The 144179-nt window shown below is 34.5% G+C and overlaps 4 protein-coding genes across 12 annotated transcripts; 3 read left to right on the top strand and 1 right to left on the bottom strand.

The window, feature by feature from the left end:
* Positions 1 to 76195: 76195 nt before the first annotated feature.
* Positions 76196 to 86287, bottom strand: wds (WD repeat-containing protein wds). 2 transcript variants are annotated; one of them, XM_076132090.1, is made up of 8 exons: positions 85947 to 86287; positions 85726 to 85822; positions 84165 to 84310; positions 80844 to 80988; positions 79757 to 79859; positions 78793 to 79024; positions 77228 to 77428; positions 76196 to 76519 (listed from the first exon to the last, which is right to left on the bottom strand). In XM_076132090.1, the coding sequence occupies exons 1-7, from the start codon at positions 86073 to 86075 to the stop codon at positions 77240 to 77242; spliced, it is 1041 nt and encodes a 346-aa protein (XP_075988205.1). In that variant the 5' UTR covers positions 86076 to 86287; the 3' UTR covers positions 76196 to 76519; positions 77228 to 77239. The 2 variants fall into 2 exon arrangements, with proteins under 2 accessions (XP_075988205.1, XP_075988215.1); XM_076132100.1 differs by having other exon boundaries at positions 77232 to 77428.
* A 248-nt stretch (positions 86288 to 86535) lies between these two features.
* On the top strand, positions 86536 to 91700 carry Pgk (phosphoglycerate kinase). Its single transcript, XM_076132076.1, has 10 exons — positions 86536 to 86680; positions 86759 to 86962; positions 87126 to 87352; positions 87611 to 87728; positions 87965 to 88103; positions 88690 to 88824; positions 89031 to 89152; positions 89336 to 89436; positions 89760 to 89858; positions 91462 to 91700. Exons 1-10 carry the CDS (start codon positions 86619 to 86621, stop codon positions 91500 to 91502), a joined length of 1248 nt encoding a protein of 415 aa, XP_075988191.1. The 5' UTR covers positions 86536 to 86618; the 3' UTR covers positions 91503 to 91700.
* A 3853-nt stretch (positions 91701 to 95553) lies between these two features.
* Pdzd8 (PDZ domain containing 8) lies at positions 95554 to 132928 on the top strand. Of its 7 annotated transcripts, none has more exons than XM_076132046.1 (15): positions 95563 to 95844; positions 107502 to 107673; positions 113764 to 113946; positions 117645 to 117855; positions 118785 to 118995; positions 119963 to 120128; positions 120957 to 121157; positions 121443 to 121643; positions 121794 to 122437; positions 123044 to 123260; positions 123897 to 124005; positions 129346 to 129468; positions 131048 to 131171; positions 132362 to 132564; positions 132752 to 132928. In XM_076132046.1, the coding sequence occupies exons 2-14, from the start codon at positions 107521 to 107523 to the stop codon at positions 132522 to 132524; spliced, it is 2706 nt and encodes a 901-aa protein (XP_075988161.1). In that variant the 5' UTR covers positions 95563 to 95844; positions 107502 to 107520; the 3' UTR covers positions 132525 to 132564; positions 132752 to 132928. The 7 variants fall into 7 exon arrangements, 5 of the variants coding, with proteins under 5 accessions (XP_075988161.1, XP_075988143.1, XP_075988134.1 ...); XM_076132028.1 differs by having other exon boundaries at positions 95634 to 95844; positions 123050 to 123260; positions 132375 to 132564; XM_076132019.1 differs by having other exon boundaries at positions 95634 to 95844; positions 132375 to 132564.
* Positions 132929 to 136262: 3334 nt separating this feature from the next.
* On the top strand, positions 136263 to 143865 carry Sclp (leucine rich repeat containing protein 20 sclp). Of its 2 annotated transcripts, none has more exons than XM_076131996.1 (4): positions 136263 to 136601; positions 142155 to 142298; positions 142520 to 142687; positions 142871 to 143860. In XM_076131996.1, exons 1-4 carry the CDS (start codon positions 136439 to 136441, stop codon positions 143035 to 143037), a joined length of 642 nt encoding a protein of 213 aa, XP_075988111.1. In that variant the 5' UTR covers positions 136263 to 136438; the 3' UTR covers positions 143038 to 143860. The 2 variants fall into 2 exon arrangements, with proteins under 2 accessions (XP_075988111.1, XP_075988120.1); XM_076132005.1 differs by lacking the exon at positions 136263 to 136601 and adding an exon at positions 141135 to 141535 and having other exon boundaries at positions 142871 to 143865.
* Positions 143866 to 144179: the final 314 nt, after the last annotated feature.

Here is a 144179-nt window from a genome sequence, read left to right as displayed (position 1 = left end):
ATCAGCGGTGCTCCAGTGAAGGGCCCGTGAGACCGAGAGAGCGTGCCTCTACGCCCCACTTTGTCAAACTACGACCCAATATGATTTATCACAAAACCTGTATAATTCGTACATCTTGATGCGAGTCCCCTGAGACCTGCACCGTCAATCACTGATGGAGTGAATGTCGGAATCAAATATGTGTTATGATTTGATCAAATTAAAAAATATATGCAATTACCTTTGTACTAAGCAGTATTTAATCAGTGATCAAAATCCATCCAATTTAACCTTTACACCTTCACAGCCTAGGTATAACAAGTTATTATTGAATGACTTGTCTTCACCTTATAGTACATTAAGTAAGGCCGGAATAACAAGTAATCTCCTCCCCTTATATTTATCTATTAGCTGTCAAATCTGTCTGGACCCCTTACGTATCTATGTTCTCTTTCACACATCCATCTCTCTCGTTTCATTTTTTTCATCATAGTTTAGTCACGTTTATCTTTTACTTAAAATGGAGCTCTTTACATAAGATTTACTATTTAAAAACAATAAAATTAATACAAATAGTAGTCTTTAAATATTCATTTAATACATAGGAAAAGTACACAGCCATATATACCTCACGACTGTTAGTAAAATATGATTGGTTGCGTCCCTCCATATCGTCGGAAATCCCCGGTGGAGGATTATAGTCGTGAGATACTCTTTTTTGACGTAAATACAGACGCGCAGTTACTATTGAGAACGACTTTATATCGATACGGGTATAGGCATAATAAATATGTTAATATAATAAATATGTTAATATTTATTATGCTTTAGTTATATTTTATGTCAATTTTTAAATGAATAAAAGTAAAAAATATTTAAGACTTCAAATACCTAGTTTAATATATTTCTTGAGGGCATGGAGCACGGCACTTATCTAGCGTGGTGGCCTCACTCCTCTCTCGTTCGGGATCAAATCTTTATCCAACATTGGGACAGTCACGGGTCAAAAAATGAATTTACTGCTGCTCTAATTTATGACTAAAATCCATGGATAAGAATAAAGCCAAATCAATAATTCGTAAATAAAAACATTTCTGCACATCACCAACAATTAAAATATAGTAATATTTATTATTGGCCTTTAAACTTAGCAGACTCGACAAGTAAGCATTTACGATTACGAGAACAAAGGCAATATTTTTTTTCAACAAGACTTGTTATTTTATCACTTAAACCCGTCTAAAGAGATATATACAAAAAAATACATTACTTTAATTTAATCTGTAAAAAAATAAACGAGACATTCAGTGGCGCAGTGGTTTAGGTCACCACGCCGATACCACTGCATCGGGAGGTCGTGGGTTCGATTCCCACACGGAGCAATTATTTGTGCGATCCACAAATAATTGTTTCGGGTCTGGTTGTGCTTTGTGTCCGTTGTTTGTATGTTTGTAAAAGTCCCCGCGACACAAGAGCAATTCTTAGTGCGGGAGTTGTCTTTTTAAAAAAAAAAAAAAAAAAAAAAAAAAAAAAAAAAAAAAAAAAAAAAAAAAAAAAATAAACATAAAATTACAGAGTCTTGGCAAAAATTCCGTAAAAACAATATCCAAGTATAAAGTCACAAAATTCAGTCGTTCACCTTTACAACTGTTACTATTCGGATATGTTTACTCTTCTATTTCCTCTAGTTTGAAACCCTTTGGCCTTTGTCCCGCTCTCAGCCACTCTCAAACAGTTTTGCCACGACCACAAGCTTTAATTAGGTTTCGTTCAGTACACCGGGGGCAGTAAATCAGCCTGTAGTTTATATTTTTTACTAGGTGACTTGTGACTTTTTTAGTTCTTTTGCAAGACAAAATTGGAAGTTGGAGTTAAACATTTTTTTGATTGTTTTTCGAAGCTACTTTACTTGATGACGTCTGTATAGTAGTGGTGAGGCTAGCCGCTAGCTACTACTGCCGAGGTTAAGAGTTCGATTTCTACATGAAACCATTATTTTTCCGATCCAAAAAACTTGTGTTAGACCCTGGTTGTACTTTGTTTTCATTACGCATATTTTTATATGTAGAAGAAGGCAGCTAGGACTCAAGATGAACTTCTATTGATGAGGGATGTATCTAAAAAGACAGTAGGAATACTATGCTCTTAGCTGTGTTAATGTAGTCTTTTCAGTATATAAATGTTTAACAAATCTATATAACTATTTCAAATAAGCTTTAAAATGCACAGCTACATAAGGTAAATCGTAAATACACATAAGAATAGAGGAAAACGAAATGCCCAACCGCGTACAACTTTACCAAAATACGTACCTGACAACGGAAAGGCCACGTAAATGTCGTACACGATCACAGAATTTACATCAAAGTTTGCGCGACACGTGAAATTTGTCATAACACCCGTTTCGTTCGCGCTTCTCTCCAAATCATTTACTCGGTTAGACGCCAGATTATTGCTGAAAGGTAAACCCATGAGCGTTGACTTTTGATTTGACGCTCGATGAATGTTCTTGGCGCATGTTTTATGCAGTTTTAATGTCCCTTTAAATGTTATTATTCACAGTTGAGTTCGAAATCGTGCATCGTAAATTCGTTTGCAATAAAAATTCAGATTGCTTATTAAAATAATAGTGAAGGATATTTTATTTTCAAAATATTATATTTTAAGTCAGTAGCTCTACCCGCGTGAAATAATTTTAAAAAGTGTCAAACCAAAATTTTATGCACCTTCTCATTTTAATAGTCTTAATAGTTCGATGTAAAAGCATTATAGACAAGCATACCATTTGTGTCATAAGTAAATTATGATAAATGATTATTCAAAACATTAAGCCTTCGACTTGCCGTCAGTCTCATTATACTGTAGATACAGATTACAAACAAATATGTATACGCGAAGGCACCTTACAACAAAATTCTTTATACGTTTAATATTCTCATATTTAGTATAAGGACGAATTGTTTTGGCTTTGTCGGTTTCTGATGAGAACGTTTGTACGAGTTCTGTGTGATATTGTATTATGTTCGCTTATTACATACTTTTGTTATGCTTCTTTTTGTTGCTTTGATTATTCATTTTGAATATATTTTCGTTATCTTTGACGTGAAATATCTATTTTCATATTTGTTTGTTGTCAATCACTTTGTACTCTATTGGAAACTTATTTACCTGATTATAGCAGATAGCTATTCATTTTAGATAAAGGTTTTAATAAAGCTTAATCTATTTAATTTGCCTTCGCTGTCCGAACTAGTAACACTTTCGTTGTTCTACTAGAGGGTTCTTAACGTCAAATAAATAAAATGTACCATTGAACCAATAAAATAAATCTTGATGCCGTATAATTTTGTATTAATGTTATGAACACGAAACTCTTCATATTATTCGTTATATTTATTTATCATAAATATTATCAGTTAATCTAATACTTAACAAACCTAAAACATTCGCAAGCCTCTAGTAATATTTTATAAAAAAGTCCTTTAAGTATTGAATTCGATCAAAATCTCCATCCATTATCTCGAGATTCTATTACCACGAATAAATCCTATTGTACGTAACAAGAGAGGAGAGCTTATTTCTGTGACGTCATTATAATAATTGCTTATAATCAATACGCGAATACTATTAATATTGTCTGCACCTTGAGCTCAACTTTAGTGATTGCGACTGCTGCCTAGTTGTTTTGGGTTCAAATCCCGGAGAATGGCAAACAAAATTACCGAGATCTTTTCCGGCAGGACATTTTTAGTGAATACTGCTAGTTTCCACATGCCTCTGATGGCACAAAATAGGCATTAGTCTCACCTCTCAATCGTCATATTAGCACCTGCTCCATTGGAGTTAAGATTTAATTAAAATCAGTAGGCAAACAGATAATATACAAATTTTGCACTGTGCACATACTTCGTTTATTCTATTAATTAATCCTAACTCACTTAAGTGATGAAACTATGGCCGAATATTAGCTAGAAAGCCATAATGGTCATTACAATCAATACATCAATGCTTCAATAGATTTCGATACCTGTGTTGGACACAAAGCTTGAGAGGCTTATCTACTGTATATATGTGATATCAGGTACATATACGCTCTTGCTTTACTCCCTTTGATTGAATGACAGAACATACAAGGCAAAGCTATCGGACGCAAAGATTAATCAACGTTGAAACGTCATATTACGTCGCTGTTTGACTGCTTTGATGAACTTCTGAATGTATATTGTAGTTTTATACACTCCGTCGCACTTACAACACATACGTTTTTAAATAACGTAAAAAAAATGTTGCAAATTACAATTCAACAAAAATAGTTATAAGTTATGTCATATTCTTGAATCATTAAGTTATGTGTAGTAAGTAATATAAAACTCTATCTCTAGAAATTGGGACTGACTCAGAATATGTCTAGAATCAAATAACTTTATTATCCTATATCGATAATCAAACAGACTCATATATTTTTTAAATCTATTATAACTTAACATGTTGATTAAAAACTCAACTTTAAAACATTCATTAATATTTTTCACAATTGGCAAAGACTAATAAGAATGTTGCCAAAGAAAACATTGTACACCAAACATCTCACACATGGTTTTTGTTTCGACACAAATTACGTACACACGGAACACGTTGTAATCAGATTGTGTTGGATTACTCGTACATTATGAAGAGCCTGGGGGGCAATTAAGCTTGAATGTCGCTTACGACCGTTTTACCTCGGCCCACGTGTTAAATGAAGTGATGAGGCTTCGAGTCAAGCCAAGCAGTGAATAATAAATTGTTCTGAGTATTTAGGCGGACTGGTATATTTGATGTTCGATTTTAATTATATATGACGGGATATTTGCTAGGAAGATTAAGGAAGAACAATTTTAAGGCTGTTGTTTAAATACTTGTAGATATTTCCAACACACCTGAGGCAAATATTTTACTTAAAATATATTATATTTGACCCGCCAAGGCGACAACAGATGACAGTTATTGACTTGTACAGGCATACATACGTCGACGTTCCATACAACAGTCACTTAAAATACCTTCCGTAGACGCCTACGATTCCGCTACGACGTAGCACATCTACGATTACGCTCGTAGCCACGTCGCGCGGTACATTAGTAAATGTTGTCGTCACAATGATCACTAATGGTTCTTTCCACAATACATAAACAGTACAACAGCTTTCAAAGTTTACGACTGGCTATAAACTACATCTAGAGCGTTGATTTATTGCAGTTCCCTAGGCACTAGTGCTTTATGTCGCCTTTTCTACGTACAATAGATACGCCCAAGAGATTTTATCATAGTACCTGGACTCCAACTTGAATTTCAATAGGTTCATCGATAGCTCTGACGGGACCGTTCGCATAAATTACTCAACAGGTAGAACGATTTCGTGAAAGTGGAAATGTTCCACTTAGGATTCGATATCAAATCAAACGAAATTGGCTTTTTCTCGGAGTTTGGGTGTAAGGCCTGCTTAGCATGCGAAGACGCACACCGACAACGTGACTGTTTGTATACAAACAAACACACGCACACTCAGAAATATTATTTAAGCCGCGTTTTCGTGTCACGAAACCGGATGACGTATTGCGTATTAGGTGATTTCCTGGAGTACATTTCCTCGCACCCGTGACATAGCATGCGTGTGTAACACGCTATCAGATATGCAATATTCCTTCACAAGATTCTTGCTAAAGAATGCGATTTCGAAATATTTTGCAAGCAAATACTTTTTCACTTTATGAGAATTGTATTGACTGTGCGAAATAAAGAAAAATTATTCGAAAGTGTGAATTTTTAAAAACAAGTGGCATTCCAAAACATAGTTTTCCCATTGGCCAAATAAAAGACGTCACTATTATCACAGAGGACTTTATTTATCCTTGCTTTTATTTCTGCTTGAATAAGCAATGCTCCCTACCGTTCGATGATTGAAATAATTTTGTACATTCCGATGTCCGAGCTGCACAAGGGACGAACAAGGGCACTATTGTCGAGATTTTCAAAGAGCAGTCGAGTACAAGATTTTAATGAATACTCTACGCTACTCGCTTTCCAATAGCCGTAGTGGCCGTAGTACTCGAAGCTTACCTTTGTTTATTTTCAGTTCCGAAAATTTTATTGAACTCTGTATTTGCAATCGGAATTTCAGCGAATATCTGAAGTATTACGTTCGATTCGATCTCTTTTTTGTAACTGTCATACGTGGAAGCTATAGGAATTGAGGCCAATTGCATCGCTATATTTCTACGAACGTAACTGTTTTAATATAGCGCAATATGCAAAATCAGTGTGATAAAAAGGTAAAATATTTCGATTTCCACGGAAAAACCCCATATTTAAAACTCATGTTGCTGCAAAAATCAAATTAAATTCCAGAATTAAGTGCTATGCCAAAATAAAGTGCTTACCTGTCGTGCGAGTGGTCGAGCGGCGTGAGGCGCGGCCAATCGCCGTCGTCAACTTAGCGGCATGTCGACGGCCCCTGTGGCCGACTACACTGCACTCGCGACGCACCGCGCCACTTACACGCACTTACACCTCACTCGTCAACTTATGCACATTTTCATACACAAGCACTTCCTTTTGATACGCACTTCACTTTATACCTGCAACAAAAATAAGTGCTTGTTAATTTAATGCAATAAAGTGTAATATTCACAAATGCGTGCATTTGCAGTACACTAAATATAATGATGTTTTAATTATAACATTTAAAAGCAATTGAGCCGCACATCAAATATATTTGTTTAATTGCGATGACCACTCGGGTGTAATTGTGTGAGAACTACAAACAAATTTTCACATGAATCATTATTTTCGATGCGTTTTAATTGCTTTATGATAAACAACATTTGCAAGTTATGTATAATAAATACGTACTACGAATTCCGTTCATACGATTTTATACAAAATATTGTAATGTACTTTAGAATTTCATATGAATATAAAATATTAATATATATTAAACATTCCAGGTATTTAATATGTGAAATTATGTATGGTAGATATTTTCGTTTCGATTTCCAGGTAAAACACTCATTAATGCGAGTATTATATAAGGATTATGTTTGTTGTTTATAACATCATAAATACATCATTTATTTCTATTCTATATCGTATATATACATGTGTCAAACCATATTAGATCATAATAAAACCATAATTTCGTGAACACACGTCCACGGAAAGACTTTTCGCAGAAAAAAGCATTAACTCACTATACGACAGCCATAAATGCTTCGTAAAACGTAAAACACAGGTATGGAGCGCTACTATAAACCACGAACTCGAAATGGGCCACAACATCACGTGAACAAGTGCTTAATACCGTCTTTATTGACCGACTTTATGGTCTTAATGCGAGATAACAATCGAGTTTGATATCCGTGGTAGGCGGTAACGTAAAATCAATAGATGCATAACGCCAAATGTGATGAGTATATAATGTACTCAGCCGCTCCTTTGTTTTCTCGGATCTTGATATAAAAAGTTAATAGAAACTGCTTTCAATTTATAATTATTCGATAGATGTGCTTTATGTTTTAATCATTTGTTTTGGGAAAACAAAATCTAAAAGCAATAAATCAATGCATATTCCGAAACACGCACGCGCATTGCAATCTCAGCAAGTCTTTAGTTATAGCATTAATGCATTCACTACTCAAAAATCACTCATAATCAACGCATAACTATAAAGATTTAAGCCTTATATTCATATATTTATTAACATACAATGGTATGGTGGCCATTATTTCAACGACACTGTCAGCCGAAACTTATCATTATAACATCATACAAATCAATATAAGAATGGAAGTTATAATATTTCATTACCAACACCCAGTAACATGAAAGTCTATTATACAAATCGATAAGCACCTCATTTGTCAAAATCGATTTAGCAGATAAGATAATAATGTAAAGTAACGTATACTCACACACACTCGCGAACACACAAACACACCTACATATTTTAACTAGTGTACGTTAATAGTGGCGAGAATATTGACAATCGATTATTTTTTTTAAGACAACTACCGCACTAAGAGTTGCTCTTGTATCGCGGGGGCATAACAACACTGAACCCCATTTTGACATCACCATGGGCAAAAGGTCTAGTCCTCGCTCATTTCAGGTGAGGATACCTTATTACCTGTCCAGCAGTTAGAGTGTGAATGGCTTCAATAAACTGTTCAGAACACTATAATTTCCAGTAGTTTTATCAGTACTTCTCAAATGTTTATGTTAATAAAATTGTGTCATAATAATCAACTTGTGTTTTTAATAGTAATAATTACGAAAAAAAATTTTTTTTGTGTAAACCATACGTAATCAAAATCGTTATATCTTTTCTCGGCTCTCAGATTTTTCCTTACTACTAAAAACACTCAAATTGTTACTATTAGTATATATACTTCTACCAGTATTATACATATATATTTCACACATTTTTACCCGTGACTACACGCACAAACGTTTGCGTAATGCATTTACCTTTTCTACAGAGCTTGACTTCCGATAAAGGACATCCTTCCCAATCGTACGACGTCTTCGTCACACGTACAACAAGATTAATGATCACTATAGACCGTAGTTCGGAGGCAATATTGCCGTCTATGTAATCATTTAGAGACGCCGAAACGCCGCTCAGATAATTCTTTTGCTATTCGTCTTTCCAACCACTGATAAATATTTTGATTTCGGCAAATGAAGTTCTTGGGTTTAGTTGCTTTAATACTTAGCAATATAATTTTTGATACATTACATATATGAATTAGAATGTTATAAAATTTGCTATTAATTAGTGCGCGTTTTAATAGACTACAATCTTATAAAAGTTAAGTTCGTAAATTTTATAAAAATAATCTCTGCAAGTTAGTGCGGGAGTTGTCTTTATATTAAAAAAAAAACCCTGTTCCAACTGTGATTTTATTTAGTTTTCCCTTGATCGTATTTGTTTTAAGACTGTTCTAATGGTTCTGATACACTCAAACTTTAGACGAATCCTATATCCTCAACAATTTCACACCTCAAACAATTGTTGCGAAAAATTTCTCAAGTCATAAACCGATCGCTATGTCAAGATCACTCGGTTGGCTGATCGCCAATAGGAACCGCGGTAAAATAGAGATCAGAATCAAGGTCCACAGGTCGTAACGTCATACATCCGGCTATCTCATCATTGATCGACGTGCGAACACCTTATTGACTTGTCTGTGTTTATTAGCAGAATATTGTAACAATTAACACGTTCCCAGCGACACTGTTTTTCTATACTTTCCATTAATTTTGGTAGGCGCTTTGAACTAATAGGAACCGCGGTAAAATAGAGATCAGTAGCCCGATTATCAACTATTATCGACTACCGGCACCCGGCTAGCTATCAAGGAATTTAACACGAAATTCTATTTAGCGCCTCTACCGGGCTCTGTAAGAACTATTTTGGCAGTACATCTCAAATGTCAAACTCTCGATTCTCGACAAAACAGACTATACAGTCTTGCACTACAGAACAGAATCCCAAGGTCCACAGGTCGTAACGTCAAACATCCGGCTATCTCATCATTGATCGACATGTAACACCTTATTGACTTGTCTGTGTTTATTAGCAGAATATTGTAACAATTAACACGTTCCCAGGGACACTGTTTTTCTATACTTCCCATTAATTGTGACTGCCTCCGTGGCGCAGTGGTTTAGGTCGCCACGCCGATACCACTGCAACGGGAGGTCGTGGGTTCGATTCCTACACGGAACAATTATTTGTGCGATCCACAAATAATTGTTTCGGGTCTGGTTGTGCTTTGTGTCCGTTGTTTGTATGTTTGTAAAAGTGCGACACAAGAGCAATTATTAGTGCGGGTCGAGTTGTATTTAAAAAAAAAATGTGGTACGAGGCGCTTTGAACTAATAGGAACCGCGGTAAAATAGAGGTCAGTAGCCCGATTATTATCAACTATTATCGACTACCGGCACCCGGCTAGCTATCGAGAAATTTTACACGAAAATCTATTTAGCGCATCTACCAGCTCTGTAATATGCACAGGTCGTAATGTCATACATCCGGCTATCTCATCATTGATCGACGTGCGAACACCTTATTGACTTGTCTGTGTTTATTAGTTTGTGCCCGTGACTTTCTTCACGGAGAAAGGTTACTCCTATGTTATCTAGGCTATAAATGAATTACCTATTCTTTCTTGCTGGTTTTACCCGAATTTCAGAAAAAAATATTCATTAATAATATCTTGAAAGAGAATTTGTAGTGTTCATAGAATATGGTTACAAAAAACCGACATAATAACAAATGCAAAAAAAAAATTAAATGTATGTAATAACTAAGCACTTATGCATAAAACATTATATTCCCGCATAAAATAAAATGAACATTTTCAAACGTTTTAAAAGTAAATCGGTTCAAAAACTTACATGTTATTTACACACGAATGAATCACGCTTCGCGGATTAACTTATAAATTTCGATCTGTATCACAGTTATCCGATGTATCCAAACAAAAAATAAAATGGCGATGGCATGGAATTGCTTTTCAATTTAACCTAAAAGCTTTCAATACTTGTTAATTTTCACTGAATATTCAGTCCGGACGAATTGTTGGTCGAACCGCGTGATAAAATGTAATGAAATCCGATCACATACACTAAAACGTACAACTTTCGTTGTTTTTGCGACAATACCATTTTCAACTTTACTTGTCGGAAAATGAAGTCAGGAATTTACTAAACTTGCTTAGGTAAATTTTTCTACTGGGCCCTTTGGACGCTAAAGGAGTACTTATACACATATATATTTAAGTTGTGTTACATAAAAAATACCGTTTAGTTCTTTAAGTAGCGTCGTACTATACTAGTACTAAAAACTACAGCTTTGTAATTTTATTTAGCATGCATAGATGTGATTTCTCCGTTGAACTTTCATACCCCTAGATAGCTTGACTTTTTCTTAGCCTTGCTTCTAAATCCTACAAGAATCTTGGCGAAAATATACCGAGACATTATTAGTACAACCTATAATAATTTGAAAACAAAACCATACACTTTATCGATATGCAAAACTAACCCAATGCCCCAAAAAAGTAATCTGTCCAAATAATAGTTATTTTATTCACCCCAATAAATTGTAATAACGTTGAACGTTGAAGCGAGATGGCAGTAACAAGGTGCGAAGCGTTACAGCTAACGACTGTATGGCACGACAGCTTGTAGTCGAAGCGCTAGGTATATGTAGATATTCACTGAAAGCTTTTACACGTGAACGCTTGGCCGTTTTGCAGCGTGAATTGTTATGATTTGTGATGTTGCTAGTGAAATTGTGATATAAATGAATATAGGTACAAGTGCTTTAAGTTGAATAAGATAAATGAATGATACTATTATGACGTCGTATATAAAAACTCTTACTATAATAAGGACAGTACATTATGTTTACAGTTTACATTATGATGACTAAGCGTCTAAACAACCTAACTAAATAAAGATTTATTTTAACAAAATATTAAACTGTATTCCAGAAAAGTATACTTATTTATTACGCAAAAAGAGGTACATGAAAGACACAGTTATGAATGGAATGGAAAGTCCCCAACCTGCACTACTCAAACAATACTATACTACTAAACCCTGCCTCATAACGGGAGAAGACCAACAATGGGACAGTAATGGGATAAGTTTATAATTAATTTATATGAAAAAAAGAACAATATTTTTTTCTTCTATTATTTAGATTACAATCGTTTCCTAGCTCCTAACCTAAGACACGCACTCGACAGATAAAGGTTTATCACAGTGTTAGAACATTACACGCTCCGTTGTGGTATTACCACGGTTTATTAATGTACTCTTGCGTCACTAACTGATTTTAGCGAGTGCTTTAGATAATAGCTTCATATGTTTATCACTGACAGTGTATTATCGATATCGGTTCAGCTCTTTTGTATTGGAAACTCTTTTTTCCCTTACATTTGCATTTGTTTATTTTTCTCGTTGTTATGCTAAGGTCTTCCTAAACTCCTCCACCGCGGCACCGGTCTTGTTCCTTGCCCAACATTGAAATAGTATCCAAATCGTCTACGTGTAATGGTAAACTATTTTCAAAATGTACCGGATAAATGTGAAAGTTTGTTTGTATAGACATTTATCCAGTACATTTTGAACACATATGAATTTTTATCAAATTTGAACCCCAAAACTATTCACCCCACCGAAACGTGTTGGTTTATGATAGTCAATCAAAAATCACCGTACCGGGATAGTATTAAAAATTAAAAGAAAAGATAATTACAAAATGACACAATAATTTAACCAGTCATTTTGCGATCAGCAGTGGCCTGTAGCATGCACTACTGCTAAGGTTATACGAGTGAGACTTATTTCCACTAAAGGAAAAGTAAAACCATTTTTTTTTCATTTTACCCTTTAAACCTGTTACGCATTTTTCCAACTATTTACAGTATATTCTAAGCTCAATGATTACGTTGGCAAATACATTCTCTAAGTGCACTCTGGAAGTAACACAATTACTTCGATGCACTCGTAGCATAAAACCAAAGCAGGTTTCCTCGTACATCGTACAAGCGAGACGCGTTCCACGTAATTGACTCGTATTATGCTTGAGAGAACTGCATACAAATATTTGTTTGTTGAAAACCTTTGATATTTGATGTAGTAAATACCTGGAAATGTTTCTTAGTACTAAAGTAAGGTAAGTAGTAGTGATAGCGTTCATCTCCTGCAAAAGTATTTGAGAGTTTGAACCATATATATATATGTAATGTATATATCAGCTTAGCCTTTCTTCCAAGTTATTCTATACAACATTTCTTGAATCTCATGATTTCTTGATGTTTTATGTGGGTAAGAAAATATCGTAATTAAACCTTGCATAAACAAGAGAGTTCTTTAAAACAGTTATCGAGGCCACGCGAGGTCTTCAACCCGCACTTGGTTAGTATGGTGAAACAAGGCTTAACCTCTTCCTCTTTCTAGGAAGGAGGGCTTTACCTGGTAGTAGGATAGCAAATTTATTATTCAAGTAACTGAATAAAAAGGTTTGAGTCCGCTATGGGCGTTGCCTTACGCGAGCAACAGATGAAACGCAACGTGTGCGAAGCTGCAAACCCGACGAACAAAATGAAACTACAATTTAAGACTAGGTAGATAAAGCACTAAACATACTTCTATGCAGTAATATAACAGAAAAATCGAAGTAAGGTGTCAGAATTTGAAAGAGTTTTTGTTTATTTTTTCCATTTATTGTTTAAGACAACACTACCTCTATAATTGTCATTATAAAAATATACAAGAAAAGCTCTTCAACTAATCTGGTGGCAAACCATTAAATACTAAAAGTTTTTTAAAACGGAGAGGTTCAAACTTATAGTAAGAATCAAGCCGGTCTACAGTAAAGAGCTGCAGTTTAATACTGTAAATATTACGTACACATTGTAACTATAAAAGAGTATGAAGCAGGAATATTACATTTAATAACTCTCATGTAGCTCATGCGTTAAAAGCCGATTAGAAAAATCGTTTTAAAATATAACATGGTGAACCTTTTATTTATTTATAAGGTTCATATATTGCTTACCAAAAATACAGGTAAAAGTCTCCATAACAAAGAATATTTTTAAGAAAATTGCATACGAGTATCTCTCAGGTTTTGAGTTCGGTTCTGTAGTTAACAAGCCATGAAGATTTAGAATTAGCTATCGCCCAAGCTTTGAAAGAAACACCGTCTTGTGATATTGGTCGAAAATTTGTTATCTAATGCGTTAATTATGCACCTAACAGGAAGAGAACTGTTGAACCGTGATTGAACAAAGAGCCATTCAATTCTTTTATTCGAACTTTGATTTTGATTTTAGATGTAAAAGTATCAATTCATTAAGAATTTAAGTACGTTTATCAGTTGTCTGATGTTTACGAAATAGAGGACATTTTCAATTTGAATTGAATAGTAAGAGATGATAACCGGGTGTGAGTTATCCAAAGATATTGATGGTTATTGAGCTATTGTTTCAATCTACGATCGTAAAAATATTCACGAGCAATAACTAGAAAGACTAAACAAATCATTCATTTTATGACTGAAACACGTATCTTCTAAATTTTTGTTCAAAACGGATACGGCCGAAGATTTATTTATTTATCAAGTCGACTGGAAATAACTTCATAATCCGTTCGGGTTTGGGCGAATCCCATTATTTATTTATATAAAATGTGTTCTTCATTAAATTGAACTGTAAAATGTTTTAAAGCACTCGATTGAACAAGTATCTATAATGACTTTTTGCTTGTTTCTGAACTAATAATGTAGAATCTAGTAAACTTCGTACCTTGACTAGAACAGTATTATAGAGGCACTCAGGTAAGTAAATTTTCCTGGAATACAGCTTTCAGACTGTCTTTCAGCATCATCAAACATACAGCGTGAATAATTGCTTTATGCTTCGACGAAATGACCTATTGTTTCGCCGTGCACGTGAATCAGAATATCGTTACCTGGGAAATTCACAAACGACTTTTGGAGCAGAAAATTCATATATGTGAAAGACAATTAAAATGGAGTCGCATTTGTTTTAAAGCCTATTTTATACTACAAACAAGTTACTCAAAGAACACTTACAAATGTTTATGATGAACAGATTCAAAAAGAAATAATGAACTTAAAAAAGTAGGTCATTAATTTAAATAAGATCGACAATTGATTTAAAAAATACCTATGTTTAAATTGCATACGTACACGGTACTCCAAACTCCTTGATCCAATAAAAAACACTACACAACACAAAACTGGCCACTACACTTAATAATGGAATAAATATCTCTCAATTCAAATGTCCCGCCATTCCATTGTTGGTAACACTACGCAGCGCGGTTGCCAACCTCCCGTCAACAGGTCGCATCCTACACTGATGTCTGCCGCCCCAATCCCGTCCCGTTCGCGCTCGCGCCAAAAATAATACTCTTGGAAGGACATCGGAGGTTTCCAATCACCCTGTTGCTATTGGAAAATGGGCCTGGTACTCCATTGTCTGTCATCTCGTTAAAATCACATTGATTTGTTACGTGCCCCGACTTATTAAGAGCTAATAAAAAGATGACGTTTTTATTTTTTATCCGTGCAAGTTTTTTATTGGCGACCGGAACGCAAAGGGTATTCAATCGGAATATTGAATTAATTAAGCCGATGATTAATTATGCTGTGACGCATTTATGGTTTACGCAAGATTGAAAATAAATTTAATAAATCTTTTTAACTCTGTATTTTTGCTGCATGATGTTATAAATTAATTTAGTTGAGTTTAGCACGTACAAATTAGTTCTTAAATTAATGCAAAACGTAAAATTAGTGAAATGTTAGTCTACATATTTAAAGGTCGTGCCGGAACCACCTCTACAGTCCAATTTAAAGTTTAATACTAAAGCTTAGTTTGTTATCGATCTAACTTAACTAAAATAACGCAATTTATATTATAATCCATCCGGACTGATTTATAATCGGAGCAGCCCAATCGGATAAACAGTAACTTGAAATTTGAAGGGTACGTGTTTTCATAACGTAAGCACCACTAAGAAAGGATTGAGGGATCTACCTTAAGACTGTAAAAGGTTCAATTTTATTCTATCAACACAAACCGTAAAGGTTGAAGACAGGAATATAAATAATCTTTTTAAATAACTATACTGACACGTTTATGACGCTTCCTACATTTTCGCTATAAAATTGTCGACTCATCGGTTGGAGATAAAATTTATTTACTGGTAAACTGGCCAAAATAGATTTAATAAATCGGATTAGCACACCTGTCACTATGTAATATTATTATCTTAAACAAGAGTCAAAGGGTAGGAAACAAAGCTTAACTGCACTTTTTTATAATTGTATTTAATTAAATTACAAGACGGGCAATTACAAGACCGAAGGAAAAAGCATAGCACGGACATACATAACACTGATTCCCTTTAAGCAAGATTTTCTTATGATTTAGAACGAAAAAAATGTACTTATCATGTACTCGACGATAAAAGCATGTTTCTCCAAACTTTAGATTTTAAACGACTAAACACACCTAACACATAAGAACAACGACCTCTACAATGACTATAGGTAAATTCTTTTCTACGTAAACCTTTTTGTCTCAAATACAAAGTAAGTGGACCCTTATCAGTCTGTATGTAATGACAAGTAACGTGTTACGGCCTAAATTCTACGGCCGCTACTAGGTTGAAAAGTGGATGTTTTTAAACATATATAAACTAAATAGTTATTTATTAGTTTTAGAAAAAATCGCAGAAAAAATATGGTATTTTTAAGCTTTATTTTAGAAATTAGAATTGGGATTCGAGCTTAGAAAATAATGCTAAACTCAACTTAAATGTTAATATTATTTTGACTTAATTTAACTTTAAAAAATGTTCTAATGATAGGTTAAAATTTTAACATAGATTCATACTGCAGTTAGTTGCAACATCTTATACCAAAATAGCACGTGATAACGAGGCTCGGTGAATGAGGATTCACAAAATTTTGTCCTTGAGTATTAAAATTATAGTCCTAGAATAAGAGGTGCTTTCAACTTATCCTAAGCTATCCCGTGTGACAGTAATATAGAAAAAGGTCGCAAACAAAATTTCGCTTCAAAGGAGAGTAGTACTATTTACAAAGTGATACGAATATAAGTTTCAACAATTTGTAATCACGCCTATTACAATATGGCAGTAAGTTCGCCCTCGAGATTAATATTACCGTCATATCAACCACGTCGGTACAGAAAACCACAAGAACTTCGCTCCCCATAATGATTATAAAGGAGAGAAATTGATAATACCATGGCAACATATCAATAAGCAATATAACCAGTCTTAAGTTCTATTATTAATCGTAAGGCTCTTCTCAAAGTGACGCTCTTAAACCTAGTATGGAATATTTTTTGCGTTATGATATATTTTTCAGATATTTATATTTCTCGATTTCTACCAAAAGTTATAATAATAACCGTTACTTACTAATTGATTGCTATCTGTTAAAACATATTTATTTACAACCGGTAAAGCGGTAGATCGGTTGCTCCAGTATAAGGGGCAAGCCATTGTCTCTCACCGAGAATATACTTGTAAAAATCCAAAAACAATTAACTTAAACAGACTTGTATGCGGTTACTAGGTCTGGATGAATAAAAAATAGATCATGTGATGCAGGAGCTTCCAAAATACTCCAAATCATACTAACACGAAGTAAAAATAAATCATAAAGCAACTACATAATATATTTGAGCATCACATATTCTATTAGAATTTCTCCATGGTCAAACTGCAAACGCCAACCACCTTAATCATTGCATACACCACATAATTCCCTATACTCTGGTATACGGAATTATGTGGTAGACCAGACCATGCATTACAATTACAAATCAATTTGATGTACATTATGACTGCCATCAATATAATTCATGACTTCATATTATGCATTATTTTATCATAACATCAACTGTTGTTCCATCACAGCACTATTGTAAATCATAGTTAATGTATATCGCACACATTCTAGTTCTATATTACAACATATTTATAGAAATATAGGACTCAGTATAGTAAATAGAGATTCAAATTATATAGAATCATCTATAGCACTTTTATTAGAACTAGCTGACACGTGCAACTCCATGCACCATACAAACCCTATAATAGCACAGTTTTAGAAAAATAAATGTTACATATTTGAGTCTGAGTCCTGCAATAAATAATCTCTATGCAAAATTATCAGTTAAGTAATTAAAATCAGTATCAGCGCGAAGTAGACGAAAGGGCGTAAAAGAGAGATAAACATTCATATTTGTATTAGAGATTTTTGAGCAATACGTCCTTCTAAATACAACAAGATTTAATTTTAACCCATCACTATCCTATTGCTAGGCAAGGCTCTCCTCCCGAATTAAAAAAGAGGCGAGGCCTTAAGATAAGATTATATGAGACGGCGAAGTTACTCTTCTAAATAATAGTATGTATAGAACATATTTCTTGCAATAAGACCGTCGGCAATACCTGTAAGGAAATCGTGTAGTCAGTTGACTAAGCCAGATAACAAGGCTAACGAAATACCCATCCAGCCAACAGATTCCAATTAGTGGCTAAGCATTCGCAGCCAATGAGAGTGCACTCTGCTTATAGCTAATGGCGAAATACGAACAGTCGCTTTTAGTTGCAGAGTTCAAATAACTGATTGAATAGTTTGCTTTAATGCCGTCAACTTTGAATATGACAACCTTAGAACAAATGACCTTTTGTCATTGTTTGGTTTCATCTTTGACTAATGTTATACTTATCATAATAATATATCCTTCAGGGATATCCTTCAGGGTCTTACAAATAACGGCCAAAAAACAGAAGCTATACCATTTTTTTTAAACCACAAATTATATTACCATGTGAGAATCAAGTTTATAAGCTATTTTACAACCATACGCGACTTAGTTATACGCTAAATCAAATAATAATCGTCATATTTTTGACCGAGTTTTTAAGTTGAATTACCGTTAGGATCAAAAAGAACATATTTCCAGGCATCATAGTAAAATAAATATGTAGCTTCAAATATATTTTGACTATACATACAAGTATTTATGTGTATATGATAAGACGTGCTTAAGGGATTATATCCATTGATTGGACATCATCTCCTTTATTGTGTTCGGGTGCATTTCCACAGTTGATCAATTGCTCATGGCTTTGATCAATTACGTGCTTGACTAGAGGAATTATGATCATTTCGTTATTGCGAATTACAAATATTTGTCCTGGTTTAAAATTTGCTTGTAAATTATTATATCGAATTCAGTAACGCGTAGTTAGGTCTGGACAAAAGTGAAATCCGACAACGGTTAGACAGTGAAGAGAACTTTTTTCGCCTAACCACACCAATAAAAATTAAATTATAGAGTTGCAGTGAGAATACATAAATGTTTCACGTCTTAACATAAACTAAAAATTGCGAAAACTACAAATTTAGCACAATTTGCGAACTAAAACTAGAACCTAAATCCATTTTACCAAGTCAAAACATTAAAGTAATAGCTTTCAACAATCTAATCGCAAAAGCCTAGGCCGGCTTGTCAGCAAGTCGGCAATGACGTCACGCACTGCACGTCAAAGGCACAGCCAATGACAGGCGGCATTAGCTACCCGCCCGTTAACACCATATCGCCATAAAGTTGGTAGTGAGTAGTGACCCACTTTACGACTACCAAGACCACCGTGGGAAAGTCTACACCTGACTTTTGAGTTCTAATTTACGTATACATCATTATTCTGGTTTCTTGGTCGAAACTAACATTTACTAGCTCAGCGATGCACAATAAATAACCTCATTTGACACCTACGTATGTGTTTTTTTATACTATTCATAATTATGTATATCATAGCAACACTTGGAAACCTTTAGTAATAATTGATTTTATCCATAAACAGAATCCTGCGAAAACAAATTATCTCACAGTACCTACTGTAAGCGAACCAAATTAATAGCAAATTCGATGACTTCGGCCTATAACCAGCAACACAGTTAGTAACAGAATAACCGACCTTATCTAATATCCAAACTATTATCCAACGATTATTTTTATTTAAAGCAAACAGCATACACTACTAACCACAATTTACATTAACGCTACTTTTATTCTGAATAAATCACAAACGGCCAGCTCTTTCATACAAACTTGAAATTAAATTAGGAGTAGTGCTAGCGTGTCTCTCTTGAAGTTCTACTGTGGTTTTGCAAATGTTTCTCGTTTATTTGAAACGAGAATAAAGTTTATAAACATTAGTTACTACACATAGATACTGTACTTGCGATAATGAGAATGTTAAGGTGGGTCTAGGCTAGAGGAGACGAGCACAGATGGTATGTGTTACGTGTATCAGTTGACAATAAAATTGTATACGTCAAATTGATGGTCACTATTCAGTAGCTCGATTCGCTTAGGCTGTCGACAAACGGCTAGTTATTGCGAAATTTCGTATAAAAATCTGATCAGCGCCTCTACTGGGCGTCGTAATAACTATTGTGGCAGCACATTTTAAATGTAGAGAATCGTGCAACAGTTTTTTCCTGAACCGAATACTGTGTAATGCCAGTAGTAAAAGATGCTCCTAAATAACAGTTATTTCTATTGACATTAAATTAATTGATAATCGCCGACCGCCGAAAACTGCCAATTTTCTTTGTTCCCGGAGCATGCTTCGTGCGTGTTTCACTGTGCTCGGCTTCGCTAACCTAAACCCACCTTTACTTCTGAGACTTGATCATTCAGTACATTGGTTATCACCTCGAAAATATTGTTTGACGTTTAGATGTTTACACTTAATTAGTCCTTTTGGCTTTAGTGGTACTTTTTGTGAACACATAAGGCTAACAATGATATCATCTTGATACTGATTGTTTCTCTAGTCGTAAAGTCTCGAGGTTTATACATTTCATCAATTTGATGTTATGTTTGGGACCGCGCAATATGATAATAATATAATAATATGTAGCTTTAGTTTACACGATGCCCGATTGACTGAGGATATTTCATAGAACCCTGTAATTTTATAGATTTTGCCCGATATTTCTGTACCTACTGTACTACTAGCTGTATCAGAATTGAAAAATATTTAATTTTGCAACTAGACTTATCTAAACTTATCAACTAAAATGACTTGATAAAACTTACGTTTCTCAAATTCATAAAATATTTCAACAACTCGAAAGAAGTCATTAGAAAACTTAGCTTATCTCAAAACTTGGTAATATTTTGTACGTGTTTCAAAAGTACATAAATAAATAGCTTTTGAATTTGAAAAAAATATTTTTGTTGTACAACTCTTTAAATACTTTGAAAGGAAAACGATACGAAGTTCTTGCCGCGGCCAAAAACGTGAGGAATAAGAAAAGTTATGTTAAATATTTTCAATTGTAAAACATTTGTGGAAGTGAGTTTAGGCCGAGTTATTTGGCAACAATTTGGAGTTACATAATTTAAATAAAACATCATCAGGGACCAGTTGCATTTGCTTATCTGTGAATGTCTGGTTGCTCTCTGCGTACCCCTACATATATATGTACATACATAGCCCTACATACATACATACATAGAAGGCGAGGTTACGTATGTTAGTTAATTTAGTCTAAGCAATCTTAAATCAGTTCAATCCGTATATGGGTATTGCAACGAGGTTTGTTAAAAGGGTTTCTGCTTTAAGTAACTGGAAAAAATACGAATGCAAAATAAAATAGTTTCGAAAATATTTCGTAAAAATTTTTGACATTTCCGCGAAAAAAAATGATATTTAAATTTTTTGTCATTCGTCAAAGCAACCATTTTTTATAGACGGATAAATAAATGTTCATATTTTACCCCAAAGCCGATGTATCCCGGTATACGAGACAAACAGTACAGTATTTACGTACTTATGTCCACACTCGGTGTAAATATTTGTGTGGCGTTTTTTACAAGCTTTTATTTCGTTGCGGATAGAGGTAACTGCAACAAAAACGTACCACAGTCGCCAAAAATACATGTAGCATTTAAGAGTACCTACCTGGTAAAAAATATTTTTCATAAAAATGTATTTTTCCATCAAAGTATGAAAAGATTTTGCTTTTAAATTTTCGTTTTATAACACTTATTTATAGAACTAGAGTTACTTAAGTTATTGATAGAGAAGATAATTCATAGAGCTGACTATTTCAACGCGTTTATCTTTGATATAAAAAATCGACCATATAAGTCAAGATTATTGGGTACAATACTGTAGCAACATAAAAAAATAGTAAAATATAAATAGCATGAATGTCGAAAAATTTAAGAATTCCGTCCGTATTCGTAGCCGAAAATATTGTATATCCGAAATAAAAATAAAACAAAAAACAATGTGACTTAAAAGTATAAATTCCGAACAACATGCCCGTTTTTTATTTAATAATTCTTTAAAATTTTATAATCGTAACCGAAACTTACGGCTAAACCGAATCCGAAACCAAAACATCATATCCATAACATCCCTACAAGTTAGCTCAACGCTCTCCTCAAACTGCTCCTGAAAAATCAACGAAGTATTATACAAACCTCTCGAGCACTTTAGTATAGGAGGTAAAACGATTTGTCCCTCCCAAGACAGACCCTTTAGAAACCTGTCCACTTTGTTCCCGAAGGAATTACTTGAATTAGGCAAATAAAATTACTGGCACCAAGAACGAGAGTGTTGGCGTTATTTTAGGTTTTATAAAGCAGTTTTTTGCTTTACTGCTTTTATTGAGTAGCTCGTGGCTTAGTTAACGACAGCCGCACGGATCGATCTCTGAGGTTAAGCCACACATGCCGAGGTTATTCTGTGGATGGGTGATCTTCTTACACATATCGAGTTCCTCCGTGTTTCGGAAGGCACGTTAAATTCTGGGTCCCGGCTGTAATTATCAAAGATCTTTGACAGTCGATAACAGCAGTCGGAAGCTTGAAAGTCTGACAACCAGTCTTACCGAAGGGTATCGTGTTATATCCTGGATAACTGGGTTGTGGAGGTCAGATAGGCAGCCGGTCCATGTAAAATACTGGTATTCAGCTGCATCCGGTTTTAGCTGCATTAAGCTTAAGGTTCACCAGTGTCTTTGTTTACGTTAAATTAAAAATGCTTTTCCGTGCTAAAAAATCTTCGCGTTTCTGCTTAGTAACTTCGTTAGATAAAAACTTTGCCTTTGTTGTTTAGTCGTGATGAATAACATCGCTTCAACATGCATTGTGGGAAGTAATGCTAAGTTCTTGAAATAGTGCAGATACATAAGCTGTCAAAGTTTATGCTTAATGTTTATGCAAACTGCATAATTTCATACTAGTGTTGAAACTGCGGAACTGTCTTTTAGTCTTTCACTGCTTAACTACTCAACCTGTTTACATAAAATTTTGCAAGGAAATACTTAGTTAAAGACGGAAATCAAACCTACCTTCTTTTTCAAAACGCCACCCCTTAGTGACTGTATGCATGAGAGAAAATAAAGGAAATAAAAGAAAAGTCTGACACGAGTTAGTTATAGACCGACAACTTAGTAGGGAGCTTTGGCATGTACGATTCATCTTCATTATAATTTATAGTTCTTTTTATTTCTAAAATCTTTATTTTAAATTAATTATTTAATCATTTTTAATTTAATATTTTATCAAAGAGGGCTTCGATGCGGCAAACCTACAACACAGTTTACTAAGTTGTGGAACCATAATTATAACCAAAAACATTTTAAGGTAATTCGTCACCAAAAAATATAAATAAATACATTTAATATAATTATTTCAAGAGGACGTATAACCCATTGCAACACAAACATCTACCATAAATCTCCAATCTTGTTTCAAACATAACATGGTCAAGCAATTCCCCATAGAGTAACGATAGCTAGATTAATCTTATATCGAGTGGGCGGGATCAGAAGGACATATTCCGAATATCAAAGCAAAGCGTATCTATAACATCTGTGAGGCTTTCTCGCAATATTATGATGAATTTGGAGATGGTTTTAGTGATATTATAAATGGAAATGCTGTAAACACGTTTGCATATTTATTATAATAATTAGGACCAGTTTCACTGCGTTTAAATAAGTTGCGGATAATATAGCCGATAAATAAAGTCACATGTAAAAAAACACTTAAAATTCTACCTAATAAGCTAACCGATACTGACAAATGCCAGTGATGAAACCGGAGCTTTCAACCATTTAAACAAATGCAATTTGAACTTTAATTCATAAAAATTGTGTATGTGAAAAATCGCACTAAGTGGCGTTCTGTGATCTCAGCCTTCCCCCGTAGGAAAAATGCCTGTTATTATGTATGTATATGTATAGGTATGTCCCTGAAAATTAACTAAAACAAAAAATAGTTCGAGAATTATCAAAATTCTGTTCATTGCACTGTTTTTTGTTATATTTACTTATTAATATTTGTTTCACCTTTTGCCGATGTTACGATATCTACTATATGAAAACTATTTTCAGATGGTGTCACTGACCTATTACGATTTCTAGCAAATGGCCAAGCTTCTAACGATGCAAAACGCCCACTAATACCACACTGACCCAGAACGGACATAATTTGATTTCGAAATTCGTGGTTACAGTACTGCTCCTACCAAAATATCACAGTAGTATATAAATGTCACGAATTTTCCTCATCAGTTATTTTATTTTGTAACGATAATATTTCTACAATATTAGTACATACATACGTAAGTACAAATGTACATAAACAGCTACATAGCTACTCTATTAGCGCTTAACGGTAGTGATTTGCTGCCACTATCAACTAACGACAAACGGCTAGCTTTCGACAGTTCATGAAAATCAGATCAGCGCCCCTAGTGGATGCCGTTGGAAGCTTTTGAGAACATCTTAAATATTTTACTCTCTATAATTGATAGTACCATAGAAGATTGGGTTACAGGGCGGGCTTATAAAGCATACGACGAAAAAGAAAGCGAAGCACAAGTCTAGATAAATTCAAGCATACTCGTATTTCTTAAGGGAGATGTCAAAGAACGCAACTTACTAAGATCACTCCAAACTTGTTTTGCTTAATTCACATTAACAATCATATTCCAGATTTATCTTCAAGAAATCTGCGTAAATATTGTTATAAAACAATGTACCGTTCAAAGGTTTTTCGTTTCAAAAGTTAATAAAATACAAGTAAACTCGCAAAGATTTTCGCAGGCAATCTGCCTTTACTTTGTGAGCTGTAATCTTGAACCTAACACATGTTGGAGAGGGCTCTAGAGTACTTCAGTTTCGCTAAGAGATTCTTATCACGGTTGAGAGAGAAATATAGTAGACCTAGACCTTGTTTTGACTACACTCTATATCTATACTAATATTATAAAGCTGAAGAGTTTGTTTGTTTGTTTGTTTGTTTGTTTGTTTGAACGCGCTAATCTCAGGAACTACTGGTCCGATTTGAAAAATTCTTTCAATGTTAGATAGTCCATGTATCGAGGAAGGTTATAGGCTATATATCATTACGCTACGACCAATAGGAGCAGAGTAGCAGTGAAAAATGTTACAAAAACGGGGAAAATAGTACCCATTCTTATGTGACGCAAGCGAAGTTGCGCGGGTCAGCTAGTCTATGATAAAATATAAATCAGTAAATTTGTGAGAATCGATGTATCTATATGTATGTATCTTACCCCCGGTTTCTGAGTATTATTAGCGGTAGTTTATCTATTGTTTTTAATTTTATGTTGAAACGCTATTGATTAGATAAACTGCCGCTAAATGTACCTCAAAAACCGGGGGTTAGTCGTTCACAACAAAACTACTGATGAGATTTTAATGAAAAGGCTTTATGCCTTTTTCCCAAAGGTGCGATGATAATGATTCTCTCCGACCGATTTCGGCCATGGCAACCACTTCAATTCCTTCCTCCTCCTTTATATTTGGTGCTCCCCGAGACGGCGTACATAGCCAATCTTCCCAAAGGTGTAGGCAGAGACCAAAGAACATATAGTTCATAGCTTGGATTAACATAAATCCTTTTCACACAGGCAAAATCGCGGGCAGACGCTAGTTATTTATACATTCTTTGGCAGTTACTAACCCTTTTACAATTCAAAATTGAAAACATTAAACGAGAATTCCCACTCATCTACCGAAACTAGCAACAATTAATCTCCCTAAAACATTCAGAGTCTTTAATTAAATACTTCAAATCGGAACAGCTACGCAGTTAAATTGATTTTAATCATTACGCTACAACTCTGTATATAAAGGCTGTTTCAGACTATTATGATGGTAACGTGCGGAGAGGTAATCAATCAACTGGCGTTGATTCCAAGTGGTCCGACTTTCTACCAGATTGGTGTCAGTCCCAAGCTTTATACTTTTGCCGAATATGAAAAAAGGCTTAGTTAGTAATTGATGAATGTGACTTTTTTGTTAGGTAAAACTTAATTGTTTGGGAATAGTCCTTTTCTTTTCGTAGCTCAATAATCCTATGTATTACGTCAGTCTATCAATTGTGATTATAACATTTGATTGATTTCTTAAATTTCATTTTTTATGGCGGCATCCGCGATTCAAAATAGCATAAGTAATCTCATTATCTTTATCGCTCTACCAAAATGAACCCAAACCATTTAAGCCGTTCTTTTTAATAATTAAATCAAAGAAACACACTTTGATTACATTGTAACACAATTATTAGTTTCTATATGTTACTTTTTTATGAGCTTTCATATGTCCCCCAAAGCCTCTCCTTTTTATTGCTTTTTCCTGTGCCATGTCTAAACACAATGATACATTTATGTATCTAAAATGTTGCCTATGAATCTGTTTTCATAGATACAACAAAAACAATTTCCTCTCAATGATTTATCTTTTATTACACTCAAGATTTCCCCGCAACAGTTAAAAATATCCTTTAGAGAACAATTACCTTGAGGCGATCTCATAAATACGGTAATAAAGCTTGGATATCTACTGTAATTGATTCTGATTATTTTGTAATATTATACTGTTATTTTCTTAGGTACCGCTGGACATGATTGGTATAATATTTGTTGGTTACTTAAGAGATGTTCATTTAATTACATTTTATGCATATATCATTGGGTATATCATATATTACTAATACAAAATATATTAGTCTAGATCTATATTATTTGTCTGTTATTGATTTTTATATATATTATACCTTTTATTGTACCTTTAAATAAATAAATAGATTTTATAGAGCAATATCACAGTTATTATTGCACAATGAAGTGATTCAAGCTCTACCGTGAAAAAGAGAGCGTCCCTATCTATCAGTGAAACTGAAATCTTTAGCAAGAAATCTGTGTAAAAGATTTTCACGTTTATCAATTTCTGTCTATCTGTTACGCTTTAACAACGAAATTACTGCACCGATTTCATAGAGCGGAGATATTAAAGACATGGAGTCTAACATAGGTAAAATTCCTTTCAAAAAACATATTTCTCAAAACCTTAAAAGGGAATAAAAATTAGTAACTTGTCTGCAAATTATGACACATTTGTGACATTTTCAATAAATATTTTGTACTCAAAAAAATTGGGGTACGATACATTTATTTCTTACAGTTTCGCTACAAAATTCACTTTAAATAAAGCTCACGCCAGGGCGTAAATTTAACGGGACAAGTGCATCGCCAGTGTTGAATTTTATAGTAATTTAATGCTACACCTGATGACACGGCCATTAATGCATTCAAACGTATAGCTACGTAAATACTCCATGCATAGGTTGATTAAAATTGATTGATAGTGTATCGGTTACCCAATTATAATTTAGTGTAGTGATTTATTGATGATACAAATGGTAAATGTTACAAAGATGTAGTTAATTTTGTAGTAAACGGTAATAGATGAAAGTATAAATATTAATGAAACAAAAAAAGTTTGTAAGAATCAAAGTAAGTGGCCTGGAGACTAAAGAATTTTACTTGTCTTCTTGACAAGAGAGACCAATTTTATGAACTTACTAGCTGACCCGGCAAACGTTGCTTTACCATATAAAAAAATATTTGTGTCACTTAGGTGTATGAAAAATAGTTGTTGGCCGATTCTCAGACCTAGTCAATATATATGCTCACAAAATTTCATGAGAATCGGTCAAGCCGTTTCGGAGGAGTATGGCAACGAAAACTGTGACGCGAGAATTTTATATATTAGATAGAAATAGTAAGTCCGTACTACGGCTAATAAATGAGCAGTATTTTCTTCGAATCAATAACACTTATACTCAAGTACCAAAACCCTTCCAACTCACTTCACCGGCAAAAAATACCAAGAACTTACAATCTCATATCACAGGAATCGATACGACAAACATTATTACTTTTTCTTGAAATCAAACGTAGCTCACGGCGTCAAACGATTGATGATAAAGTCACAGGTTATTCCTTCACTCTGATTTAAAAATGCCTCCGTCGAATAATAAATGAGGGTTGTTCATATTCTCAAACGTTCCATATGAAAAAAAGGCTATTTGTCAAGCTTCGACGCCTACGCGGAAATACGTTATTCTGTTACTCGTAAGTGAAATTATTGGCACGGAAATCAAGTATTTTGTGTACAGGTATTTATTATAAGGTAAAATTACAATAATATGTTACTTTATTTACATATAAAGTAAAATCAAAAATTTGACTGCCTCCGTGGCGCAGTGGTTTACACAGTGGCACAATTCATTGTGCGATCCACAAATAATTGTTTCGGGTTTGGTTGTACATTTTGTCCGTTGCTTTTGTTTGTTTGTAAAATTCCCCGCGACACAAGAGCAATTCTTAGTGCGGTAGTTGTCTTTAAAAAAAAATCAACCAACAGAAATAATAAAGTGATTAAACTCCGCATCTTTAGGTAAGTAACAAAGCCAGGTAGGACCCAAAAAACTGGCAACATTGCCATGTTGAGCAGCAATGCTTATTCTTTGTCCTAAGAAAAGGCCAATTTTTGGTCACGTGTCGCTCCGATCAGATGCCCCAAAAGTTTGAGAAACACAAATCAACATAAATTTTGTCAATTTCTTCTTTGTACATGTGAATAGATTTTACAATTCGATCTTTTAATAATAAAGCTATAATGGCAGGTTTACAACATCAATATAGGAACAAATATAACCAGATAAATGTCCTTAATATATTTAATTTATGTGCCAGTATAATGTCTGGACTGTGAGGTATTAGTATACCGCGATACTGAGGTCGATTAGGGTCAGCCGCGCATTAGTATCGGTAAAATATTCAAATGTCAAAGTAAATAATGATGAGGACTCACAACTGGACTTTTTTACAAACTCTTAGAGATATTGGTAAAATGTTTGTCGATTGATTTACTTATAAAATGTAGCGAAATTCTCTTAGGTCAATACTGACCTCAGAGAATTTGTTGAAAAAGATAAACAAATAAATGTTAAAACTCAACAAATAAATGTTAATAGCACCCGCTAGGGGCACTGATCAGGATTTCACACAAAATTGGACAAAAAATCGCGTTACTGAAACAACAGTTCTTCATCAAGACCACATTCATCTTGTTATAAGAAAACGAGTTATTACATTATGTATGTAACGAAAACGGAGCATCTTAACATCGCATCACCTTTGAATCCAACGCGAAAAGAATAATACCAAACGGCTCATAAACAAAAAACCTTCGCACGAAGATTTACAATTTATTCTTTATCACGAGATTTAGAACAAACCTGATAACGTTTTCCTGTTATTCTTGTAAAGTTAAGTTATTTGTGATATCCCTTGAGTGTCGTAAAGAGAATCCCTTGGGCAGGGGGACTGATTATTACAATATCTTCCTTTTAAGTTATTTATTTGAGTACGACTTGTAGACTTCTAATATTGCAAAATAGCTTTTATATGGTTTCTCAGAAATATAAAAATAATATTTATTTTCTTATTGCCCCATAGGTACTATAGGTATTAAACTTAGCGCTCGTTACTTATATTGGTAAACAAACAGGTAATATTTATTGGAATGACGGAAAACATAAGTGAGATTAAATAAAAACCAATTCTATTTACCAATTCGGAAATCAAACCGCGTGATGAGCAGTCGGATACACACCGTGCCACAAAGGCAGTCACAATACATGAAAATAAAGAATACATCACACCAAACCAACTTCAATACAAACTGACCCAATTTTTCCTGAACTAGTCTAAGCCTGAACCATAAAAAGTCGTTGGCAATGAATGTAGGGTAATTTATACAAATACAAGGTGCACCTTGCTTCACTCAGGTGGGTGTCACTGACTAATGGATTCCTGCCCGCTTTATATTGAGTTTTCTACGTGACAAGTGGTTTTATTACCAAGATTTCGTTTTAGTGGGGAAATTTTGAGAAAATTGCCTGTTTCGGAATAGCCTGTGTATCGGTAATGGTATAGTATTTTGTGTTTCTTTGAAACTAGATGCATAAGACATTAGATTTGAGTCAATAAAACAAAGGAGTAAACTTCATTAATGTTGGCCGCATGAACATTGCACCAAGTCAGTACATAAATATTTTACTTGTTCAATAATGAATTATGTTATTGTTGATTATCATTATCAAGAAGACTGAACGGACGGAAAAGTATAAAAGATATCAATGACTTCTACAATATCTTTTCCTTTTAATAATTTCCGTTGAAAATAAGTCCCCAACGTGTATCTATAATTAACTTTTCTAATACGTTTATTATTGTACACGTTCCACATAATAAAGTTTTCAAATTACTTAAGTATTAATTCCCAAAGTCGGGCAAAGTTCGCACTCAAACAAAATGTACGTGAGTGTGTGTATTTCAATCTTCTAATATTATTGCGTGGTTTCCAGTCATAGTGTGAAGCCAAAATGGCCGTATTCTGTATACGCACTAAAGTGTATTAGCTTATTAAATCCATAAAAATCATAGCCATCGTTATCGCTAGAACGAAATCAATCATATTAAAGAACTGCTTACTTAAGAAAGGTTTCTTTTTAGTACATATTTTACTTTCTAGTATTAAAGGTTTTGTGTACTTAACATTTTTCGGCAAATTGGTTCGCTCGTTGAGCAAATTGATCGAATATTAAAAACAAGTTTTATGCTCTGTATACAATTCTGATTTATAAATTGAAAACTATTTCAGAATTGTGTTATTATTAACTTTGCAACACAAAGAATCTCATGCGTTAATTTAACAAATCTTTTAACTTTTAATGTGTCTAATGTAGTTTAATAAAGCTAGTTCTTACTTACTGTACTAAAGTGCGACAACCAACGATCTAAGAACCACACTGCCTAAGAACTTCAGAATAACCCCTCAAGGTGAAAGGCAGCTATCGGGAGTATCGGGCGGAAATTGCGCCCCCAAGCGAAGGGGGGATCTAATCTAACCGTTGCGTGTACCGCCCTGATCATTAGCGCTATCCACTGATAGTTCACCTTTCTTTACTCACTCGCCATTTGCATTCGCCGATCTAAATACGAATTTTAGAAGCTTGTCACCCGAAAAAAGTTTAATGACCCGTCTGCGATTGCCCTTTAGGAAAATAATCAGCGGGATTGTAAAAGAAAATTCGGAGAAGCGTTACGAAGGACTTGACACAGAAATGTTGAGTACACATTTTGAAGGATTGAAGAAGACTTTCAATTTATTGAAAGGTTAGGTTGGGCACGCTATTATTTTTCTCATTTTTAATTTTATACCGAAAGAATTGTTACATATGGTAATACAAAGCAATTTAAGTTCCTAACTTAATATTCCAAATTCAGTAATTTTATTCCTATTTTTGGGGAACACGAAACGCAATCTAATTGCCATCGCCCGCAACACACAATAAAACTGCTTGTTTACTAACAATTATTCAAAAATGCATAAAAAACCACTGTTATTTGGTTAGTAACCCACTATCAAACAACCAATTATGTCGAACACGCTTTACACGTAATCGCTACCAAAGAACACGACTAACGTGCCAACCAACGCGTTACTTATCACGCAGAACATGTTTCCTAAATTCAAAATTAATGTAAGACTGCCTTTGTGGCGCGGTCGGTTGTGTATCCGACTACTGACTACTAGGTCCCGGGTTCTTTCCCGGGCCGAACAAAGTGTTATAGGTATTATTTTTCTAATTGATAACAGAGGACTCTCTTTAGTTGTCCATGCGGACGGAGTCGCGGTCAAGAGCTAGTATCGTAAAAGTTTTCAAAACATTACACTAAAAGTATTATAAATGTAAAGAAAAATGTTTTTTACCTTTTCTAATGTTATATCTGGGAGTAAAGAAAATCTTAGCGTATTTGAAAGACAAAGGACTTCATTCGCAGCTCGCTTAGTAAGCTTCACATTGCCTTGCATGTAGTTTTCTTCAGCTCACTCGAATTACTAATATAAGACTGAGAAAAATAATATAACTAACTAGCTGACCCGCACAACTTCGCTTCCGTCACATAATAGAGAATGGGTCAAAATTTTCCCCGTTTTTGTAACATTTTTCACTGGTACTCTGTTCCTATTAGTAGTAGCGTGATGATATATAGCCTATAACCTTCCTCGATAAATGGACTATCTAACATTGAAAGAATTTTTCAAATCGGACCAGTAGTTCCTGAGATTAGCGCGTTCAAACAAACAAACAAACTCTTCAGCTTTATAATATTAGTTAGTATAGATGCTGTATAGAGTAAATATATATTTATATTTATAACACACGGACGTACGCAGTTGTGAAGACAAAGCATCACACGATCCGAAAGGAAGTAGGCTAACAAAGCAATAAGTTAATAGCAACGTTTTGATATTATGTAATACGAAAAGAACCCTCAACACAAAGTAACGAACATCCCATTTGTGTTATGCATTGTTATATTCTGTTTGAAATAAAACCTCCGGCTATGTGTACTCTTTATTGTGTACACAAGGATTTCTGTAACATGATTGAACTTTACCTTCGAAAAAAAAACATCTTGCTCGGCAAGCGTCATTAATAAAAATATAGAAGTGTTGTTTTTAATACGCAGCTACGTTTTATTGCACTAATTTACATACAAACAAACACACATACATACAAACATGGAGACCTATACATTTTATTATAAGGCCTGTCGTACCTAAAAGTATAAGCAGATTATTTCGCCATTAAAAAAGATAGTCCTATGTAATAAGGGCTAAGCCTATTGCCATATTATTATGCCTATATTACCCTAAATAAAGAATGAAAAAGTTTATGTTGAGTAAATAATAATTAGGTGCCCATTACAGTAGTGTATTAATTTAACAAACCACAAATTTTAATCAACAGCATTAGCTTTCAATGCTTTTAAAAACCTGTTAAGTCCATTGACAAAAACCACAGCGGTAACAGATCATTACTCAAACTACACAGGTATACTACACTAATTGATGAAGCCAATGTATTTTGTGAAAGCACTCAATTTGCGGCCAAAGGTTTTAATAATGATAATGTAATATTTAATGTACTCTAGCTTTCATATACCGCAGCCAGTTTCGTGGAAAGTCTACTGTACGAAAGGACTATAAGTAGTGGCCCCTCTTTGAGTATTCTCTAAAGAACTTTACCGCTCAATTTTGCCTGTTATGTTTGAAAAACTCTTGGTTCATATTGGCGGCCAGTTTTGTAGTTGTTACTATGTGAAAAGTCATTTATAGACAGTTGCATGTTGCAATTTAGTATTGATGATATAGTTTGGATATCACTTGTTTTTTTATTTTTTTGTTTAATGTCGTACACACACGAACATCCTTTTTACGATAGATTGCTTGACGTTTCGGCGCAGATTGACAGAAGCTGCCTGAGGTTTCCTATTTCTTCGCTTTTAAAGTGAGTAACAATTGAGTCAGCCCATGACCACAATCGGGTTAACAAATAAGGTATGCATATTGCTTTACATTATAATATTATGGGTAACAAACTTTTATGGGTAATAATAAACACATACTCGTGTGAGCGCCTTGCCGTATATACCTTAAGTAAGAACCCTCATAGCTTATAATAATATCTATATTAAAATGATACCGCCGCTTTGTACTAACATCAAAACTGGCATGTTTTCGTAGGACAGTATACACGTCACTCTTATCATAATTATTATTTTATTTCCCCGTGTCAGGTTACAATGTACCCGTATTTCTGCTATCTGACTCCCTGAAATGGGTAAATATTCATTTGAGGCCGAGTAATGAACAACAGTGACTTACATGGACAGATAACGTAAGTTAGGTTTTCTAATTTGACGGAGGGTGAGTCGCGGCCGGTGACTTTGGTCGAGCAAACGTACCTATTGTTAAGATAATAAGACACCGTTTTACCTTATAAAAGGTTTACAAGACACAATAACAATTGCTATGTAAAATTCAAGTATGTAAAGTATTTTGTACATGTTCAATTAAAATATAATCTTCCCTCTATCCCACCTGTTGCGAAAGTTTGTTACGATGTATATATGCTTGTTCCTTTTCAACGCAGAAACTACTGAATGGATTCAAAAAATACTTGTGAGTTCTCTCACCTCACTAACCCCGAATTCTGAGGTACATTTAGCGCTAGTTTATCTATTCAATAGCGTTAAAACTCGTATAACAAAAACGCTATTGAATAGATAAACTACCGCTAAATTTACTCAGAAACCGGAAGTAGGAGATCATAATCCCGATTACACATGGGATAATTTTAAGCCGGGAAATCTTTCCAGTTGGAAGAAATCGCGGATTCAAGTCAGTGTTTATTGTACATGCTTACAGATCATAAAGTAAGTACCACATTAATAAACAATTGCTAAGTGCACAACCATTAAACTTCTCATTAAAATCAAAAGCTTTGTAAATATATCTCATATACAATAACGGTACATAACAAAGCGATATGATACATTACACAAACACATTAATTGACGTCGCTGACCGCAGGCGCGTCCTGTTGAAAGCACTCCAACCGACGCCGCTCCGCCTCGTCACAATCATTTCAATAATATTTGATTTATGGGGCGTCACTTTTCCCCGAATAATGTATCGGTTTGTTATTTTAACGGTTTTGTACAAAGAATCGTACACTAGAAAAGAAACACAATTATTTTATCAGTAGTTTTTGAGTGTTTCTTCTATTGGATTCATAAATAAAAACCATATTTTTATCTATTATTATTTATACACTATTGAATTAAATTTCACCCCTTTTGGGAAGGAACTTCAAAAAATCCTATCACTAAGATACGCTTCTCTACGCTTCCTAAAGAATCTTCGTACTAAATTTCAACGTTCTATGCTCAGTAGTTTGCTGAGATTTGTCCATCATGCAATCAGCCAGTCAGTCAGTCATTTAGTTACGGAAGAGTTTTGTAATATAATAATGATTACAATACACATTATATCTTCATTAAAGTACCTAATATCAGTAAAGAGTTGACATGACACAGTTTCCTTTACAACTGCAGATAACATAAACACCTCCGTACTCTTCCGCCATACATCACAGCTGTCAAGGTGAAGAAAAATAAACCACATTTTGTCTAAAAGTCATGCGTCATAATAAAATATGGCGGTGCGAATAATGGCTATCGAAAATAGTTTCTAACACCATGATTTTCTTAGAACGTTGAACGTATTGTTATTTATACGTATTCGCTAATGTTACACACGTAATATAAGTGAAAATTATGACCAGTATTTCTTATAGAAAAGTTCGTAATTCACTTCCTTTTGTGTTAGTGACTCGGTCATAATTGACCACGCGATCGCAATGGGGTAATAATATTCGGTTTCTATTAATTTTGTGCCCCATATTTAATGAGGGTTTAAATTTATATGCGAGAAACGCCTTTCTTTTTAATTTAATGGGCCTTGGGCCAATGATTGCATTTTTTTATGTGAATAAATGCATGTGAAAGTCCAATTACAATAATAGGAAAATAAATCTTTAGACCAAATTACACTACACGTGACGCCATTTTGTGCAAAATGCGCAGATTTATTTTGAAAGATAAGTAAAACTACATAATTGCTTTTTATTAAACAATATTATACCTAGAAATTCAAAACAAAATACAAAATATTTTCGTAAAAATGAGGTTTAATCATTAAGCCCCGTCTCTAATATAATAATGTCTCTATATTTATTGACCTCGATAGAACATCAACGTTATTAAAACTTGCTGCTTCGTAGCTTATTTTTCTCGAAGGTTTCCTACCTTAACAAGCCTGGCATGATAAAATATTGCGAAGTGAATCTAATTACTACCTCGGTCAAGATACGAACACGATGGAATTATGATGAATAATCTCGAAGGATGACGTTGAAAAATATAACAACGTATTAGAAATTATAATTTATATTAAGCAGAACGGCGATTACGAACATTCATGAACGTTGTTTAGAATGATATCAATAAATTATTAAAAATAATGATTAAAAGTTAGTACAAACTTGACAATATAATAGGACTTCAAAAATGTCTTAAAATATTTGAAAGTACAGGTTATAACTTTTGAACGGTTTATTAATTCATTGCAATTATTTTATCGTACTTCAGTGCCTACGGGAATCATTTTAAAGGGCTCTCCAATTCCAATCAATTGTGATCCTGTCACACTACAAGTTTGCTTTTTGTCACAAATATGTTATAAACATAAAAGCATCATCTGTTTATCATCCCTTTCATTTCAAAGAGTGACTCAAACGGTATTGATTCTCTATTGAAAATGACTGGAACAAAATATAACATGACAGATTCCCCCTTGAGACTTCATTCGCGTGAATGCGTATTATAGTTTGAATGCCGGAACTATAGAACTTTGTATGGATGAATGGATCTTATACGGAACTGTTTATATCTATATTTTTAGGTCAGATATGTTTGTGAAGAGCAAAAGGTGAGTGACAAGATAGTAAGGTAGTATAAATGTGAAACTTTCTGACGGTGGCTGTGTGTTTGTTAAGCACTTCTTTACGCAATAACTACTGACTGGATTTTGACAAAATTTGACGCTTTACTTTGTACTCTGAGGCAATTTTTTAACTAAGCCGAAACCGCGGACGATAGTGGGCGTATATATAGTGTAGATATTTTTGATATGTAACCGAAACTGGCGACTGATTACTCTAGTAACAACAATTTGTGATCCCAGCAGAAATTTGTGGGAGTGCCGAATTACTAGAAACTGCTTAAAATTATTGCGATTATATTTTACTATAAAAATGTACTGTGTATTTATTTGCCAGCTTCTTAAATGTATATTTACTTAATAAAAGAAAAGAATAGCGAACTAAGATAAAATATTAAGAATATAATAATGCGGATTAGATCCGTTTACAAATAATGTTTTCTCCATTCATTTTGAAAAATATTGCATGGACAATCGAACTAATAAATCAAAATAAAATCATCACACGATGAATCGAGTCTTTGAAACTCAGATTCCATTTGTATAAAGCTATAGACATCCTATGGTACTCACATGTGTGGTACACAAGCCAACCCGTCGTGCAAACTCGCATAGATTAACATTCGATGTGACGTAATAAGCTTACCGCGAATGTTGCACTGTACTTAATACAGGTCGGATTGCATTATTCATTAATAGGCCCGGACGTAATGGAAAATTAAGGGATTTCCTTTTAACAAAACAAAGCGTATATGGATTTTATCAGGAGTCACAACGTGTTATAGGATTGTTGTCTACATGTATTTCTGTTCGAATGAAATGGTTTGAGATTCGTTTTAGTGGCAAAATATATTTTGTGATTCAATAAGTTTGTGAATATTCTTCGTGTTTATGAGTCTATGAGATTCAAGATTTTGAATTTATGGGAACTGTATTATTTTAGATATGCGTCTCCTCCAAACTTAACCATATTTTTCTATTATCTGTTCCATCGATTATCTCAACAAATGTCCGAGTTGTCGCTCTATCATTTTTTTTGTCTACCTTAATTTGTCTTGGCAATTAAAAAAAGTTATTTATCAAATAGCCAAGTTATAAAAACATTCACCTGTAACGGAAAGAGCCGAGAATTCAAATCCAAGGCAACTAGTGTAAATTGAATCTATGTAAAAACATTCTGAAGGAATGAAAAATATTTAACCCGCACTTGGCTAGATTGAAGTCGAGTCTACCACGGCTGAACCCTATCTAATTTTGAGACAAGATCGGAATGCAGAAACAAGCATTTCATAAAAATAAATAGGTATTGATTCGTAATATACGTAGGTACAGCTCGAAAGTCTAGAAAATGGTGCACAACGAATAATTTTCCAAGTATTTTGCGAGCGATAATTTGAGTACACAGGTGGGTCTTGTCAATCCCAATAACGTAAGCTCTTAATCACTGCTTTCAACGCGAACAGTGATGGCTGCTTATTTATACATACATTATATAATATTATATACAAGGCAGCGTGTCGTTTTGCGCGCTATTTCTTAAGTATTGCTTAACTATGCATTGTTTAAAACATAAATAAACAAACTGTTTTTACATAAGCTTTAGTCCTCCACTACGACCGCGTAAAACGATTACCTAACTTTTTTTTTTGTTTTTCGGCTTTTTATCCGGGAAAAATGATTTTGATCAGACCTGCATTTTTGGTGACTGACTCCAACGAACGATTGGCACCCGATGGTAGGCGGTAAACTTTTCCCCTTATTTTGACATATATATTTATTTTTTGATGAGACGTCGATAGTAGCAAAAGACACGTATAATATACGACACATATAACATTATGCATGAATAACTTTAGACAGCTGTGGGCATCGTTCGTACCTACGATTTAGGAAAGAACCGGTAGCGTATAAATTTATAAAAAGTATAAAAATTTTCTTCACATGTGTGGACTACAGACATAACATATTTCTCGTAACTTCATGTCTTCAGCTTAGGATATCTATCTAAATTATTCAGAGCGTCAGTCGTTAGCCTACCGTTTCCACCTACGCTGGCCTTCAAAATGCGTCAATGTGCTATAAACATAAACATTATGCTAAAGAAAGACTAAAACATACATACACAACTGTCTCTTAATGACTACGCGTGAAAAATTACGAGACTAACAAAAACCTATTTATTGTTTAATCCTGGATTATGTAAATTTTGTCGAACTTAAAAAAATGAACGAAAAAACCAACCTTCGTTTGTTCTATTTGTAAATTTAGAAGCCTTTTGCAACAAAATAGAACGCGCAGCGCTGCAATTAATGAAGAGTTTTAACCCGAAAGTGAGACTGATTAGTGTTTAAAAAACATACGCATACAAAATCTTCCATTTTAAAATCGATAGTAGTTTAAATTTGCCGACGTATAAATTAAACTTCGTAGCTTGAAACACATAGAAACCAAACGTTAAAAAGACACTACGGAAAAAATCTATATATAAAAACTTTTACTCTCAACAGTCAATCACTAAAGGAATCGAAGTATTCAAATATAAAGTAACCTATTCCGTCCATTAGTTAGGATTTCCACTTCGACGTGCGCCCGCTGGCATATAAATGTATGGCCAGTATTTGAAGTACAAATGCACGGGTAATGCACACAGATCGAATCTTCAAATAGCAGCAATTTCAAACGGCAGGCAAACCCATGTGTGTGTATGTATGTCTGTCTGTATATCCACCTGTTACGTTTGACATCTGCCGATTAAACCGATACTGATTAAGGTTCTCTTTGAGAATATTATACTAGTGAGCTGTTTACATTGCTTTAGGCTTGATTATGAAATCGTTGTGTAATACATTTTCTAAGAAATCATTAGTGCTGACGTTTGTCAGTATGTGATTAACATGTTGTGAATAACGGTGTGCGTGCACATTAATCCAAACATTTATATATTATGTAATATTAGTTGTGTAACCGTATTTTATTCCTAATAAATAAATTAATTAATTCGACAGTTTAAAAAATAAAAAAGTAACTTACATTATTTTTTTTGAGTGGATTACTCCATATTTTTAAGTTAACGATTGCTTCAATTTGTTTATTGTTAAATGTTTATAATGCGATACAAATTATGTTTGGTATGTTTAAATTGCCCGCAAAATACCCTATCTCAAAATTACTATCAACTTCTCTATACAAAGATTAAAGAACTGAAGCTTGTCTGCAATAGCACAGCTTAAAGCATTACATTAAACGCACAAGATCGAGTCTCTTTCTTACATCTTATACCAAAACTAAATAGCAAAAGAACTCCCCAAAAAAATCCTGAACATTGAATATAATATTTCATGTACGTGTCAATAATACTTCGCTACGATGAACGGATGAAACATGGTGGGTCATGTTCATACAAAATCAATTCATATTCGCGGCTCGCTCGTCAACGCGCCACATACGCACGTGTCACAAATATACTCGACGACGCGTGATGCCATTCTATGATTTATTTCACCAACAACTTTTGTACATGTATTTACATGATTTTTGTTTATTTTAGTTTTTCATCGCTTAAGCGTAAATGTCAATAGACCAGCATTTAAGAGGAAAGTTTTTATTCGGTTCAATAACAATTTACCTTTTTAAAACTTAGTAAAATATGTTTTAACAAGACATTGTAAAATTGTTTGCGATTGTTTTACAAACGAAAATGGACTCAATTACGCTGACAAAATGATTATAAGATCAGAAACTGTGTTGAGGCAATGCAAGGCAAAGATAATATTCAAAACTATTTTTGTTACAAGACATTAATTTGCAACTTTCATGTCCTAAACAATACAAACTATCTTGATAAAGATTTCTTCTTTGATTACACATTCGCTTGTAAATTCGTCAATAGTTTCGCTACTCGCATTGTCTATCGTAAAGTTCGCACCGCAATTGGTCCTGATTTGATCCTCTGTAGCAGTCCGAAGTGCTCCATTAAACTAAATACAACTATCAGAGCGAGCATTTATATAACAACATCAACACTAGTAACGCGTTCGTCTGATAGAACAATATGTGACAATTTATGTTGGGCAACTAACCAATATTTTTGTCGATCAAAATGTTAACGTGATCATATTTTTTTCTTATAACTGTCTAGTCCATTGTTAGCTGTTGTATGCACCAATTTACAGAGCTCTAACTAGTTAGTCATCGAGAAAATATGAAAATCTGTTCAGCATCTAGGGAGCGGCATAGAAACTATTTTTGCTGTACATTTTAACTGTCAAACTCTCAATACTCGATAATACTTAACAGAATTTTACAATCAGTTAATTTTTAATTACATTCCTGAAACGGGCAAAAAGGTACAGCTTATAAGTCCTTCGCTCGTATTTGTAGTAAGTACTAGAGTACAGTGACACATGTATGTACAATGTACGATAAACAGCAATGCTTCTACCCGTTATCACTCACCCGCGCGTATGAACACTTCAAACAATACTTGAACTCGAATCAGCTAATGCAGTTCCGAGATATTTACAACTGCCTGCCCGTATAATGTATATACTGCTAGACTATCGCAATAAAACATAATATTTTGAAACATTCAAACCATGATTATTTGCAAAGTAATTATTTATAAAACGTAAATGAACAACGAACTAAAAAGTTATTTTACACATTTATTGCGGGCATGTAAAGCCTCCAAACGGCACTTGGCCGGCATGACTCAAGGCCTAACCCCTCCTTCATTCAGGAGGAGACCCTTGCCCAGCAGTAAGATAGTCATGGGTGATAAAAAACCTAAAATTAAGCGCGCTAATATGGGTTGATATGTCATTTGGAAAACAGATAAAATATTTGATATACCAGGACTTCAATAGTAGCGAGAGTAGAAGGGCGTGCTACAGCGAGTGAAGCTGCGCATGACAGTGCTCACAGAAACACGTACATGCCTATCATAACATAACCACACTTAAAATCGGAACAATGATAAAAACTAGAAGACTTCAGAAACGCATAGAAATAAGAAGACTAATTAGCAATTCTCTAATCAATCATACATTAACCTTATATGAAAGTAGTCTAACGATGTTCGTATCAACACAGACGAGGAACTCGGGTAATTAATGCACATAATTTAATGTATATGATGATAGGAATACGTTGACTTTAGGTCATGAGAACACGTCTGATTTTTAGAACGTTTAGACCAAAAAAACGTTCTTGCTCATATTTCAAATGCGAAAGTCTGGTGGTATGTCACGCTTAACCAATTTTTTAGAGATAAATAGGTTATATATTATATAGATTATTTTATCGTCTAACCACTTAACTGGTGATTGACAAACCTACCTAACTTAACAATAAAAAGTAGAAAAAAATGTGTTATGTAAGTATGTTTACATTCAACATTGAAAATGCCCTCACTCCTGTCATAAGAAGTGATTTCACAATGATAAAATGCTGTTAAGCTGTACAATACAAAAGAAAAAGTACCAATAATTTTGTCAAAACGGGTGATCAAACTGACCATCGGAAAATAATTAAAAACAACAGCTAATTCCTAAATCCTAAGTATTTAATTCAAATGTCTTCAACGTTTGTTATAACTTTATAGTAACCGTAAGAATTGTAAGTTACATTCACTCAGAACAGCAATAAAGTGCGGGACATTTATTCGTGACCGGTCATACAAAAATTGAATTTGCAGACCATTCTGCAGTTTAAATATTCCGAGGGAAATTGAGATTCAATGGATGCCAATAGTACGTACCTACTGTTTGCTATTCCTTATATTAAAGGTTCACGTATATTTCATGCAGTCTAGAAATAGAGTTGTTTATAAAATTTTATGAAAGATGCATTGCTCCCTGTACCTATATTATAAAGACGATTATAAACTTGATAAGCTTTATTAAGAGGCTGATCAAGTCTTTAAATCTATTTGTTTTTAACCGAATTGAAAAGAAGGAGGTTTTCAATTCCACAGTTATTTTTTATTTCTTCTAGATCATCAAACCAGCCGAAGTTTCAGTGAAGCCGAAACTGAAAATGTCGACTTAAAGGGATTTTCGTTTTTTTGTACCATTTTTTCGTTAGTATGTTGAATAAGAAAGATATTCCGGTTAACCTACAAAACCGAAATCTCTATTTGACGTCCATCGTCCGAATACTTTAATTTCCTTAACTAAATTGTATCTTAGATGATACCATTAGGATCCAAATGGGATACAATACTATAAGCCTAAGGATGTCAAGGAATCAATTCTCATAGCAGGGTTTTTAGACCAACATTTTCCGAAGAAAGATATTTATGTGATATTTACTGGTAACAGTCAAATATATAAATAACTAGCACTTGCTCGCCGTGACTGTAATCGTATGGTTTATTGAGAAAGCCTACGAAAAAAGTAAGTTTTTCTACAAGTTATGGTTTATTTTGGTACGCAAACACCAATTTCGTCAAGTTTCATCAAATTCTATTTAGCTGTTTCGGCGTGTTTGAGTAAGAAATATTAATTCAAACTTTAGCATTTATAATACGAGTATAAAAATATAGATCAAAAGTAACGTGCCTTTATCAATTGTAGTGCCAATATCGTCTCGTCCAATAAAAGAGCCAGGGTGTGTCTACATTTACCATTTATTACCATCGGCACTTAATCGGAAATCTTCGGGTGACATCGGGTTTTTGCTCCGTCAATCACCATTAGATATTATTAGGTGGGCCAATAAAGGATTTGGGGGTAGGGTTGCCCCTCAAAATTCGTTCTATTTTCGGTTTGTAACACGTCACCGGAGCGTAGAGTTTTGTTGCAATTTTGATTTAGATTACAAAATGTGTTACAGTTTTTGGTTACTGCAGTCTATGAATTTTGTAAAATATAAAAATACCAAGATATCAAAAGTTTTTGTATATAAGCAGATATAAAATATATTGCAAATTTTCACTTTAATAATCTAAAAGTTTTCCAATATTTTTGTTTAAAATAAGCCAATAAAAATGTCACATATATTATTCAAGTTATTAGTTAGTAGCAGCCCTACAAAACTTAAGGAAGGGAGAGCGTTCGATAGCTCTTTGTCTCCACTATTGACAATTACTCCAACATTGCCGAGTTGAGTCCGGCAATATTACACTAACTAACACCATAATACACAATTATATACCATGTTATATACTATTGTATTACGTCTTATTATCAAAATGCAATGGTTTTGAATCCAACCAGTCTTTTTCTATGTTTCATCAAGCTATGATCACAAAATGTTTAAATATGAATCTAGAGTAACTTTGTAAAGTTCGTAACAGGTGGTATTGTTTGATCTATACTCTCTACCTAGTTCCAATAGAACAAGTATTGAGCCTATTTCAAATCTTTGATTATAATACTGATAAAAGGTTACGTATCCATTAAAAGTCACAGAACAGTTCCGAGGTTCTCTAATACAGTTAAAATCAAAATATCAAGGTGATTCCGAAAGTGGAACCGTGGTATAGAGTTATTAAGCATCCTCATCTTTTCTTTACCCGTAGCTGTCTCAATGCTGGACAAGGATCTCCTCCCGAACGGACGGTGGTAATTCCTTAGAAACTCAGAATTTAAAAAAATCGTTTGTTTATGCTTAAAAGTTTGTTGCGCTGAACAAGAGTAAGACCTCGCCAATAATAAAATTGTTCAAGCAAAAAAAACTCAGATTGTAAACACAAAAGCGACAATCAGATATCCATGAACACAGACATTGTAATAGCAAACGGTGACAGATTAATAGCTTGTCGCGAACACATATTGTTGGAACATCCTCTACTTTATCTACATTGTTTCTATACGCGGAAAAATATGCCAAACTCGGGTACAGACGATGTTGTTAGACTTGTTAATATGTCTGCTTTTGATTTTATTACGTTTTTTAGTTATGTTTTAGAAACAATCGTAATCTTGTAAGTATGATAGTGGTAGACGCTTTAATTAAAAAATTACTTCTTAAGTGATAATAATACACCATAAAAGATCACAAACTAACAAAATACTTGGAATTATAGTTATAACTATAGAAACACTTTTACTTAAGAATCTACATTTACCGTTGAAAATGTGAACCATTTTGTTATTAGTATAGATTTTGAGATTAAGATATTTATTTCCTACAGAATATGCATGATCGGCGTAAACTGATGAAAAATTTCGCCTAGAATTGAATAGAGAGAAACCAAGAAAATTGGCGATGATAATCTGTATTTATAAAAAAAATGTTACAACTTCAAGCCTTTTGTAGTATCTACATGCTGCACCTCCCATATATTTTTGTAGACCATCAACCAGACACGCCCACAACCTTTTAAATCACGTACGCGATAAAAGTACAATGTAATCACTGCAACAGTAAGCTTATTTCATTTATCACTTTATCTGAGCGACATCGATAAAGCCGGTGACAGTTTGTTAGTTCTACGTGCGATCGATTTATGAGAACGGCTCAATGTTGGTGTCAGCTACTCGTGCATGAATCTGTACTGCAAAATTGGATACTGTCATAATTGCATTGGTACCTGGGACTACCTCGGTGGTAGCTGAAATGTATTTCAAAGGTACAAGCAACATATTGGATCGTTGCAGTTAGAAATTCCTTGAAGTTCGAATATGTGTATTCGATAAACGATATGCTTGCATTCTGTATAACGAAACCTTAGAAGATAACAATGTAGGGTACTATTATAGCCTTACAAACTCTATACGAGAAACTAAGAATGCCAATATAAAGTAAACCATTCTAACATCGAGCACCTTTACCATCTAAAAATTGAATTCTTCGACAGTTCTTTAAAACTTGCCGTTACGTTCATACAAATACATTCGTAATTACATCACTAAACACACAGCCAAAGGGTCAAATTGCTTTCAGTACGTTATCAACGTTACTTCGCCTATAAAAAGGATAAATGTTCGTATCACGTAGTTTGCCCGCGGCTACCGCGCAAACACCGATTTGGGTGAAAATCTTTATTGCCCCGTCCCTTCCAAACACTACGTAATGATAATCGTACGGTATTCAGTTACTGAAATCTTATATTCTGACCACATCTAGGAAAAAGGACTTAGACCTTTGCTTTGTGAAGCAACATGTGTGTGCTGAATGATATTTCAGTCTCATTATTTTTATCTGTTGACTACTCCCGTTTTGCGAAACGGAATTACAAAAATGATTTTTTTTAATGATCTAACTCAGTTTATTATCGATACACTCATAGGTTAGGCAGTACCGGATTAGCGATAACTTATATTCTTGTATAATACTTCGAACAAATTTTACTTATGATCCTGGAAGTTCGTTACTACGCAAGATTTGTAAGATGATATTGTTGTGAAATCGTATAAAACTTAATATTAAATTGGTATTAACGTATGAATAAATTTAAACAAGGTAAACATACAAATCAACAAAACCAGCAACATTATTTGCAAAACGAATTATAACTGAAGTTTTTTGCCAGCGTCACCCGCCAGAGTCAGATTGTAATTGCTTTTCATCACAAATACGTTCCTTCAGGGTGTTTGTGTTAATATAACTTTGTATTCTGTATGTATTCAATATTAAGTGACGTCTTCCGACAAAGTTTTTTGATTTATTTTCTAAACAAAGATGACAAGTGCTCGTAAGGTAAATATTTTTCTTTTGGAGTTTGTAAGGCCGCAGATATTTGGATATGGAAGTCAATGACCGATAATAATTTTTGTCAGTCAGTTGTTACTTTTGTAAGGTTTCCTTTTAACTATTTAACCAGTAGGATTTTCTGGTGTGGGTAGGGGTCCGTGAAATAGTACATAAGGGCTCTTTGCGAGCAATATTTTTACTATGATGTCGAATATTGGCAGGTTGAATGCTTGGAATGAAACATTTCACATTTTTCTATACAAAAGTCTACGATAGCTTTTTTATGTTCGAGCCACAAGTTATTCGTTATCGCCCCCTCAAATACGATTGGTAACCAACAAAATATAGTACTCGTAATTGGCGCGTTTCAATACACGATGTTGAGCGCCGATAGACGAATAGAAAGTGCAATGAAAGGGCACTTCCATTCCCATTATACGGACCGACTATTTCAGGTCAGTGACCTTTACCTTCCTATGTTTGCTTCTATCCACTTACAATTACTTAAGGGAACTATAGCACATTCAAAGGATGTATTCTAATACGTTATTTATCGTATGGTTAGTGGTTATCGCATCAAAATGATTGTAACCGCCCGAAAGCTTGGTAACTATTATCTAATTAATAACCGAAACTTATTTTTAACGCGTTTAAAAGCACAGAGACGCTTAGTTCAAATAGCACTAAGCGGTCACCCATCGAGGAAACGTCCGCGCCATAGGTTGCTTAACCCACAGATCGTCTACCGATTACTAAAGGCAACTAGCTACGAACCTTAATGTATAATACCAAGTGTTAATATACTGCCATCATCGGTCTCTTTGTAAAATGTGGTGATTTTCGCGAGCCCTACCTCGGAAAAGGGTTGTGTCCAACAGCCGAGTGTGACGGTTGTTCATGAATAATGAATTAATGTAGTTGCCTCATCTTTCCTTTCTAACCCGTCAGTCAAACCTTTAACCCGAATAGAGCGTTGATCAAGGTAACAGCCCGTAGGTTTTGTCATTATGCAAGAGAAATATTGTTTCTCTGGGTGTTTTTAGAAATCGCTTAGCCTGTATTGCTATATCTATTTGTGCATTTTTATGTTGTAGTTCTTAATCAACACTTTTTAATATTTTGCGTTACGTTTTTCTTAACTATTTTTTTCGTAAAATTAACTTATATTAAAATATTTTTATGTTTATGTAGTTTTTAATTTTTTAAAACGTAATAAATGTAATGTGATAATTGTTATATTACACTAGTTATAGTTTACAATCATACTACAAATTTATTTACTACTAGCTGACCCGTGCGGCTCTGCTCGCGTGAATTTCGTACTGTTGCTTATTCGTTTGAGCACACGAATTGCGAAGCACTACCTACACACCTACACATAAAAATGCTAACAACTCTTTTGTCATCTAATGGTTATTTACGAAAGGGACCCGAAGAGCACACAATGTGACACAGGCTCAGGCAGGCCTGATTTCCTGTGGTTACCTTCTTTTCCGCTCTCGTCTGTATCCGTACCAGTTTACAGTGTAAAATATAATACCTTATTATAGACTGACCATTACCCGTCTGGATTCAGAATATTATTATAGGTACAGACAGACCTATCTGTGCCGCAGCTCTTCACACGCGTAATAATGTAGGTATACTTGCATTGATACGTCCGAAACCGCGTAACCCGTAATTATTTTTTATATATCATCCGTCGTTTATTTTTTAAAACTTACCACATAGTCTGTTTCATAGCTATCCAATTTATTTCCTTAATGCAACCAATTAATAATTTGGTTACGTGTTATGAACTACAACGTCATCTGTTAGTTGCGGCGAACAACGACAACAAACGAAATTACTCGGTTTGCCATCTAGGATATCCCGACCGCACCGGAACCACGTAAGGGTCAGCGCAGACCAAGAGGAGCGCAGCGGAGAGGATTTTTTTAACGCACTTGAAAATCAACTTTAAATTAATTAAAATAAAGTGCATAATTGCTTGAACCTGACAAAAAATGCTCGCGCGTCCTCGAGGATGCGCGGGTATCCCCGCGCATACTCGAGGACGCGCGAGCATCGTACGAAAAATTTCAATGTTGTTACTGAGTTTAAAGAGAGAGAACGTCATTTTTATTCTTCTTCAGTCAAAAGAGCAATTATAATCATGGCCCAGTCTACCATCGTTGACGAATTTTCACGAAAACTGGCCTGTTTAATGAAGAATGGTAACCTAGTAAGTTTTCCTCGCGCAGGCTCGAGCAGTCGCGAGCATGCTCGAGCATCCGCGAGCCGTAAAGAAAATGCTCGAGACCGCGCGAGGATTATTCCGGTCTGTCTGCGCTGGGCCTAAACCAACATTTTTGTGTAATATATCATACAACATTTATGTTTGAAAATTTTATAAATGTATAGCCTGTTTTAAAGGTATTTTTTTTACTATAAAGCAATCAAGATAAATTAATTAGGAAAAACATGCTGTGTTGCTGACCATAACGCCATCTATTGGTTGGTGCTAACAACAGGTATCGATACGGCAGGCACCGCGTTTAGGCCCAGCGCAGACAGACCGGAATAATCCTCGCGCGGTCTCGAGCATTTTCTTTACGGCTCGCGGATGCTCGAGCATGCTCGCGACTGCTCGAGCCTGCGCGAGGAAAACTTTCTAGGTTACCATTCTTCATTAAACAGGCCAGTTTTCGTGAAAATTCGTCAACGATGGTAGACTGGGCCATGATTATAATTGCTCTTTTGACTGAAGAAGAATAAAAATGACGATCTCTCTCTTTAAACTCAGTAACAACATTGAAATTTTTCGTACGATGCTCGCGCGTCCTCGAGTATGCGCGGGGATACCCGCGCATCCTCGAGGACGCGCGAGCATTTTTTGTCAGGTTCAAGCAATTATGCACTTTATTACAATTAATTTAAAGTTGATTTTCAAGTGCGTTAAAAAAATCCTCTCCGCTGCGCTCCTCTTGGTCTGCGCTGACCCTTAGGGTGACCCTTATCGTACGAAAAATTTCAATGTTGTTACTGAGTTTAAAGAGAGAGATCGTCATTTTTATTCTTCTTCAGTCAAAAGAGCAATTATAATCATGGCCCAGTCTACCATCGTTGACGAATTTTCACGAAAACTGGCCTGTTTAATGAAGAATGGTAACCTAAAAAGATTTCCTCGCGCAGGCTCGAGCAGTCGCGAGCATGCTCGAGCATCCGCGAGCCGTAAAGAAAATGCTCGAGACCGCGCGAGTATTATTCCGGTCTGTCTGCGCTGGGCCTTATGCGAATGTTGTGAAATGAATTGCAATGCCATCTATGGTCTCTTTAGGGAAACGCAGGTTCAAACGATTTCGACGTATTTTATTCAATTTTCTAAAAATCTATGAAATTTTATGCAATAAAAAGTATCCCAATACTTGCTCCACTACTTATTCTATGCATATAACAAATGTCAGTGCATTCTATCCGGTAGTTTTTACGTGATAGCGTAACATACAGACGGAGGACAGACAGACAGACAGACAGAAAAGAAAATTATAAATTGCAGATTCGGTATCAGTATCCGTTACTAAACATCCCCCATTGGTTTTTTTTTAAATATATTCAATGTACAGAATTGACCTCTCTACAGATTTATTATAAGTATAGATTAGCTTATTAACGAACGCAACAAAACACATATTTTCAGTGTTTAAAAAATAAGGGTTCCTCAATAAATCTGATCACAAATTCAATCCAAGAAAAGCCTAAATCGTATAAAAAATCAGAACCGTTTGAAATATTTGTATCAACGTGACATTGTTTGTCTCGCTCAAACAATACATATTTGTCGTACAAATACAATTGAGTGCTATTCGCCAATTGGAAATTATTGTTTCGGGGAGAAACGTTACCTTAATTGAAAACGTTATAAATGCGATGTTTCATATACTCGAAACGATTGACAGCTTATGTTAAATTTTTAGGGTTTAAAATGTATCTCCTTACTCATAAGTATTATTTATATTGAGTAACATCACTCAATACAGATTAAGGTGCAAACCACGTGACTGATATTGGGTCGTGGGTTCGATTCTCACACGAGACATATTTCAGTTGCTCGATTCTCTACTACTATCGACTGGCTTGTCATCGAGAAATTTTGTATGAAAATCTGATTAGCGCCTCTAACGGGCGTCGTAGGAACTATTTTGGCAGTACATTTTAAATGTCAAATTCTCGATACTAGACAGTACAGATTATACAGAAGTAGCGCAATTCTGTATAATCTTTCTAAATAATCGCAGTCCATTTTTAAATAGTTGTTTCTGGTTTGGTAATGTTTTGAGTCCGTCTCCGCGTCACAAAAGCAATCTTAGTGTTACAGTTGTCTTTTTTACTTAGACTCAAAATAGTAACAATATATTTATAAACGTAATCTCATAATACAGCGTACATGAGCTGTTGAAACAACAGTATCGAACGCTTATCCTGGAAATGTCAAGCACACGGTTTGAAATTTGAAATGCTAACGTGTATATAGGTACACTAAATGAGTTCCTTTGACGATGAATACGCTTGTAATTTGGATCCGAGTATTAGTCTGTCTGTATATTCAAGCACAGCATGTGAATTAATTTCTAAAAGAGCCGAGCTATACGAGCCGATATTCCGCCTCAGTCGTCTGGGCAATAGTGGATACTCCACTGTTCCCCTCGTCTCGGGTTCAATTCCCGAGTCTGGAAATTTGCCCTTCTCAATTGTAGCCCCGAGTTTGGTAAAGTACCCGCTTATTGGCAATGGGCTCGCCTCCTATTACATGCAGTAAACATTATTATATAATAATGTTAAAGATATTGCTTTCTTTACAAAAATACTATTGCCACTATTAAAATGAACATTAAAAATAAAAATCGTTTAAGAGTCATTGATCCCTCGCTAGAGTAGCCCTGTGTTACAATACTCACATTGTACGAACCTACGCATTTAAATAACAGAAATGATGTTACAAAAAATGATACAAGCCCATTTCTACAAAATTAGTAACACGATATCGTCCCTAAAGCAGACAGCAAACCTTCTAACAAGATACGTTTACCGCTTAAATGAAAAATCCTCCACATCAAAAATATTATGTAACGAGTGGTTTTAATTAAATTACCTATAATTATGACCCCCGGGAGGATTCACCCAACCGCCTGCACTTCGTTACACCGTGAAATTCACAGGCATTTTAAAATATATCGGTTTTACTGAAGCATAAAATGTTAATTTATTTTGCCATAGCATGGTTATATCTCTCTGAAGAGTATTACTAGGGATTATTTGACCAGGTGCAAGGTTTAGATGAAGTTGGGATACAAACCCGTTGCCGTTTTTCGGGTAAATATCTTACGTTAATTCTGTATGCCAAGATGTCTGAATTTAAAAGAAACGTATTTGTAGTTATCATAGCAACTGGAGTTCCTTGCTCTCTACATACCAGTATGGGAAAAAGCATGATTTTGTGTACAAACAAGTGTGGATCTTTACTTTGATAGAGAATCGCTTCAGAGAATGGTACGCAAAACGGGCCCAGGTTGACCTTTATGATGTAAGCATAAAAAGTTGAAATGGAGCTATGATTATTTAGAAACAGTTTGGCACTTTTTCAAATGATCATTTTTCAATTATCATATTGATCACTGAATACTTTGAAATAATTGTTGTTTTAATTTATTGCCAATACTAAGTGATTGTAAGCTTATATAAAAGTAAACAATTGCCTCAATTATGTAACTATTTTTAATTCTGCATTGTCGAAATACTTGTATGTCTATATAAAAACATTTTACTCGTAGCAATATTGTTAGTAAATTCATCGAACAAAATTAATGCACTAACTCCCGGAAAACATACAATCGAGTAGTATTCCGTAGTAAATACCCATAAATTGGTATTCGGAGAATTTGTTTGCTATAATACTAGGAACCATCTCCGTAATGACACTAATTGGGTATCGAACTGCGATTGAAGAGGGAGATAGCGAGAGATTAATTCGGAACTAGGATTAAATCCAACATACTGTTGTTCAACATGAATAATGAACATATTTGTTTTTTATTTCAAAATACCGTATAACACAGATTATAATAAAAGCTGTTCCTTTAAAACTAGTTTAGTATTTGCCCTTTTTATTTTGTATTAGATTTATTGATTCTAAACCCAAATATCTAATTAAAGGAACTAACAATACTGTCCCACAGTCCCACTGCTGGGCAAGACTCTCATTTCAAAAAATGATTTTTCTAAAAATAATCATTACACATGCAGAATTTCATCACTGTGATTTTCTTTACTATTAAATAACAATAATTTCAAACGTCTACATATTAAACCAAAGGAGAGTACGTAAAATGGTTAAACCACAGCTATCACAGCCTAGTAAATCTATCTACAATAATTATAACGTATCAACGTACGTATCAATCTTGTCAAAGGCGTACCTCTGTACATTACATAGGTATCGATTGTCAAAAGCGTATTAGCATATCTGATGACGATAATCAACACAAGATTCTCTTCAATTATCTGTTAATACATAGTAACTCAGTACGTGAGATTCCGTTGTACAACTACATGCATAATATTATTATGTATCACTTGTTTTATCTATGAAAATATCGATACACTAATGATGAAGGAAGTCAGCATGATAAAACTGTTGTCTTCTTCTTAAAACTATTCTTGAAGAGATGTTCCTCACTTGTCGAGCAGTGAACTCAAAGCATGATCACTCCTTCAACCACCTACTTTCAAAGGATGACCAGCAGTGGGATAGTATTAAGATTTTTAGTAGTGATTATGTACGTGCCTTTAAAAAAATCCACATTGTATTAGTCCCACTAATTCATGATTGGGAAATGGAAATCGTGACATTCTTTCCTTATTAGTTATACGAATTTTAATATATTGTGACTAATTGATTAGACTAATAAAAATATTCTTTAGTCTTGGATAAACATATTTCTTCCTACAGAAGGATAAGGCAGCACTATCTAGACAAAAAAACTTTCTGTTTCAAACTTGTGATCTAAATTAGATCTTAACAACCACTTAGATAATACGACCTGTGTTTAAGTAACGTCACGTCACAGATAAACAAAGACAAAGTGCCTGTTATTTTCACTTCGAGTCTTAAACAAAAGTAGAGTTTAAAAAAACAATGTTTCAGTTAAGAATTAAGTTAACATTTGTTACCTATTAGCATAATGTTAATGTCTTATTTGGTGTTAAAAGTAATTCGTGATACTTTGACTTTTTACTTTTAAATTGCTGATACAAAAAATTACTTGTATTTTTTGTTTTGTTTGACCAATGATCGGTAAGTAGGAATGTTCTTTGTGGTATTAGTTGCTATTCCCAGATTAAGTAATAAATATTTATTGCTATTCTGTGGCCTCCTTCTTCGTATGTATGCATGTATGTATGTACTATGTGGCAAAAAATATGTGGAAAAACGTCGTAAACATTAAACATATAATTGTTTGTTTGTCGTATGGTTAGTGGTCAACCTAGTGTCAAAGTTGTTCAAGCCGCCTGAGAGGCCTTTGACGTGGCTTAACGACTGTTATCTTATTAGACAATAACCGGGACCGACTTTTAACGTGCCCTTCGAAGCACGGGGACGCCCAGTTCAAATACCACTATGCGGTCACCCATCTATGGAAGACCGCGCCAGCGATTGCTTCACCCACAGATCGTTTAACGACCGGTGAGCGCATCTGGCTATGGGCGCCTTCAACATATAATTGATCAATAGAGGTCACTGTACCTTTAAGAGAGTTCTTCAACCTCCTTGTTTTGATCCCACCGTAACACACCGTTATCAAGATTGACATTTAAACAAAACACTTTGGAATCCTTTAAAATTCTGTTAATAGTACATTTTTTTTAATATTTTGACATACAATGGGTTCAGTAACCTCCTGTATTACAGCTAACCAAAAACACGTAGAACATACAGAACTATAATATGCCACAAAACAAAAAAAATAACAGAAAAACCTTGCCAAATGAAAAAAAACACGGCAGTGGATAATATCTTCCTACAAAGTGCACTTTTAATTCAGTCGTATCATAAAGTTCTTGTTTCTAGACGTTTCTATAACTCTAAAACAACCTGTTAACTCAACGAGGCCGTCGCAAGCTGCCTCGAAGGAGACAAATTATCCGTTTCACTTACAAAGAACTAACGGAGAAAAGATTAACAAAGTCATTATATTAGAATAAAATAGAGCCCGAGCAAAGCAATTAATTCAAATAAACGTAATCCACTTAGATCTTTTGAATATGTCGTTGTACTGTAGTTAAATTTATTTAGATAAATAACTTTGGTATCTTCAAACATATGAACATTTTTAATGGGGAGGGGAAGATAAACAGGAAAAAGAACTAAAAAACTATTGCAAGCTGAAATCGTGGGTTTGATTCTCACACGCAACAAATATTTGAGTGATTCACATATTCATTTTCAATTTGACTGTACTATTTTTTCAGCCGAATTCTGAAATGCGAACCACGTCGTATCATCTGGTATCACAAGTAAGAAAAAGTTAAGTATGTTTTATATACCTTTAATCTTACGACATTTTCTACGGATCGTTCATACTTAGGTAAATAAAATAACGCCTTTTTTCTATAGGGGTAGGCAGAGATCAGAGAATTTTAAGAAATTTAAAAAGAGCATTCGAAATTATATAAGCTGTATGTAACACGAAAATTTTATTGACCGGAAATTTATTGTCATATTTTCATAAACATTTCCCGTTTCATTACCCGTTAAAACATGGACTTATTTAGTCAAGTACGAGTGTTCCTTTAAAAAATCATCCACTGATTTCATAGTCGCAAACAAAACTAAGCTATACTAAAACAATAGTGTAACAGCATTAAACTAGTTCCAAGTACTGTAATGTACTGAACAAAGCACTATGAAGTCGCAACAATAACTTCAGCGAGAGCCCCAAACAATCGGGGTTCGAATCCCTTTCATATGTTACGAGAGAACCTTTATGGTACAATTAGTTTATTGTGAGTTTCGCTATCTATGTATGTTATTGCATAACATGTTGCATTCAACATCCTAGTATAAATAAATAAAAACATTAAGGGGCGCTTTTTTATTCGACGAAGTACATATACGATGAAATTTCACATATTACAGTAGCGCGTTTGATATTTAAAATAGAGCAAAAATGGTTTCTACAATACCCGTAAGAGGCGCTGCTAAATTTTCTCCGGTTATCGATAATCGATAGTAATAGAGAATCGCGCTACAGTTTGGTTTAAGAGTCATTTAACTTATAAAACAAAGCATTAAGTATGCAAGGTAAATGTGACATGTCCGTGTTAATTTTCTACCAATATAAGATAATTGTAGCTCAATTCTCTATTACTATCGACTACCGACAATCGACCTGTCATCGATATATTTTGTATGGAAATCTGATCAGCGCCTCTGAAGGGTGTCGTAGGAAACATTTTGGCAGTACATTCTAAATGTCAAATGTCGATAGCTAGCCGGTTGTCGGTAGTCGATAGTGGTAGAGAATCGAGATACTGGTACTAAAACATTTTTGTAATAATAATTTGGCGCTTGTAATATGAAGAAAGCTATTGTCATTTACTGAGCCCATCACCAAACAGAGGCTGTTTCTGAGAATTTCCCTACGGAAAATCCCTAATAACAACCCCGCCAAATTACTTGAAGAAGGTATTCAAAGCGTAGCTAATAAAAAGAGACTGTGATAATTATGTAGTGGTGAAAGTGGTCGCCAGGCTTATACCACTGTGTCGGGAGTTCTAAGTTAGATTCCTAGTCAAAATCCCCAAAAATAAGTCTGTTTACGGGTCTGGTTGTACTTTGTGTACAAAATCAATTTTATGTTTCTTCATTTACTCATCACCATACACCGTACTCATCAAGTACGACACCTATTTATATTTTTAAGCTGCTTCAAAAAGAAGGGGATTCCTTATCAAATAAACGTCGTAACACCTTTTATTTGATTCCAATAAGAAAAACGAATATTATTTCAGTCTTTCAACCACATAATTTTTTTATTAAATAATCTTTTGTGAAATTTGTACAACGATCCATAAACGGCTAAATGTCATCATTTTCATATTTAAGGCCTCTTGGTTATAAAAGAGGATCCATAATCTCGCAGTATAGAACAAAATCCGTACCCCAACAATCTTGTTTACTGTACACGTCTGTACCTCAACAAAATGCACGCACGCATTTCCTTTCACTTGAAGCCCCTGTACGTATAATCCCATCAAAGCGACCCACCAACATTTTATCATTATATTTTCTCCTTTTTTGAAGTACATTGTGATATTACGCTTTTAAGGTGTACCTTGTGATTTTAATATAAAACTTTTCCAATATTTTTATAGAGTACTTTTGAAATTATTATGCAATTTTCAAAGGATAATAAGATTTATAGCTTCGGGATGTTAAATACGTTATTTTCGAATTGATTACATCAAATCACGCCTTTGTTATTATGATTGAATATTTATAATCTTTATTATTTATTATGGTAGTTATTGCTTAGTTTGGAATCAAATGACCGTGTGTGAGTTGTTCAATGATATTTATTTACATGTATGAATTATTATCAAATTGTATTACCCAGTAGGCAGAGTCCAAAGAATACAGTTAATAATTAAAACGTATTTAGAGAATTGTTCAGCCTTGTCAAAAACGACAAGGTAAACATTACGTAGATTTCCGAAATCATATTGTTGATATCTACATCACAATCTATTTCAATCGGCCAAAGACGCAAAGATATTCCGACACGTTTACACGTCTCAAAAAATCTTTGTATACAATACACAATAATACACATTCAGTTGTAGATTTCTTCAGAACAAAATAAAACAAGCCATCATAATTATATCTTTTGATCACCTTGGTAACCGGATTATTAATATCACCTATGTCTCAATTGCTTCAAACTTTATACCTTTTAAACTCTCGCGTTGCATGTTTGATATATACGGGATACGGGAATCCCTTCAGCCGTTTAGGAAACCTAAGTTTGGAAACTGGTTTCCTAAAAGTATTTTTTTATACTTATATGTAACTGGTTTCTTAAAAGGATTTTTTAATCCTTATAGGTAACTGGTTTCCTAGAAGTACTATGCTTATGTTAATAGCCACCTATACGAAACTACTAACCACATTTCAGTAGAAATGTTTACCGGCATTGATTATTTTGGCTTTTGTTGTAATTAATTTAAACCGTAATTGTACCATTTATGTGGTTATTTAATCAAATAAATAAACTCCTAAAACATAAATACAACTCTTCTTAAGATTAAATAAAAACAATTTCCTTAGTTAAATTAAAACAAAAATGCGTAAGGTGAAATAATTTCAATACAGTGCCCCGCAGTTATTACTCCATTGTTCAGGTCATTTATTGCGTTATCAATTTCATTGTCTATTTCTAGGTAACCTTTCATTTTTTTGCAGTTATTTTTAAAAATATTAGTAACTTTACTTTCCTTAATCAAAATTTCTAGTCAATTGGCAACTGTAACATTTTTCTTGCCAATGTATCTGTTAATCCGGCTATGCCAGCCTTCCAAATTGTTCGTTGTCCTGACCTGTTCCTTACTACAGCAACAAGTTTTCTTAATGACACTATTGTTTAACCATTCTTTTTTAAAATACGTATTGAATTTCTTTATATCCTCACCAGAAGGGGACTTTTTCATCACGTACTGAATACCACTTTCTACGAAATTTCGTGGCAATCGTGCGATCCCGGCACACCGTGAAACATGGCGTTTCTTGGCAGGGGTTGATATTTTCAGGATTTTATTCTTTCTGATTAAGCATCTATTATAATAGAAATAGCATCCTTTAAAAAAATTATAAAAAAACCTTTGTATTAAAAAATCCTTTTAGGAAACCAGTTACCTATAAGTATTAAAAAATCCTTTTAAGAAACCAGTTACGTATAAGTATAAAAAAATACTTTTAGGAAACCAGTTTCCAAACTTAGGTTTCCTAAACGGCTGAAGGGACGGGAATTAACGCGAACACGCATTTTACCTTCAAACTTCTTAGATAAGATTTTGTCTTATCCATTGCAGTCATACTCGCAGGACAACGGTCTCCTCCCGGAGTAAGGGAGGGGCTGGGTCTTAAATCTATCAGACTGAACATGTGTGGGTTGGAGTCTTAGTGTGATAAAACCAACAGGTGATTAAGAGTATAATACTCCGTATGTATAGTATGTGTGTATAGTATTATAGATATGTTACTGTAAAAGCCCAAACTGTGGTAAATCCTAAGATTTTCCGGTAAAACCTAAGATTTACCAACTCTCAATGGTAAAAGTCCGAACAAGCCAGAGTTTAAAAACTATGTTACGATATATGAAAAAATCCTCCGCGGGGCTCCGGCGACATCTCGATATCATCAAGTGAATATAGGTAAAAGTTCGAAATAAAAGAATTGTTCGGACTTTTACCATTGCGAGTTGGTAAATCTTAGGTTATACCGGAAAATCTTAGGATTTACCACCGTTCGGGCTTTTACAGTAACAGATATACCCTACAAAAACATGTTATACTCGAGTGCCCAAAAAATTTATACTGGATTCGCTTGCGTGCCTTAAAGATCTTTATGTTATGATAAATTACTCTATCGATTAAAAGGTACTATACTCTATAAATTCAGTCATTCAATCTAAAACTTGTTAATACTTAAAGTAGAACGTCGGTATTTGCTATCTAGTTCCTAGTCTCTAGAGGCTCTTCAAACCTAATAACTAAGTGCCATACATTATGTCTTTCGGATTAAGCTTCCCGATCCTTTTCGATTAAGTTTTCCGGCATTTTTCCGATTAGTTCTTCCAATTTTATAAGATTAGTAGAAACGATATGTTATCTTAATCACAGATTACAAACAATTTGGTAAATTAGGGATATCTGTGATGAATTGTACCGAAAACTTTTCATATAAGAAATCCGATCTATAAATCGCCATTGATGTAATTTTTTAATACGATTACAAATAAACTATTACCTGTGCTCAGGTTTTCTTTTTTTCAAACACTCGACACGCCCAGTGAAGGGCGTATAGACTCAAATTCATGATTCATTCGAAATTTGAATTCTATGAATTGACGTAACGAATTGCCACTTTTTATTTTACATTTACCCAATTCCAGACCCTAATCACATTGGCTTTGTTAGCAAGAAAATAAATTAGAATTTAAATTCTAAAGCAATTATTTTAATTAAATCTTTATTTTACTGTTATTGACCTACGGCGCAGGCGATAAAGAAATTGTAAAGTCATCTTCAGCCTTCAAAAGTGACCTTATCTGATACCATAAGTAATATATGAAAAAGTTATAAGTAAGTGTTCCCATCCAAAATATGTTCGGAATAAAAAAAAACGCTTTTATTTTCAGTTGAATGTGGGCTCGACAAAACAAAACTTAGTGAATGAACATCGAACAAAGTTTTGTAACATCAATTTACGTGTTTCAACCTCTAGAATTCTAATTCCCGTGGGGAAGGAAACGTTTTAAAAGTTTGCTTTTCGTTAATTCACCACCAACGATATTATACTACGTATATTCCTCAAATATAAGTGCTTTTATTTTCAGTGGCAATATTAAGTATGAAACAATGATCTAAAAAGTACTTTAGCCCTAAAACTTTTTATCGCCATCGTTAGAATGTACTAAATGACCACTCCCTTATTTACCGCAATAAAACCATAAAATAAGTCCCTCGATTCGATTGCTATCGAATAAGCAATTCTATTCTGTATTTAAATCTGTATCTAAATTGAACGAGGTTTTAATGCTCCATAAACAAAAACGAGCCGACTTTAGAACAACTTCATTTGCTGAAACACTTTTTCATCTTTTTTCCATTTACCTTAAATTTATGTACCAAATTTAAAAAAATACAAAAATAAATCATATAAAATTATATTTAAAAAATACCTGAGTACATACCCGCACAGAAATCCAAATTGGAAAGCCGAAAACTTCACAAGTAAAATCACAACACCAAGAACTCACGGATGAAGATAAAAAAAAAATAAAAAGTTAAAAAGATCTACATTTAAAAATAGACACCATATTTTTTTATATCTAGGTATTTTTTTAAATATTCGCGCTAAGGCGTTGATTCTGTTCAGCCTGTCCGTCTAGTAGGCGTCCTAACGTTGTTAAATCGCGTCGCTCACTGCTCCTCGCGCACCGCTCGCGCCGTTTTCACACAATACGAAGCTTTTCAGAGACGTCCGTTGCAATATGCTCCGGGTATATGCATATCGCAACTGTTGCTTTTGCTTTACAGCTTTAGAACACTATTCAGATAACAGGAACAAGGTTTTTGTGCAGATTTGATAACGTTTCTGTGTAGTGACAGAATTACTTAGATAGATTGTGTTTTTGAATCATCAGATAGAATTAATCTCTTTCATAGTTTTATATTTATGTCCAGGTAATTAAATGTGAAAATTGTTTTTAGTTCACTAGGGTTTTCATATTTTTAAGCTTTAATTTGAAAGTTTTTATGATTTGTGTAATTCTTCCTGACGAAAATTAAAACTAAAAAATCTAAAAAAAATAGTTTAATCATCATCTAAATACTTATCATAATTACATATAGATATGTGTGATCTAAATACTTATCATCTAGAATAAAAAAATCGAAACTATTTTGTTACTTATACTTAACATGACATGATCAAAGCAAAAGCAAAAAGCTTTTTCAGCGGTCACCGAAGGGATGAAAACCATTCTTAAAGATACATTATCATCAAGCACAAAGAAACCATTGTGCGTGTACAACTCGCCATCGGTTCATACGCCCCCTACGAACGTAGATCTTATAATAATCTGTGTAACCCAATTTTACGCGTTATACACCTAAATTAGCGACGGAACCCAGGTGCGCCGTGTCGAGTGCGTGCCGTGGCTTAGTGTTGCCAACAGTTACAAAATATTACCCTTGACTACCGGACTTAAGGATTCACTTTTCAAAATATGGATATTGGATCATATCTCGCTGATTCCTTATAATGTGAGCTGTAGATGCGGCTTGTAGGTAAGTAGTGTAATGCACTTTTATTGCTCTGCTTGCTGACTACCTAATGCTTGTCAATACTAAATTAGATAAGAATATAGTAAATATAACTTATGAAGAAAAACTGAAATAACAACTTATGAAGCATAAATTTGGATTTAGTGATTATTCAAAGGCCCAAAAACTAGACCTTAGACTAAGCCAGCGAACAAAATCACTGAAAAATTAGTTGTTTCGCAGGTCTAACCTATTTTATCATGAACCCTATCAGGCCTTTCACCTTTAACATTTTTAAATGGAAGGTTCACAACAATGGCAATACTGCGTGCCTAATGATTGATGTCTTAGCGCCAAAAAGAATTACTGGTTAGTTTATGAAAGATAGCCGGCAGTTTTACATAATAACGCCTTGTTTCCACCGCGATCGAAATAAAAGATAAAAATAAACACATTATCAACGGAGCTTTTGGTTTATGAGTTTGTCAGCACGTTTATCACAGTTGCCGGCAGATTGAACGTGCGCTTGTTTTATCTTGCAAAATATTTGTATACAACACTACGTCCATAAAATAAATCTAACGGAGCGTAAAATAAATAGAAAAACTATTGTTTTAAACTTTTATGTTGCGAGATTGACCAGCTGGCTATTCAAAGCACGTGTGTTTTAATTAGCACACGCTACAAGTCTAGTCGAAATTATTTTATTTACGGTAAAACACGTAGTTTGAGCTAGCCGTAGATTAAAATATTCCGATTCCAAGAAAGTATTTTCAGCCGCTTATTCCTCCGCAAGTTGTGAGATTGAAGGAAATAGGTCAGCAAGGTGCTCATAAGAAATGGATCGACAATCTGAGATGAACGTATGCACCGTAATCTAAAGTTTACGATCATGGTCGACAAGAGGAATACAAAAATACCTGTATGTTTATTGTATACTTAGTAATTTTATTTTAGTGGAAGCGTAGTACGTCCGAGAGATGTTTTAAAATCACTGATCTAATCACAGAATGTTTTGATCTACAGTGATTGTGTTTGCGTTAAATGAGATGTTTTGCCTAATTTTAAATGTGCGTATATGATGGACCTTGAATTATTGAGTTACTCAATTACTTACCTACTATTTACTACAGTGAAGATAGATATAGATACTAAACATAAAGCAGTAAGCCGATGTTTATAAAGCAGTTTCATTTAAACACCTATTTGAAATACACGTCACATATAAATAATTATTACTTATACGCCCCAATCCAAATTTTAATGATTTCATGCCGTAATATTTGTTGAGTAAACACAAGCGACGGCATCAGGTAATATTATCACTAAATATTGATTTCAAAAGTTTGTACACCGACCTAAATGGTGATGTCTCAAAGTTGATTATTATTAGAGAAAGCGACTAAAATCAAATTCACCACGTATTTTCTGTATTATACTATTATAACGTTAATAGGTATAAAGTTCCACGAATCCATCGCAAACTTCCAAACTCTGTGATTGTTTGTATTTTGTGAATCTGTCAAAATGTTGCTAAGGCGCCATTTTGTGGCTGTTTTGGCGGGCAATAATTTTCAAGCAGAGTTTTAGGCTATATTTTCTAAAAATGATGACCAACGATTCCAGTGCTATTTCGTATTTAAAGAAAGAAAGTATGAAAATTGTATTGTATTATTTTTTACTTAAGTAAGAACAATAAACTAACTCTCTAAAACGTTGACTTTTTACGACAGAACCATGGTATTAGATTTTTCATAATGTAGCTAATATAAACTTAACTGAAAACTATAGTACCTACTTTATTTTCTAAATGCAGGTACAATGAAAATCCAAACCAACATGATTTTATTACTCCTGCTAACTGTCTATTGTAATCACACCGGATGCCGTATCTCTTATTGCGTCAAACTCAAATGGCGAACTCGCAAGTCATCTCGCACCGCTTAGTGCAAATCTAAAATTAATCAAAAGTTAAATTAAGTCAACTGGTGGCATTTATTTACCTTTAAACTTCAGTGGACAGCCCTAGCGAAGTTTCCAGAGCTTACCTATTCCTTTCCTTTTATGGTTGTACAAGTTATTTTTATTTTGTTGAAGCCACCGGTGGACGGAGCACGATCGCGAATAGAATTAAAAATCAGTTCATAAAGTAAAAGATTATTGGTGGACCCTTAGGTTTTTATTAAATATAATTTATTTTACACTTCTTTTTTTCTACATATTAAACATCCATACATAGCATAGGTACCATGCAGAAAATCAAGCCTACTGTTAGGCAAAGACCTAAAATGTCTGTTGCTACGATCCCTTCAAACTTCTTTTGCTTTATTATCGTTCATACTTATACATCTAGGTTATTTCTCTGTAACTGGTCTAAGAGTCCATCGTTTTATACCTCGTCGTATTGCCGCTAAGTTTCGACTGACACTCGGCTTGCCAAGTCAACAGAAAGCATTATGTATGGTCTTGCTCATATTCCATAAGCTGAGTCCCAACTTGACTGTAAATCCTACTTCGTTATTAGTTAGTCTGAGTAAAGCTTGAACAGAGTGAACTTCAGGTTATGAAAATCTAATTGGAACAGTGGTCACTCATAGCAGCGTCCTCGTTACTATATGCATTACTGTATACATATGTATATACATCATTAACATTTAACCTCAGAGCTTATTCTGTTTATTTTTGAGGAGTTGCCTGGAATATCTTCAACGTTGATGTCTAGACTGAGTCGTCCAAATTTTTATTGGTACACATTGACATTCTACTCTTTTCAACGCAAATATTTTTTAGAATCGGTGCAGAAGCTTACGGAGAAATCGGTAAACATAAATATGTATATTATGTACATGAAAAAAGATTTCGATGAATTGAAAACCTCCTCCTTTTTTTAAGTAGGTTGAAAAGGCATCATTTCCAAAACTTATAGTACCGAAAATTTCGCCGAAATTATACCGATTACCTAAACTGCCTAAAACAAGCATTGATTCGAATCCATAATGACAACTACCACACGAATTTCACTTTTTGTATGGAGTCCCAATAACAAAGTTTTTATTTGAAAAACTTCCTTATAAAAAATACTACACGCGGGACGTAATTGGTTTTCTCTTTTAAACTTTTCACAGATTCGTTTGGAATTGTTTTTTTGTTGGAAAATGGACACTTCCAGGACAAATTTAATGAACAACACATACCTGTTGACAATGGACGGGAACGCAAAATGTTGAAACAATTCCTTTGTGACGCATGCAATAATTCTGGGAAAATCCTTTTGCCGGTATTCAGATTTCGTTCATATAAAGGAACTTAATTGCACGTAGCCAGTATAGGAACTTCAATTTAGTTAGCTCCTTTGTGAGTTGAAAATTTGCAGAAGGTAAAAAATATGAATTATATTTGAGTGTTTCTTTACTTTGAGCTTAGAAGATGCATCTGTAGTTTTCATTATAATATTACTGTTTAATTTTTTTCTCTAAAAATCATAACACGTAGATATCGATCACAACATTTTCTATAAAAGCAAACAATCGCAAATGGAGGTGACAATTTGACGGTAGCTCGAATATAGGACGTTGATCGATGCCGTAAAACTGAATAAGCGATGAGAATAAAGAAAGCGATGGAATAAATGATGTATTCTTAAAGTAAATCAATCGCCGCGGGATCCCTAAAACGGCAATATCCGTTTTTGTTGCCATTTGATGATGTTGTTTAATTTTATTTCTCCTTCGTAGAATAAATCTTGTTTTTCACCCACGTCTTTCTTCTGCCCGGCTTTATACCGCTCTATTTATATTGGTTCGAGCTTAATTAGTGTTGTATTGTGTTCCGTAGTTTTCATCATTAAACGTAGACTAAATAAAGAATATTTCATTTGAGGAAAACTACGAGAGCTTTATTTTTACAGACATTTTATGGCTTTTACCTCTGTCCGGGTGATGTTCATAAAGGATGCCTCGTTTGTTTATTTTAATATTTACCTTTTTAATTAATATTGCTGTATATTGTAACTGTATTTTTTCATAACAATATATAAAAGAAAAACAACTGAACCTTTTTTCGGGGGTAACCGTTTTTGTACTTTCGATCAAAAAGCGTTCAAACTAATAAAATATAAAAACACGTAACTCGCACGTATCAAACTAACAAATTATGGAGTTAAAGAAGCCATGACGTCGAAATGAATGATAAAATGTAATAGCGTAAGACTGTCGCGAAAATATTCATGGCCCGCCCTCCCTCTCGTCTCACGCGCTTTAATTTACTAACTTTCCTCAAATTGAAATCGGTTCACTTTTATTACATAGACTTTTATTTACACGTAAGTTTTTAAATCTGCTAAAAAGAAAATTAAGTTAATTGTGATATATGATTATAACATAAATCGCATTTAGCTAGACTAGAAAACAAGATTCTAACTTATGTGAAACTTACAACTTATTAAAATTATGTTGAATCTTTCCCAGAAAAGGTTTGTTTTTTTTTTCAAAACTAAAGTTCAAGCGGGCCAGTCGCAGGAAAAAGCTCTCATAAAATTCTTATCTAATCTTAATAAACAACTATACAAAAGAATATAATTAAACAAACGCATCATATTCTTGTACTCACCTCTATCAACAAAGAAGCACTGTAAGTTTACACTATACATAGACCTCACCTGACAGGTATACAGAGCAGTAATAACTTCGCTATGAAATGAAAGGCATTCCGCGAAGAGGCAGTGGAAATAAATACAGGATTCACCCCGTACCTCCACGTCCTAGGATATTAAAAACTTATTGATACGTGCAATGTTTTAAAAACGTGATCTTTGGACTTCAGATATAAACCCTGTTGGTTTCTAAAGAAATGGAGAACTGTAGTTTATTTTATTTGTCCACAGTAAAGTTATCTAGTGCAATTTATTCCAGGAATTTGAAAGTCTTTTACTTGACTCAGGTGCTCTTAAGTACGGAGATACTCTGCTCTAATGCTTCTGCTTGCTACGGATAGTGTAATTGCTACTTTAGCAATACTAATCTTTATCCAGTTGTGCTCACCCGTTGGTAAAACTGGGCTAAGCAACCGTCGGAGCTGTTATTTTATAGATTGGCGACTGCATAGTAGTACCTAAACGGAGCTTCTCCGTGCTTCGGAAGACACGTAAATTAAAAGCCTACTCTAGTTAATTCAAGTTGACACTTCTATGAAAATAAGTACTTTTGAAACAGCACCTACAATAATGGTCCCGGTGATTGTCCATTAATATTGATTTAAAACAAAAAATAAACGCTATTCTAGTAAATTCAAAATGGCACTGCTATGAAAATATAGAGTACGTTTTGAAACAGCACCAACAAAATGCGGCCCAAGGCTAAAAATATATGTTAAACAAAAGTGACACGCGCATAAAAAGGCTATAGCAAACTTTCCAAAAGTTGGCAACAAGAGTTATTTATTTGAATTATTATAGTCCCATATGTAGGCTCTCCTACTTGTTGCGGAAAGTTCCCATGAAAGGATAGCAAGTTTTGTTATAATACCGAATAACGTTGAATATTATTATCGTTAGTAAGCTTTAGATGGTCGAAGTTAATCCTTCTAGGTACTATATTTTTGGTCACTTACTTTCCAAATCTCATCCCTGATATATTTTTCTAGATATGAGCATTGGATATAATTTGAAGCTGTTCTTCTTGTTTGAAAGTAAATAAGTGCAAGAATGTATATCGTCGAGCTTACTTAATCGTTTCTGAAATCCTTTTTGTAGACTAAGTACCTTAATACGACAAACAATTTTACTGAAAATAGTTTACTTCGATAAAATGATTTGTCTTAAATTGATGTAATGTCAAGTATCGCCTTAGTAATGTCAAGGATCGCCTTAAATAATCAATCTATTTATATTTTTATAGGAACAATATGACTTCTTGCACCACATTTTTTCGTTTTGTTTTTAATTTGGTATTCAAACCAAAGCCAGAATTATTTTGTATAACTCTCATTCGGCCTTTGAACTGCAGTTGAAAAACCTTTCAAATGTATATTATATAGCGTTAAGCGGCTTTACGGCTGAAAACTTTCATTGACCGGCTAAATACTAATAAAGACAGATACGTGCATGCACCTGAACCGCTTTAGCCGCTCGCTCACGCGTACTAAACCAACCGGGTAACTTCACGGCTACTGCACATATTAACCGGATAATGATAACTATATATTAACTATTTAATAACGTACTTGTTTTTGGATGATATAAAATGTTTTTTAAATAAATATCAAGTATTTCGAATAGGTAAACGGTGACTTATAATTTTTGATTTGCTTGTGAGCTTTAACATTTTTTCAACAGTCTTGTATATAAAATCTTTTTACGACACTGATTTGAGACTAGTGCTGAGTCGCTGAGACCAAAGTCAAAATACCTCTTTTTACCTACCTGTTAGGCTATTTAACAAAGAAGATACGCTCATTTCTTAAGCATCCCTGGAGCAATCCGCCATTCATAACGACATATCAATTTTTAAACTTAAACAACATGTTAAGTAAATAAAACAAAATCATGACTTTACATAATAACCCACTAAAAAAACTCAAAACATCAAGTTCAGCGGTAATTGCAAAAATATTTTTTAATTAATCCCGTAAGTATAAGAAAATTTTCGCTCGAGATTGATATTAATTTAGGGCCCTTAAAGCTAAACTTTTAATTGAGAAGCTCAAACGAATTGGGTCGAGTAACCCTCATTAGATGCTTTTTGTTGGCGCATAATGAAAAAATAATGTTGATGTTTTTACGGTCAGTAAATAGGCAACATTGTGGACAAATTTGACGTCAACAAGTTAAGAGATAATTTTCTTTTTAAATTTTATACTAATTAATTCTTGGTGAGAAAATCTCTTGCGGCTTCTCATTGGTCGGTTTATTATATTATCATACGGAAATTGAAGGTCTGCTTCCTAAATTTTGCGTGGGACGATAGGTTATTTCCTCCTCCCTCACGAGTGGTTCGAACCCAATGCAACAAACTGAAGACTTTTCGAAGTTGAGTGTATGCCTAAAAGTTCTTGAAGGGCATGCAATGTTCCTAACCCGCGCTTGACGAACGTGGTGGACTCAAAATGTGGGATACATTTTGAGTCCAAAGGTCCCTCGTTCGAAAGGAGACCCTTGTCCAGCTGTGAGGAGTTTGGTAACGTGTATATTATTTGACAATATGCTCATTATTACATGGAACTGACATTCTTGTGTATTTCACACACCTCTGCTTACAATTTCAGGTACAACAGGCGTGATATTAAGTATGTACGTAAACAAAGCCTAACATAAACTCATTAACGATCCAAGTCCTGATATTAATATGAATATATTGATTATTTCCACAGCTCTCAGAACGACGATCGAGTTCCCGCAGCAAATTGGACTTTTATGACTAAACTCCGTCGTCGAGTGCAGCGGAACTCATACGGCGATATCGTTAGATGAATAAAATGAAAACTGAACGGTTTCGCGGTTTTATTTTGCTTCCCTTTTACTGCCTGAAGTTCAGTGAACGGATTTTTTTACGGTTGTACGGAGTTGTGTGGAAGAAAACTGAAATTATAAAGCAGTGCTTTTAAACTCCGACTTGCGTGTACTAAGGACAACGACGTATGTAATATAATGTAAGTGTGTATTTTTTTACGCATTTTGTTTTACTAGTGAAATATGTTTATCCTATGGCTATGTTTTGCATTGTTAATTGTTGCGTTAACTTTTCCATATGATAGAATGAGAGAAAAGCTTATATAGTTTCATACTTATACCTACTTCAAACAATAAAAAAATACGACTACTTAGTATTATACAAGTATCACAAACATTTAATCTACTTGTACTATTACCACATACGAAAATATTTCTCTTTTGTATAAGACAACACCTTGAAAACACGAAAACAAAGAATCAGTAAGATCAGTATGGTAACGTTTGTTCGGGGAGAGTGGGAGTCATAATGGGATTCGTTTCCGACTCGATAATGTCAATCTCGGTAGATTTATGGTGAGACACTCCGAATTTCATTATAACTTTCCACAGTAGCTGTTTAGAATGAAACGCCTTTGATGCCTTCAGGTGGGAGTATACCTAATTACCCATTTTAATCAAGATCATCTTAATAGAGAAATACCTTGAACATATTTACTTACTAACTAAAGTTTTAAAATAAATTCATCCTACTTTGTGTTTGAGATGTTTTATGGACAAATTCTCTTTCCATCTGATTAGTATTTTTATGTACCTAAAGGTTGACGCGCACCTTACTTGCAAAACACGAACAGTATGTAAGAAAGCTAATAACTAGATCGACTTGACTGTCTGACAACGATCCGCAAGATCAAATGATATATTATGAAAATATAGTGACAATTTTAATAAAATATTGTAGAGCGCCTGCAACGAAATTTTAAAAGAACTATGACTAATACGTTAGATATACGATCATTCTAAGTGTTACAATAGAACACCGACACCACTTGCCACCACGGCCTGCGTAACCAGGAAAGATGCGTGTTCGCGTTTTCCCGCATCCTATCATATAATAAACATGCAACGCGAAAGTTTAAAATGTATGAACAGAACACCTGCTCATTCTTATAAAAGCAGATACGATGTTACAAATATACCATTTTATGAAGGTAAGCTAAAATCCTTCAGTTTCGGGATAAACTGTCAGATATAAACGAAGGACACTGACAGACGGATTTGATTGAAACTGATTGAAAACCAACCACGCGTTTAATCGAAAATACTAGAACATAGACGCATATCATGGATGGTTCGGTTGAAACAAATCTTTTTTATATTGAAGATATACTTATACGTATTATACTTATTACTAGATTCTGCCTTCGACTTCGCCTTAGTAAAAAAATCCTTATATAATTACCCTTTTATTCATGAAAATATATGAAATTATGAAAGGCTTATAAAGTGTTTTATTTCTTTCACTTCTTAGCGACATGAAAAAGAGAAAACATATTATAGTAGCTTTTTAAAATAGGTTTATAGTGTGTTTATGAATAAGAGGGTTAGCGTTAATCCCGGTTATAAACTGTAAGTGTGTAGTAACTGTAAAGGTAACAAAGTATCCAGGACTTCCATATTAATGTGAGTGGTGTAAATACTACGAAATATGGTAGGTCTTGATTATGTCGAAAAAGAGCACCTGTTGAAAGCGTGTTACTGAATGCTTTTGTAGTAAACTGAAGTACAGTTCTAGCATTAAGAGACTACTGAAACAATACAAATTTATGCATTTGCAGTTTGAACATCTTTGTCCCTTAGGTAACCTCATATTTATCCCGTAATCAATACCCTAAATAAACTACGCCTAAGCATAAATCCCAGAAGATATAAGCAACTTTCCCGTTTACAATACAGAATGAGAAATTAATGCTCATGTAGTTTAACTAGACGTAAACAAATATGGGTCGCTATATTTCATTTCACAGATAGCCTGGACCCATAGAGGTAAACTAGAGTAAAATCGCTAAACGTTCCCAAGTGGTAACACCGTAACACTCACTTATCGTCCCCACGCCAACGCAGGTTTTAACTTTTCTCATTTACTAATCCCCCGAAAGTTGAGCCTTCGCACGAAATGGACCGCGTAACAGGATTGTACTAAACAACGTTATCTGTCAGACAATATTGGGTAAATATTGAAACTTGAGGAAAAAACGGACCGTTTGTTTTATTGTAATATGTGTGAGACTTTATAATAAATATAAAAGTATACTAAAAGTATAAAAACATATCTACATATGTATATGTACCACTGTTGGGCCATGGTTTTGTCCCGGAATGACGGACAAGTGCAAGTTGGGGTGTTTGCATTCAGCTCCTCACCGTTAGAATAAGTGATGATTTCTAATTCACTTATAGGTCGTAAAAGTCATTGGTGTGTTGCTGTAGGACCAATTGCTACCTACTATAGAGAAACTTTAATGTAATTAAAATTGTAGACGTTGAAGCAAAAGTTATTATATTATACAAGATGGAAATTATAGGAAGTAATATTTATTCCGTAATCTACATTTTTATCTTCTACGGAAATGACATCGCAGTTTCCTAGGAATAGTACCTAAGTCTGATTATATTGTCTAGTACATACAATAAAAGTCACAGCAATAAACTTATCTCACAGCCAGGTATTATGACTGAGAACATTTGCAGAACGTAACTTATAAATAACAAATTCAAAGTTATAGCCCGACGCGCTTTCAGGAAATTGAGAATTTTTCAAACTGAAACCAAATCTGAATGTTCACTTGTAAATAAAATCTGGTTTGCTTCGTATATCTACATGAAGATAAAACTGATTTTACGCTGAAAATTTGCATTTGTACTATTTTAATAATGTAAACTCTTATTATATTTTTTGCTTTTTATTATTAAGCTATTAGCGACCACTGTCATTCGTTTATCCTTTTATTTAACGCACCACTCTACTACCTTATCTCGGAAATACCTATCCATATAATTAGTTTTCAGTATCATCTGACTTCTGAATATATTTGTAAGCTATATGATGAATAGAAAAGATAAGGGCTAGTTTCACAGCTTATTGAAAAGTGTCTGATAACCAGTCTGCTCGGTAAAGAGACATTAAATGTCAAAATTCCGCCTCTTACTTATTCCGAAATGGTGAAACTAGTCCTAAATCTAACAAAATTACGATATCATGGTCTGGTGAATCAGCAAATTCGGCAATCATATTATCGCTTAAAGGATCCTAAATTAACAATCTTATACGGAGAATTGGCATTTCCCGTATCCTTTCCCTAGTTAACAAATCTTGACAGTTTTGGAGTTACTTCGAGGGACAAACCAGGAGGAATAACTAAACACAATTTAAGTTTGGATTCACATTATCATTTAACTACTACCTACCTATTTTGATTAATGTAACAGTTCCTTAAAATAAACCTTTTGGAAAACAGTTTTAATATGCTGTTGTGGCTTTTGTTTTTGATAAAAATATTACATCGAAAATGTTATGAAATAAAATATTCAATGAAAAATATTTTTCTGTCAGATGCACGAATTTCCGATTTCAATGCCTCCGGCTAGTTTCGCTACAAAATAAATTGCACCCATCGTTTCCATGGCTTGACTGTTAAATTAATACACATGCACATTTCCAATATCAATTTCAAATGATTATGTCAATCTGTTAATTTACGCAAATCCTGGATGTGAATAAACAATTAATTAATATTTCGTTAACAATTTACCTACTGAAACTCTCCAATGATTTCGATGCTATGAAATACATTGTGATCTGTATATAATTAACTGCATATAAAGTAATGAATAAAGTCATTACTTTTAACCAATTTCTAATAACACGCAATACGCATACCTAAATACATTTTAATCTTATTTACAACATAGGACAAAAGGGAGCTAACGTTCCTACTCCATAGTTTCATGAATTGATACTCATTCATTTCGCGTCTAGTACTTATTGAAAATCATCCTCATATAAAGATACCAAAGTCTCTTTGAAATAGTAAACTCGTTCTTAGAAAAATACAGTAGCTGCTTAAAACCGTACCACGTAGGTCCCGTCTTAAATCGTCGGTAGATCATAAATCCCATTGTGAGAGTATGTTTTCAAACACAAAGCTTCTTTCTATCAATTGTTGTGAACTAACAAGTAACCGCGCGAGTTCTACGGAGAAAAGAAGAAAGAAAAGATAAGACTAGATCTAGTCTAGGTAAAGTATGGGTTGGTGGAATTATTTAGGGTTGAAACCGTATGTTTTTAAAACAACACAATTGCAAATATATTTAGGTATCTGATTGTTTTGTAAGTAGGTACCTACTTGTTTATAAATTGTATGGTTGAACAGTACCATAGGTCCCCTTATGAATGTTCAATCCTCTTAAAATAAACAACTCCAAAGCTTCAGATTTCCATTGACAAATATTTAGCGTAGAAATTATAAATGGACTTTCAGGAAAGACACATGGAAACCCCCAAATTATCTATCAATCACAACAATGGAGTGCATAAACATAAAAAAAATATGCATAAATTCATCAAAAAACGTGTGATTTGTATACACATGCACAATGCACATGCCTACATAAAGTAGTGTTGGACATATAAAGCAGGTAAACGGAGATTGTATCAGCTGGTCATTACCCGGCTAGTTCTAAAAGTTGGCCAGCATCACGAGCAAGCTTGCCAGGTAACTTCAGCATACGTATCAAAACTTTGTCAGTCTAATATATCAGGTCAGGTGTACATGCCAAATTGACAAATTCAGAAAGATTTCCCCGATTTTTTGACATTTTTTTTTATTTTGTTAGTAACGAGAATAATAAAATTCACGCACGTTTCGCAGATAACAATGTAAGTAGCATGTAATAGAGGCCGAGCCTATAACTTTCTACCAAACTTGAGGATACTAATGACAAAATATAAAAAAATATTATATTTTACCTATGGAATTTTAATACACCTAATCAAATAGATAAACTTGTACTTTATACGGTAAAGACATCTATTTTCTTCAATTGAGCTATAAAAGTGGGTAAACAGTTAAATCTATCCGATAGTTCCACACTTCACAGCTGTGGCAAAGTTATATCGTCGGTTATTGAAACTTATGAAACTAGGCGATGTGTGAGTATGAAGTATTCATGTCTGTGATATCTCCTGAAGGTAGCTATAACTGCGAGCATTTAAGCGTGACCTAGGTCTGCTTATAATGTCCTACAAACCGATATTGGGCTACGGTGCGCCGTAAGTAAAAGAAAGTCTCATTTAATTTAGACAACGTTATAGCAGGTATTTGTTTATGCTGTCGAAGTGTGTGCACATTAACCAGGGACAGATCTTAAAGCTTAACTTCCTGGCTAAGAAAAATCTAGGAATATATTTTTGACCCGACCGTTATTTAAGCCCAAAACCTGCTACAGATACAACACAAAAACCAGTCAAAGGTTTGCATATACTCTTAAGGTTAAAATAAAGTGTTATTCCTATCTATCTTCTCGTACAAACGTCTCTCAATGCTCTCGATGTAATATCTCAATAGAAATGCGGCGGTATTTGAACAATCATTCCCGCGAGCTACCGCCGCCGAGTGCCCGCGGCGGAAAAATAAAAGAACATCGAATTTATGCGGATCAACCTTCCAGTAAAATAGGATTCACTAACTGTTTGCGATAAACGATACTTATACATTTTAGTTTTGTTGTTAATATAAATGTAGTATAATAAGTTTATTTAAAAACTTACCAATGGTTCGCCCCGGCTTCGCCCGACATCGTCTGCACCATCTTTAGCACTCAATGAGGTGAGTTGACTACCAGTCAAATCAGTTACTCTTAATAAAATGTCAAACATAATGACGTCACTACTTATGTTTTATTTTCGTTGCCATAAAATAATTGTCAAATCTAATGTTTCATGAAATTATTTAAATCTCAACATTATTAACAAAAAAATTACAAAGCATGAGCATTTGGGATGAAAATTATGCGAATACAAGTTTAATAATAATTATCTGTTTGACCCAGGCAATTACACGAATTACAACGACACGACATTGCTCAAAAGAAAATAAGAAAGGACCCAAAACGCAGCCGAAACAATTATGTGAATAACAAAAATAATATTTCCGAGTCAAAATCGAACCCACGACATTACATCGCAGTGGCGTAGCGGCCTCAACCACTGCGCCACATATTATTATTATGCCGTTTATTAAAATCTAGGTATATTTTATCAGTTAAAATGTTGTATGGTTTAATTAAGGTACAACAAGTACCAACTAAGTACGCATACAGTACTTAATAGAACGATAATAACCAAATTATTACGCTAAGTATTTTTACGACAGTGAGAAAAATTGTGTCCTTTAACAAAACGTGTCCTACGCTTTCCAGACGTTTTCATGACATTGTTATCTCAAGTTCTTAAAACGTGCGTCTTGAACAAAAATAATATTTTTGTATACTTATCTACTTACGATACGCTTAGTCGCTTAGCAGGCTATCTTAAATATCATATCAAGCTAGGTATTAAGCGTAAGTCCAGTAAAAGACTTTGAAACAAAATAATGAGACAATCCGGATCATACTATTTATTTGGTTTTCTATCAAATTATTTGTTATTCCCAAAAAAGTCCATGTTGTTTGCCACTAATGTTAGCGAACATAACAAATTGTCTTCACAGAACATTAACCATAATTGACATTTTTATTGAAAAATATTAGCCGCGCCTAGTTTCAGCGATGCGCCCGTATATCCCCATAGGTTGTTCGACCTAATTTGACGCGGCCGTTAATAGCATAGGATATAGATGCCATTATCTTAACTCCCACGGTAGGTGGCCTGACACGACGGCGAAGTTGGAAACCCATAATGCAATTTATTGATACATGTTTGGTTGTTTGAGGCCAGGTCTAGGTTAGTTTCCTCAATTAGTCCGCACCTTTTTTAGAAGATCTATTTAGTACCCCTAATTGTGTACCTACATAAAAGTAATGTTTTATAATATTTATTTGTGTGGAGGGTCTACGTAAGACTTTCTTCATACCGTAACGCCTGTATGTTTTGTTCCAATGTGTGAGCCGAGATAGACGAATCACTCACTTTGTTTTAACAATGCCGAAAACGCCATTGTATAGATAAAGATTGATTGTAAGTCTGAGCTGTTAGTGTTACGGCTATGATTGTTATAACGTCTCTATATAAAAGGTTAAGCTAAAGATGTTCAGTTCGGTTCCTACACGAAACAAACGTTTGAGTAGCTTGAGTTAAGTGTTACACTGTCTACTCTGGTCTACTCGAAGCTTATTATATTCTAATACCCATTAATTCAAAACTCTTTGGGAGTCGAATACGTGTTTATCAGTATAAAAGTTCTTTTAGTGACAGGAATCGAACCTATAATGTTTGATGAGAAGATTCATAAATAACACATTGGTTCTGAATCAACATGAAACTTTTCAGGCCTTCAGTTACAAAAGGTTACAAGGTTAATAACAACAATAAATACAACTACTGAATCTTTAATTTTATTATATCCAACAAGTATTCTTAAGCGAATCTTTAAATTCATACTTAACTAAAACATAATCGCTAAATCTTGCTCATTTGTATGTCAGATACAAAAATATTTATATCTTATATCAACAGAAAAATCCACTCATACCAACTGCAATACACTAAACTTATTAAAATAAAACAACGCACTCGTAAATTCAGCGTTCATGTCCGTCTAGATACCCGACTAGTATCATAATAAAAATGTATTCACAAGCCAGCGGCGTCGGCTTTCAATATGAAGCCACGTTATACAGATCATTGACTGATCGGCCTGCAACAAAAGTAAAATTATGTTATATTAATCGCGCCGCAAACTGCATCTATAAATATCGTGAAATGTGACGACAAGCTGTGCAAGTGATTCATGATATATAAATGCAATTAGAATTCCAACACGCTCGCACTAAGTGCAATTAGTTTAATTCAACAATAGTTATAAAAATAAACTTTCATTGGCGCAGCAACGTGTTTTTTTAATGTAGGTATCTAGAGCACTGAAAACCAAGGACCTCAATATCGAAACCAATAGATAATTTTGTTAATAATTCAAGTTTTGATTGGAAATGTTTACAAGATGTATATTTAAGAAACAAGCATCTCAAGGTTATCTAAAACAATTTATTACATATTTTATAATCGTAAAAAGACGGCAAACGTATCTACATAAAATCTTATGAATCTAACTTGATAAACTACATTTCATTTAAATATTTTCTACGCTTTTACACATGGTAGATTAGTCCAATATTCGGATGAACGACAAAATGTAATTGCGATAGAATATTAAAAGACGTTGGTTCCACAAAGTAACTATAACCGATCGCAAACAAGCCGTCAAATGTTCTATTTGAAGATTCTTACAACGATACACACATACAAGCATTAAATACATATTTTCGTACTTGTTTACCATCAGACTCATAAGTTATCGTTATAATTACGCGTTAAACCTCGTCCTTATTGTATCAAACACACACACCTACTCTATATTTTAAGTATCACTCTTCCAAAGCTTAATAGTCTTGTCGTTCTCGAGCGCCGCCGACGCGATGATGTTCTCGGTGGGATGACACGCGGTGCAGAGCACTGTGTCTGTGTGGCCCGACAACCGCTGTACGATCTCCTTTGATTGTAAGTTCCAGATGTACACCAGGTTGTCTTCTGATCCTGATACTATCCACTGTCAATAAAAGAGTTAGGTCAGTTATTGGTTCACGAACGTAGACTTATGACCAAAAAAAATGAGTCGCCAAATGTGTTGTTTAGCTCAAAACTCAAGATCGCCTCAACCGATGCGATTTATATTTTTTGAAAAATTATGTTTTAGACACGGAGAAGGTACCTATTTATAGACAAAAAAAAAACAAATAAAATCGTGAGCGGAGCTGCACGGGTCAGCTAGTTGTTAATAATAATTGCAGATCCATTGCAAACAATCAGGAAAAGAATATTATGAATCATTTTCATTTAAAGTGCAACCGGACTTTATCATGAAAGGGTGTGATTTCGAGAGGAAACATGATGTGCGTGCCGACCCCACGTAACGTGAGATACGGGACAGAAATAGAAGAAAAGAAGTTGTGTGTAAATACGTAACCGTTCCTGCACTTTACAAATCGCCTAGATAAGATTCGTATCTAATGATATTAATAATGCAAGTACAAATTTCTAAATATACATAAATGTATCATCTGCAAAAAACGCAGATTATTCGGATAATTCCATCGATATGCACATTGTAACACAGTGTTACATTATGATAGGTCTTATCTTTTACGTAGGCATAAAAAGATTGTACGATACATCAAAATGAGGTCGTGGGAACTATGGACTTCAGTCGTGACACATTTGCCATCTCTTATCAGTGTTGTACTACGATATCTCTCAATCTGTGCAACGTAACGCGCAAAATCTCTTTGGGGAATTGTTTGCAGAGTATTTTGGGCAAGATAATTTTACATCGATTAAATATACGTGCTAGGCAGTGGGTTAGTCATGTAGTACAATTTATTTGACAGCCAATGTATTAAATGGCGCTAATTTTACTTATCTGTACTAATTTATTATGTTAATTAGAATCGTAGTTACAGAGACTTCAAAGCAAGCTGAATATCGTTTATTATAACATTTTACAGAGAATCTTTGTAAAAGGTTTAATCCGCAAATTGATTTAATTAAACTCATAGTTTTGGATTATCGAATCTTTACTGAGACTGATAACCAGTTACACAATCCTGCAATGGTTGACTGTAAAAATACAACAATTTTCATAGTTACAGTCATTTACATTATGCGCTTGACCACTTATCACAAATGAGAAGTCTGAATATAGTTACAAACTGTTGCTCAGAAAGCGGGACGCCGTCATTGCGTCTCTTACATTTACATTACTTACCCCCGGTTTCTGAGATACGTTTAGCGGTAGTTTATCTGTTCAATAGCGTTTAAACTCCGATAAACTAGATAAACTACCGCTAAATGTTCTCAGAAACCGTGTCTTAGTAATTGTTAAGTCTAATAACTAGTATAACATATTTTTCTTACCTTTCCACCAGTTACACTGAAGTTGGCGAAGATACAGTATTTCTCATTCTTATGTCCAGTATACGTCTTGAGGCACTTGCCTCTACTGTAGTCCCACAATTTGAGTGTGTTGTCCAACGTCGCCGCGAGAATGTACTTGCCGTTCGGTGAGAATTTCACGAATGATACCGGAGGATTGTCGTCGTCGATTAACGTCTTTAGACATTGACCTGACGCTGTGTCCCAGATTCGACTGAAACAATAAGAGTAAATAAGAAAATCTTGTTGTTTGGTGGTTCACAATATGTAGAAGAGGAAGATTATACCAACAACCATTTTTCAAAAATAGCGATCTGCCCCTGGGCTATTTTAAACGGGACTATGACATGATGAGTAGGTTTAGAGCTACGGATGTCTTATTTTTAATCAAGGTACCTCCCACGACCACGTCGAGTAACCGCGAAAGAAGTGTAGCATAAGAATTATTGTATATTTACAATAATTAGTACATAGAAAACTATTATTTCATAGTCTTAAAAGTACAGGTATTGTTCTATAGTACTTTTAGAAGGTGTGATTTAGCGACCGCTGTGCATACCACAAACGCACATTCACGTTAAATGAAGATGACAATGATTGTTTTTGTTTATGAATGTGTAACGAAAACACCGCACTGTGGCATGCGTTGTTACGTACCCCTCACATGGGCAATGAAGGAAATTAATAAGCGGTTTACGATACATTTCATCAGTTTTAGAAAATATCAAAAATTTTATGAATAAGACTAAGCTACAACGGTGTTATCTTATATTTCGAAGGAAATAAGATGATTTGTGTATTTCACAGTTTTGCATAATGCTGTTGCTATGAGTCTATGAGTCAGATGCGACCACGCCATCAGCGAGTGCCGAGGTGACAAGCAAATCAGTGTTAAAAATACACGATTAACATGAATTCTTGAATAAGTTACAAGTTATGAACTCACCATAAACCATCGTAACTTGAGGATACAATAAGGCTGCCATCTCTGTTAAAATGCACCGCTGATACAGGGTCCGAATGCGCCGGTAAAGTTTTTAAACATTTGCCTGAAAAGAACGAAAATGCATACTTATTAGTTTCGGTACAGAGTGACAAACTAACGACGACGTGTGATTAACTAAAATTGATAAGATTTTCCGACTGCATATAAAGATAGATGCCTTTGCCCTTCTTTGAGTCAATAATTAGTTCATATGCTTGAAGGGCCTCTGCCTCCAAGTTTTTTTATAAGCTTTTGACTTATATGGCACGTCATGGTCGTAAGATTCTAAGCAAAAAGTTACCAGTACCTACTTTGGACCAATATTAAGATCATATTGTATAGTTCATAGTTATAGTAGAGAAAGTGTATACACCGTATTTAAAAAATAGGATACCCTGGCAATTTATATCATCTCTTTAATAAAGTGTTTAAAGCATGAGCATGACAATTAAAAACATCTTCAACTTATATACCACAAATTCATACGACAGTGTAAACGACCGAATTCTAAAGTGATCGCGACATAAGACGTTATTATAACGTGGATACAATACCACCCGGCCAAACGAAGTTACCATTCGTATTCAAATTATGCAAGCTCAGTTGTATGGTGAAAATGTGTTCACAGCATGGCGCTAATGGCCTACACAAATACATTGTGCAACGTAACATAAGTCAGTAATTTCTGATCAAACCTTCTGTTAAACGGCACGTTCGTGACTGACAGTCACGCCTATTTAAGGTACTTTTTATAATGTGAAATGGTAACGGATTAGGTATAATGCACTAGTTTTTAGAGATTATTGGACCGTTTCAATATTGTATTCCGACACATCCAACCAGCATTTACTAAATTATGATCATTACCAGGACTAGTTTAATCGAAAATATTGGCAATTAAACATATTTCGAGTTCATCATTCATACAGTAAAATAGAAGACGGAATTAGACACAGAGAGAGAATAACTTAAAATATATTTTGTATATACGATATAGTTAAAATTTTCTTTGTACAGATAGTAAAATAAAAGTATATAAAATGTTTACCTGTTCTTACATCCCATATCCGTACGCTCTCGTCAAAACTGCCTGATACGATAAGATTGCTTTGTGGATTAAAATTACAGCAGAACACGTAATTGCTGTGGCCTTTTAATGTTTTCAAACATTTGCCCGAACTGAGCTCCCATACCTGGAACATAACAATAACAGATTATAAATGATATGTAGGCGTTTCTAATAACACTGAAGATTATTACGTAGATCGATTAAATCGTGAGAGACCTAAGTTTGAACGCCTGCGATAGGGCGGCAACCTAAATTGCGAAGATTATTTTCAATCTCTGATCGAAATACAAATTCAAATAAGCTTAGATTAACGCGCAATTTTTCAACCCAACAGGCCTTCAACATCAATGACAAATTTAACTAATATTCTATTGTGAATGACGGATTTGTCCTAGATTTCTCACTCATTTACATGTTATTTTCGGATAACTTGCAAGCTAATACATAACTTATGTGTTTTCGTAAACCAAACCCTTATTCTGTATGCAATAGTCTCTGTGCTTTTAGACATTATTATCGTTACGAGATAAATAATACAAACCTTATAAATAAAACAATCGTATTTACGTTAAACATCTACAACACAATAAAACCACATTTCGCCATTTAAATCCTACTAGACTAACACATTGTGTCACGCAGAGTTCCTAATAAAAAAAGACACATAGAAGTAATTAAATGTCTATGAACCATTTCTAATTATAGTGCGAACACTGGTCTAATTTTAACGAGACGACGCGTGGCTTCTCATCCTAAATAAAGAGTAACTTTCCATACTTTTTTTGTCAATAGATTTTTGCGTAAGGCCGTTAATATTTAACTCGTGAGAATAGACTTTTACGAGTTTCTTGTTTATAAGTGGGAGTAAAGAAGTGCGAGGGATTTTCCATTACCCGCTCGGGTTTTATAGTTCTTTCACGATTTTCATAATTTATTACATAAAGTATGTAGTCTTTAAAGCCTAATATGGTGTGATCTCAAGATAAGTAGTAATCATGATTATGGCAATACGCTTGCCCCCTATTACAAGAGACTAACATTGATAATAGCGAAACATGGGTATTTTTTACACCTCTGCCTTCAGTCTCCTTACGAGTATTAACAAGCATGATATTGTATAAATATGTATGTATGGTATGATCTCTTCTTATTATTTATCGTGTTACTTTAGTACGAACAACAAGACAAATTTAACTTTGTCTTTTATACTCGTAACATCGAGGTCAAATAGAAAATAAGGAACATATAATTAAAGGTCACGTTCCTTCTACAAGGAAATACTTTTTTAGTTATAAATAGAGATCTCGTCGCTTATCAAAATTTGACTACAAAAAACGCCTTGCAACTTAGAAAGCAGTTATTAACCTAACAGCGTTATCAGTTGAGATATCAAACAGTTCAGTAACCTGTCAACTATTTTATCTACGTACTCAAGACTATTTCGACAAAGGAAGTAAGCTTCAAGATTTTAAAACGATTGAGGTCAATTTGTACACGAATATTTATAACCAGTGAGAGTCGAGCGTAACCATAGCAACAAGTTCAAGTCGATGACACAATCGCGATTAGGGTCGACGAATTTTTAGCAGATTGCTCAAAGGGGATTTCCCAATTTTTTGTAGGCAATGAAGTCACATACACGCAGACATTGTTACCACCCTTACGTATAGAAGTTTTATACCTACCTAAGGTAAACTTGAGTCTAAATAAGGATTATTTTCTACAGGAGTGTTTCGTCTGAATTAAATGTCAGAAACAAATTGAAATCAATAATACACCGAATAAGGATACTAAATTGACCTAGCAATCACAATAGTCTGATAACAGAACTAACCCAGATTTGCTCCTTATAAATTTATCTCAAGGCGGTGCAGTATTTAAATACCTAGTAAGATAGTAATAGGTGCAAGCATATACTGGGAACTTGCGTCACCGGATTTGTTGTTCAATATCATTCACTGCTCCAATATTTCTATGTAAAATTGTAAACCCACGCTCACTCGCCTATGACGGTTTAAAATAATATCGGAGTTTTCACGCGATTTCATCACGTTTGCAGTACAAACGACGGTATAACGAGTGTTTACCCGAACCCAAACGGTTTCCTATAAACGGTCTTTATAAATGTCAACCGATGCCGCGTGTTTGTAAAGGCCTCACGCGATTCCTTGTTACCCCTCCCCTCATCCCCCTGAACGGGTCGGTGAGCCCGCCCCCGCCTCGCACCTGCGGTACCTTCTGTACACGCTGTACTTTAACTTTGTTACGTAAAATTGCGCGCGGTTTTACATCCCTTTGCCGCCTTTAGGCTGCGTGAAATTTTAACTTTTTTGGATGGTTATTTCGGTTTTACTTATGAATGTTAGGATTATGTTGGCTAATTAGGTAATAGAATATATGAATATGTATTCATCATGAAGTTTTATTAATCTAAATATTTTCATCCATAATTAATTTAAATACAAAAATTGCCACATTTAAACAAACCACCAACCTCAACCAGACTACCTAAATGAATCACAATGCAGAAATTATCGAAATTTTTCGACAATAAAATAGCAAAGTAAACAACCTACATAGCAACCATATGGTTACTATGCAAACTGAAGACAATGACCTCGCAAGTATGTGTAGTCTAAGTAATTGTTTAAAAGATGATTCTCATTACAAAAGCCGGTCGGCGCATGCCAACCAAAGGTCGACGGTAAGCCGTGGTATCAATGAATACGAAATATGGAGTAGTACACAATTCACGCGACCGTTACGAGGACGAATTATACACGCATTTTGAAAACTAATGTTATTAAAGACTGACTTTACTCTAGTCACAGCCTTGTTAAACACAAGATAAGTTGCATTAGAATTAATATAACAGATTTCTCTGCAAAATTTTTAAGACTTCCTAGATTGCTATTGTTATGTACACGTAAGTATCCAAAAAACACATTATAGCAACTCAATAAAGCTACATTTTATTACTAGAAAAACTTGTAATTCTAGATTTTATGATAGTGGCATAGAACTTATTTAAAATATGAATGTAGCTTGTATCAGAATGATACACAAGCACTTAACAACAGCAAGCAATAATAAAACACTAGTATTTCAACATTTTTGGTTAAAAAATTCTTAGATTAAATAGGTATATCATACACCTACTTTTGCATTGCCTTCGTTCAGTGTCAATATACATATACCATAAGCCATTTTACTGTAGAAAATGCAGACATACATCTACCCATACATAAAATTATGCCTTTTTCCCATAGAGATATTATTATATACACACTTGATATTTACCTTTAAAGTCTTATCGTCACTGGCACTGACTATCAACCTGCTGTCTGATGACCAAGCCACATCACTGATTCCCATTTTGTGTCCTGATATTGTCTTCTCAAATTTGCCATCATAAGCACCCCACACCTTAATAAGTTTGTCAGCGGCTGCAAATTTAAAAGACTTGTATTAGTGAATGAACATTTTACATACAGATTTGATAGAAAAGGTAAAAATTATAATTATTAGGTATTATAAATAGATTGCTATTAAAATATTTTAAAAAGTTAATCTGAGTAACCTACATATTAAACTAAGATAAGCCAAAGAGTACTTATTCAGGCACAAAACAATTTAAAAATTTTAGAAATTGGATGATTATATCACCTGAACTGAACAAATAAATAACACATAGCAACAGTGCTTAAATATAACTATGATTCATTCTTTGTAGAAAAAAGTCAATTCAAGTACTGATTTATGCAAATTTTAATAATGATGAATTTATGTCCATGTTTGCTAGTAAAAGCAAAACTTTAATCAAGAGTTTTTATACCATAGAAAGTATTTTATTCAAAAAACATTAATGCTGTTGCATTGACAACATTTAAGCCATCAATTCAATTTACATTAGCATTTTGTGTGTGACCTTGTTAACATTTGTTTAAAAAAATACCTTGTGGTAAAAGAAAAGTTAATCATTCCAAATTAGCTTGACAAATGTGTGAGCAGCCATTACATCATGTTTAAGAAACAAAAAAACATGTTGTAGATTGTATTATAATACTACTTCCAACTATTGGCTGTAGTCAAGGCCAACCTTTGTACAAATGTTTGGCTCAATATTGCTGAGTGTACAGTGAGTTTAGCATAATATCTAAAATAAATATGATTTTTCTACTCCCTACCTATATTCTTTATGTAGGTCAATGATGTTGAGTTCTGTTATTTCCTCCATATAATATCTAGTTATCTTTTTATTTTAGGAATCATTAATACATGTTCTTATTAGAAAACTAGTTAAAATGACTTCAAGATATAATAATTTGAGGAAGTTGTCTATTATACCCACTTTCTACTTGTTACACTCATTCTCATGCAATAGAGTTAATTGAACCTTGTTGCTAGGGCAGTAATAATGGCCAAATATTCCACAATTGTGATGACTAATGCTACTTACAACTAGATTGGACCTATCACACTACTATAACAATGAACTCTAACATTGTTGTTCTTACACAATGTGATATAATGATTACCCAGAACTGCATTGATAAAAATATCCCAAAATATGTGAGGCACATGCCCGGCATGCACCTAGCAACAAAAGCTTAACAAAACTGGCACATGCTCATTAAAATGAACACTATGCTAATCGCATAAGGTTTAAAACAATTCTATTCTGTCAATTTATAAATAAACCTACCTCATTATGTTAACTGAAGTTGATAATTAACTGCTAGATATGATAAAGGCCTACTGTGACTATTATAAAAAATAAACAACTAAACATATGGGCTCATCAAACGTAAATAAATAACTATAACGAACTAATTATTATGCAAAATTTGAGTATACTCACAGGAGCTTGCCAGCCATTCTCCATTTGGACTGAATTTAACTGACGACACAGCCTTCGTGTGTCCCGCTAACGTAAATTTGAGCGTGTAATTCGGCTTCTGGAAACCGACATCAAAATTAGCGCCAAATCGCACGTGCTCATACCAGTTGAAGTTACATAAACATGTGCCGCCCGCCAGACTGACGCAAACCAATGAAATACAATGACGGGACGCTACTTACCGCCACTGAAGACTTGTTCGACTGCGGGGTGGATTGTGATAACGAATTTGGACCGGAAAGATTGGCGGAGGGCCCACCGTGTGCTTGGTGTGCAGCAGGATGGCCTGGCCCGGGACCTAGCGGCACCATGTTTCAACTTTCGACGCACTACGCTTTACGTTGTTCGTCACCCAACACAGTCACTAATACACAAAGAACAACAATTTAAATTAAACTTTGGAACAGGTAACACACGGAACTCGTCACACACTCCAGTTTTTACATATATTTCAACGTAGATTTTCAAAGAACATTCTAAATCCGGGCGTCTCAATGCGTGCATATTTCGCGAAGAGCGAACAGTGATGCCAACATCATTTTAAAAATATTACCTCCCGCAACATTCTAGCTGACTTGCCAATTGTTTATGGTAAATGACTTTATGAAATAAAAATAAATCGTTTATAAATCATAAAAACTATTTAATTTTTAAATACATTAATATAAAAAAATGCTCTTTTGTCTCCATATAAACCTGCGAATCTATCGATATATGCGTGTGGTTTTTATTATGAAAATGGCAAGTATGTTTGACCTCTTTGACATTACCAAGGTTAAAAGTGTCACTTTTTGAAGGGCCACTTGCCGCTGCGGACTGAGAAAATACGAATAACTTGGTAAAATAATATCAAAATGGCTTTAAACAAACTGAGTATTGATGCCCTTAACTTAACCGGCAAGAGAGTTTTGATGAGGTACGTTTTTGATACATATAATTCGTTAAAAATCAAATCCTAACACAGTCACCTTAAAAATTGATTGATTAATTACAGAGTGGACTTCAATGTTCCTCTTAAAGAGGGAGTGATTACCAACAACCAGCGCATCGTTGCTGCTTTGGATTCAGTCAAATATGCCTTGGATAAAGGTGCGAAGTCTGTCGTGCTTATGTCACATCTGGGCAGGCCGGATGGTCAAGCAAACTTGAAATACACTTTGAAGCCGGTCGCTGAAGAGCTCAAGAAACTTCTGAACAAGTAAGAAATTAATGTCATAACATCCTTTATTGCATCATCGTCTACATATATTTATTTTAATTATTATTAAATAGATAAAGTTTACCTAACAATAACAATAGCAAAGATAACAAAATTACATTTTATTGGTTAGTGACATGACAGTAGAATTTTTAATTTTCAGGGATGTCACTTTCCTGTCAGACTGTGTTGGCCCTGAGGTTGAAGGTGCTTGTGCAGACCCTGCACCAGGTTCCATTATCTTGTTGGAGAACCTCCGGTTCCATGTTGAAGAAGAAGGCAAAGGTGTTGATGCCTCTGGTGCTAAAGTGAAGGCTGACCCGGAGAAAGTCAAGGCTTTTAGACAGAGCTTGAGGAAACTGGGAGATGTGTACATCAATGATGCTTTTGGTAAGTAAAAAATATGTTCTTATCTTTGATTTAAAAGGGATATGGTTGGAGATGCCCTTTAAAAAATCTAAGTACAATGACCGATCACAGTAAATAATCTTAAAAATTATACCAGAAATATATTTGGTGGAATAATAATTAACTGAACATTTTATATTGCAAATTAGTATCACCATATCAAGATATAGCCAAGAGATAAGTTAAACAATGTACTACATAAGTTTTCACAAGCATTAAATATTAACTTCTTTTTAACAGGCACGGCACACAGGGCTCACAGCTCTATGATGGGCGAGGGCTTTGACCAAAGAGCCAGTGGCTTCCTTCTCAAGAAAGAACTGCAGTACTTTGCCAAGGCCCTGCATGAGCCAGAAAGGTATGTTAATCACTTTCCTTCCTACCAACTGACTAACAACTTATGGCTTACTGCCCTATAACTTATTACAACTACATACATTAAATATTTCCTTTTGCCCTTCCATAAACAATTTTATGTTTTAACACTTCTATTATTTAAAAAAGTGCATAAAGAGATGTATAGTAGTGAAAAACTGTGTCCTTTTCAGCTATCTATATAAAAGCATATTAAATATTGGATCATTTATTTTCCAGGCCATTCCTTGCCATCCTGGGTGGTGCTAAAGTAGCTGACAAGATCTTGCTCATTGAGAACTTGCTGGACAAGGTCAATGAGATGATCATTGGTGGAGGCATGGCTTACACTTTCCTCAAGGAGACTCAAGGCATGGCTGTAAGTATTTCTCAATATTTATTTTAAAAAGTTATAATACTTTTTTCCTAGCTTAATTTCTAATCTGTGTGTGTGTGTTTTAATTAATAATCTGTGTTTAAATTACAACAGATTATAAACAATTTAGCTTGACAACTTTTTTACAAATCTGCTGTCATAAAATATTGTAGTGGCTTACTTCTTATTGAGTACTTAACTATTTATGGTTGTAACTTAAAATAGCAGATATCTTCAAAACAATCCTAGTTCTATGTGAGATATTCATACTATAAAAATGGTCATTATCTTAACCTAGTTTGACCAGTTCGTACCAGTTCAGATGACCTACATCAAAGAATGTTGCTAGATCTATGAAAAGCTATCAGAACAAATTACGTAGTTCATCCAAGGCTATACACTGATTGATCCTAATGCACTACAAATAAAACTAGTTCGTACTAGAATTGATCGACTTACATTGAAACCTCTAGGATAGCATCAGTAACCTAATTTCAACTGGTTTACTGCAAAATATTAATACAAAATTATTGATTGGAATACAAAACTATTTCCTTTTAGGATTTTTACAGATAATTTCTGTTTTTAGATCGGCAATTCGCTGTATGATGCTGATGGAGCGAAGATCGTCGCGAAGCTTTTGGAAAAGGCCGCCAAGAACAATGTAAAGGTCCACCTTCCTGTTGACTTCATCACAGCTGATAAATTTGACGAGAATGCACAGGTAAGCATTGCAACTACTAACAATTTTAGATGGGTGACTAAGACTGCAGGATTAATGCCTTGCGGCAAAAGATGTACGTATTAATGGCAACTCGGCTAGGTCGCAAGTGACTAAATGCGGTAAAGTAATTTGTAAAGCTACTAGCCTCACCATCAGCTTCTTATTTGAATTTTTGTTTAATTGGTGATATTATTTTTTGTTCTCAGGTTGGCACTGCTGACGTACAGTCGGGCATACCCGACGGCTGGATGGGACTTGATGTCGGACCTAAATCAAGAGAAATTTTCGCTGAACCTATTGCCAGAGCTAAAGTTATTGTTTGGAATGGGTACGTAATTTGAAACGTATTCAAATATTTTGGACACAATTTACATTGAAAAATTGGCCTTAATACCGAAATTATAAAGTTCAATGTGGTTAGTGAACTTATTACGAAACTTTTTTGAAAATTCCTAACTAAATTGTACTATGTAATGAATGTGTGACTTAATTTTGATATTTTGTCGCACAGACCCGCTGGTGTGTTCGAATTTGAGAAGTTCGCTGGAGGCACCAGGGCTCTTATGGATGGTGTTGTAAAGGCAACATCCAATGGCACCATCACTATTATTGGTTAGTACCACTTTCTATCTTTTTACAACTATATTAGTGTCTATAAAGACTATTGTCAAAAATGTTTTTGAAAACAGCGATACAAACGTAACTGCAATAATAGCCCGATTTGAAAAATACTAGCAACACTCATCATGAAAAACCTTTTTTATATTGTATTTTCGGCCAGTCGCCAATACTTTGAGATATGTTTAGTCGGCATAAGAAGTAGAATTTCACTACCATTGAATTGCTCTCACCTTTTCTATCGTTTACTTTGTCTGTAAATTGTGCAACCAGCAATAAGCAGTAATCACTATAATAAAAGCTGTTTTCCGTTATAGGTGGAGGTGATACCGCCACATGCTGCGCTAAATGGGGCACGGAAGACAAAGTGTCTCACGTCTCCACCGGTGGCGGCGCCTCTCTAGAGTTGCTCGAAGGTAAGTGCTGCCCTCTATACGAAAAATAACGATCTTTCTATACTATATACTTTTTTAGGTAATATTTATTACGAGGTAGTGGCCAATTTAAATAATATAGTTTATTAATAAAATAAATCCTTGATAAATTTAATTTTACTTAATTTAGTTGCTAGGTACATCCGTTTAGGTAGTAATTTTGCCAATCACATAATATCGAGAAGTGTGAATAATTGATTCAATGCTTAAATCCTTATATATTATTTTAGGAAATGTGTAAAAAAAAAGTTACCATAAGCAGGGGCCGAAACAGGTCAGTAAAGTCAGTAAAAGTCAGTATTTTTGGACCTGGTCAGTAAAAGTCAGTATTTTAGAAAATCGGTCAGTATTGTCAGTATTTTTCCAAACTCACACACGTTTTTTTTGGATTTCCTTTGCTGTTGGCCAATCTTACATTCTCGATTTGCCCAGTAATCATATCCAGAGGGCTGCTTTGGATGCTCGATATTATGTTGATGATCTGCGTAATATATATGTTACTGTAAAAGCCCTAAGTGGTAAATCCTAAGATTTTAAGGTAAAACCTAAGATTTACCAACTCTCAATGGTAAAAGTCCGAACAAGCCGGAGTTTAAAAACTGTAACATATACAGTATATACAAAACTCCTTCTTCATAACTATGTAACGGTATAATTATATACCGTAACATAGTTATAAAGAAGGAGTTTTGGGCAAAGCGACATGGGTAAGTTAGGTTAGAAGGCTGAGGTGGGAGCTTCGCTTCGCTCGCTCCCACCTTAGCCTTTGCGGTTATTTTTTTTTAAACCACCCAGCAGGAATGCAATGCAATGCAGGAAAGCACCCCGCGAAGCGGGGCTCCGGCGACATCTCGACATCATCAAGTGAATATAGGTAAAAGTTCGAAATAAAAGAATTGTTCGGACTTTTACCATTGAGAGTTGGCAAATCTTAGGTTATACTGGAAAATCTTAGGATTTACCACAGTTCGGGCTTTTACAGTAACATATATGTACATGTATTGAAGCATCACATGACTTCAATAGAACAGCAAACTAAAATTTACTATTTTTTTTGAAATCAATATTTTTGAAGTGAAAATTCTTTAGCGCCGTTGCGCACTTTTGCGAAACTTCTTAAGACCTGATTGAAAACTCGTAAGAGCTGATTGAAAATTCGTAAGACCTGATTGAAAATTCGTAAGACCTAATTGAAAATTCTTAAGACCTGATTGAAAATTCGTAAGACCTGATTGAAAACTCGTAAGACCTGATTGAAAATTCGTAAGATCTGATCGAAAATTCTTAAGACCTGATTGAAAACTTTATTAACAAAGCTTTTTAACACACTAAAAAGGCGATGCTGGTTGACTACGGGGATGGTGGAGACCAATAACCGAAAATAAGCTTTTTAACAGTCTTAAAAAAAGGATTTTGACTTCTCAATTCGACTGTATTTTTCGTTATTTCACACCATTCACCTGAAAAACGGTTTAGAAATGGTCTGTATTTGGTCAGTATTTTTGAATTTTTGGTCAGTAAAATCAGTATTTTCGACCTCGGAACTTGTTTCGGCCCCTGCATAAGTTTATTCTTTTTTTTTCAGGTAAAGTTCTTCCCGGCGTAGCAGCCTTGTCTGATGCATAGAGTACATGCCATCAAACCTTCTTGCTTTATAGTGATGTTGAAGAAATTATACCGAATCATAGAGAATTAAAATTATAATTTTTAAGTGAGATGTATGTATGTATAGTACATTATATTTAAGTGTAAGACAAGAATCATGTCGTGTATATCGAATACAATAATAACTTATTGCGAGAATCAAATAAAATGTTGATTTTATTTTCCTTCTTTTATTTTTGACCTTTGTATATCCTCATTTTATATTTGTTTGTATGGCAATAAACAATGTGAGTTGATGAGTTGTGCTCTCTGCCTAAAGTATTAAACAATTAGAGAAAACTGCCTTTCAATCCCACGAATGTCTATTTCAAAATAAAGTAAGAACTAAAAATACTAACAAGAGAAAAATCTGTGCACATCATTAACTTGTTCTCATAAACTGATGAAGCTTTCGCAAAAGAATAAGCAGACATACTTAATAAGGCATTGAGTTCCAACATCTACCTACTCCATTCATATGGTATTTATGATCGTATCCATTATGTTTTTAAAATAGTCTAGGTTTAAAACATAATCGACATGTTTGCATTGTATTGTAAGCTCATACTAATATCGATCACCACGAATGCCTTAACCAGAATAGGTAATCAAAGGCAATTTAACATCGCAACCACCAACTGAACTAAAATAGCTGGAAACTAGGGAGCCCCACTTAATATAATAACAACCCCCTATTACTAACACAGTCATGCAATTCGTCAAACATGCTAGCCAATTGCACCTGACCTTTCGAAGGACATCTCTGATTGAATCCAACAGTACATAATTTGTTTTACTGCTTTAATAGCACAGTTAAAGTTTTACACGTGTAAGCAGTGGACAAAATAAGTGAGAATTGAAATAAAATAATAGATGCTAATTACTAATAATATACTAAGTATATACCGAATTTATACCTGAGTAAGTATATTGAACATACATTTACAAAAACTACCTACAATAATTTTATCGCACTCTTAGCAATAGTATGTTCAGGTCAATTCAGGTGATTAGCACTTCTGCGCAACTATATTAAAATCCGAAAACACATTAATTTTAAAAAATAAATCATATTAGTACAGAGTACTTAGTGAGTAACATTGCCGGCGACAGGTCTCAACTTCGCTTGCACCATCAAGCAGTGCGAGTAGGTTCATCACGATGCCATGAACCTTATCGCATGCATATTATTATAAAGCAGGCAACACCTTAGGGTATACTTAATAATAAGTTACTTCGTGAAAAAAAAACAGCTACCAACCAGCCAATACCAAGCTTTGACACACGCAATAACAATCATATCCTTCTCGTCCTAACACATAGCTACCATCAAACCAAAACCCCGTAACTAATAATTATTTATTACAAAACCACCAATTTCACTAATGCCAACGTACCTATAACTCTCTATTAAAACTTATGTACCTACATATGTAATGTGCTTTCAAGTAAGGAAAACATACTCCACATTATTTACCCAGACCTCATTCACTTACGATGTTACGCGAGGCAAAGTGAATTATAAATGCTGCTTAACTCAATCAAAAAGCTATAAAGACTCCATGCGATCCTCATACAAGATAAACGTTATTTATTGTACCATGTTACTAAACGGTTTGTAATGAATTTACCGGTTTTATGTGTAAAATATTGCAATACAAATAAATACCTATTTGGAGAAGTTCCAATATTTGAAACGGCATTCTTTTACTACCTGCATTTAGCACTGGTTTCAACTCGAATTAATTTTGACGGTCCTACCTTTAGTATCATCGTATCCGGTAGATAGGTTATCAGAAACTTATTCGTAGGCCGCGAAACTAGCCCTAAAACGAATGAATCAGAACGACGATGATCATTTACCGTTCGAGATAAATCCTGTTTTTGAAACAGCGTCCTCTCAATGCCGTAGTCGTCGCCGTAGCTATGACAATTGACATTCGTAGCTGCATCGTAGCAACTCGCTACGTTCAATTTCTCTTTCTCGTTAGGATGACAAATTCTTTGACTACATAATACGCTCTTTATATTCTGTGTAAATGAAACAACCTAAACAAAGACATAACTTTCATCTTTTCTTTTAGAAAGGGTTCAATCAGACTATGTATTAAACCTAATAAATTTTCTTCGATCCTAATTTAAATTCGCTAGAAAGAAAAATAGGGTCATTTCGTACGAGCGGACAATTGATGTCGTATATTTTCATTATTCACCAAAGTCTATTAGCTTTTTGCCACTACTTAATAGTCATACATGTAATACATACTAAATATTCGCCATTTATACGTATGGTGTCAACATTTATCAAAACAAACTTAATTAAAGATAGAAAAAGCAATTAATTTACAGGAAAAAAGCTTGTAAATATATTACTAGTTCAGGGTAAAAAGGCTCCAATCAAATTAAACGAAATTGCCTCCACTAAGGCACCATGGGAGTTCCAGAGTATTTTAGTCCTAAATAAATAAATAGGTCAGGTGCGTTGTACTCAGTAGAGTTACCTGCGAACATGTGTGACGAAATACACGGCAAAAAAGAAGTACTTATGTACTAGTGAGTACTATGTACCGGTGTGTTGGTATTCCCGCTTGCGTACAGACTATAGGTCCATATTAGGAACATTAACAAAAGCAATTTATTGTCCCCATCGCGCTGATAATTATATAATATTAAATAATAATACTGTAAAGTATTTTTTCCTTTAAATATTTTCAAACAAAGTAGGTACCACACTCGATATTTCCAGAAATACACCCGCAATAGCAATTGAATTAGGCACGCACGATAGAATGTATTATTAAATAATGTTCAAAGTGAATAAAAAATCACAGATTTGCATAAGTACTAGTAAAAATATTCAAGATATAAAATTATACCTAATAGCAAATCCGTCTTTCCAGTCCATTACCCGGCCATTAGCTCTGGAATTATTCACTATTCAAATATTAATTTCAATGGATGTCGTACCTTTGATTCGAGTCCCCTAGGACCTTTTGTTTTTAATTGAAGCTACAAATTATGCTTCATTTTAAGTGTGTGTTATTGCGAACAATCCTTTTAAAATGATTTTTAAATAGTATAGGTAATAACTGGAATTGTTAATTAAATTTGGTACGAATCACGATTATCTAATCTAAAAAATCTATTTAATAACGTAAGATCAAAATTAGATTACCTGGACGGAAAAAGAAAAAAAATCCCCGTAGAAGAAGCTTCATAGAGTTTGGAAATTAAATGTACCCACTTAGGTAATTATATTTCTATAGCTGCGAAGAAACAGTTGAAGCTACACAGTTAAAGTCGTAATAAATTTAAATTTTATTATTTTAATATGAAAAAACTAAGTAGCCTCAAAAAAACAAACGGTATCATCAATTCTAAAGCCTTCATTTTTATTATATCGGGTGATACATACCACTCTGTATCGCTGCCTTTTCTTTTCTGTTAAGAGAATTGGGACCTTAAAGTACTAAACCGTACCCAAGTTACTCATAGCTCTACCGCGATAAAAGAGACGGAGACGTGAAAACACCTCGGGGTCAAATTTTACGTAAATTTCAATTTCACCTTCGAATGTCACCTTATCTAAAAGGGCACAGGACTCTTTTAATTGTAAATATCAAGCCTTGCCCCGCGACAAACGACCAATCTGAACTTTATTGACATTTATCAACCAAGTAAACAATTTGTTTTACTTTCATGAATGAGCCGCTGTCCATTTAATTTCTACAGTGATCAATTTTACGCCGTATGTCGCTGCAATAAGATTGCTTTCACGGTGATTAATGCACTGTTACCGGAGCTATTGCAGCTGTACATGTGGTGGATATCGATCGCTGCTTCGCGCAAGCGTCTCTTTGCATGCAAAACGATACGATATACAGAATACTGTGACAAAATAACAATGAAATTACATTGTTCCCTTAAAACACAATTATAAATACAGAAGGATCCAGTACAGACTAAATTAAACAGCCGGAAATATATTTTTTCTACAAAATACAGCTGCTTGTGCATTGCATACCAATTCGGTCTAATGCTTTCCAATACGTGAGCTCCGGTCCAATTGGCGAGGGTTCGCGCATGCCCAGTAAGGCAGGGGTGCTTTTTTAACAAAAAATAATAATTTTACTAAGTGTCAGTGATGTAAAGGACATTCAAAGCCGCCGGGCGGCCCGGCTGGCGTGAAAAATGTAGTAGCAAAATAGTCTTACTAAAAGACAACATACGATTAGTTTAGTTGAACGTTTCATGTCAATTGTTATAGTGTATATCGATTGTACGTAGAAAATATTCGTTGTTTTTAGGTAAATATATTAAGCAGGTAAGTTGATGTTGCTTGTATCATTACCATATTTGTTTTTATTTAAGAAATAGTCAATTTTTGTGTGGAAAACCTGTGTTAAATGTGATATTTATATAATTTTTTGTTGATAAATTGTTTGTTTTGAATAGAAATCTAAATTTTTTAATATAGAAAACGCAGTTAGTTCAAAAAATGTATGTTTAGATAATCCATAGATTAAAATGACGACATGTTAGATTCCGATCAGTACTTAGTTGCTATGAAAGAAAACTCAATTGATTTTCTTTGCCTTTCTTTCATTTTTCTAATATTTACATACAGTTTTACTAAGCAACCAGTGTCATAAATAATGTATAAAGGAATCTACAGGTCAATCGTTGTGCGTGACTATATTACTGTATTAATATTAGAATGTTCATACATTTATATTCTTAGAAGATAGTTTAAATAAATTCAGGAAGTTTCCCGTGTGAAACTTTGAGACAAATAAATAAATTATTCAGAGTTAAACGACCTATTTTAATAATTCAAATGGAAATCGAAGCTCTACATTCTCTATGTTCGAACTGTACGTAAAACTTCGTATGTTCTTTTTTTTTAATCTTTGTGTTTATAACAGTAGGTAGATGTAACATTTTCTTTTACTTTTTCTTTTCTAATAAGCATAGTGTTTTTTTTATGAAGTGGTATTATGTGTCTTTATTCTTTGTCGCACGCTTTGCTTTGTTCTACGTTCTCGTTATGCAAGTGCATCGATGCTGCCATTGACCTAAATTGCATATAATATGTACAATGCTTATATATTTCTAAATTGAATACAATTTATAAAGTTAATCTTATTAGAATTTAAATACTCGATCGATTTAACTTTGTTGTAATTCTATAAAAAAAATAAGAGTTGATTATTTCAATGGTTGAAAAGTAATCTAACAATTAATTATAGAATTATACACTACAGTTTCTTATATGATGATTTATGCCTATAACTCATATTACATAGAAAGATAATATACCGAATCGTATTATACATAGTCATAAAATAAACTGAACGTGCTTTAAAAAACTGCAAGTAATTTTTAAAAAGTCTTGGAAATCATTAATATCATTATTTAAACGTTTTATTACATAGTTAATCCGAAGTTCAATCTAATACTCTTTCGAAATTAAATCGGTTGCTATTTCAAAGCCTACGTCCAGAAATAAATTCTACTACAATCTACAACCAATTTGATAAAAGCAAGTTAATTGGTATATTCCCTCGACGAAAGGCACCACTAATGTGGCTTACGTTATAATTAAACCAGTTTGAGTTTGCTTCTAAACTATGAACAAAATTACGACGTATCTTGTTTTAAATAAAATATACTATACTTCTAGTAATATAAAAACTATATTTATTAATTCTACTTCTCATAGTAGCTGGTCAACCTAGCGTCAAAATTGTTCAAGCAGCACCTTTAACATAGCTTAACGTTTAGGGTCTTAATTTACAACAACATTGACCGATTTGTAACGTGCATTCTAAATAATGGACACATTTATCACAAAAACCATTAATCGGTTACCCGTGTGCGTGATATCCTCGTTATGGTTACTTGATCCAGAGATCATCACGAAAGTAACTGAGCGCGACCACCCATCTGTGTAATGTCCTAGTAGAAGGTTGCTTGATCCACTGATAGTACATCGACCAGTAAACGTAACTTTGTTATGAGCGCCAAAAGAACAATAAATTCAATCACACGTTTTTAACACCTTAGTTAATATGGCTTCGACATATATGTAGGTACAGTTATAAGCAAAAAAATGTATACTCTGTCACATTTTCAGCAGCAATTTGCAGGTCAATGAAAATAGTAAAATGACTTTACAATCATTGTGTACAATACATACATAACCACACCCGTTATGCTTGTAGTTGTAAGCAGAGATGTATCAAATATACCACCATTTTGCCATTCACAAACTGTATTTATGAATATGGTTAACTAATAGTAATTTCAATTATCATTTTCTTACAAAAATGTATGATTGACAATGTGCGTACACCTATTTTTACTTGTAACTGGACCTATAGGTATTTGTCTTACTATCCATCGGCGATCATTTGAACTAAGTATTAGCGATTTTCCCTCACATTAATCTCTCTTCTAAGTATTCTATCCAGAGTGATTAAAGACCCATTACTTTAACTACGCTGCCATTATCTTTAACTCTCACTGGCGATACGATACGTACTAATTCTTTCGTTTCTAATCGTTTACAACCGGATAGTACCTTTATGTATGTGTAACAAATACGCGAAGGAGTAGGGTGAATAGCGAAGATTTTTAATTTTAGTGAAAAGATACGTGTTTTTTTTTTCAAAAATCTGCGCACAATATTTGTCAGGCACGTGGACCGAAATGAAGTATTTGCTAATTATCAATATTGTGCATTAAAAACAGGATTTATTTTAAAAATGTTAACAATGTCTATCTTTAAACGAAAGAAGTCCCTGAGTCTTATCAAAATAGACTTTCTTAAAATAATGAAAAAAGAAAAATGTTTGTGTCTGTCCAGAAGACTCTCTGCTACGCCCTCTTGGTTAAACCACTGAACCTTAAGATAAAAATGATGAAATTTGAGTCGTAAACTAATATTCTTTGTGAGTTATTTTTGTTAGCCTATTTATACCAAATTTTAGTAGCAGGTAAGCGTCCAAGCGTCCAAGCGTCCGCGAAAATGGAGTCCTGAGGCAAGAAGTAGTAATAATATTAAGTATCCAATATGGAAATATTTCAGGTCATCGAAACAGGGCTATAGGCGCGGCCGTTCAGTGGCGTTCAGTGGTATACAATTACAGGCTGATTATGATAATGGCGTGAATATGGCATGAATCAATAATGACGGTTTCTGATGTGTATCGCTGACACTTTAATTTCATAGCCATATGGTCATAGAGCATATTAACTTATTATTATTGAGAAGGACGTAGTCCCTATAGTGCTTTTAAATTGCTACATAATATAGCTCAACAAGGTCTTAGCTATTTCTATAGCAAAATGAAAAAAAAAAGTAACTTCGAGACATAAAAATCTACCCATTTCACGAGAATATGAACTGCACTTAGAATTGTTTCTGTATGTAAGTGACTAATAATGGAAAATGTTGAAATTCTTTCAAATTTACTGTCAAAATACGCGGACGACGACTACACTATCGCGTCTACTTAAATGTCATTTCACATAATATACTCGTATGTACGTGGATATAGAAACACAGCTGCTGTCTGCAGCTACAAACTAGTAGTAAAATAAAAGGTTAACATCGAATTATCGACCCGTATACTACCTACATTACGTCAATCACCGAGCCAAAATGCAGGTACATTTACTGAAATTACCTACTCGTACCGCATTATGCATAATTACCTGTACTATTGCATGTCGATAGGCTTCGGAGCCTTCAAATATACCCAATATTCAAGGTATTAGATATTCGACCTTCTCCCATTCTAATTAAGGTTCAAAGTAATTAAGCTCAGCATAATTGCTCATTATTATTGTGTCAGTAACAAAGATTATACGAGTTTCTTGTTAAAAGATGTTTTCATTTAATATTCTTATTTTTCGTAGAAGATAAGATTTAAAATGTTTGGTAATTGTGTTTCTAAGACTTCTAAAGGTCAGATGCGAATGAAACGTGAATTAAATTGCTTTCATAATTTCAATTCGGAGGCTTTATTAAATTTCGGGTGAATTACGCTTAGGTGTGTTTCAAGAACATAATTGTCGCTAGGTGGCTCGTTTATTATACCAAGATACGTCTTGGTTCTACAATCATTTTATTGTATTCATGTGTACTTACGCTATGGGAAAATTACGTGATTTTATCTATTCATGTGAAATTAAATTTTGTTTATACATTAACAGTAAAATATATTATTATACATTGGAGAATCATATTAGGGAAGAATTGTAAACTTAAATTATCTCATCATTATGGCTTAGGGGCAAGGCAATCAAAGTCAGTTCTTAAATATTATTTATTATAGTTAACTTGCCAACATCGTGTCTACTTTATATCAATGCAAAGTCTCTCAACGTATCATCATCTCAATGATCAATCCCTTTAAAGCAGAAAAATATAGGGTTAACCCGCAAGAATCTGAAATGTGTTTGGAATTTTCCGAAGATTCTGGGTCGGAACTCCGGGAGAGGTTTCGGAACGTACCTCGTACGCTTTTTAGGGTTACTGCCGTGTAGTGAATATATGGGACTTAACGATAATCGTATATCCTATGAACATATTATGTTTTAAATTTTATTTATATATCAAATAAATGTATTTTTTTTTTCAATTTTACATTTCTCACTTTAACTCGTGTATTTGCCATACTCAAGACAAGAAAATGAAAAGGGATCTGTAGTAATAAATCACAATTATTTGAAATGAGATGCAACTATAGGTACATGAAAGCAGATGATAGCTTTCGGGAATGAAATACCACCTTCTTTCCATCCAAGTATACCTTTAGAATGTTGGTTATTTTAACTTTAAAATACTGTACGATATGTGAAGCTATTTTAAACAATAGATAAAACAAATAGTTCACTTTTATTTATGTTTTATAATGGACCTTTATAATTAAAACAAATTGATAGTTTGAAAACAAACCGCGCATTAGTTTAATGTAGAAACTAATCGATAATAAATGTTTTAACTACTTCACCATCAACGTCAACAATAACAATTCATTTAGCTGACTGTTTTTAATGAATTAGTAATGCATTAAAAATACTAGACAATAATATTGTCTAATAACTTAGTACGGAGTGTTTTATAGTGAGTTTGTGGCTGTCGAAGGTATACAAAATTCAAAAACAAATACTTTAGTAACCCATAGACGGTGTCTTGCTTGATATAGCTATTTTATTTTGGAAATAACTATATAATTCGTGCCAGGACTCTCTACTTACTTGTTAGACTATAAGTACATTTAAAAAGTAACCTTTCAAAACTCCACCTCTGATATCATGTAAAGCTAAAAATCTATAACAATATTTCGTAGACCGTCTACGCCGTAGACAGACGTAATACATACATAAATGGGATTTGGATTTGATGGGATAAGTGATTGGATCACACAAATACAATTTTGACTGACAGGATTTCTCCATTTATCCATTTGTTAGCATAATACTAGATATATATTTCAAATTGAAATTTTATTGTGTATCGTATAGTTAGTGGTCAACCTAGTTGCGCCTAGTGTAGCTTCGACAAGGCCTACCTACTGTTATCTTAGTAGACAACGATCGAGATTGACATTTTATGCGCCTTCCGAAGCACGGAGAAGCTTAGTTCACATACCACTATGATATCCCCATCTATAGAATGACCGCGCCATAGATTGCTTAACCCATTGATTGTTTACCGAGCCGAGAGTTTAATACTGAAAGCTTTTAATTGTGACCTTTTTATAACAAAGAGATAGGTTATGGAAGGAATCGCAATGTTAGGTCAAAGTTTGGGTCAGATTGCGACCCCTATCTCATTTAGTTTTAATAGGATATCACGATTTGTGAAGTATCTTATTAAGGACATAGAAAATATTTTTCCATTGTGATGAACGAAGGGACTTGAATTTGATGAAAATATCATTTAATCAGAAAATGTGTCAGACATTTTTGGTTTATTTGAAGGTAATCTTCTTGGCGTGAATGTATCTTAATAATAAAGCATGATAATATCCCCTAATTTATCAACTATAACGAATGGCTGGAATATTTGATAGTAGAAACATATTTCGAGCCCACGCTGGGTGTCATAAACTATGTAAACTATGCCTTTACACCCTTAATGCAGACGATTTAAATAAATTGAGCAGACTCCTGCGGCGTCGTTTCTATTAAATTCTGGCTAAAATATAGCAAAGTGAAATCAAATGATTTGTGAAAGAATTTTCCATACACGAATTAGTTCCTAATAGCAGAGAAAAATACTCTTTTGTTTTGAAACGTGAGCCGTGTTTCATGTAAAGTTATAACCGTCTTATCTATACTTATATTATAAAGCTGAAGAGTTTGTTTGTTTGAACGCGCTAATCTCAGGAACTACTGGTCCGATTTTAAAAATTATTTCAGTGTTAGATAGTCCATTTATCGAGGAAGGTTATAGGCTATACATCATTACGCTACTACCAATAGGAACAGAGTACCCGTGAAAAATGTTACAAAAACGGGGAAAATTTTGACCCATTCTCACTTAAGTGACGCAAGCGAAGTCGCGCGGGTCAGCTAGTCATAACATATAACATGAACATTTACTTCCAACTTACATATTTTTTGGCCTCCAAAAACATTTCCAATTAAGTTACATTTGATAGCAAGAGTAATAATTTTAATATCATAATTGTGTAGGCATCAGCGCACACATCATATTAAGGATATAGGCCCTTAGTTAATTTAAAAAATACTCTATGATTATTACATAGAGTTGATATTACTTAGGCAGGAGATTTTAATATTATAAAAGTTTTGCTGTATTTACTCCACAATTTTCTTTGAAGTCTGGAGCTTGAGCTTGACGTCAACTGTCTGTTACGCATTTTGGACATCGCCTCATTTAGAAATTTATTTTGAATACAAGAAAAATAAGTAGATTTTCGTATAAAATAACTGAAATATTATAGCTCTAGTTAAAGTTTTAACAACGCGATTCGTAGAAGAGTTGCTTTTACCGTAATAGATTTAATATAAACAAAAAAGATTTTTCTTGAAAATTAAAACTTCTTAGCGTATAATAATAATGACATTAACCCGATAATTCCGACATTCTTTATCTCTTTGGAATTTGGCTTTGGTCAGTGTCATGGTCATGTTTAATTATGTGTTATAGTATCTAGATAAAAAGTGTTTTAAATACTTACTTACTGAGCTCCTTCAGTGGCAAAGTCAAAAACTATCGGGTAGGTACATACTGTACAGAGTTAGAAGTCAATAGAGGTAGAACGTTCCGTCCTTACTTTTTTATTCTAGACGAGCATAAAACAAACATTATGTACTTAAGTACTTATCAGTCAAAGAAATAACATCGTAAAACCTCTTACAAATAAACATTTTTATCGTTGTATCAACATAAATAATGTATTTTCATAAAGTATACACCGATCAATAGACTTCATTAAGAACTTTTTCCATTTCAAAGAATCTAAAAACTTAATTTGAAGGGTCGAGTGATTGATTTAGATCAAAAATGAATTAATTCAGTTTTGATTGAAAGTATTACTTGGGCTGACATTCCTATCGGGTTTGATTGAATATCGTTTAGCATATAAAACGAGGAATAGGACAAAGCAGGGTTTTGAGAGCAAATTGCTTTGAAAGTTATTGAATTGCAAAATAGGTGTTGTGCAGCATTGTAGGCAAGGCAAATGATTGTTGAACAATTTCAGAGTCTCGTTAAATTGCTAATGGGCACGTCTACACACTGTATGATTCAAACAAAAGCAACGCTGAAAAAGTGAAACAAAAAATAGATGGAACAAGGCCCGTGACACATTTTTGTAAATGATACCTCTTGCTCAACTGCAAAACAAAAACAAAAGTTTTTTTGTACCATTTCACGAGCCGAGAGCGACTACACTTTACTAAAATGTTGGACTACGAATTGAAAATGTGAATTTGTGAAAAAAAACTAATAAAAATGTGTTTCACATTAAGCTGTATAGGTTTTCTTCAGGAAATGTTGATTGATACATGATGATACAACGTTCCCCAATTCTCATAAAAGATGTATTCTAAACAGCTAGGATGACTCTGGTTGCTTAGTCTCGTTCTTCACATCGGTCAAACTTAGTCCAAGAGACATTCGTGTTGCACAAACATTACCAAGTAACCCAACTTATGTACTTGTTCTTACAATGCATTGTGCAATTTCGTGCCGAACTGTAAGCTAGGCGACACTTGGTGCCCGAGTCACGGGCGTACATTGTACAAGGGGTGAATAGGGTGTCACCCCTCACCCTTCAAAACGCTAGCTTTGTATGCAGCTAGGTGATTTCGGCTTTGAAATCTGAACGTATGTGTGGAGTATTTGTATGTAGAGTCCTTTGTTACCTATTGGGTTTAGTGATAACAAACAGTGCCTTGAGCTGCTTGTATTCACGTCAAGCGTCTGTGCATAAAACAAAGACAACCTGTTCGTGTATTATACTAAACATAGATATACAACGTAACCAAGATTATTATTATACTAAGTACATTCTGCCTGTGATGGATAAGAACAGACGGTCCCAGCGTGGGTGCTGTCAGATGCGGTTATGGGATTAATGGATTACGACAGGTGGATGACGAACAATGCACGAACGTACCCTTATTAATGTTGCCTAAACATAGCTATGTATGAAACGAACGGTAAAGGTTAAAGTACTCGTACGTTCTTCGTCTAAAATCTTTTTTACGACTTCAATAGTGAACTTTGATGACCCATATATCTTGGATGTGAAGGCTTTATTGTTGTCGCTTGTCGGTGAGGAAATGTCTTTGAAAACTGTTTACGACAGCGGTCAGTTATATTCTATTTCCAGACTCTTATCTTGAGAAATCTTCATAAAATTTTGAGAAAGAAGCATTTTAAAATATTTTACAATTAAGCAAAAATGGTAATGTTAACAATGTCCTGAGCCCTAAGGCTCGTAAGGGACTAAAAAGGGTTTAAGTTAACGTTAATTTCGTCAGATTACTTCTCCTCATTCATATTTAAGTAGGGTCAACGTTTCTTTGTTCGGCAACAAATCAGTACAACCCTAACGAACTTGGGGATTCATATTTTATTTGTCCTTCAACATTGACCGATCTGATTGTAAAAAAAATAGCTTGTGTTGACGTGAAATTGTTATTTTATTACAATGTTACAAACCGTTCGATATATTTTAAAACTACTTTTATACTCGTACTAGTTTTGTCGATATCTAGTCGATCTTTTTCTATCATGCATATGTTGGTAGCTCTGAAATAGTATTACACTAGGAATCCTTCGGGATTTTGTACCGTTGAACTCATCAAAGCTGATATTGTAGGGTTCAGCATCTGGCCTCTATTGTCTATGTTCGTGAATATTTCATACCTATCAGCTGAATGGTTTTACGGGATTATACATGAATAAAGCATTTTAGGTTACGTATTCATCATCTCTTCGTCTGATTCTTGCTTTTTTACTTTTCTTGCGTTGACTAAACTTTCATTTTATTGCAGGATACTAATAATGCTATGCCCTATTTGTGTGCTTATACATATTTAATAGTATAATTCAGATCGATATTAGATATGAACTTGCGAACGAAATGCCATACAAACATTTCTTGCATAAATAGTCATGAAAACTTAAATAGAAGTTTAGATTTTTCCGCATTTGTATATAAAAAGCGAAACTTCGTAGTCTTATGCGTAAACTATGATTTACGAACAGCAAAACTAAAATACATAAATCTAAACTAACGGCAACTGCCAACGACAGTAACCTAGTGACATTGTTATAATATTTATTCACGAAGCTTAGTCTTGTCTGTAAGGCTTGCTACACACATATTCGATTCAGCATTAATCGGAAAACTAAATATACATAGATGAACCCGATCGGTACAAGCCGAACAAGTGAGTCGAGTCGGTTATGTTGTTTAATAAATATTGTCGAACCGAATATGTGTGTAACATGCCTAATTCTTATAATAAATGTGGCTAAGACATGATATTATATTATAATGCTGAATGAAGGTGGGCGGTCTTACAGTGAGATATAGCAGGCATCCTTTTATTGCGTGACGTCATAACTCCCAACGCTTGGGGACATTAATTCGCTTTCATATGTTAATGGAGCCGTCTTAAACTGTTACGTTGTGCTAATTAAATGTTGACAAACAGGCATTGTTTGTCAACAATAAGGAGTTTGGGAAGTGTAGTCTCTTTAAAAGCGCTTAACTCTGCTTAGTATTAATCCTTAGTTTCAATAAGAGGTTTAAATATTTGTACTTTTAATCGATGAATAATCACGAACCTACGCTTTCGTATCGCCGTTGTAATAGAAAATAATAATAACACGTATAAGGTACCTCAGAATTGTCGTATATGTTGTTTGATTTTACCAAATAAATGACAGATATGGTGTAAGTATATAAGTATTATAATTTAAGAATCTCTTTCATTGCTATATCAGTCTGTAATCGTTTTATTTGCGACAGCAGTACTTGAAATATTATGATCAACCACGAAACAAACTTAACAAACAAACTGCAATAAATCACTGAGATGAGCTCAAGCTATATCTCATCTTAATCTGGCTTAAACCAGTATTTGTGTTCAAAATCTTGGTTCGAACGGCTTTAGTCGGCTTTTAGAAGCACGGAAGTGCTCAGGTGACATAAACACGTTAACTCCGGTGTCCAACCAAGTGGAATTGCATCGTGTATCCCAATATGCTTTACTGGTCGTGCAAATTGCAGCTATTGGTCGTGAAATGAAAACGCCAATTTGGATACTGTTGTTTTGAATGAACGCTTGTGAATGTAAACTTAGTATGGACATCTGTGTGTATTATGTTTACATACCGAAGTGAACTTTGATTGGTTATATCAACAAATTACTTTGACTACAAAGCGTCTTACAAATATAAACTTTCATAGTCTGTTTGAGGGTTCTACAAAACAGTGGTAAATATACAATAGTCGGAAAATAACGGCGGTATCTTTAAATTACAAAATAGAAGCCCGTTTATTGTAAAATCAAGAAGCTTTTCACACGAACCTTTAAATTGGTTTTGATTGAACATTACACGAAACAATTATAATTTGTAGATTTTCTTTTCAAGCGTAATAACGTCGACCTTTACCAAGAATTCCACTGAGATACGAGATACGTACGCGTATTACGGAATAAAATATTCAAGTGTACTATACCAACCGGTTTTATATAAATAAAGCCTATTCAGTATTATCTCTGGCCTTTGAACCGGAACCCTAGGCCCTTTTCAAACAGAATTTTCCGCAATTTTGATATTCTGTTATTATAAATCTGTTTCTCTTCCAATGTTATTTTTCCGCCGAACTGGCGACGAGAAAAATCAACCTTATTTTCGATAATATTATTCTTTGTTGAGAAAGAAAATAAATAAATATCTGTTTCAATTTGTATCAGCTATTTACCTATGGTCTCTAGAGATTCTCGGGTGAGTAGAATTGAATAGTGAGGTAAGGCCTAACTTATTTGGCAATGTACCGCTCGGCACTCATAAGAGACTATATAGCACTCTTATTAAGAAGAGTATAGTCGTCACACAGTTTGGCCTTGCAGTCTTGCACACATTACTTTCCTTTACATCGCAAAATCGGAAAAAAAGTAAAGTTTAATTCTTAATTTAGTAAGTTTAATGTTTATTCATTATCTCTAACCTTTCTTTAAACTATGCTAGAGTCGGCTTCCTTTCTCACCGGATGCTGATGAATACCAGTATTTTACATGGAGCGACGGCCTCTTCTACCTCCACAACCCAGTTACTTACATTTTAACACCATATCCAGACTTCCCATCCGCAGAAGCAAGCCATGCAAGCGCAGCTTAACCTCGGAGATAGCTCCGCGCAGCTGTTGTTTACTAAACCACGAGTTCCTCCTCTTAATTCATGTATATTGTTGGCAGTTAATAACGCTAGAACAAAATGCCGGACTGGACGTGGTTGCTGATGGCGGCAATGTTCGGCGCAGTGTCGGCGCTGTCTGTGCCGGTCGTGATCTTCATCTACTACGTGAAGGCGTTCGAGCAGAAGCCGCAGGAGCAGGAGGACCTCAGCCTACCTGTCACGTTGCCAGCGGTGAGTTATCTTTATAAAAATGACTAAAAAGAAACAGAATTTGAATTATAAGTTATTTAGCTAGACCGTGATTGTTGTGATCAACCCAGCCCATTTCAGCACAGTTTGCGCTTTATGTTTTAGTTTTAAATGCAATCCTTTAAAGTTATGGGTGTTTGCTCACTTTATTTGTTGTACATATTTATTTAGTAACAAACTAAACATAACCTTTAGAAAGTTGTACTGATGTATTACTTTGAACGTATTTATGTATTTCAAATAAGCGTAACCTTTAGCGTAGCTTAAGGCTCTAGATAAATTTCAGTAAAGAACAAAAGGAATGCTTTTAAAGTAAATACCGCGCTCGATTACAGCCACGTCAATGAATGCGTCTGCATCTCATTTTAACTGATTCGTATGCAGGAGGAGACATCAGGGAATCCGCTTCTCTGCATAATCACGTCGTATCAATGCGAGCACGGCTCTCTTGCGGACCACGCGCTATCGTAGCTCGCTCATAACGTCATAACTTTACTGATGAACGCAAATGAGATGCACTATCGGCACATATCGACCGATGCGGACAATTAATTGAAAGGCCGAAGCCTCGATTGCGCGATGAGGAATGGCATTCATCTATGGAAAGACGTCTTTCAGAATATAGTAGGTACTATTTTAAAGAAATTTATCTAGTGGCAGAATCGTTTCCTTATACCTTCATACGATATGTTTGTTTCACAGTTAGTAATTGTTGTTAATAATACTAATGTAAATATAAAAGTATATTGTAGTTTTTCTATTGGTCGTTAAAACTGCACATCTAGTAGCCACGCAGCGCTATAATCTACCTAGATTCTCAACAAAGGGCTCACTCAAACAATAGCCAAGTTATAACCAATTAATTAATTAAAGCACTAGAAGTTCTCTGAACAGATGAGGTCGTATTGTTCCAAATACAATCACAATAGCTCATAATTTTGTACCAAGAAACTTGTTATAACTACAACGATGCCGATGTTTAAAAAAATAGGGCGAGCCATCAATCTCTCTAGACTTGGCCTGTTTAATCTCTGGAGCGTACAAATAATTACATTATAGGCAAACAAGTACAAAATATTTACCCTTAAAGAATATTTTTGAACTAAAATTCTACCTCGTAACTTTGATTAATTGATTTTTTGACGTAATCAAGATATCTAGGCATGCTCTTGTTTACGTTAAGGTACAAATTTTAGATATAGTGTCACAAAGAATTTGTAAAAAAAGATAAAATTATTAGCTTCATTTCAAACTACTATGTGTACGTAACAAGAGTAATCAGCACAAGGAACAAAACAAATCAACATTAATTTTCAAGCATAATCGCAAACCTACAATTCATATTTAATACCGCGGCAAATAAAATGTATCGCTGCTTGACGTTTCACTAAAGTACAACTTGAGTTCGCAACAAACAGTTGACATTAGCCGTGTCAATCTGTTTATTTTCCCGTTCTTGTTCAGTACAAACAACAGTATGAAAATTAAAGTGTACCGCGTAACCCGAGCTTTGTACACAAAGGTTCCAGATCTCCGTACCTTTTGTTACATTCTTTATTATAGAGGGAACGTAATGGATTTTAAATTAGGCTCATATTGTATTTAGATTATTCTCTATCACTCAGTGTCTGTATAGGTACTTTTGGCTGGAGGCTGAAATCCTTCGAATAACAAACAAAGGCTGTTTTTCTTGGAAAAGGGAGGGTGTAGCCTTCACTCAAAACGTGCCATCCTCTTAGAATTGGGAGGACTACTAATTTTAATTAAGTTAGCTAGCAGGCAGAAAATATCAATTATTTTATAATTAAAACAATCATTTTCTACCTTCCCATGGGCTTTCCATAAATTAAGATAACGTATGTTAGCTTATTCTAAGCTTTGGATTTTCCTATTATCCATAATAGCGGCCTCCCGAGAATTCGTCCTCGAGGAGTTAGTTCGTTTTCGCTTAGACATAGCGCGATGCTTATAATGTGATATATTATGTATAGTCCATTGTCTTCCTCAGTAAATGGAAGATAAAAATATTTTTTTAATTCGAACTAGTATTTTCTGAGATAAATGCAATCAAACAGACAAACTTTTTAGCATTATTTTATTAGTATAGTCTGAAATATAAACGTATAAGTTCAGTGAAATCTACGTGGTACATTTTAAGAACTTATAGATAAAGTATTATGACAATACTCTTACAGATATGTATATTGCCTTCGTCTTTAAGGTTTGAATACAAAATCAAGCCAACAGTAGGCATTTCCTCGATTCTCAGAATCAAAATAATTACTAAGCAGCTTGTTCCTTTAATTCAAGTAATCTGAAATAACTAATTTGAAGAATCGTGTCTCTCGTGTGTTTTGTAATTACGTGGAAAGAAGATTTAATTTGGATTAAAATGCTTAAACATTAATCCCGATGAATTGAAAAACAAAGCAGCTAATTTTACTCATACCGCAATTGTACCAATACCTAAGATTAATACAAAGCGAAAATTATTCTTATTCATCAGATTCGTTAAAACAAATTATCCAAACGTTGAATTCCGCTATAACTATCTTCCCAGCTAGATAATTTCATAAACTAATAGACATTATAATAGTAGTTTGATGTTTCACAAAGTTATCAAGTTCGCCAACACCGAAACATCGTCATGAATGAACTGTGAAATGTCCGTGTACAGTATAATTTGAGGATTATCCCCAACGCGACCTTTAGAAGGTTGCGACACGTGTGTACTACCAACGACCCAAAAGGATTTAGATTGACAATACTGATCTTGTAAAACACATCGTAAAATGTGTTTTATGTTAGCCGGTTGTGTGCCCGAAATACATACTGTTGAACAAGCATATTGGAAAATCCGTTAAATGATTTTTCCACGGGCTTTGGACACTTTGAATTCAAAATAAAAGTTGTAGAGCGACTATTTGAACAGTGTAAAAAGAAACTTGGAGTTTTTTTAGAAACTAATTAGCGAAATTATATATAACTTCAAAATGCCAGACAGATTTTTCTGCGGCGTCAACATTTTTAACTGTAGAAACCGCGCATAATGTTTGATTGAACACGTAATAACAAAGCTAATTTAACGCGTATTAAGCAAACCATAAACACATAATAATATTAACATTTTGTATCGTAAATATTTCTAACAAAACAACTCCCCACATACTGCGTAATGAATGGTGAATGTTTTGCTTTATATAACGGGGAAACCAGTGGTCTATTATTTCGTATTTTATTTATACTTGACCACCGTCCATCATTTACGCGCCCCAAATAAAGGGCTTTAATTACGCGCCGCTGCCGGCCTCAATGTTGTGCAAAATATAATTAAATACAGCCGTGTCGATACAAATTTCGGTTGATGAGGTATGACGTCACACCTCTCTTTTCTCTACATCTGTAGATTCACAACAAACATTCTAGTACCTTCCTTTTGTACGTCAAAGCAGTATTAAGTCTTTGGATCAAAAGAAACTTCATTAGTGCGTAAGCTCATGAAAGTACGGTCGAAGTATTCTGGATAAGATTACTTTGTAACTCTCTTCGTATTTCGTAAGTATTTATTATCTACGTGGAATAAGGTTGAGTACATGAAAGGTGATATATACATTAAAGGAGTAATCGTGCTAATAGCTGAGATAACACGGACCAATGGATACTAAAGCGAACATTACTATGATATATGAAGGGATGGACTCGAAAAAAATCTTAGAGCATTAAAGACATTTGCTACACGAAGTGACTATTTTCGTAGCTGGGACTTTTGACATAATACTACGTATTGACTTAGCTCTTCTCGTCTTCATCAATCAATTTATTAGTGGTTTGACGCTTGCACTTCTATACCAAGTAACCATTTCAACGCACATAGGTACATTTGTACCGCAGTGTTCGATACAAATGTAATGATACCTCTATTCTTGATTTCAAATTCGGATTCAAAGTAATTCTAGCGTAGGCATTTATGCCACTCTTGATTTGACTTGTCGACGAGTGTCTAAAGTTTACCTTGGAGGAAGTTTTCAACACCTTTGGACATTACCTTCCCGAAAATTAAACAAGATTTGTGTAGACACACAGAGCGTATAGTTCGACAACATAATAGAAATAATGAAGAATTCGGTGTATTTTCTAAATAAAGTGGCTGTATCAAACAGGCTATCGTCAGCTGCATTAGCCAGGTCACCACTGCAACTGTTCTGAATTTTGTGTAGGTACCCCCTTCCTCCGCTAACCGTAAACCTTGTATACAAGTCTCTCTGCTAAGTGGTTAGTGTTAGAACTATAGAAGCCATGTTCAAAATCATATTGCGGGAATAATTATACGATAATACAGCTCAATAATTTTGTTCACACGTCACTTCGTATCACACAACCGATACGTTTGACTGGAGATAGCAATAATTCAAGGCGAGATGCTCTCTTGATTGATAGTGAAACTAACGCCAGTAAATGGAACACTACCGGCGCAGAAATGCCAACGGAATAACCTACTTGTTGGTTAATTGATCGATCGTTCCGAACTTTGTACATAACACCCGATTACTGAGCCGTTACATTTACATAAGCGGAACATAATACGGGGCAATTGAATAAATTGGTGCCAAGAGTTTTTCGATTCGGTAATTCTGTACTAGAAATACCTTGAAAAATATGTTTAGTGTACGATATTGGTTCCGAGAAATTGGGTGTTTGAAAATTGTAGAATTACATAGCTGCGGGAGGTAAATCACAATTTCCAGAAATGTTTAATGAATTTTGAGAATTAGGATCATAGTCAGATGTTGTAAAAATTTGATTAGTAGGGAACAAGACTAACGTTCGCAATAAAGAATAATAACAAACAAGATAAAAGCAGTTATTTTAATTTACACGAAATTGTCTTCAAAACCCAATTATACCTAACTAATCCGCAAATCTGAAAACAACAACCTGAAATGTCAAGAACGAGGAGATCAAATGCTCTGAAATCTAATCTCAATAAGTTAAATTACTTCAACAGTTGAAGCTGAAACCTGTAGGCGTTATCCACAAATTGTAAAATCACATTACTGTCAACAATTCTCCTCGGCCAGAGGTGATAAAATATGATTTTCCAGTCGTAAACAGCACCTCTGAGAGCCTTCAACAGCTTTGAAAACCATCTTGTTTACTTCAACACCCATAAATAAACCTGAAGCAATTTAATTCACTTACGCCTCTGTGAGGTCTTCACTTTGCAGCTATCAAATTAATTTGACTTGAAACCTTACGTTGAAATGTCTTATTTATAGAAATAGACATGCCTTGAAACTGCTTCACTTATTCAAGCGTTGGAAACGACTATGGATTACGAAGTTTTTGATTGAATTAAGTATTAAAGGGAAGTTCCGGAAATTCTATGAGGATATATCTACTGAGAGTCTATATAGTAACCCAGACTTCCGTGAACTGTCTTTAGCAGTTTGCTGTCAGCGCTAGGTTTGCCCCTTGTCAGATGCCTCAATCGAAGCCGTGAAAGAAATGGTATGACGTAATAAAAATGATATAACGGAACTACTATTACTATTCATTAGGCTAACGTAAATCATGGTTTAAACGAGGTCACACAGGTATTAACGTGAGTGTCACAGATACTTTGATACGCATGACATTTAAACCCTCCTTATTAACTTTGGTAGAGTAAAGCAATACTGTAAACATACATTTCCTTTACTTCTTTTTTAACCTTTTCAGTCAGTTTTTAAAGCTTTAGAAATAGTCTAAAGAGATGCTACAGAAAACTGATGATTGCACTGCCTTTATTTTACATACATCTATCACGCTTGTTTTACCCGAAGGCATATAGGCAGAGGTGTATAAAATACACTCATGTTTCGCAATTAGCAATGTCAGTCTCGTGTAATATGGGGTGAGCCTATTTCACCGAGTGCGTTTCTAAAATTCCAGGCCACTATAGATTTTTTTATTCATAAATAAATGAAAGTGAGTTCTCGAAATAGAGTTAGTAACGATTTTGAATTTCTAATATTTTAGCGTAGAAGTTCGATTCTAACCTTCAGATGATATACGGTGCATATTTTCCATCAGGAGATACTTACGGAGTTGACCCGGGGCGCGGGCTCTACGCCTGAGGGAGCGCTGAACGCGATGTTGCAGTTCATCTTCCAGCAGAGCACGGCTGACACGCGCTGGCTGCGCCGGCGCATGGCCTCTGAACTGGCTGAACTGCTCGCCAAGACTTCGTCGGGGAAGATCTTTGAGTCGTTAACGGTAAGTGTAAAATCTTTAGCCGAAAAAATAAAAAGGCGGTACTGCTGCCTTTGAATGACTTTAGTATAAACACCTCAGCTCTCTCATTTCTCTATAGTCGGTTCTATCAAGTACCGAGAGTAAATTATATTAAAAATGTAAAAAATAATATAATTAAAATATATTTAAAATGAACTGCCAAAATAGCTAACGAAGCCCTGTAGAGACGCTAAACAGATTTCCGAGTGAAATTTCTCCACAGCTACCCGGTTGTCGGCAGTCGATAGGAGTAGAGAATCGAGCTACAGATACAGCTTATGACGTGAGCCGTTTCATATACTTAATATCTTTTTTTTATACATATAATACCAACTTAAAGGGTCTTAACTCTTCTTTCTGAGACTATTTAATATCCCAGCTTAAAAGACCCATAACTTAGGTACTCTACGTCGGAACGCGTAGATATCTAGCCGGCAAAAGTTTGAATTGTTAGCCACGAACTTATGCATTGCTCTTGTGTCCGCAGGATGGACTTTTCACTGAAACTTATTGAGATAAGAAAGAACTTTAAGTAATATTACTTGCAAATTGTACGAGAGAAGTCGAAAGCAAGGTAAAATAAGAGATAAAAGTCTGAAATCATTTCTATAGGAACTTTATTTCGTTTGTGGATTTACGTCACGCGACGGAAATAAATAAGATTCAATTATCGCAGGAAATCGTACCGAACCTTTGTCTTCGGCTAATAAAAATCCATTTCCTATTATTGACTGTGAATATTGTGTAGGCTACGCAAGTTGACACACCCTAGCATCTAATTCAATCAGAGGAATCATCTGTCTTTAGTGAATGTAGGTCCACTACGTATGTATTGTAATTGTATCGCATAGCTGAAACGATTGGAGGGAATGTGTGTTCTCGTTGTGATGGTAATTGAAACGTTGCCGCGTTGTCTAGACTAATTGGTCCTTGTTTAGAAATGTTGAATATCACGTACGTTCGTATAATGATACATAGCTGGCCGATACATTGGGTTGATTTGAATATTTTCTCCAACCTTTAAGGTGTTTTCCGATGTTCAGTATATAATTGAAAATATAAATTATCATAAAGTATAATTGGAAATATAAGTCATTCACGCTTCGTTTCCCATACAATAACTTTGTCATTTAAGCTCTAATAATAACCCTAAATTGGAGTTTAATTACCTGGGCACGTTCCCTTATTACTTTATTAGGTGGCGTCCACCTCATTAATTACGGAGTGCCTAATAAAAGCAGATGTATATTCAAAGCTTGCCCGAAATATATTTGCCCCTTTAGGTCGCAAAATTTGCAAAGGTCAGAGGTCAGTTGGTATAAATCTGATATTCAGCCGGATCTAATTAGACTAGAAGCCGATCCCGCACCTCATGTAATTGGAAAAGGCGAGCCGAAAATACCTCTTGAGATAAAATTTTGCTTGAGAAATAATTGGGAAGGTTCGTAGGTATGATGAAGTTGAAATAGTTAGTAAATGATATTATGTTACTTTAATAAATCGAAGCTGCTAACGCTTTGAATATGGAGAACCAATTTCCCGACAGAAGTGAAAACACCAATTATTAATCTCTTCAACCAATAGCTTTTCCCCCAAAAACAGATCGAATATCACGCATCAATTTTAATTACCCATCAACTCCTCAATACATCCAATTAAACAGTTAATTAACACGTCATACATTGAACAGTCCTTATTTATTAGCAAACTGCTCGCTTCGGTGAGCTTCAATGGATAACAAACGGCCGACGACGTGGAAACACGGCATTCAATAAAGAACATACTGAAAAAAATGGCCGTATAATTTCATATTGATCGTTTTGCTATTACTAGTAGGTAGGTAGCTAACTCGTAATGGCTAGCACATATCGTTTCGTGCAAAAAATAATGCGGATACCTTTGTGTTGACTGACTCAATTATAGAACAAAATATGTTGCGTTTTGTCAATGTAAACCAGTATAAACCAGTCACAGTTAAAACATACTTGCATGCTTTTTGTGTATTTCTGTTGACAACTAGAAACCGAGATTCGATAATTACTCTGCATTGCTGTTTTAACGTAAGGCACAAACCGTCGTCATTTAAGTAATAATCAATGTACGGTACAGTGGCTTTCAAATAGATGGCAACTGAGATACACATTGCCCCCAGGACATCTAAGAAAGTACATATTTGAATATCTGCTCAAAGTATTCAGATGTTTCCCTCATTCGAGCAAACATGAAAAAGAGAAAAGCCTCAGTAAGGTTCTATGCATTGAAATAGAGGATTTATTTCCCAATATTCTTTCTTTTCATTTGGAACCCTTATCGAAGGGAAACTCGCAACCGCCCTAAGCAATGTTTGAGCAATACCTTTCCATCTAATTCCCAAAGGTCGGGAGCTTCGTTGTTTCAGACAGTTTCAGTAAAAATAACACGTAAAAGATGTTGTTTTTCTCATAGCTAATGTTGTTGAATATTATGCAAATACTTTTTTCACGGGATATTAATACTCGTGGGTACATATTTCATATGAGAACTGTTATAGGTAGTACTGTCAGTAATATTCAGAACGTCTACAAATATGTTTGCGAACAGAGTGTTTACTTTCATCCATCAACGTAGTCTCTCGAGCCCGAATGCTCTTATTGAGATGAAAATGAAATGAGTGATATGCGAGACTATACCTATGTACACGTATGAATAGGTAAATTGTGTCTCTTTAAAACTCTTTAATACGAACGTGAGGTAGAATATAAGTGTTTGTTTGCTTGAGTTTTAAAGAACATAAAACAACATCATTGAGATGTTCAAGCACACAATCACTTATTTATTTTTTTATGATAATAATTTTAAATCAATCTTCAATCTTTACAATTATTGCTGCGTTGGAGCCGCGGATCTGGCTCAAACTGTTGCAGTCCTTGTTGACAAGAAACGATCCAAGATTTAGGCGCTTCTTTAAGGCAGCAATAAAAGCTGCTCTCTTCGCTTATTACTAAAGATAGATTAAGTTAATGGCACATATTTTATTGTAATAATATCTTAAATGACGTATGTGTAAATAAACTCATTCTATTGAATACAGAATGTTATCGGTCTCAAAATGAATCTCTTCAATAAACGATTTCCTTCACGATTTGTGGTTACGTCGCCTAAACGTCGGTTGCCTGTCGTTTGTCATGCGGCTTGTGGCTTTGTCGGCCGGAATCCGGCTATAAATAGCTCCATCTCTTCTCTATCTATGAATTTAGTATGAGACGAAAGGCTTTAGGAACTAGTGTATGTTTTCTGTTCTGCAATCGAAGTTGGAAGATAATGTCGAGGTCTGAGAGAAGGTTGAGCAGAAGTTTAGTAATATGGTGACAAAAGAAGAATGTTTCCTTATGTTTGGAGTATCACTTTGTTGATAAAGATCTTTCATTAATTTGTAATATTTTTAAAACCATCAATATACTCTTTTGGTTCTCCGTATTATTTTATGAGACCCATTAAAATTTTAAGCATCCCACTCAAGACACTAAAAGTCCACTGATACGAGTACCTAAAACATACATGCTTTAAAGGGTTCATCCCATTTAATATATCAATATGGTATTGATATATTAAATGGGAATGAAAATGAAAAGTGATGCAAATTAGATTCTTTATTGCATATGAGGAATATGATTTGAATCGTCTATATCAGTAACAAGTAGGTACTTCAATACTTCCAGCTTCGTTCATTAGAAGTGGGCACAGAGTTCCCCAGCATCTCGAACCTTCGGCTACTGACGGGCGAGCTGGAGGAAGACGGTGCGAGGCTGAGGTCCTTGGACCTGCAGTTCAACATCGCGTATGACGGCAGCTTCAGGATCGATGTGGACGCGGTCATGCTGCTCGGCAAGATTGCTAATATATCCATTACTGGTATGATTTTGGTATTATATTACTAGCGTAAGCTCGAGGCTCTAGCAGAATTTATCTAATTTCTTTAAATTTTGATAAGTATTAAGAAGGACTTCGATAATAATAGTAATTGTATAAAGTACATGCCATGCCTTGTGTACAGTTGAGTGATAATTTCGAGGTTACACACGGATTAGCTTTATCACTTTCAAACATATAAGAATGAATGCCTACAATATTAGTCAAGCTTTGACTTAATTTCGTAAATGCTTACGTTAGCGGAGTACATCGTGTATCTTTTAAAATTACCTTTAGGTATGTACAATGTACATATTCATAAGAATTGAAAACACGTAATATTGTTATCATATTTTTGATAAATATGTTTATTTTTTAACACCGTGTTGAATTTTAAAACCGCGTCATAAAAAAACTTTTTGAACACGACGATAACAAACTTTTTATCGTTTAAATATTTATCTTTCAACTTCTAGTAACTTTTGAATAAATTACGAATATGTTAAATCTACTGTATAATCCCGGTTGAATATTATATTACGCCATATTTAGTTAGGAGGGGTTCTCCATTAGTCTGTTTCATGCAAACATGGCATAAATTATGTTAAAGAATCATAAAGTACTTTTACGAATAGCGATAAATATAAATATGAGTTCCGTTTACTACGATGATATTATTATGCGATGGCGTGATTTAACTGATTATTGTAATAATTGTTTCTTGTAAACGCTTGATAGTTTTCCTGAACATAATACAATATGACTAGTGAATAAAATACATCTTAATTGTAAAATTGCAGAAAAATGTAATTAAATGATTATAAAGATCCGACTATCAGTGAAAAAAATACGGTTTTAGTAACATTCATAGTTTTAACATTCTCTTCCCTATTGATATTATACATCCCTGATCCCTTTCTACATGTTTTCAGTTGAAAGTTTGAGTGGGAACGTGCGAGTAATGTTCCGCCGAACTCCTTACACGCACTGGGCGCTCGCCTTCGAGTCACCACCGAAGCTTGAGCTCCGAGTGCGCGGAAGGTTCCAGGGAAGACAGATCAAGCCTAGACTGGCTTCTTTAGTCGCCGCACACATTAGGAGAGCAGTCGCGCAAAGGCACACGCTACCTAATTATAAAATACGGTAAGAGATCAGTGAAGTATCACGGTTATTTATTGGCATTCGGCGTCGACAAGCATAATAACTTGATAAAGAAATCGCAACTTTGTGAGCTACTTCAAATTCTTATGATACAAAATTGGGATGTAACTTCTTATCTCAATAAAGAAATCCGGCTCAAGAAGACGGCATAACTCATGAAAATTTGCGTACAAATTCGGAAAAAAAGCCTTATGGTATTTAATATTTTAAAATTCTAAATGGTTCCAGTATATTTTTGTTAAGCGTCCGTGTCTAAACCACATAACTCCACATGTAATGTACTACCTTTTAACATAATACGACTAAATTGAATCACTTAGCTTGATGTCCACAATTCACGCGGTCTACTAATTTGATGGCTAGCCTTGGCTTGTCATATTAAATCTTCATGTCAATCAAGAGTTCGCAAACTTGGAGGAGTTGTCAAACTTTTAATACTCCCGCGGTTCCGAGACGGCCCCTGTCTTATTAGTGTCAAACATCGTGAGCTCTGATTGCACACTTATATGGCTTACAAACTCCTCTCATAAATTAAATTAAAACAATCAAGTCGTTGGAAAACGCTCTGGGAAAATGTTCTTTAATAAACTTTGCTAGGATTTCTATTAATTGGTTTTCAGTGAATTCAATCAAAGTCGAGCACTTTTGTGATATCACACTTTTCAAATTGAATCGGTACTTACTAAGTATAAATTGAATAGTGTTTGAACGGACAAGTTTTTATAAATCACAACCTTGTAGTGTACGAATATAAAGTTCTTTATTCAGTGACGTCAAAAACGTGCACGGTTTGACCGTCTTGTGGATTTAAGAGATTAAAAATGTCCTAATTGTTTATTTAGGGCATCGAAATATTTATCATTGATACAATATCAGTACTATTTACAAACGATAAGTGTTATATCTCAGTATAAATATCGGTGTGATAAGTCGGTCGTTCATTGCGCAGCTACAAGCCGTTCTTCCCTAAGTCGGACCCTGGGAGTACGGAAGGTGAAGATGGACCGACTCCACATGGGAAGCTCACGGTGCGGCTCATGGAAGTCACGAGGTTGCAGTGGTCGGGAGGACCTGCGACTGTGCGAGCCGCCTTAGCTGTTGATTCGCATGGATGGGTATGTAGTATACAAACTAGGCAGTAGTAGTTTTGTAAATTTTGTAGTCGGTTTACTGTACTCATCTGATAGGTTTTGTCTTAAGTTATAGATCTCTCTTTGATAGTAATTGAGTTCCTATTTGGTAAAATGGATAAGTAAGTTCCCTTGTAGTCAAAATGTGGCTACGAAAGTTGCGTAAAAATATGAATATGCTAATTCTACTGTTATAAAAACTGTGTTTTATTTTTACACACATTTATGCTGTAACTTCAAAGTCTTATGTTATATTATTCAATACTATTTATCATCAAATAATTACCTCAAGCGTATCTTCCGTACAACGTTACTTGTAATGTGATATCCGAATTAATTAACGTTTTTCCTAGTGTTCGCATCGCAGGCGCATAATAAACTTAACAAACAAGGAAATGCTTAGTTTCTATAGAACAAAAGAATTAAATTATTACACCGATAACAAAGGCATTTGAAGCTGTTAATTTCCTCATTTATAAAAAGAAAGGAATCATATTACGTATACATATGATATTGACTGATTTTGTTTCATTCAGACGTGGTAACAATGCAATGGTAGGGACAGACTTAAGATTGATACTATGCCTAATACTAAGTTATTACTAGAAATAAGTGTCCATTCTAATATTATAAATGCTAAAGCCTCTCCGTCTATTTCGATTTCCAACAACTGAAAACTTTTTTAAACACTACGTGACGTCGTCGAACATAAGCTACGTACCTAATCTATCTACTGACTCTCCATTCATTTTCTAAAGTCCACTAACTGAGATTGTGTATTAAAACTGTACTAAAACATTTTTTTGTCGGCAGGTATCGCTTCGCCGCGGTGTATTAGTCCTAGACATAGTGTTGCCAGCCGTGACCGGGCCGCTAGGGCTCGTGTGTTGCCAGGGCGTGGGCTCGGTGCTCATCGACACCGTCGTGCCGATGTCGCCCGCGTACCGCGCCGACCTGAGACGGGATGACGTTGTGCTCGCTGTAGATAATAAGCCTGTTAATAATGTTGCGCAGGTGAGAAAGATTTTGTAACTGACTGCTTCTAAAATGTATGTTCGAATTAATTAAGCGCGAGTGCTCACACTAAATTTTAAGTGATTCTTAAAATGATTTCAATCTCTATTTCGAAGTCACATAGACAGCATAAGACTTCAGTGTAACTAATTCTTACAAATTGATTGTCGTTTAGCTCAAAAATCTGATTGCTCTTGATAAAAATGAGAACTATCTCCTTCTCGAATGCCTGTTAAATATAACTGACCGAAGATTTTATACTTATATATTATCTGATATTGGCAGGCGGGTAAGCTCCTGCGCGTAGTAGAACGTCGCGCGGTGACGGTGCGCGTGCGGCGCGGTGGCGGCGGCGCGGCGGCTCGGAGGGACGACTCCGAGACCAAGAGGATGAAGCCTAATTTCTCCTTCAGGAGGGTCTCAGAGGTCATGGAGGGCGTCCGCCTTCAGGGCATGCGCGCTGCAGCCTCTAAGACTAGTTTACAGGTAATTTGTAGTTCTGCATACGTTTAAGACAGTACATTATTGTTATCTTCAAAATAGTTCGATATCGATCGAATTTCCAATCACAATAAATAAATAAACTTCGTGGTGTCAACCAAATTTTAACAGAACTATGAAATCTCGTTTATTTAGGATTCAGAATCCAGTCCAGCTAAAACAGTGGAACCACAAAACGAGACTGATGCACAAGCCAAACAAAAGATAGAGCCGGCGCGACAAACGAAACCTTCGGAGCAACCTCCTACAGCGGCGAACTTCGGACTTCGGAAGCGTCGGTGCTCAGTAGAAAATAAGTCTTCCGATAGCTCAGCTGGCAGTACACCTCCAGCCTCCGGAGCCAGTACGCCTCTCAGACAAGCTACCGTCATCAACAAAATAGTTAAACATCCCGACATACCTATCATTAGAACTGACTCTTCAGAATGCAAGATTCCAGAGAAAGAACCAGAAGAAAACGAAAAAGAAGAACAGGTGTTCGAGACTGGAGGCCCCCGACAAACTGAACATGTGGAAATATGTCAAATGTTCTGGACCAAGAATACGCCGCTAAAACCTATCATACCGTTCGATGAAGAAACCGATTTTAAACTCAATGAGAATCATAAATACTTGAACATAAATGTTTGGGCCACGGTGCCCGGAGAGAAGGAAGAGATTTTACTAGGATATTTGAATATACCGCTAACTGCGCTGTTGGCCGAGTGCCAAGACTCGACAGTGCCACATCACATGAAGAGGTACCAGTTTTTGCCGCCAGATGTCGATATCAAGTTTAGGTGAGATGGTTTGATACGAATTTATCCCGTTAGATGTCACTATATCCTATAAATCTTATCCTAAACCTATCATGGAATCTAGAAATCTTAATTCCATTTCTTCCAGCTTTTCTATTTCCACAGGCTGTATTTCTTCCGGAAAAAACTGAATAACCCAAAAAAACTTTTCTTGCATGTCTTCCATATTAACTACAAGTAAGCATTATTCCTATTATTCGTATATTATAAGTATTTAAAATGTATTATAATTATTTATTGTGAAGTGTCTGTATTTTAATAAACCAAAATTCCTTTTATATTCATATCATTTTAGCTTCAACTATAGAAAGTATTGCATAGGTAGGTATATTTTAGAAATATTTAGAGTAAAACTATTCCTAACTCTTCTTCGTATTCATCCGTTCCCACATCCCCAAACAAAGCAAAACATTTCATCCCGTGGTGCAATATCGATGAGTCCCTCCCAAATGATGTCATGTAAGAAATATAATGAAACAATGTCTGAGTAGAACTGACGTTAACATACACTAACTGAGAACTGCTTAACTTCTTCACCAGTAATAATTAAACCAAGTTCAAAGGTTGATGAGGTGAATGAACTTTCAGTAAAAGTCACAAGCTGTCATCACATGCGGGGTTCGAGCCGTGCTTGTGTTTCGGCGATGCTCTCGTATGGTGGGAGTGGGAAGGAGTTGGGACAACACGAGCGACGCCAAGGACTTCCCGAGACCCTGTATTGCCGAGGCCACCGAAACCAGCTCGACACGACTTCGTTAGGACACACTTTCATAGATCAACACAATGTGACTTTTGTAATAAGAAGGTAAAAACACTATATCTAAACTTTTTGATACACATTTAGCGCATTCATCATTTATGAACTTTATTTATATACGATCTAAGTTCATAGATCTCTGCTGTGTCCGAAACACAATTATCAACCTTGTTCCTACAGAAATTTACCTAAAGTACTAGCCTTGAGTTCTTTAAAAAGAAGACAAATAGCAAAACTAAATATCTATTCGAAGTACTTTTAATATTAAACTCAGGTTAATTAACCTACGGATGACTCATATTTCTGAGACTTCAATACATTCACAATTTCATACGAGGAGGAAAAGTTGTTAATATTACTGGTTTACTTACTCATGAGTCAGTCCTCTTACACCGGTAGGAACATGTACCGGTTCTTTCTTGAGTCATTCATAGGCATTTCCGAAACGTTGGTTTGAACTTGACCTATTATACGCTTTACATATAATATATATCTTAATTCTTAGTAATTATTATAAATAAATAAGTTCGATCGGGCATTTTATCTTTGTTCCTACATTTCGGTAAAATTAAACAGAGTAATTTGCGCCGTAACGTCTAAAAGTCTAATTTCAAAAATCCTCATGTAGTTCATAATATAAGACAACATAGATTTGACTATTAAATAAGTTCTAACGATTTACAGATATGGCTGAAAGATGCGATGCAGTGTAGGAACTGCGATTTGTCGTGTCACAAGAAATGTGTCGCCAAATGTCAAGAGTCTTCACCCTGTGTTCCCAAACAGGATCGAGGTAAGCTTGCAGTAATCTCATCGAACATTAGGCTTCCATTAGGCCGTTCCCATGAAATCCAAAAAAAATATTTGCTTCTTTACGTCTATATTATAGGATATAAAACTAAAGCTCCTATTGGATTCATCAAATAATTTTTCGAAGGAAGTGAAGTATTTCTTATGCCATAAATCTTTTATTTACGTTCTAACTGCTCATCTCTGTTTGCATATAAAGCTACGTTTCCTATTAAACCTGATTGGGGGCTGAGTATTGGATTAAACAGTTCAATTTTAATCCATAACTTACAACTGTATACACACTAAATTTCATCCAAATCGGTTCAGCGGTTTAGACGTGAAAGCGTAACAGATGGACAGACTTTCGAATTAGTACGACATGTCTGTAATGTGCAATAATGTACATGTTAACGGCTCAGACATGATAAGTGTTATGAGTTAAATATTATCTTGTTACTTACGAATTAAGACTTGCGTCACTTACGAAATCTATTGATGTTATTGTTCGATAAATCCTCAAATACTACTCTGTTATGAAGTAGAGCGCATGAAAATATGGCTGTAAATGAATCACATTGTAACAGCTTTATTTAATTTGCAATTTTTTTTGTTGTCTAAAAAAATCTTCATGCGTCTATAAAAAAATATTTGGTGTCTTGTACAGTTAAGGCAGGGACCCCCGATTTGCAGAAAACCTGCACATTATAAACTTTACCCTACTTCTCTAGTTACACGAAATGCCAAAGGTCATCGACCTAATTCTATCGGCTATAATATTAGGAAACAAGGAAATGAACACAAAAGAAGAAATTATAATCCTTCTCAATAATGAACCTTCTCAACTAACTCAAATAATAATAAGATTCCAGTTGCTGATAAATCATACTTAATAAGAATAGCCAGTAAAACTATGCATTCGGTTTTCTACCATGATAAATTATCTAGTCATCCATCTTGTCATATTACTGCAGTTTGCTAAAATGAGTGAATTTCCTGAAATACATGCGTGTTCATTTATCGTATGAGTGTTGACCTTTTTGAAGGTCTTGTCTGGTCATCCGACGTTGCCGCTCTGCTGAAAGTGTAGGATTGAGACAATGAATTGCTGTTATTACTGGATAGTCTTGAAAATATGATAAAACGGGACGTATTAAGGTTATTTTAGCTGGATGATGCGGGATAAGGATTTTTGTTTAGAGTAAACTGTGTTAACTGCAGTTTTTAGGATATCACGATTTTATCTTACTTTCTTTTAGTTGTTTGGTCTCTGCCTGCCCCCATGGGAAAAAGGCGCGATATTATGTATGTATGTATCTTTGATTTCATGCGCAGTAAATGCACAACATTTTAAGAATGCTTTTGATGAATATGACGTAGATATCAATTCAATTTCTTCCAAATTTATTAACATCCGTACATTGCGTCTGAACGTAAACACACGCTCTTGTTTCTCACTCGTTGCCAAAAAATATAGAATTAGATTAACAACGTACTACAAGTCCCTGTTTATATTGAACTACTACGCCGCATTCGGTACCGGTAATAATTTTATATGAAAACACAAACAGAAAATATTTTTGCCGAACGTGCAAAAACAAAGTAATTCCTCTTTTCTCTCGACACTCACAAAAAGCTACTTAAACATGTTGAAATTTGGTTCGTGGGATGTTTTATATCGAGTGTGTTCTGCAAAAGGAATTAAATTTACGTACATATTTGTTTCTTCAGCGGTTCTGTTTGAAAGTACGCCAAAATATTCCCGTCACTGTTGGATGCGGTCGACGACCTTCGGATATTTTCATGTTTATTAATATTTATAACAATAATTCATATTTTAATAACCATAACAAATGAGGACAATGACACAGTTACACGATTCACACAATGATCCAACTCTATTTTTTCAAATTTCCAACGATAAATATTCACTAAAAGGAAAATTTGCGCACTTCTATTGATAATGTAGTTCAGTATGATACCTACAATGCATTTCGTATTAACCTTTGTTGACTATCAGTGCGCTTACACTGTACGTTAAAACTATTCAGTAAATTGCTGCTTTGATGTAATGTGTTAATCAATAAAAACTAAGGAAGAAAACAATGTACAACGAAGTTAGCTTTCAATAAACATAAGTTAGTAGTTTGTTTATATACAACAGTCTGTAATACGTAAGCAAGTAGTGCTATCCCATGTTTTTCAATCATGCAGCGCACGCACGTCATTCAGAAATACTACGCATCTTAATATGTAGCTGAAACAATGCATTTGCCAAGTGTGATAGTGATTGTGACAGGTGAAGATTAATCTCTTAAAGACTATAACTATATAATATAGGGGTAAGTCATAGCTACTTCACTGGTGGCTAGGTCGTGAAGGTCTGATAGGCAGTCGCTCCATGTAAAACACTGGTATTCAGCTGCATCTGGAGAGACTGGAAGTCGCTCTAACTCAGTTCGAAGAAAGGGCATGCCGATGATGATGAAATCCTAGTCACTACATAATTAAATCAAAAGAATTAATATTGTTAGCTGTTTGAGGAAAATCTTGATCTTTTGAAGTAGACGAATGGTGCGTATGAGTATGCGTGTATTTTGCTAAACTTTTTATAATCAATCTTTAACATACTGACCGCGTAAAAACGCGTATAGAGAAAGGCTTTAGGCTACCCATGCTGGCCATTGAATGATTCATCAAGGAGGAGGATAACGAAAAGATAATATGTAAATAAATTCAACATAAGATACAGTCGTTACTCAATCTGTATAATCACGAGATTCATTAAAACAGCAGCAATGACGAATAAGGAAACTTCTTACGAACGAACTTTTATTCTTTTAAATAAATTCTAGGAATTTTATTAATCGTATTTGTTTTGTAGTTGTCTTACAGGTTTTGGTACTAGATAATTATCGTTTAATCCCAGGCTGTAAAATAAATATATATGTACGCTACACACAGTCGAGTTATTCACTATATGCACGACTGGAATAGTCAGTGAGTCGTCTCTTCGTCTGGTGACACCGTACGTATTTATCTACCTCTGGAACTATTTCAATATAGCATTAGAAATTATCAATGAAGCTTAAAGACAACAAGAGTCGTAGATTTTTTCCACTATTTGTTAAACTTAACATTCCTACGAAACTGTCTGTACTAGATCTTTCATAAATACTTAATAATTAAATAAAAATTACGCCATAATTACGTAACACCTTCACACTTCGTAGTAATTTCGCGATAGATTGCCAAACATTACTTCGAACTGTTGCCAACTAGTAAGCATTAATTATATCACCTTAAATAGTAGGGTAGCACTTAAAATTCACGAACTATCAACCCAAAAACGTCTAAAATGATATGTACCTACTGAGTTATTTTTCCATTAAACCTTATGGCGCGTGCTCGGAATTTCTTCGGGCACTTACACTAGTAATAAATTTTGGCAAGGTGTTAACGGCTTTCACCTGTTGCTTTAAATGTTATATTTACCAATAAAAGCACGTGATAGTATCGTGCTAAATTCTGTAAACAAAATACTTCTATACTTGTATTTAGTAGTACTTAGTACCCCTCCGACGCAATCGATCGAAGATCCAAAACTAACGCAATACACTTTTCATCTTTTAAAGTTGTCATAAATGCTTCTGGTGTTTAATATGTAAAAGTAGAAGAAATATGTATTTCCTCACTCCTTTGTTTTGTACAAATACGACTTAGTTCTAAACCACAGAACGATTTTGACCATACTTACTTTAATGTCAAATTGTCTAAATGTATCGGTTTATAATGTCTGAGCTGTAAAACAACTCTACATAGAGTTCGATGATTTTGCTTATATCTTAGGGAAAGTTTGACTACACCTGTGAGTAATATTAAACTACAGTTCTTTATAAATATTTATATACAAGAACAATTTGGAAATTAAATTACGATTACGAGTATGAGGCCATCTTGGAAAGGAGGATATGAAAGGATTTATTTTCCACTGCGATCTTAAGTACACAATACACATGCAACTTCTCATTACATCACTAATTATACACTTACAAGTACAACACAACGCGTTATTTACACTAATGTGCAATAAATATAATGAAAGATACATATTACAAATGTGAATTTACAACGCGGTAATCGTATAAAAATTGTAAGCAGTTGCGTGTGTGTACCCGGAAGAATATAATGTTCCACTTTGTGTCTTTATTGAAGTTAAGAGCTACTATTTGTTACTTTATAAACTCTTGTCATTTGAAACAAAGTGACTTAAAATTAAATACAAAGTTGGTAATCCCTAACGCTTAAATCTCTTGCCAAAGTACCTACTAAAATACAGGAAAATCTGAATCAGTTTCACTTTGGTTTTCTTTTACGAATTTATTATAGGTTGTCGGCTTATACTACATAGACTAAAAAGTAATAAAAAAAAAAAAAATATCAGCCACCGTGTCCATTCATTTAATCAATCATTAAATTATTAACCCCCATTTTATTAATAAACCTGAATAGGTAGAATAAGCGATAATTATTTGTTAGAAACCAGACTACAGTATTTGTAAAAATATTACGAATGAAACAAGCGCGAGTATCCGTAGTAGACGCTTACTTTGCCGTTTATGTATTCTAGATAGAAGTTAACCGTGATATTTCATGATTTACTTTACTGAAACAACTACTGAGGCATTGATTTATTTAAAAATAAACAGTACCTGTACAAAGAATCTAACTAATATTATAAATGCGAAAATTTTTATGTAGATATGTATATTTTGTTTAACGCAATCACACCAAAACGAATGAACGGATTTTGATGAAAATTACACAGATAGTTAATAATGTGGATTAACGCATAAGTTCATTGTTTAATACAGGAAATCTTTTCATACGGAAAAAGTCGCTTGGTGCAACTAGTAGTTGATAAAATTATGCAACATGTTTTTAATTTAGTACCTAATTACATGTCTTGATGTCAGACTGTTGGCTGTTTGACAGTAGTTGATGTATAGAAACCAGGCACAATATACAGGTGCTCTACAAAAATACAACGATATATAGTCATTGTTGCTCGTTGTAGCCATGTACCAGCTAATTAAACAAGTTTTATTACGATCATAAATTTGAAAATCAGTAACTAATTGATTTACACAGACGTTATAATTTTATATCTTTGAATCAGATTAAAAGTCGAGATTAGAAAAACGTTTTTAACGCATAAATTATAAATATTGTTTTCACAAATTCTTAAGATTGGAGACGAATAGATATATTAAACTCATATTAATCAGAAGAAAACATCTTTTGACATCCAACATTTGATTATATTTATTTCCATTTGCCGTAGATCCATCAAGCACATTGAACTGTCCGCCCCCCGAGCTGATCATGACGGAAGCCGACTCCATCGCCGACCCTGACACCGATGATGAACCCGAGAGGAAAGACTCCCTCGATGTCCACGAAGAGGGTAAGTTTACCAACAAAATATAATGTTTAATCAACTAATACAATATTTATTTTATTTTACAACTGGCAATATTGCAAAATCATAAAAAATAAAATTAAAACAAAGAATCTTCCATGGGCATGTTGCCAATTACGTGTTACTTAAAAAATATTTACATAAATAGAACACAATTTTAAATAAAATATGAATTAAGTTATGCAAGATAAAGATAAGAAAATATTCAAATAAAAAAATAACACATAAGCTCTACCACAGTTTAATCATAAACACTGTTATTTGCCGCAAAAATATTTTATTTATAAATAAGTTTATTTTTGTTTGTGCACAGACGAGTTATTCGAATGCTGACGAACGGAGAACTTTTCGCTATATTAGTACCTCCGGATTCACCCGACACATATCTACATAGACATATACAGGTTTTTTATATATATTTTACACGTATAGTCTGTGAGAACGTCCAAACACCTTAGTTTTATTCAAAATGTCTTCCTTACATGTGGATTGTCGTTCCTCTAAGAATCCCAGCCCCAAAAGATGTGAACTAAATATCCCAGTACATGTGAGCGAAAAACTAGCTTCTAAATTAAATATTTCTTTAATCTAAAAATTATGAATTAAAAAACAAAGCACTAACTTAATAAGTATTTAATTACATATAGAACTATTAAAATTCGAAATTTTAAAAATACGATAATATTCGACTCTACTAAGTCTATTTGTATATAAACAAGATGAATGCAATCTATAGAGGAATGACTGTAATAACATGCGAAGCAGACTAAAAATAAAGTATTTGATGCATTATACCATCACCACCCACAGCCTAAATTAGGTACACATTGCTGAGATAAGGCCTAGTGCTTATGCCACGTTGTTCAGTCCTGTAATAATATCATCTAAGTACAAACTCGACTGGATCAGTCGTCCAAAGCATTTGGACGACCACGCTTCTTCTGCCGTACATTAGCTGCCTCTTGGTCATAGTTCAACCACTGCCTATAAAAAAGCCAAGTCGAAGGCGATACAATAAACGCTTGTACAAAAATTTACCAATTTGTTCCATTGACACTGATTCAAATGTTTCCCTAATTACTAAACTAGTTAAATGTGCTCAGTTCCTTGTGAATGAAGCAACTTTTTCACTTGTCCTTTAACGCTCTGGTTAAGATTGTTACCAAGGATTGCATATAAGCTATCTAGTGTAGGCAATAGCAATAGCCAAATGGTTTCCAAAACAACGCGAAATAACTCATTAATTTTTATTATAATTTCTGCATTCATTTTTATTACGTTGCTGTAACGTAAGCTAATTAGTGTCTACGTTATTGAGTAAAACATGCTATGAATAAATATGATTTATCCGAGATACAATTCAATGTCATTTTAGTAGTCCAATAAAAATGTTACGACACAATCGATCGACCATCTAATGTGAATGTGCCAACAACCTTCACCCAGCACTCCAATTCTGCCTTGTTCCTATAGTTTCCTTTGTGAGTCCATTCCTTAGCCGTTATCCAATCCAGTTGATGCAGTACTTTGAAATGGGAATAAGAATTGATTGGGTGTTGTTCAGGAGGTGGAGCTATGAGCGCGCTGGTGGCTGGTCTTCGTCGCGCCGGCTCCGCACATTCCCTCTCAGCGCCCAAAACCAACGCCTCTTCAAGATCCCTGCCACCCTCGCCCAGTCACACACCCAGGTTTGTTTTATGGAATTCTCCTTTGTTGTACCTTTGACTCGTAATGTTAAAGTATATTGCATCACTTTTAATGGATCTTTTAGAAAACCTGTTTAGTAACATTCTATATAGAAAAAACGGGATTAAGTACCGTGCCGTGGTTAACGTGTATAACTGTTATCTATGATGATCTCCTTAAGGATAAAGATGCTTAGAAGTCTTTAGTAAGGATGTTAAAAATATTATTTAAATTTATTCGGGAACTGTTTGGTGTAAATCCCGGGATCTCCCAGTTGTCTTTGTCATTTACTGATGAATGTCATTTGTCCGCATTTAACCGTCTCCATTCGAAGGTGAACATCGTTCAAGGTATTTAAAGAGTGTCTAATTTCTATTGATGTTAGTCTATTAATCTTTATATACCTACGTAATATTCATTGCTACATAAAATGATCAAGACTAGTCAGTCGTAATTTCGTAATCGTGTATTTTCATTCAGAAATATTTATGTTAATAAACTTTTAATAGAAATATTGTGTGTTCTTTCTTATGCCAGTATAATGCTTGCATTGTCCTGGCCTCATCCAGTATGTAGTCTCGCTGTTTCTTCTCTTCTTGATCTTCCCTCGTTGATACCTGATCCTTTTTTATATATCTGTCGATGTTTATGTTTATTTACTTTCCCCATATTTTTATATAATCGATGTTTCCTTGATGCCCTTTATTACTAATGATAAGCATTTTAAAATCCATAATGTGAGTTCTTCGAACATTGTTCGTTGTAAAATGTTTCTGCCATAAGAAACAAGCTGTCAGTGGAATGTAAAGCCTTATTACAAAAGATAAATGTTATGATAATAAAAACCTTGGCAGAGGCTGTGTGGACAGATATGGGAATCCTATCTAATGTCCTAGTACAGTAATCTCAGTTATGTCGATGTAACGGTTTTGATATGGGAAATTACTATGCCGGCAGTTGAAATATGTATTTTATACTTATATGGAAAATAAGAACATACCTTTGTATGTATTGACTAACTGATAGGTTCAAATTAAAGTTCTTGTAATACCTACGACTTTCACGCATAACATACTACTCCTGTAGAACATACATAGCTGGCTCATTCTTCCACACTTGACATCGCTATCCTTCTCTGTCACGAACAATTGTGGTAAGAAAGAAAGAGCCGGTACACTTTGTTGACGAGCAGCTGTGACGTAAAGGAAGCAGTCGCTGGAGGCGTGCAACCCGTTCGGCGCGTGCGGCGTGACGTGGCTGGCCAAGGGCGGCGTGAGCTCTATGCTGGCTCCAGTGCTCAGCAGCGGCATGCCGCCGGACGCGCTGCTCGCGGCCGCACGGGACTCCGCGCCTGAGCTGGCAGCCAAGCTGACTGCACAGCAGATACATGAGATGGTTAGAAAGAAAACTTCCTAACTTTTAAACTTTTTTTTATTGTTGTTCAGTAAAGTCTAAGAACTAAGTAACAAATGCGTTAAGAATCTTTGATCTAATCATCATTTAAGGAGATCAGTTTTAAATTGAGGAAATTTCGGAGAAGGATCAAACGCATGTGGTTCAATGTATTTTCCTCTTGTTATAGTTATTGGCAGTTCGCGAGGACCTATCAGCGGTAGACGCGAGCACCGACGGCGGTGGCGAGGGGCGTGCGTGCGCGCTCACCGCGCTCATGCTGCACTGCTGCGCGGCCGCGCAACTCGCGCAGCAACGCGCCGAACCCGCACCCACTTGAGCATATTAAACTATTGTTCATTGTCAACTGCCTTTTTTTAACCACTCCTGAATTACCCATCTATCTCATACATTCAATAGAAATAAAATTGCGTCTCACTGTTGTTTACTGTCATCTGTTATTTACATAGAGTAAAAAATTAACCGTAACACTCCGTTCTGACCTTGAAATCCGTCACGTAGTTGATAAACAAACGCCAATTAAACTAGTAAAACGCTCGTATCTATTTCGGACAACGTAACGAGGGTTATCCTTCGTAAACACGTTTTCTACGCATCACACACGCTACAAACAGTTTTTTGTTGTGCAATGCGTGAATTTGATTTGCGATTATATCGATGCGTGCTTCAAAGTGAGATGTCGTTTGTGTTCCTGTTTTCACCTGTACTGACGATTAATAGCAATCAACGATGAGCACTTTTGATTGTTGCAGTCGAATTATATCGTAAACAAGCACTGCTGGCGGTTTTTGCAGTCACCGGAATAGCCAGAATAGGGTCGTTATTTATAGATTCTTGTAATAAATGTGAAATTACAAAAGCTACCTTTCAAAAGTTAGTAAGAAAGAACATTGTTTAAATTGATCACCACTTGGTCATGGTCACTTAGCTCGGGTTAATGCGATTGCTCATCAATGCATACCCACTTTAACTGCAATAGCCATTAACAATGCTTAACAAACAGTATTAATCTGTAAAGTTCCCATGCATCATGACATTGATGCTAAAGCAAACATCGCAAACCGTGCCTGTTCAAGTATAATCATTCAGTACATAACAAAAATAAATCCTTAAAAAATTATACTGGGCAGTCGAGTGGCAATATTCCCATCTAGATTTTATAGCTATAAACAAAGAAAATTAGCGGACGCATATCAAAATGAGCAACAATGTTCAACCTCCTCCCATAATTCAAGTCTTAAGTCAGCAAGAACAAGGATGATTCTCGCTTGTAAGGACAAAGGGATCAAAGAACCATAATGCGTTGTAACTACGTCGAACGTTCTCCCAAACAGGGAACTGGCTCCTGTCCAGATTTTCCTGAAATAGCACAAAGGATCGACCTCAACTTTCGCCGAGTAAAAAACTTCTGCGAAATGTCAGCGGTCGGTGCGCGGCGGAAAATTTGGTGCGTCATCGACGCGTGCGCTGGTGATCTAGATAAACCAATGATTACCGATGTAAATCGATGTAGTGGCAGTGTTGAAAGCTAATTCACATATGCGAGTGAATTGCACAAATTGCGTATGATCAAGCTTGTTGATGATGATGGCGTTTTCCATTAGATAATGTCAATGACCGCGGATGTGGGTAAACGAAAACAGACCGCGTTTTGGTTTGATGCAATTTGTCTCGCACATGAGAGATAAATTAAATTGCATTTGATTTTCGGTAGAAAATTTGCAGATAATAATTAGTATAGCCATACATAAATGTGTGAAAATACGTAAATATAACGATTTGCTACTCGTCATGAGTTTTATTTTAAAAGTGAAATAACCAATGCGACGTTTTTCCCAAATGAAAAGCTTTGTTCAGTCTGAATCAGAAATATGACGCAATTAACAGCTTTTTCACCACTCACCAAATTGTCCAACGATTTCTAAGAACGTCTCTAAAAGTTTATAAACAAGAAATTTTCCGTGTTTACGCTACAGTTGGGCAACGTATGTCTTAATAAAAAAACGTTGATGTGTTAAAAACTGGGAGAAAATGGAAGATGCAGACACGAGGTCGCCATAAAATTTACTGATATTTCGTAGTTGACGGACTTAAAATCTTTAAAAAAAACGAAATAGGGTAATTTCTTGAAATCGATCCAAAAAAGTGGTAAATCTCAAAAAACGGCATTGACCCAAAATATAAATAAAGCTTCATGAAACAAAGAAAAGATTTATTATTGTATCATACATTTTTCAGGAGTTGATGCACCTCGAAGATTTTTATGAAACCTTCCTGAACAGCATTAACAGATTTAGTATTATTCGTACCTGAGTAGACCGAATTATTTACTGTTGTACTTATTAATAACGAAAATATAAATGAATGAAAGTAATTATTCTCATTGTATCTTTGACTTTTGGTTTCTTTTATGTAAAAAAGTAACTCATTAAACATGCATTCTTAATTTATTTCAAGGAGACGCTGCAATATGCAAACCAATTACAATTTTCACTTTCCCGAACTAAGTGGTCGATTTTCCTACCGTTTACATTTTCCCATACACACGTGCTCGTCATTCGGCGAGTTTCAGAGTTCCTTGTTTATTTTCTTAAAATATAGTTTAGTGCAAATATTAAACGGAGCAAAGCGGTCGGGAATATAGTTTCTGGCACACGTTCAAGGTTGAAACTGGCGAAAATCTACGACTCTCTTTGGCTGAAACATCAAGGTAGTGCGTTGAACGGACGACATATAGACGTCAATTTTTAATTGACGCAATTATCTGCACGCACATCCAATGCTTATTTATCTAAGTCTTCATATTGTAAAACTTACTTGTAGATAACTAAGAGGCATCGAACCCTGATCGTGATATAAAATTTAAAGAGCTCTTCTATAATGCACCCCACTGGTTGGCCCATTTTTTCTATTGTAAGATGAAATTTCTTGCCATTGAACCCTTAATATTTGTAATCACTTAACGATACCTTGAACAAAGCGTTACTAATTAGCTAAGAAAGAACACTTTCTTGCAGATTTCTTCAATCACGACTTATGACGTTAGAAAAACCAAGGCCGTTATGAAATTGATTGAGACGTACCATGTTGTTATTTACAATAAACGCGGTAGTTGAATTTATGTCCATCGACGGTTTTACTTTTGAATCATGCAATTCTAGGAAATGAACTGAATAACATGTTCATGACTCGAAATAAAACCGTTTTTATTTCATCGTAATCAAGTTTGCGCATCGAATGCGTCCGCAATAAATTGCAACATATACCAGTGATGGCACGTTGTGAATTAGGCTGGAAAATCATGTTCGACCGCCAGCCCAGCCTTTCACATTGAGCTGATCAACAACATGTATTCAAACGCCGATTACTCCCAAACAATGGGATCTGATAACGGCTCTACAGTAATCACAATGCGCTCTTTGAAGACGTGACAATGCAGCTTAGTATAAATGAGTTCGAAGGATTGTTTATCCAAGCGGAAAACAGCGATTCCTTTGTGACAGGACCCGTGACGGTACTCGATCTCCCATATATTTTCCTCTACACGCTTCCGCCAGAGGCCAACTTGCGTCAACTGCGCAGCAGACTGTGCGAGCGGGACGGACATTTGTTGTTGTTGCTTTCTCTCTCCCGCACCACGCTTCTTTGTTTTGGCAACGATATAAAGGCAAGCTGCGAACGCGGCGCTCGAATTTTACCAGAGTGCTACCGTGGACCCAGGCGCATCGCGTTTCGCTGCGGTGGTAGATGATACGCGATTCTTTCGATTTGTGAAAGACAATCATTGACGTGACTATAAAAGTGACATAAAATAATTAAGGGATTGTGCAGTGACTGTTGACATACAAGTGCAGTGATGAGGCCTCCTACGGAATACGATGGCGGTGCGAGGTTGCCCTCTGAGGCGGAGGAGCACGATGCTCGGGCACCGGCGATGATGATCTGCGCCAGGCTGGCCGGACGCGCCATCATCAGAGTGGTGGGCCGGTGCGAAGATGCTCAGGAAAATAGTCAATTAGGTGCGTAGATAGCGATACTAACAACCTTTTCTTATCTTGATCACTACCAACCAGCTTAATGCGACAGAAAAAAATAATAACATAAATAAAACATATTGCAATATAATGCGTCGTAACTAATAGTATCATGTCCATAGCTCATTTTAAACCCGTTATACTGCATAAATATGTTAATACATCCGCAATTTAAACGTGCAGACATTTAATTTTGTCTTAAACAAAACAAAGAAGTTGTACTAGTTTCAAAACCTCGATTGGCGTAACTATATTTATAATGTGTTGTTAATCTTGTTATTGATATGTAAATAATAGTTTTATCTTATCAATTTGTACGATAAAGTACTTTACTTTAAAGAAATAGAGCAAAAGCCTTTTTATAGCACGGCCAAGGCTCATTTAGAGAATAGTAAAGCGGCTCTAAGCGCGATCTCTCTTTTGCTTAATGTTTACAAACATTAAATATACTCAATGGTTACGTATACATAATAGTGTGAAAATTCGTTAACGAACCAATTAATAATCGACCGTGACCTACTGGCTTTAAAAAATATTTGACCAATCAGACATTAATTATGTGATTAGACTCTACTACAACTCTACATTTTAAATTGATGCAACCAATTAACACAGATGGCAGTAGTACTATCGAACATTAATAAAAAACTTACTGTATAATTATTTAAAGATAATAATCTTTGTTATTAAATATAATAATAGCAGTATGAAGCTACCTAATTACTAATTAGTAAATACTAGTTCCTGAATTACTTCGTTAAAGTAGGTGAAACTGATTTCCGTCGTAATTAATAGTTATTATCAAACAATAAACAATGCTGCTTTGTTGTTGGTGTTATCTTCAGATATCATGTGTAATCTAGACGCGTACTTATTGAAGATGATTTTAGCATAGATATAAATAGGATACCTACAAGTTCTATTCTTAATCACAAAGGTAATAAACCTTATTTATTTATCGCACTGCTGGGCAAGGGTCTCTTTCCGAACGAGAAAGGGGTTGGGCCTTGAGTCAACCACCCTTGCAAACCTAATGGTTTAATTTGATTCCAGTTAAAAAGGTAGTCAATTGGAAACTAATATCAAGACAAGTAACTTTGTCTCTAGCCTAAAAGAAGAAGTTCCGCTCATAACAAAGAATTTCTCACAATAAGCTCATTAAAATAAGTTTTGTGTCGGATAAAGTTTAATAATATTAAAATAATCGCTTAACCTCTATATAATACTTTTTAAATCATATATTTAAACCTCTTTGAATAAATCGTGACCTCTAAAGCGCAAGGCCACGCAAAGTTTAACAGCATATTAAAACTACGCTAAAGTTCAATGAATGAATTTGTATTTTTAGATTGTGTCATAATAATCAGTTGTTGGCTAACACGAGAGTCAGCTATTATATTAGCTTACGATGTATTGACGGAAAATTTGTCGAGTGGTTCATTTTAAAGTATAATGTAATAGGTATACTTAAACTTACTATACAGATAAAGTGACATAAATGTATGAAAACAAATGTCAAAATTTCCCCGGTTAAGCTGTGTGATACTTATTCAGAAGTTGTGAAATCAGCCCTTAGTCAATAAAGTCATCAAGGCGTGGTTTTGGTGCAATGTACAGTTGTAAATCTATTTAATTACTTATGATGTTATGTCTCCTTTAATCTCTAGATCAGTGCATGTATTATTAACAGCATTTTTAAAAGCGTGTATGTCTTTGAACAATGATACCTAGTTTCCTAGTCTGACGAAAATTATTCACAAGCTGTGAATGTAACTCATAGAATACGATAAGATCTTATCAAGATTGAGTTTTCATCACCGTACGTTAATCGTTTAGAAGTTCGTTTCTGGGTGTGAAATACTCAGTTATTTAGATCAAAGTTCAGCAGGTTTTTAATCTTGTACTACAGATACTAATGTGTTACAAACATTACCTAATATTACAGCATATAGGCAGACTAATCATGCAAATTAAGTACTTTAGTTGCAAAAGAATATTACGTGTTATCACATCATCAGTTACAAATCGTATAAATTACTACTAGATACCTCATTAGAATAAACTATCCATACATTTTGTTGTCAATCGTGGTTAAGTAAATATTCTCGTAAAATATTGAGTTCACAACCAAGGTTAAGAGCTAAATTAATGTAAGTTATACAAATATTAGGAACCTATGTACAAATGCGAAAATTTTTGTTCTTTGGAAAACCTACAGTTAGGTATAAACTGTAGGTTTTCCATATAAATACGCTTAAAACTCGTGCCCACCGAACAAGTTATGAAACGATATTTCCAACCAAGTTGTTCATTGGGCAAAATATGTATCTCTCAGCTCGTGAGTCATGGAGGATGTAACTTTCTCGTTAGATAAGTATATCAAGCTGGAAATAATCAATAGCAAGAAATGATATTGTGACACTTCTTATAGGCCTTACATTAGCAACTAGTAGGCACTTTACACCTAGTAATCTACGGGAAAGCGATAATGGTTACTCTAATCACCTTTCCCCCACAAATCACACCATCGAGTGTCACGTAACAGCTTTCCAACTGTCGCTACTTTTTGTCAAACTGTTACGTTACATTTTTACGCTTATCTTCATTCGAGGACATCATCAGGGAACCGCAAGCCACCTTCTGTACATTAACAAGCCATTCATCACGACTCTCACAATAAACAACCTTATTACGTATTATATAGCGTAGCGAATGCCACGCGGTATCTCGAATGAATAATTACGCGAAATATGCCTTTGCGTAACTCAAAGCTAGGTAGCTCAAATGAGTGTTCTGTTGCATTCGGCTTTCGTAAACGAAGATATCGTGTAAAAATTGTGAAACTAACCGAGGCCAGCCCGACCTGGAACAGTATTACTGGCCTTTGTTACGCGGATTAATTTCATGTGGATAATTAATTCCTTGTGATACACAATCGCTTTTTGCAACCGAATAGTATTCTGAGTAAAAAAGTCTGATGACGAATATTACAATTTGTTGCATAACATTAATGTTGTAACAATTATGAGTAAGTAATGACTGAATAAAATCCTGTACTTTCTTGATACAGTTCTTTTTGTCATACTTAATCGAAATTATTCGCAGTTCCATAGTCCTATACAAATCAAAGAAACTTAGCGTAGTTGGTACCTGAACCTGATACCTGAATAGGTAGATACCGGTCTAAGTAATAGGTACGTATAAGCATAAGTTCTGTATTAGAAATATTTGAAATAATCAATATTTCATTAATACCTAAAAAATAAAAGCTTAACGTGTTGATGGAAATAAAAAAAAACTTCACTGGCTTCCGTACAAAGTCGCAATACCTAATATTAGTCGGTTATTTTGGAGAAGTGAAATCTTTTGCGCAGTAAGGCGTGTACGTGTGCGAACGTCCCGAACAAGAACGCGGATTTTCATTCACTTTTGCGTGTCAATAATTCTAGTACTAATAACCGCTTATTTTAACTTACAATGACGTTCATGTATCTATTTATCACTTAACAACCACTGTCTTTTTAGTTTCTCTGAAGGACACCTACTTACGAAATCCTACACATTCGTCCAATTTGACTGCTGGAGTGCTGATGGAACACTTCAATTTAAGTTGATTTTGATAGGTATACCTAAGCTATTAGTTTTATTTTTAAACGCTAGTAAATGTTTCTGAAACGTGTTCTACCTGGAAGAATCTGAAATCGAACCCAAGACGTCACTCAACACTTTCTTTCCACAGTCATAACAAAAGTACATACTTACGTACCAAAGGACCTTAAATAATACTGTAGAGATTGGTTCTTGAAATTCTTATAAAATCATGTGTATGTCACCTATCTATCTATAACGGATCCCGGAAATCTAAGTACAAAGTATGCGTAAATGCGGAAGACATGCACACACATGCGTAACAATTCCGCGCTATATGTCGGCGCAGGCGCACATTCAAAGGATCGCAGCGATCGATTTAGAACATCTCACATGCTCGTGCGTAATGATTTACAAACTTGAAGCCGCCATTTGAACACATGTTGGCCTCAGCTAAACCATTTATTCCATATACAGACTTACGGACTGGTAGAGAGGTCACTGCTCGTTCAATACACTTCCTTGTAGAACGCGTGATTCATTCGCGGTTCAACAATGCCTGCCTAGTTTTATTTTTATAAGCTTTAGATGGGAATGATAGATAGGCTTCTCAAGCCTTTTCCTATCAAAAATGGACGTTATGATTCGTTTATAACAAAAACTACAAGTGATCCAAGAAAAGTGTCAAGTAAAAGTAAATGAACGGGGCACTTTAAAAGCAAATTGAGAAAACAGAAAACATTCATATGATTTATATTTTTACTGGATCTTAAAAAGTAGAAATAATTTATGTTTAGTGTAACATATAAATTAATTAATTATTATAAAAGTATGTCAATAAGAGTACAGAGAATATTAGCTAACAAAACGTCGTTGACAACCAGCTGACTGTGAAGTGTCAATGTCAATATTTCGCTACTTTACGTCAAAACAGAATCTGCAACTTTGTTCGTCTATTATAAAGATTGAAACGAAAATAATACTGTGTATTATAAACTAAATGTAATAGTGTTTAACTACCAATAGACTGTCAGTTGATTTTGTAGCATTACATTTCAAAAAAGAATCCGCGACATTACATTTACGATACGACAATAAAGATACGAAATTAATTTGCCTGCTACTTGAAAGTTCTACGTATGAAGAGTGAAAGAGTTAAAGGTTTATAAATAACTCTCAGAGCACGCGCCCGTGTTCGTGTTCCCGTTCCTAGTTAGTTGCAGTCAACGGTGATAGTTAACTCAAGAATAGTGTGTATAATTCCACGATGGCTTTAGCCGTGACCCGAGTTGTGTTAAAATGCGAAGACGCTCAAAAAACACAAGTATTAGGTATGAGTTCCGGCTATTGAACACTGGTATAATTAAAACTAGCGCTTAACGCTATTAAGTAGTGACGTAATTGATTTGCTCTAATAAACTTGTTGCAATGTGGCCTAAAATGCTTAGATGATTTATGGGATCAATTGCTTTATAATAGAGTTACTTAAGTAGGCTGTGTTCATATTAAATTCTCATATATGTTATTTAAAGCACCTCACCTGTCACTCACATATCAATATCTTTTTTTAGAGATGACATTCTTACTTTAAAATTATTTTTAACTATGAACTATTAAGAAGGGATCACTGCTAGTATTATGTACTATCTGGTGTTACCCAGCTATGCTAACTTTGGCACTGTGTCTAACCAATCTTGGCTTTGAAACTAAAGCATGTGATGAACTCAGTGACATGTCAAATGATACATGACCACTGCCTTCTGTCTGTAATCTGTCTCATGAGAATTTATTAACTTTGAATTCTGCCTGCCAATAATGAAAAAGAAATTGTAGTCTGGTAACTAAGTATTGAATTTAGCTGATATACTAGTAAAATTGTTTTTTAATTAGCTAAGAATAACGCTCACTTCTTTTAAAAAAATCTATAACAAATATTTATTTTGTTTACAGATTTATCAGAATGTCAACTGATGCAAGTACCTGATGCTGTGTACCACTTGATGCGACACACAGAGCTCAAAAGCTGTGATCTCAGTGGCAATGTCATCACAAAGATACCTCCTAAGTTTGCAGTCAAGTTTAGCTTAATTACAGGTACGACTTGTTCAAATTTTCAAAAAATAATTTATTAATTTGTTACATAGGAAATATTTAATGTAGAACTTAACAAAGACTTCCTTGAACTTTTTATAATGGAAAATTTTCGAATACAATCATCTAAATAAAATAGATTGAGAAATAATATTTTGTTTGTTGTACAACTTGAACTTCAAAGCTAAGATATGTATCTAAGATTATATCTTGTATCATTTCAGATTTGAATCTGTCCAACAACCAAATGGCAAGGTTGCCTGATGAACTGTGCACACTCGCCTGCCTGGAGCGGTTGGACATCTCACACAACTCATTTGTTGCTCTGCCACACATCACCTTCCAGTGCCCCAGCCTGCACACACTGCATGCACACCACAATCAGATTATTGGTAGGTACTTTGTGTAAAAGCTTTCTAGAGTAGAATGTTTATTTGATGGTTTGTTGTAAGTTCACATATAAATTGAGCTAACAAATTATGAATACAAAGTCTTACTTTATTAGAAAGTTTACTTATAGCACTTGAAGCACAATGTAGCAAATACATATTATATAAGAGTACTTTTGTTTACAGAAATTGATGTGGACCGACTCGCAAGGTCGCGCGCCCTCGAATATGTAGATCTCAGTGACAACCCCATTCCTGCGCGGATACACGACGAACTGAAGCAACTCTCACGGCCTTCAGTCACGGTGTCCGAGAGAGAACAGGAAGACTGGGAAGAGGCTCTTATGATGTAAGAGTACAATGCTTATGAACTTGTGCATTCAGGACCAGGGATTTCAAGCGATGTTGACTGCTCAACCACTGTTTAGAAATTAAAGATATTAAGCTTGCATAATCCAGCATTGTAATAAATAAGTTTGTGGTTCTTAATAGCAGTAAGGTGGTGCTATTAGTTATTGTGTAATGTGCAAATCAACTGGTCCTAACTTAACTGTGATCTTCTCTGTGAAAAGAGGACAATATCAACATGATTTGATAGTGTATGGTATATTTTTTAGTTATAAATGATGTCATCAAATGAGATTTGTAAGAGATTAAATGTTTTTAAATCTTTTGACTTGCTCAAAAGTTTAGTAGTGTACTTAATAGTTTAAATGTGATTTGGTTTGTAATGTCTATGAAACTTTGATGGTTTATATTGAAAGATAAAATTAACGATTTTTAAATAGCGTAATATATTTTTGATACATATGATGGTTGGATAGTATTATGTTCACTTATCTCATTGTATTGAATACTAGTCCATCGTTAGTTAAGCTTTTAAATTCCAACAGGAATGAAATTATTTTGTAAGTAATTGATAAGTACACACAAAATTTATATTTGCAAAGTACTGTAAAATATTTTTGTACTAATGAAATCGCTTAAATTTGTTGCTTGTATATAATAATATTTTTACACAAATGTTTATCCAAAGATTCAGTGACTGATAAATTGTATTCATTTATGTATTTAAATGAAACTGACAACAATAATCAAACAATAATCAAGTCTTTGTGATGTGTTTTGTATGAATACAGTCATAGATAAATAAAATTAAACGCATTTATGAAATGCAAAATTTAAGCAGTTTTAATTTTTGTACAGATAACGACTAGTTATACCTATCTACTGTGATTATATGCCTATGAAATTATGAATTTTATTAAGTTAAAGGTTTGATTCCCGGCAAAATAATCTATTTGTCATTAAATTATTTTTTATATCAGATACCTACTATTAATACCTACCTTAATTTTGCGAAAGTAGGTAGGTATTAAGAGAAAGCATTAAAAATAAATGAACAGAAAATAAAACCTACTTAAATATATTAATGGATAGGTACAGGTACAGACTGTCAAAATTTATAACAAAAAAATAACGTGATTTGTCAAAG

This window comes from Anticarsia gemmatalis, chromosome 2, assembly GCF_050436995.1.
Source record: "Anticarsia gemmatalis isolate Benzon Research Colony breed Stoneville strain chromosome 2, ilAntGemm2 primary, whole genome shotgun sequence".
In the NCBI taxonomy this organism is placed as follows: Eukaryota; Metazoa; Arthropoda; class Insecta; order Lepidoptera; family Erebidae; genus Anticarsia; species Anticarsia gemmatalis.
The sequence above is the reverse complement of the archived record's forward strand: the minus strand, read 5'-3'. Positions and strand labels throughout refer to the sequence as shown.

What these genes read in the sequence shown, in the direction of transcription:
- Sclp (XM_076131996.1), top strand. Translation starts at nt 136,439, where the DNA reads ATGAGGCCTCCTACGGAATACGATGGCGGTGCGAGGTTGCCCTCTGAG. An exon ending in CAAGTTTAGCTTAATTACAG is followed by an intron (nt 142,299 to 142,519) that starts GTACGACTTGTT and finishes GTATCATTTCAG; the next exon opens with ATTTGAATCTGTCCAACAAC. An exon ending in ACACCACAATCAGATTATTG is followed by an intron (nt 142,688 to 142,870) that starts GTAGGTACTTTG and finishes TTTTGTTTACAG; the next exon opens with AAATTGATGTGGACCGACTC.
- wds (XM_076132090.1), bottom strand. Translation starts at nt 86,075, where the DNA reads ATGGTGCCGCTAGGTCCCGGGCCAGGCCATCCTGCTGCACACCAAGCA. An exon ending in GTGACGATAAGACTTTAAAG is followed by an intron (nt 80,989 to 84,164) that starts GTAAATATCAAG and finishes GTTATGTTCCAG; the next exon opens with GTATGGGAGCTCAGTTCGGG. An exon ending in TCAGTGTAACTGGTGGAAAG is followed by an intron (nt 77,429 to 78,792) that starts GTAAGAAAAATA and finishes TTTTATTGACAG; the next exon opens with TGGATAGTATCAGGATCAGA.
- Pdzd8 (XM_076132019.1), top strand. Translation starts at nt 107,521, where the DNA reads ATGCCGGACTGGACGTGGTTGCTGATGGCGGCAATGTTCGGCGCAGTG. An exon ending in GATGTCGATATCAAGTTTAG is followed by an intron (nt 122,438 to 123,043) that starts GTGAGATGGTTT and finishes ATGAACTTTCAG; the next exon opens with TAAAAGTCACAAGCTGTCAT. An exon ending in CACAGCAGATACATGAGATG is followed by an intron (nt 132,565 to 132,751) that starts GTTAGAAAGAAA and finishes CTCTTGTTATAG; the next exon opens with TTATTGGCAGTTCGCGAGGA.
- Pgk (XM_076132076.1), top strand. Translation starts at nt 86,619, where the DNA reads ATGGCTTTAAACAAACTGAGTATTGATGCCCTTAACTTAACCGGCAAG. An exon ending in GGCAAGAGAGTTTTGATGAG is followed by an intron (nt 86,681 to 86,758) that starts GTACGTTTTTGA and finishes GATTAATTACAG; the next exon opens with AGTGGACTTCAATGTTCCTC. An exon ending in AATTTGACGAGAATGCACAG is followed by an intron (nt 88,825 to 89,030) that starts GTAAGCATTGCA and finishes TTTTGTTCTCAG; the next exon opens with GTTGGCACTGCTGACGTACA.